The following is a 144,179-nucleotide window of genomic DNA, read 5'->3' as shown; positions in this document are numbered from 1 at the left end:
AAAAAAATATTTTTTATTCTTTCAAATACATTTGTCTCTGCCTACCCCCTACCACTTTCTCTTGCTCCCTCCCTCTCTCCCTCCCTCAGCTCTTCCCCTTTGGTTTTGTCCATAAGTCCTTGCTATATGTTCCTTGACTTTCCCCTTCCCTTCCTTTTCCCCACCCCTCCCTCCTTCCCTATTATCTCTGTTGGTTTCTTTTCCTTTCAGTGTTGCTGGTCTTATTTTCCTTGCATCTTTGTATTGTTGGTTAGGTTCCACTTATAGGTGAGATCATATGGTATTTGTCTTTTTGGCACTCTTTATTGTTTTATACCTAGCCTCTTTAAATCTTTAACTATCTGACTTTGAAGGCGGTTGAGTTTGAGATCTCTATTAAATCTTTTAACTTCACCTTCCTGAAGGTGTCTCCCTCCCAGATGATGACCCAGAGGCTGGCCAGGGAAGCAAGTTTTGCCTAGTGGCCATTGGCAGACTGCAGGCAAGTGTGATTTTTTCCATGTCTGTATTATCCCTTTGTAATAGAAGAAGAAATCTCCTTCAAGACCTGTTCATGTTATTTTTCTTTTACTCTCTGAATACAAATGAATAACTCTATAAAGCTCCACGTATTTGGAGGAGTAAGGCATTCATAGTTAACATTGAGCAGAAGCTGAAGAGGATGAGAGAGGGACGGAGATCTTTTCCCCTTATTTTTTAAATATATTCAGCTTTACAATGCTGAGTTTTCTATTTTCAACTAATTTCTTTTGCCTGTACGAAAGAAGAGAGTTGTTGTTTTTTTTTTCATTTTATCATTATCATTACCTAACGAGAGAAGTGGAATTATTTTGATTCTTTTTAAAAATTTTTAAATTTTCAAAATTTGGATTCTTCTCAAAATAGATGTTTCTTGGTTACTTGGGACTTTAATTTTCTACTCTGAGTGATGAACACAGCCTCGCTAAAGATAGTTGGACTTTGGGTTAAATGAATTTTAATCTTTCTTTACAAAGTTGGTAAAGAGTACATGTGTGGTAGTGGGACAAGGCCTCTCTTGTCATTTTTTTCCTTTCTGTATGAAGTGTGAAAGTTTTGAAATTCCTAAAACTGGGAGCCTCATGTGTGTATGATGACCCTGAGGTAGTGGGAAATACATCTGTAAAGAATGGTGTCATTTTATATCACTTTGTCTCTTTACTTTCAGGTAACTAGTTCTCCCAACTGTACAGACATGAGTAATGTTTGTCAGCCAACAGAGTTTATCTCTCGACACAACATTGAGGGAATCTTCACTTTTGTGGATCACCGCTGTGTGGCTACTGTTGGCTACCAACCACAGGTGAGGAGCTGGAGCTATCGTACCACTGATACTTTGGCCTCTTGTTTCCCCTTGGCTTTGTAGAGATTATAAAATCATATAATTCCAGAGATAGCTGAACATATCAGCCCGTGGGTCAGAGCAAAATTTATTCTCAGTAGCTAAATTTATTCTCGGCTTCTTATCAAAGTTATCATTCTGTCTAGAAAAATATGGCTTCTGAAGCCAGGCGGGAGCAGCCAGTATGCATGTTTTTGTTGTTAATGATACTAATGCAGATATTGATGCAAAAGTGCTAATTTTAAGTAGTTACAATGCTGTGGCCACCTTTTGATATCAGATGAATAGTAATGCACAAATTATTATGATTTTATTTAGATTTCTTATTTAGCAAACCATGTAATTCTCTGAGTTGAGAAATAAGTCATTGTATAAACATTCAAAACTGTAGTGGCTAGGAGGGAGTTCTGGCAATGGCTGTGTGAAGAGGTTGGTAAAAAAAGAAGAGTTGGAGGATTTACATTACCTGATTGAATGACTATTATAAAGCCATTGTTACCAAGACAGCGTGGTATTAGTGCAAGGATCAATAAACCAGAGTAGAGTCTATTTTTACATGGTTGACTAATTTTAAACAAAGATGCTAAGAGAATACAGTGGGGAAAAGAAATCTTTCAAACAAATTATGATGGAACAATTGGATATTCATATGCAAAAAAGAGAGGGTGAAACTCATAAAACTTTGAGAAGAAAGGAGAAAATCTTTGGGTCTTGAGTTAGACAAGATTTCTTATATGGCACTAAAAGCATGATTCACAAAAGAAGTAAGTTGATAAATTTGATTTCATCAAAATCAAAATTTGGTCTCTTAAAAGGACAAATTAAGAAAGTGAAAATTAAAAAATTTTAATTTGAAACCAAGAAGTTGAAAAGACCAGCCACAAACTGGGAGAAAATATTTGCAAATCATATGTCTAAAAAAGGATTTATATCTAGAATATATAAAGAAATCTTAAAACTCATTACCATAGCCAATTAAAGAAAGGGCACAAGATTTGAATAGATATTTCATTTAAGAAGAAATATGAATGGCACTTAAAAAGATGTTCATCATCATTGGTCATTAGGAAAGTACAAATTAAAACCACAGTAAGATACCACTGTATGCCCACTAGAACAGCTATAATCAGGAACTGTTCTCAGTGTTACCTCAATTTTAAAAATTAAATTTAATTTTAAAATTAAAAAAGAAGTATCAGCAGGAATGTGGAGAAACTGGAACCACCATACATTGTTGGCAGGCATGTAAAGTGTCATAGACACTTTGGAAAAACATTTGGCAGTATTTTAAAAAAATTAAACATGCACTTATCCCACAGCCTAATATTTCCACTCCTGGGGAATATTAGAGAAATAACCAAGAGAAATGAAAACATTGATTCATACAAAGATTTATGCACAGGTATTCATAGCTGTATTATTTATAATAGCCAAAAAGTGAAACAGTTTAAATATCCCTTAACTAGTGAATGGGAACTCAAAGTATGGTATATCCATGTTAGAATACTGCTGAGCAATAAAAAGGAATATACTGTTGACACATACAGTAGCATAGATGAACTTCAAAAATATGTTAAGTGAAAGAAGCCAGACATAAAAGACTACATATTTTATGATTCCATTTATATGACATTTCTAGAAAAGGCAAAACTAAAGAAGCAGAAAGCAAATTGGTTGTTGGCTAGGAAATCAGGAACAGGAATTGACTATAAACAGGTACAAGGGAACTTTTGAGGGCAATGGATGTGTTCTAAAACTGGACTGTGGTAATGGTTTCACAGCTGTACACATTTACTATAGATCATTAAATTGTACACTTAGAATGAGTGAATTGTATATGTAAATTATAACCTCCAATCTGTAAAAATGCACTTAAAATTAAAGGTTCCATCTTTTGTGTCTTCTTTTTTTTTTCTTCACACTCACCTATAATCCTAGGATAAAGACAGGAGAAATAAAATCCAGGTCACCTGCTAAAGGGCCAGGAAAGTTGGATGTTCATAAAAGTGTTGATCTGACTCTTCCTTTCCTCTTTTAGGAACTCTTAGGAAAGAATATTGTAGAATTCTGTCATCCTGAAGACCAGCAGCTTCTAAGAGACAGCTTCCAACAGGTAAATTTTTTTCCTGGTTTTGGTCTGAATAATATTTTTATCTAATATCTATAATCACAATCATTCCACAAATACTTATTGTCTACCAATTAATCAAGTACTATGGCAGGCACTACAATTTTTCATACTTTAGTACTTAACCTGTCTTTTTAAGAAACAGAAAAGGATCAGTCTTTGAAACTGTTGATAATGTCCAAAGTATTTTTGTTTGGCTTTGGCTACTCACTGTCTTGAATCTAACTAGCTGCCTCTAAGGGACTGTCTTTAAAGTATTTAAAATATTCAAGGCTTTATTGAACTATGGATAGTAGAAAAATTCAGTTTACAGTTCTTTTATAGATAAATGAGAGTTGACTCTTGTTAGCTGATTCTTTACTTGTGATTTTCAGCCCTAAATCCTGAAAATGTTTGGGGAATTAGGTAGCAGTTTTTATTTTATAGTAAACTAGTTAATTTTCCTATTTGTGTCTCAGTAGTATCGTCACTGATACAATGGGTTTAATAATACTACTTAAATTCAGAGTGATGTTGGGAAGATTAAATAAGATAATGCAGTAAAGCACATAGCAATACTTCTAGAAGAAATCAGACAATGGCAATAAAAAGCCTCTGTCCCTTGAGTCCTTGGCATCACCAGTTTCAACCACTCAGCTGCAGCTCACAGGAGGATCATGTATGTGTAGTCTCAGGAAAACTATTCTGACTTCTGTCAAAATCATTCAGAGCTAAGGATGTGAACCTTCAGCATTATGAAAAGATATGCAGTATATTTTAAATCCGTGAAACTTTTTATCATTCTGATACTTTTGACCATAGAGTATAATTATCTCACTTCTGGAAAATGTTTATTCCAAAACAACTTTAATGGCCCATATATACACTCTATAATCTCAAGGTTATTATTCTGACATCAGTTGCTGCTATGATTTTAGAGTATAAAAGTAAAGGTGCTTTTTAATGTGGAGTCTATGGGTGCTTGCTTAGTTGATGCTCTCCAGATTTTGGTGTTTCTTAAGTCTAGATGGATTTCTGTTTCTTTTCAGTATATTAATTTAGGTATTTTTTTCCATTGAAGCTTGTGTTTCTTTTTCCCCCCACTTTGGTTACTTCAGTACTTTGTTACACACTTGATTTGAAAAAGTTTTAGACATACATTTAAAATACGCCTTTTTATTATTGCTAAGTGAAGTGTGTCCCATTTCCTGCTATAATTATTTCTTAATTAATTATTGCCACACTCATCAGCCTAAACATAAATGTTATCACTTAGTTTTTCTTGAAAAAACTTTGTGTAGGTATTTTTAAAATTAACGTATTTATATTTTAACCCTCATATGAGGACATGCTTATTAATTTTAGAGAGAGAGGGAGAGGAACACTGATGTGAGAGAGAAATTTTAATCAGTTACCTCTTGCACTAGACTGAACCCGCAACTTAGGCATGTGCCTGGACCAGGAACCAAACCCATGCATGACCTTTCAATTTATGGGACAAAGCTCCAACCAACTGGGTCACACTGGCCAGGGCTAAAGTGTAGATATTTTGAAGTACTGGGCTTATACTTCACTGGAATAGATATGTACAGCAATAAGCAGGTTTTCAAACCCAGTAGTTTGTTCATTGTATATATATTATACAGTGAGTACATTTAAGTTTTAAAGGCAAGTGTTCACCTCACACTTCTTTTTTATCATGTTAAATAAATGTTGATGTTCTTAAAAGAAAAAGCACAAAGGTTGACTTATAGAAACTACAAAATAAATGTTAGCTGCTAATATTTTTGTGTTGTTAGGGAGAAAAGGTCAAAGTTTCTTTTCTATTCTATTAGATGGGAAACTAACCTAAAATCACTTTCTTTTGAAAAACTAAAGCAAAATAAGACTAAAGCCAATTTAGTCTTTATTTATAGAAACTTCCATGGGTGTTGTGATACTAAAAATTCTCAGATTTGGGGGGAAAGCTGGAGCTAAGGAGCAACCTGTAAGTTACATTCAATGTCATTAAACTTGTAAATTCCTAGTGTAGACTTGTAAAGCTAGGTCAGCACTATCTTTAAGAGGCTTTCTAAGGGAAGTGGAGACTATAGTGTTTTCTCTCCTGAAAATAATTGTTATTCCTTTTTGACTTTGATTAGAGAGGTCAGATAGCTTGGGACTCTGGGAGGAAACATGGGAAATAGATCCCCTAATTATTTAGTCACTTGTTTTCACTCATGTTGTTTTGTTGGTAACATTGAAAGAGACTGACACTTTAAGGACAGTGATACAGAATCTTAGGATTGTAGAGTGGGAATTTTAGTTTTTAATTTTATGAAGATTATTTTTTGTAGGTTTCACTGATAGTATGAGAACTTTTTCAGGTGGTGAAATTAAAAGGCCAGGTGCTGTCTGTCATGTTCCGGTTCCGGTCCAAGAATCGAGAATGGCTCTGGATGAGAACCAGCTCCTTTACTTTCCAGAACCCTTACTCAGATGAAATTGAGTACATCATCTGTACCAACACCAATGTGAAGTATGTACCATAAAGGCCTTTTCCAACTGTTGGATTTCTACGTGGCCAAATCTACTTACCTCCTTCTCATCTACTTTTCTAGTAGTAAATACCATTAGTTTGAAGTTCCTCATCTTCCAGCGTCTTAAAATTTGGGTAGTTCATCCAGATAGAGTAAGATTTTAACAAACAATACTTTTTAGACTAGGTTCTGAGATGTGAAGTGTTTGTATTTCAATTTTACTTTTCAAACCTTTCTAATATGGCAGGATTTTTCTCTAGAGCAGGTATCTGCAGACCCTTTCTATAAAAGGCCAGCTCCTAAATATTTTAAAGACTTTGTGGGGCATACGATCGCTGTTACAACTACTCACACTGCTGTTACAGCATAAAAGTAGTCCTAGACAAATAAAATGAACAAAGATATCTATGTCCCACTAAATTTTTGTTTATAAAAACAGGCAATGGGCTAGATTTGGCAAATGGACCATAGTTTGCTAGAGAATAGCCCCATCCATTTTTTTGTTAGTCTCTGTTTCTCCTATTCCTTGGTTTCATTCTGTTGGAGCTTTCTCTCTCAGCTTTGTAGAAAACAGTTTTATTCAGGTAGATTTCACATGCCATATAGTTCACCCATTTAAAGTGTACATTTTTTTATAAGTATGTCACAGGTGGGGTGGCAGAGGGTAGGTGGAAGAAGGTATGGGGGTAAATGGCAATGGAAAAAATACAACTAACTAAATAAAGTATGTCACAAGGTTGTGCAGCTATTACCACAATCAAATTTCATTCCCACTAAAAGAAATTCTGTACTTACTAAGTCACCTCCCCAAGGCCCCATACAGCAACTACTCTACTCTGGCTCTATAAATTTGCCCATTCTAATTTATTTTTATTTATATGTGTGTGTGTGTACATATATATATGTAAAAATTTTATTTATAGAGAGAGGGGGAAGAGAGGGAAAGAAACATTGATCAGTTGCCTCTTGCATGTGGGGACCTGGCCTACAACCCAGGCATGTGCACTGTGGGAATCGAACCCAGCAACCTTTCGGTTCACAGGCCTTTGCTCAATCCACTGAGCCTCACCAGCGAGGGCATATTTGCCTATTCTAGCTAAATGTTTCATATAAATGGAATCATACAATATATGGTTCCTTTGTTACTGGCCTTTTTTACTTAGTATAATGGTTTAAGGGTCATCCAAGCTATAGCATATATCTGTGCTTCATTTCTTTTTATTGCCAAATATTCTTTTGTATGGGTATATCATATTTTGTTTACTCATTCATCAGTTGATGGATGTTGAGTTGTTTCCACTTTTTGGCTATTGAGAATACTGCTATGAACATTTGTGTACTAGTTTTTGTGTGGGTATGTTTTTGTTCTCTTGGGTGTATACCTGGGAGTGGAATTGCTGGGTCACATGGTAACTCTGTGTTTACTCTTTTGAGGAACTGCCCAACAGTTTTCCAAAACTGCTATACCATTTTACCTTCTTATCAGCAGTCTTGAGGATTCCATTTTCTCCACATTCTTGCTGTCCTTTTTTTTAATTGTACCTATCTTGGTGGGCGTCAAGTTACTTCTCCATTTAATCTGTCTGTGTAGAATTGGCTTTGAAGATCTGATTTTATAAATAATTAGCAGTATGACTAGTACCTGGTGATGACCTTGAGTCTCTGTCCTCCAATTCAATTTTTAGGGCTTGTAAAGTTCAATTCTCTGCTAATTAACTCAGTATTACAGAATGGATTGAGTTAGAAATTTTCATTAACTTAGGACTTAGGTATATATGGTTATGGTCATTGTAAATTTTTGGGTTTTTATTTTTTCACCTTTATATAACAGAGAAACTATTGTTTTGTGTTTTTATTTTGTTTAAATTTTTAAGAACTTGTTTCTGGAAATAATGGCTTTCCCCATTTTTACACAGAGTTTTCCCCACTACAATTAATTTTAATTAATTATTAATATTAAAAAATAAATATATAGAAAACTTGGAAAGTATTGAAAACTACAAAAGAAGGAAAAAATTTTCATATTACAGAGAGAGCCTTTATGTTTCAGTTTACATACTGTCAGTTTTTTATTTATGCACACACTTACATGCACATCCATACAACTAGGTGCTGAATACCTAGGAAGAGTTAGAACCCAAACAGGATGGATGTGCCATTGGACATAATTTCTCTTTGTACCATCTTGTCCATAGTGTGAATTATTTGTTGAATCTTAGGTCATAGGTTGCCTTTAGGACTGGACTTGAAAGGGGAATTTATTAGTCATTGCCCTACCTAGATACATTTTTTTCCCTCTGTTTTACCTACTCTTCCATTTTCCCAGGAACTCTAGCCAGGAACCTCGGCCTACGCTGTCTAACACAATCCAGAGGCCACAGTTAGGTCCCACAGCTAATTTACCCCTGGAGATGAGCTCGGGGCAGCTGGCACCCAGGTGAGAAATGATGAAAGAATCATTTATTGAACAGTGACTAGCCCAGGGCTGTCTGCAAATCCTATTTTTTAAAATCTGTTTATTTTTTAAAGCTTTCCCCCCAGATTATATTTAAACATATTTTTCCTATTTCTCTCCTCCCTGGCCTTAACATGTAGGCAGCAGCAGCAGCAAACAGAACTGGACGTGGTACCGGGAAGAGACGGACTGGCCAGCTACAATCATTCCCAGGTTAGTGTGTCTTTGAGGAGGGCGGTGAGCATTTCCTTAAGAAATGCCTCCCAATGGTAGTTAGAGTATGTATTGTTATATGAATTTTAGGGTTATTGAGTTGTCATGTTAAACTGTTCACGGTTATTTTTGTTATTGTATCCCACAGGTTCCCGTTCAGCCTGTGACAACGACAGGAGCAGAACACAGCAAGCCCCTTGAGAAGGCAGATGGTCTCTTTGCGCAGGATAGAGATCCAAGATTTTCAGAAATCTATTCCAACATCAACGCAGGTGTGTTTCTTCCTCATTCTCTTTTTAAATTCTCATTTTGATCACTTACTGATGGGCCTGGTGCTGCCCAGTCAGTAGTCTTCCAACATATTCCACTTAATCATAATACCTCATGAGTTAATAGGAACTTACTGAACTAATAAACTACAGCCCCTTGACTGGCCCTCCCCCCACTCCTTTTGGTCCGCAGATCAGAGTAAAGGCATCTCCTCCAGCACTGTCCCTGCCACCCAACAGCTATTCTCCCAGGGCAACACATTCCCTCCTACCCCCCGGCCGGCAGAGAATTTCAGGTGAGCCCCATATGTGTGTGCTGCTTTAAGGGCAACTGAAGGATTTAGTTGCTGAATCCAAGTTTTATTCTTCCCTAGCTTTCTCTGGTTATTTCAGACAAAGCAGTAGAACTTAAAGGGCCTAGGATGAGGCAAGCTGCTTTTCTTCCTCCTGTTCCTTTGCACCTGTCCTATTGCCATGTACAAGGTTCCATCTTTGTGTGTCCTGATTAGTGTGTGACTGTCAGTCTTTCTGGTCTTTTCTAAATTCTGTTATCAAGTTTTCCTTTCCCCAGGCAAGTCAGGGGGAATCTAAAGATAGCACTAGATTGTCCTGTGTCTATAATAAACCCATCCTTTTAATCCTTTACCTTCACTCTTTGTTCACTCCTAGAAATAGTGGTCTGGCCCCCTCTGTAACCATCGTCCAGCCATCAGCTTCTGCAGGGCAGATGTTGGCCCAGATTTCCCGCCACTCCAACCCTACCCAGGGAGCAGCCCCAAATTGGACCCCTAGTACCCGCCCAGGCTTCTCTGCCCAGGTAAAGTTTCTCACCTGTCTGGCCCGTGTGTATTGCTTTTTATTTGGTTGATTGGGTTTTTCTTGATAGGTAAAGTTACTGTCTATCTTAGGCACCTTTCCCTCAACCCCCCACAACCTGCCTTCCAGTTTTTATCTTTGTTGGGAGTAGCTAAATAATTAAAAACCATGGATAATCCAAAAAAAAAAAAAGAAAAGAAAAACAACCCCCAAAACTCATCATCTATGGTTTTAAATGTTCACTTTAGATGAGAATTGCTCATATAGACCATTTTGAACAGATTTGATTTTCAGATTTGTTTTGGAGTAGATTCTAAGAAGTTTCCACTTTGGGTAGGACTACAAGATAAAGAAACAAAGGAGAAAAATTAATTATGAATTTATAGATAGTGATGTCTATTTACCAAAAGTGTTGAAAAGTCCTTATATACTACATATGTGTATATATAATAGGTCAAGCCTAAAGCTAATATTTTTTCATATATTAATATATATTTATATTAATACATGACAATATACATAATATATAATATACATTATATATATAACATATATTAATAATATAAATGCTAATATTTTAGATTTAAAAAGCCAAAACCAAAAGTAGGCTCCAGAACTGTCATATTCAATGTGATCTCAGTTGTGCAAAAAATGCACGGGAGCCCTGGCTGTGTTGCTTGGTTGGAACATCGTCCTGTACACCAAAAGGTTGTGGGTTCACTCTCTGGTCAGGACACATACATTCCTAAGTTTTGGGTTCAGTCCTTGGGTAGGGTGTGTACAGAATTTCTCTTTCCCCCACTCCTACCCCCTTCCCCTCTCTCTTAAATCAATTAACATAGCCTCAGGTGAGGATTTTTAAAAATACACAGGAAAATAAAAACTGGAAGAAATTATCCACCATGGGCCTTTGGTGGTAGAATTATAAATAACTTTTTTAAAAATGTGCAAATATTCCACAGTGTATATGTATTACTATTATGGTGAGAAAAATGTGAGTTACTAAAAAAACAAAAAAACAAAAAAAAACACTATTAGAAAAAAATGAATGCAATAGAGACTGAAAAATAAAATGATGGAAAGTATTTTTTTATATATATATGATACTATACTGTTGTTAATGCCTCTGTTACTATGTAACTTTACTATAACTTATAAAATGCTTTTATTTAAATTATTCTAACTTAATCCTCACAACTGTCAATGTATACTTTTATTAATCCCATAGTTCTTTTTGCACTTTTTCACAGCTGCCTAATAATAGTGTCAAGGGAGATTGGGAATTAATTGAAAGAAATATACAGTAGGAAATAAGTACGGAACTTGGTTCCAGAGATTCCAGTGGTTCACAGAGAAGATTGACTCCCATAGGAATGGAATGTGCAATAATTTAAATGTTCTGTATATTGTTCTCTACTCCTCTGTTTCAGCAGGTGGCCACCCAGGCTACAACCAAGACTCGTTCTTCCCAGTTTGGTGTGGGCAGCTTTCAGACTCCATCCTCCTTTAGCCCCATGTCCCTCCCTGGTGCTTCCACTGCATCACCTGGTGCTGCTGCTTATCCTACTCTCACCAGCCGTGGATCCAACTTTGGTGAGTTCAGGCCAGAAGATGGTTAAAAGGAACATCACAGTAGTTAAAATGGTTTGCTGTGCATTGAGCTAATTTATGGGAAAATGCAAGGTTTTTGTATTTAAAACCTACCCACATAAAAAAAAATTTTCACACATATAACAGAAAGCATGTAATGTATTATGAATTTAATAATATGCAAATTTAATCTAAAATGAGCAAAGAACTCTTTGGAACAGCTTCCTAGAGAAGAAAAATCAGTTTGGGTGGGGTTTTGAAATTGAAGAGACATTAATTGGCAGAGAGAAGGGCAGAAGGTTTCCAGGTAAAATTAATGACTTACGTGTAGTTATGTGCTAGGTTTTCCTGTTTGTTCTTCTTCTCCAGCTCCTGAGACTGGACAGACTGCAGGACAATTCCAGACACGGACAGCAGAGGGTGTGGGAGTCTGGCCACAGTGGCAGGGTCAGCAGCCTCATCATCGTTCAAGTTCTAATGAACAACATGTTCAGCAGCCATCAGCACAGCAACCTGGCCAGCCTGAGGTCTTCCAGGTACGAGGGTGGAGACATCAGAAAGTCAGAAATGGGAGAGAAAGTGTTAAGAGGGAGAGGCAGAGAAGGAAGTGTGCATGGATTCCAATGTGATTGGGGGTGTGGGAGAAGAGAGAGTGGGGACATGTAGGGATGAATGTCATTGACTGGAAAGATTGTGAACTTAGTGCGATGCACAACCTTTAACTAGACCATAGTTAATGATGTGCAGCACCGTGCAAAGATGTCAAAGAAAGTAATTTTAGCCTATTCAAGGAGAACCACATCCCCACTTCACAGAAGCTTGGGTATACAATTATAAGATCTATTTACAGAAGTCCTGAGGGGACTGCAAGACTGCATGGAGTAATCTTAGGCAAGACAAAAGAAGAGCTACACAGGAAGGCAAAACAGGTTTTGGTAGAAAACAAAGAGGATAAGAGATACTCCATTGTATACCTAGAGGGGTTATGTGAAATGTGGCAAGTAGATTTTTCCCCTTTTGAAAATACCGAGGACTAGAAAAGAGGGAAATGTGGAACTGTAGGGGGAAGATAGAAAATGGACTAGGAAAAAAGGTTGTCATCCAAAGGAGTCAGCATTGCTGAGACCAAGGAAGGCTGGGAGACCTCAGCTGAGCAGAAACTCTGTGGAGTCAGGGACGATGGTTCAGGGGAATGCTGGGAAGGGGGCTTGGCAAATGTAAGGGATCAAGGTGTGTGACCCAAACTTATTTTTCTCTTTATTAGGAGATGCTGTCCATGCTAGGAGACCAGAGCAACAGCTACAACAATGAAGAATTTCCTGACCTAACTATGTTTCCCTCCTTTTCAGAATAGAACTATCGGGGTGAGGACAAAGGGGTTTGGGAGAAAAGTCACCATTTGTTTTCAAAAAACAAGTCTTTTTGTAAACAGAATAAAAGTTCCTCTCCCTTCCCTTCCCTCACCCCTAATGTGCACCCCCTTTCACATCTGGCCTTTCCCTTGCCCTGCTGCCTCTCTGACGTAATTTATAGATGAAATGGAATGAATCCTCGAGGCTTTGGGGGCCCTTTGAAAAACTGAGGCTGGGTGAGGTTAAAAATACCTTTCCTTATGCCTCCTGACCAGAAATTTGTACAGAGATGATGTGTACAAGGGTTAAGGGGCAGGTTAGAGAACCTGACATCCACTATTTGCCTTGTACTATGGCTTTTTGGAAAGAAATTCTGAATAAGGTGGGGAGGAAGGGGAAATGTCCTCATATTTGAGGATCATGAAACATGGTAGGTATATATGGGGCTTTAAGAAGTGAGAATATGTTCTTTCTGCTGCCCGTGAGCAGTTCCTCTGGAAAGAAACATGAGTGAGGAAGTGAGAGAAGAGAGTGTGTGTGTGAATGTGTGAGAGAGAGTGTGTGTGTGTGTGTGTGTGTGTGTGTGTGTGTACACGCGCGCACGTGCACGCGTGCACATGTGTTCCTGGGTTTGTTTCTCTCTCCCTATTAGGGAGTTATGCAAAATTTGTCCCAGAGTTTATCTTTGTCTTTCTCTGTGTTTTTCAAAGAGTCCTAAGGAGTTAAATCTTCCAGGTATTTTCCACTTAGTATTGCAGCCAAAGAGTATTTAAATAATTGTCTTTGCTGCGCTTATATCTATGCCCAACCAGTATGCAACTGTAAGCAAATATGTAAAGTCTTCTGTTGATAAGGTTGGTCTCTCATTCAGACATATTTAGTGATAAAGCTGGGGCATTCCTGCTTTTGGTGCTCTCACCTGATATGGAAGATCTGCAAACATTACAGAAATAGGCTGGCAGGATGAACACTTTCAGAAACCCCACACTTGGCCATAAAGATGATGCTGCATTTTTCTGTCAGAAGTACATATGTGTGTTCTGTGGAGGTTATTTCTGCACGGAAACTCAACTTCTTGGATTAGCAGTCCAGTGAAAGCCCTCACTTGCAGAGCTTAAGCTAAATACCAATCCTTCTTGCAAAATAGCCTCTTTCATCCAGTTCTCAAAGTATCCAGTCCAGCAAGAAAATGAGATTTAGGTCTGTTCTGGGCCTATAGTTCTCTCTTTGCTCCCTCTTCAGTCTTGAGATTGGATTTTGCTTTATAGTGCAAGTGTAATAAATCCATGTAGTAGATGGGGCCTGGACTCCCATTCCGACAGGGTCACTTAGTAATTAACTATAGCCATATAAATGTGGACACAGGTTTCTGCTATCACTCTTTACCTTCCTCAGGTAACAGTTGTATGTATCAGCCTTTTTTTTTTTTTTTTTTTTTTTTTAATTGGCTCAGGCCAGTATCTTAAGTGCAAGACTAATTAAAAAGAAGAAGACATTTTAAATGTAGCCATAGGGGACTGAGGAGCATAGATGGCCTTGGAGAGGCTGAGAGAATGTCATTACTGGGTTTCCCTCCCTTTTGTCTCCAGCCTTGTGCCAGGTAGTGGCATGGAAAAGGAAACAGTTTATTTTTTTATTCTATGTGCACACATACAGTATACATATATATTTATATTACAATGTAAGAAACCAAAAAGTTGAGTTTCCATTGAAATCCTTGTTTTTTAATAATCGCCTGTTTTTAAATGTGATCAGGACTATGATATTGTATAGTTATTAGGGCTTTGGGGGAGGGGAGGGAGAAGATGCTCTGGGGGTTTTGTTTTTGCTTTTCCTTCAGGGTTTTATTTTTGATTGTTTCTTGTTGGCCATTTCTGTACTGCTGGCATCTCTGCTGAGCCTTACAGTGGCGAAAATAATGACATGTAGCAAGTATTTTAAAACAAAATATTTTTCCTTTTGTAAACTTTGTGTTGTGTCATCTTAATTGCGGCTTTATTATTCCTTTGCAGCTCATAAACAACAAACATCCACAACTAGTTGAACCCATAGCTTTAGATCCGGATATACAAACATAAAGCACAACATGTCTGTAATTTCACACATGGGAAATCATAAGGCTCTGATCACTCAGCATTCCTTGGTTGCCCTCCTGATACTGACTCATTCTGAGTGAAATCAGCAGGGACATCTGACCACGGGGTGGGGGTTGGGATTGCCCAAGTCCTCAGGAGAGGGGAGAATTAGGACTTGAGACCAGTTGAGCACATCTGGATCCCTTCTCCCAGTATATTCCCCTTTTCTGGGTGAAAAGGAATTAGGGATGGGAAAATTTGAATTACTTGGGTCTGGACCTGTTTTCCCTCTAGGTTCATTAGCAAATCTTAAAATGCTTACACATAAACTGGTTTTCTTGAGAGCCTGTTGTATGTAATCAAGCCAGAAATTGAATCTAGATCTCATGTGTTGTCCTTTCCTTTCCAAGGACCCTCTTTTTCTTTTCCTCAACACCTGTTTATGGGAGAATATGGAGTTTGGAAGTGTGGCTTAGGAACTGAACTAGACTCATCTGTCACATGCCTGGATATTGGGGGAAGTATGTGGAGAAGAAGCTCATGACTGGACCTGGGTTGGGGATTTCAGTAATTGAAACAGATAAGGTGCATCAGGCATCTTACCATCAGAGTGTCAGCAACAAAGGAGTCACATGTGAGTTTGTCAGTGCTGTGGCATTGATTCATGGGCTGTCATAAATCACTGAGAATATTCAGTAATTTTTCATTACTTTTAGAACCGGTTTCATCTCAATTTTCTGGGCATATCCTTCCTCAGCAAACCTAGGCTGGAAGAGCTATTCCTGTGCGTGGAAGAAATGACAGTTAGCCAACAAGTTTATAAAGTAAATAATGATTTCGGAGCCTACGCTTTCCCTTATACACACTCAGTTTTTTCTAGCCTTTTGTGTTTATTCCCTCATCTCTGTTGTTTCAGACAAATTCAAAAACAAGTTTCAAAGTTGGAAAGATGGGTAACAGGAAAAGATACAACCCCCTAATATAATACGTAATGAGAATGGGAGAGACTGGGCCTGTCCCTCTAGCCACCAAGCCCCAACTTGAATAATGGGTATTGAGGTCTATTTTTGTCTTCCCTCAAAGACAAATCTCTACCCTGCCTTACACCGTCCCCATGCATACAGAAACTGCAAATTCACTGCCTCCTTTCCTCCTCCCTAATCTCCCCTCTCAGCATTTCTATCCCCGCCTCCCTCCCCTATCCAAATTTTCCAGCCAGCAGCTGGGGCTGACTTCCTCAATTCTGATGGAATAAATCCAGCTCTCCTAGTCACCCGCTGCCGACTTTATCCACATTCCACTGCAGGAAGAGCCCAGAGAGCAGATTCCCACCAGCAGGTAACATTTTCAACTTTCTAGATCTTTCAGCTTTTCATTCCTGCCAGTTCCGCATTTTAGGGAGTATTAGGGATGTAGCAACTTGGGGCTCACAATGGACTTTGTAGGCTGTGTGCATGAAAACAGTGATGCCCTTCTGAGGTCATTTCCTGGCCAAATAAAATCTGCCTGGAAATCTTTTAGGATTCTTTCTATGACTTGTATGTATATGTGGCTGCTGGTGAAAGCAATGAATATGGGAATCCTATACCCATCCCTCACTTAAAGGGTGGCCTCTGCAGTTTTCTGTTTTAGCCAAAGGTACCAAAAGGGTTAATTTACAGCTTGAGGCAGTTGTGCAGGATGTTGGTAGTTTAGTATTTCCCACTCTGAGACCTCTCAAAGCCCTTAACACATCAGACATTAAATGTCCTGCTGTATATTTGCCAGTTTACAAAGGTTACTCAGAAATTCACTATAAGTTCAAAAATTACGCAAGCTCTTATGACTTGCTACAGACTGTAAATTGTTCTTAAAATGGAGGCCACGTAACCACTGCAAGGAGTGAAGTTAGAGAAAGTTCTGAAAAGCTGTGTATTGATGATCATAGAACATTGCTTTTCTGTCTCACATTCTTTTAACAAACTTTCGCTCTGAGGCATTTTGTTCCGTGAGGCAGGCAGAAGTTTTTGTTGTCGGTAAAAAAAGAAAACCTCCTGCACGCAGCAGCTGGTTGAGATTAAGACAGTTTCCTGCCTGAGGAGGGAGTAAGAAGAGAAAGGAAGAAATACATATGAAAACTAAGGAGACAGCAAAATATTCTCTCATATTTAGAGAACAGGAAATACTGTCAATTTTCCCTTGTCCTCTCTGAGCAAGTGCTGGAAAAAGACCAAATTTAGTCATGGAAAAAAGGAATGACTTGAAGAAATGATCAGAAAGTAAAACAGGTGGAGATATCTCTTTTGTGCGTTCTCCAACCACTATCATCCTGCCTTGCACTTACCTACTTACCTTGTCCATCTCTTCCAAGTCTGGGGATGGAGGAGAGAGGTGCTGAGCCCACGACTGTCCATTTTCTACCATGTTTCTGTTAGTGATTCTGTGGGAGGGGGCGGGGAAGAGTTGAATTTCCCTAAGTCAGAATACTTGGAACCAGATGTACCTGCCTCCCTTCCAAACCCAGACCCCTCCTGACTATCACTGTTTGGTTTATCACATAGAAATTACCCTCAGTTCTTTGCCCTCTTTGTAAAGCCTAGGTGGTTTTACGGTTTGTTTTCTTTTTTATTTTTTATTTTTTTGCCTCATAGTCCAGAGGAAGGGGTTCTTAGCCTCGGGTTTATGAACTTGTAGAATTACTGTGTGTGCATGCGCTTTTCTGGCGAGAGGGATTATATAGTGGGTTGCACATTTTATTAGCTTGTCAAAGGAGTCTATGACGGCAAAAGTTAAGAACCACCTGCTTGGGAATATGGCTCCAGGTATTTCCTCATCCTCAGCCAGGCTGGGACTTTGTTGGCAAATAGAAGATTCTCCCCTAAATATCCCCTTCCCCAGGATGTGGGGGCTCAAGGTTCTACTGTTGCTGCCCATGGTGAGTTTTGCCCTGTACCCTGAGGAGATACTGGACACCCAATGGGAGCAGTGGAAGAAGACCTACAGGAAGCAATATAACAGCAAGGTGCCTGGGGACCTGGAGGGAGCCTGCTGGGAGGGCTGCAAGCTGAGGTCTCCAGTGCTAGTTTCCAGCCTCCCACCTAGCAAGCCTGCTCCTCTCCTAATTGTTAACTTACAGTTGTCACTCCTATTCCTCAAGACACCCTTCATCAAGTCCTATCCTTACTTTTCTTTATCTGTGTCTTAAAATTTTCTTTTGGGAAGACCTCTCAGATTAATGCTAATAATCCATAAGCAACGTTCCTGTACCTCTCTCCAGATCTGTGCATTCTATTTTTGAATTTGTTTCTATCTTTCTGTCCGCATGCTTAATAACCCCGTGGCCATTTCCCCAACTAGATTGTAAACTCTCATTGTAAGTTTTATCTTTTCTTCTAAAAACCGCCACAATATTACATGTGTAACTACACACAGGAGACAGTCTATGCCAGTACTGAATATGCTCTGTTTAGGTGGATGAAATCTCTCGGCGTTTAATTTGGGAAAAAAACCTGAAGCATATTTCCATCCATAATCTTGAGGCCTCTCTTGGTGTGCATACGTATGAACTGGCCATGAACCACTTGGGGGACATGGTGAGTTTAACCTCCGCCTCTGGCCTACCTGCCCTGTTTGCCTTAGTTCCCTGCTTAAGCCTGGCCTCTTTCTTTTTTGCCCCAGACCAGTGAAGAGGTGGTTCAGAAGATGACTGGACTCAAAGTACCCCCATCTCATTCCCACAGTAATGACACGCTCTATGTCCCAGACTGGGAAGGCAAAGTCCCAGACTCCATTGATTATCGAAAGAAGGGATATGTTACTCCTGTCAAAAATCAGGTACCCTCCTGCCTCCTGGGAATGGGTATGTGAGATGGCATGACCTCTTCCTTTTGCTTTTTCTTTGTTCTTAAGGCAGGAGGGCACTAGGAAGATGGAGCAAGGAGCTAAGGTTGCTTCTCCCCTTGCTAGCACCCTGTCTGACCGTTTAACTCATCTCCTGTTTTTGTATATTTAGATTGTTTCTGAGTTCTCTTTTTTCACCAACAGTGTTGCTGTAAGCACCCTTGTGCATATATTTTTGTACCCATGTACAAATATTTATGCAAAATAAATCCTAAAATTAAAATTGCTAGGTCCTATCCCAAAAAGTTTTACTATCTTACATTTTTATCAGCATGAGAATGCCAGTTTTCCCACCTTTACAATGTTGATTGTGTCAACCAGATGAGCAATTGATTTAACATTCATTCAACAAACTTTTCAGGCATGTGCTAGGCAGTAGAGATTCAAGATGACTAAGACATAACCTTTGTCCCCAAGAAAGCCTTAATTTCAAAAAATAGAAAAGGAAAGAAAAATCTACAATCTGTCTTAAACACTAATACAGCTTGCACTTTTTATTATTTACATTTTACAGATAAGGAAACTGAGGCACAGAGAGTTTTAGTAACTTATCCAAGGTCACATATCTAAGGGGTTACAAAGCAAACTCTGCTCTGCTATACTACAGCTAATGGAACAATAGTAATGAAAGTTATCAATAGCAACAACAGCAATAGAAGAGCACAATAAATGTTAAATGGGGGACAGGAAGACTTCACAGCAGTGGGGACACGTGTGCTGGGATTTATAAAATCTATGGAATGTCATCTGGCAGGGAGAGGGGGAAGATGAAAGGCATGGATGGCAATGACTCATGGATTCTCTGTTGTGCCTCTCAGGGTCAGTGTGGCTCCTGTTGGGCTTTTAGCTCTGTGGGTGCCCTGGAGGGCCAACTGAAGAAGAAAACTGGTAAACTCTTAAATCTGAGTCCCCAGAACCTGGTGGACTGTGTGTCTGAGAATGATGGCTGCGGAGGGGGCTACATGACCAATGCCTTCCACTATGTGCAGAAGAACCGGGGCATTGACTCCGAAGACGCCTACCCGTACGTGGGACAGGTGAGACTGGCCCACACAGCCACACAGCTCTTAATGGCCCCTCCTGCCCCAGCCTGATATTCTGTATTGGAAACAATTCCAGGAATCTTGTTTTCTGTTACCTTATCCTGCTTTCTTGATGGGATAATTGCTCACAGAAGGCCAAGAAGATTCCCAGAATCTGGGATAATTTTGGGAGCTTAGGCTACCATAGATCCTATCTGCCTTGCCACCCTGGAAAGAAAAACAGAAGTCAGGTATTGCATAGATCTCTGAAGAGGTATCTATAACCCTCAGTGCCCCTCATCCACTCCCATCACAAATCTAATTTCATGAATTGTGTGTCTTGATTTTGTATGATCTCACTGTGCGTTTTGAGAACGTTTAAGCAGATTATATGTTAACATGCTAACCTGTATAAAATGAGGGAAAAACCAAGTTGCTTCACATTTGTTGTAATTTTAGAGATCAACTCACTTCCTCCTATAAGCTCCTTCGGCAATAGGAAGGAGCTCTGTTTTATCTAAAATGAAGATGATCTGAAGGCTATTTACATACATGGGGTTGATAGATAATATAATATGGGGCCTTTGCAGCAAGGTGCTTTGAAGAAAGGCTAGCAAGTTTTAGTAATGAAAGTGATGGCTCCTGTGTGCTAAGCCATGTGTTTAGTGCACTTTCTGATTTAACCCTCCTCACAGCCCTGAGAGGTAGGTATATCCTCACTTGGTCAGTGAGGAAATTGACACTTGCAGTAGAACAGCATACTCAGATTCATGCCGCTAGTTATGTAGCAGAGCCAACGTTTATCCACCAGACCTGTTTATCTGCTGCAAACATTGCCAGGTATGTCTTCTATGCACACATGCCAGAATTTCTTTACTAGAATATGGTAGCTTGGGACAGAATTGTCTAAGTCTTAGGTTAGGTGCATCTTCAACTTTACTAGATAGGTAATATCAAATATTTAGATATGACAGAGAACAAAGGAATCTTGAGAAATTATTAAGACAGGATATCATGTAGTCTTAGAATATCATGTCAAATGCCACAGTTAGAGAATATAATGGCCACCCAAGTCAAAGTGGTATATTCTTTTTGGCAATTCATTATCCTACAGGTGGCCTCTTCAAAAGTGTGAAGTTATATCTACAAGAATACATGATCTAAATATTAACAGTAACGGCAGCCCTCCTGGACTCACACATACCACGGGCCCAGAAGATGATCTGTGCTTTTAAAAAAAAAAATCTCATTTCAGAAATCTTTCTCTACACTGAAGTTATAAAAATATTCTTTCTCTTTTTTTAAGTTTTACAGTGTTTGCTTTCACATGTTTTAAAATCACCTGAAACTGACTTGTGTGTGGTGCAACATAGTCACCTTTCCCATTCTTTTCGACAGTGGTCCAAAATGGTGAGGAGAGCAGACCCTTTCCAGAGCCTGCTCACTGCCCCTGTTAGTTCCCTGACATCACGGGAAATATTGGTAGAGTTTCTCACTCACCAGTTCATTGCCTGTTGCTTTGTCCTAGTTCTATTTCAACCTTGTTGTTTTTTTTTCCAGGATGAAAATTGTATGTACAACCCAACAGGCAAGGCAGCCAAGTGCAGAGGCTACAAAGAGATCCCTGAGGGGAATGAGAAAGCCCTGAAGAGGGCAGTGGCCCGAGTGGGACCCATCTCGGTGGCCATTGATGCAAGCCTGACCTCCTTTCAGTTTTACAGCAAAGGTACGGAGCTGTTCCGGTAGAGCACATCGACTGTCTCTCATTGTGTGGGCTTGGCAGCTTCACAAAGGGCCCTGGGCATTTTCAGTAGTTTCCATATGCAGGCTGAGCCTGCCAGAGAGAAACTAACAGCTGCCGTGGCACAGAGCGCCTCTGGTGTAAGCCCTGCTGACGGGGGCAGGATTCTACAGAGGGTCGCCTGGAGCGGGAGCCCCCTGGAGCCCCAGGGATTACAGAAAGTTTCACCTTGATGGATTGTTTCCTAGGTGTGTATTACGATGAAAAGTGCAATAGCGAGAATCTGAACCATGCGGTTCTGGCAGTGGGATACGGGATCCAGAAAGGAAAAAAGCACTGGATAATTAAAAACAGGTAATGATGGGGACGCCACACTTGTCAGTCAGGCACCCTCTGAACACTCGGCCCCAGCGCCAGCTTCCTGGCATTCCTTTCCTTCTCTCAAATCAAGTTAAAGTTGTCTCGGACTTTTCAGTTCTACCTTCCTAATCAGAAGCTATTAACTCTACAGTTAATGGCCAGCCACTAGCACTCAAAGTATGTGCTAGGCAGCTGCTCCACGTGCAAGGTACTTAGTCCCAAAAGAACAGGGTGTCTGCCTTCAGTGACTTCCCGCCCCCTAGGGAAGACAGACCCAGCTAATGAGAACATAAAGTAGCACCAAAACCCAGCAAGACCTTTGAAATTATATATATTTTGCTTTCCTTTTTTCTCTAATGTGAACAATTTCTTAAGTAGGCTTCCGTCATCAGTCTGTCTGTAAGCAGTAGGGAACAGTGTAAAGGTTTGTGTGGCTTTTTGCCCTTCTAGATACACTTTGGATAGACATACATAAGATCTGGCCAAAGATTTTGAAATCTGAAGTGAAATGCTTTCCAGAAAGTAGATATGCACAACAAGAACAAAATCCAATGTTTCCTTCCGTATTATTTGGAACAAATAAAACCGCAGGGTAGCTTGGCTCCCTAGTGACTTGGGGCGGGGCAAGTTTCTAAGAATTATACTTTCCCTTTCTTCATTGATCAGCACTAGCCTGGCAACAGCACCAGTTAAATTTTCTGTCGTTGGTGCACCCTAAGGAGCAAGAGTCTTAGACTGTGCGGCAATTACAGGCCAGGCAGCGGTGTAGCCATGTTGCCTGCTGCCTGGAGGGCTGGCAGGATAGAACAGGAGGTTGGGAGTTGCTTCAAACCTAAAGCAACTCTTTATGTCACAGTCCAACTGAACGCCATCCTAAGAGGGTGTTCCTTTTCCCAGAGCTTCTGCCCTGTGTTTTCCCTTTCTCAACTTCTAGCCCAAATACTTACCTACTGTGTCCTTTCTTGATCAGGTGCATTCGAGAGAGCTGGGAGGAATGAGGGACACACCCAGGCAGGGTCAGGATCATTTTGGAGCCTCGGAGAAGGGAACAGGGACAGGGTACAGGGGTACAGGTCTTAAGTAAAATGTATTGCATAATTAGAGAATTTGCTGGTTGGGGAAAAAGGACAGAAAACTCATGAAAACCATTTAGGAAGACATGTAGCCTCTCTCTCGCTCGCTCGCTCGCTCTCGCTCTCACCTTCTGTTCTTTCCATTTGTTCCCTTAGCGATCTCATTCATTATCATGGCGTCCTTCATCTCTCTCAAGGGTTTTATTCCCGAACCCAAATCACCAAATTCAGCCTCTCATGCCTCTTTCTTATGCTCTAGGTTCATGTTTTCAAGATAACTCTGCCTAAAACACAAATCAGATGATATCATTCTCCTAGTCAGAGACCTACAGGGTCTCTCCTCCACTGTCGTGCAGCACAGAGTCCAAGTCTGTAGTCTGGCAGTGAAAATAACAACCTGCTCTCCATCCGCCTTTCCACACTTGCCTTGCATTCCACCCTGTCAGGCACCCTATTTTTCAGCCACAAGATCTTCAGATATGTACCGTGCTTTCCTGCCTTTGTCACTCATTTCACACTGCTCCACTGTCATCCCATTTCCACATGTCCCATTCCTTCTATCCAGCCTTTGGGCTCCGCTCAAATGCTACCTCTTGCAGGAAGACTGCTTTCATCCTCGATCAACCTTTGAGAGCTGTAGTGTTATGACCTCTCTCCATTTCTGGGCTTTAAACTCTTAGAAGGTTAAAAACTGTCTTATTCATTTTTGTATACCATTAGTTTCTAGCACAATAGTTAGTGTTTTAGTGGATAAATAATTGACAGTACTAAGTATTTTTTTTTCTTGATTGATCCTACAGCTGGGGAGAAAACTGGGGAAACAAAGGCTATATCCTAATGGCTCGGAATAAGAACAATGCTTGTGGCATTGCCAACCTGGCCAGCTTCCCCAAGATGTGACTTCAGCCAGCCAACCCCATCCTGCTCTTCCGTTCCTTCCATGATTGTGCAATGAAGTGACGTATCTTGGAAGGGAGTTGGTGTGCCTTTCTTGAAGCAGATGTAGTGCTGCAGAGATTGTCTGTTCGGTTGCCCCATTTGTTTGTGCCTCAAGGGGGACACCCCTAGGCTACGTTCCTTGTCTCCACCCAAGGTCTTTATTTTTCCTTGTGGCCACAGTAGGAATTTCCCCAACAGGTGTGCATTTGTAGACTAAGAGATGTGACCACAGCTGCCCTGGCTGTGCTGTGCTGGGGCTGATCCTGCACAAACAGTTAGACGCTAGAGACCTTCGGGTGGGCTGGATTTTCGATCACAGGGCCCAGTTAGCTTTGACCACTCTAGGGGACTAAGGTGATCCGACTTGTCGACCTACAAGTTCACTTTTTCTATATCCCAAGGTAGAAATATCTATGTTTTACACTCCAACGCATGAATCTATTCATCAGTTTTGGGTACAAGTTACCATGATACAGGGAATTACGTTTCCTTTTTCCTTCTTTGCATTTTTAAAGTAAACCAAGTATTTATCTTTTGTCTCTAACGTAATAAGTAGCTATTTTGTAACCACTCATTTTGTGTTGGATACTGTGCTAGGTGCTGGAGACAAAAAGATGAATAAAACATATTCGTTATTCTTGAAGTGCTCGTAGTTTGTTTGAAGAGAACATAGTATAAAGACTTCATTTCAACTAATTTATTTGTTCATTTCTTCAATCAACTTCTATTAAGTGCTTACTCTGTACTAAGAACTGTACTAAATTTCAGGTACACTGTACTAAATTTTGAGCAATCAAATTCAGTGGCACATAAACTCGCATCTTGAAAAATATCTTAAGGCCCTCTGAAGTTCTAGAACCTAAACTTATGCTTTCACCAAAACAGGACATTGAAACTCTTTTTTTCTTTTTAAATCCTCACCTAAGGACATTTTTTCATTGCTTTTTTAGAAAGAGAGGAATGGGAAAAGAGGGAGAAATGTCGATGTGAGAAAGAAATATTGATTGGTTGCCTCTCATAGGCTCGCCAACCAGGGGTCAAACCTGCAACCCTTCAGTGTATGGCACGATGTTCCAACCAACTGAACCACACCAGCCAGAGTGAAACTCTTTATAATGGTTTCTAAGCAGCATTAATTCTAAAAGAATTTAACTGGCTAATAATAAACCTGCATAACTGGTTTTACCATTTTTCACAAAATGCTTATTATTACCACTAGAGAGAATTCATATTTATTAAATGCTAACCATGTGTTAGGCACTATTTAATTTTATTCTATGCAAAATTATTTATTTTTTATATAAATACTTATCACCATGTGGTATGCAGTGTATTTAAAGGTATAGTGAAAATAAATTAGTAAGGCATTGCCTGAACCTCAAGGATGTTATAGACTAGTGATGGACATACAAACAACTAATAATACCAACTATAATGAAATAAATACTAATTATACAAACTCAGGTATGAGTCATTAATTCTTTTTTGTTTTAAGATTTTTCTTATTTTTTAAAGAGAGGGGAAGGGAGGGAGAAAGAGAGGGAGAGAAACATCAATGTGCAAGAGAAATATCCATCAGTCACCTCTTGCACGCCCCCAACCGGGGACCTGGCCCACAACCCGGGTATGTGCCTTGACCAAGAATCGACCCAACAACCTTTTGCCTCCCAGGACAATGTCCTACCCACTGAGCCACACCAGCCAGGGTGAATCATTAATTCTTAATGGGATTTTAGATGAGGCTTCATTGAGAAGAGAGCTTTGAAAGTTCTGACTGGGCAGAGAAGACAGATGGGGAGTAGAGTGGGAAGAGAGAAGGGATATCAGGCCAAAAGTCCTGGGTCAACCAAGGCATTGAGAGAGCTGTGTGTGTGAACGGTGAGCTGGGGTGTCTCAAGTATAGGATACAAAGGCATACATGATAGAGCTTAGGTGAGAAAAGTAGGTGGGGGGCGGGGATCCTGGAAGGCCTTTAATGCCTCCCATGGCCCCAGAAGTATATATTTTATAGACAAACAGCCATTGAGTAAACATCAGGTATTTTTGGGCAGGAGAGAGATGTGATCAGATCTATATTTTAGCAATATTCCTCTGACAGTGGTGTAAAGAACAAATACCACATGAAGAACAAGATGAAGATGTAAGACACTGGTGGAAAGTCAACATGTAGAAGACACTATACGCATTCTATTTCTTCTCAAATAAAGACACTTCACCGAAGCATGACTCCTGAACTCTTTTGAAGCTTGAGTATGAGTTTGGCAGACGGGGAGTTAGGAAAAGGCATTCCAGACCCAAAGGATAGCACATTCAAATGTGTAGGCAGGAGAGAGCATGTTCAGCAAGCTGCAAGTACTTTTTCCTGAGCTTTGAAAGGACCAAAGGCAAACTTGAGAGATATCAAACTCCCCACTAGGCAAATCTACACAATCATGTGATTTTGATCTGGAATTTTTGCTCTTCTGCCTAAAGAAGAACATCCTTTAGAATTTCCTTTTGTGTAGATATGTGGGAAACAAATTTACTCTGTTCCTATATGTACTTGGGTTTATTTCTTTATTTTCTATTCTGGCAGATTAATATGTATATCTGTACTTGACCAGAATCACAGATTTATAGTGTGTTTTAATATCTAATAGGATTAGTTTCACCTTCTTACTCTTTCCTAGATTTTTTTCCTGAATATTCTTGCTATTAATTTTTGCCATGTGATCTTTAGAATCAGCTTGTCAAGTTATCAAAAACCCTGCCAGTATTTTTTATTTGGGTCAAATTAAATGTATATCTTTAAGGGAAATTGACCTCTTTATACTACTGGATCTTCCCATCTAAGAATAAGAGATGCTTTCATATTTTTTTCCAAGTATGTTTTTGTGCCCTTTGAAGAAATGTTGCTCTTTTCTTGCTAACTCTTTTTTTCTGGGAATTTATCTTTTACTATTTTTGTAGTTTAAATGGAGTCTTTTCTGATATAATTGCTAATTAGACATATATCAAAAGCTATCAATTTTTATTAGATTTGTTTTGTATTCAACTATCTTACCTTGAATTCTCTTTGTTTATGGGTTTTTCAGTTGATTCTCCAGGATATTTTTGAGTATATAAATGTATCATCCATAGAAATAAATATTACCCCTTTCTTTCTGATTTTTACCTCTAATTTATTCTTGTCTGTTTGCATTAGTTACTACCTCTAAATGATGCTAAGCAATATAGTTGCTATATCTTGATCTAGAAATACGATGATTTTTATGGATGTGTAAAATTCCACTGTAAAGATGTACATAATTTATTTAACTAAACCTCAATAAATCAACATTTACATTGTTTCCAGTGTTCTGAGAAAAAATTCAGGATTGATATTTTGACACAAAACAGTTGGTAAATGATTATACAATCAAATCTGCCATTATGTAATTTTTATTTCTTTAATAATAACAATATTATCTAACATTTATTGAGCTTTACTATGCAGCCCCTACCATAATAAATATGTACTGCTATGCATGCAATAAATATGCCAGCAGTACATATTTATTATTATTCATGAATGGTCAAAAGACTTATGAGGCCCATTATTATTAGTATAACCACACATGACATACCACTTCGTGACATGGAGTGCAAAGGACAGTTTATGTATATTTAAAAATTATGGACACATACACACAGTACTCTTATTATTGCCATACTACAGATATCAGATAGTCTGCCCAAGTTCACCTAGTTAGTAAGTGGTTGAGCCAGGATTCAGTCGCAGGTCTTGTTTTATTTTCTACCTCCAATTTCCCAATATTATTTCATCTATCCCTCCTTTTGTGTCTCTGTGTGTGTGTATTTTAAAACAAATCCCAGATATCATTTCATTCATAAATACTCATTATACATTTCTGAGTGAAGAATTTATTTTTACATTAGCATATCTAAGAAAATTAACAGTTGTTTCTTAATACCATTCAATATTTAGTCCATTTTAAAATTTCTGCAATTTTTTAAGGTATCTTTTTACTGTTAGTTTACTCAAATCAGTATCCAAATTGTTTTATACATTGCATTTGGTTGTTATTAAGTCTGTTGTATTCTTTGACAGTCACTTCCCTACCTGCACTCCCTCCAAATACACTTTGTTTTCTTCTTTTGATTGATTTCAAGAAGCCAACTCATTTGTCCAGCAGAATGTCTCATATTCTGGATTTCACTGGCTCATTGCTCTTTCGAAGTCCAAGGTTCTCGTGCTCTTTACTGCAATGTACTTTGTTTCTCACCATCTTTCACAGATGTTATGAGAAGGAAATAAAACTTGTAAGTGACAGCCTATTAAACTTTTAGTGGCGCAGGTGTTATAAAAATCCTGGACAGTTCTATTCTTTTTAAAAAAAAATCTTTATTTATGGATTTGAGAGAGAAAGAAAGGGCAGGAAAAACATTGAATTGCTGTCCCACACATTTTTTTTTAATCCTCACTTGAGGACAGGCTTATTGATTTTAGTGATTGGGGAAAGAAAGGAGAAAGAGAGGGAGAGAAACATCGATGCAAAAGAAAAACATTGACTGGTTGCTTTTGCACATGCCCCAGCCAGGGACCAAACCTGCAACCTAGCTATGGGCCCTGGCCCAGAATCATACCTATGGCTTTGCAGTTTGCAGGAAGATGCTCCAACCAACTGAGCCACAGTGGCCAGGGCATTTTTAAGCATTCATTGGGATGTTCCCTGAATCAAGTAGTTCTTGTATGTGCCCTGACTGGGCATCAAACCCACAGCCTTGGCATATTGGGATAACGCTCCGACCAACTGAGCTACCCCATGAGGGTTGACAGTTTTATTCTTTTACAGTACACACCCATTTGGCTGAACTTTGAGGCTTTTCTGCCCTTGAGAAGCCTTCAGGAATCATTGGCAGGTTTCACAATACTTTACAAGCTGAGTTTGTCCAAGGACTTCAGGAACATAGTTGTTACTTCTGGGCATTTATACCCTAAAGGCTTGATTCCCTGAGATTATATATGTAGGTTTGACAGGGTAAAGTGCTATGTTTTTGCAGATGACAGATTGTATACATTAAAAAAATTCTAAGGAATTTACTGAAAAACTATTAGAATTAATAAATGAGCTCAGCAAAGTTGCAAGTTACAAGATTAAAATACATAAATCAATTTTATTTCTATGCAGTAGTAATGAATAAAATGAAAATGAAATTAAGAAAACAATTCCATTTATAATAATATCAAAAAATAAAACACTAAGAAACAGATTTAATTGAAGGAGTGCAAAAGTTGTACTCTGAAAACTATAAAACACTGTTGAGATAAATTCAGAAGACCTAAATAAATGGAAGGTTATCCCATGTTCATGGATTGGAAAATAATATTAAGATGGCAATACTCCCCAAATTGACCTATAGATTCAAAACAATCTCTATAAAAACCCTAGCTGGCTTCTTTGTAAAAATTGAAAAGCTGACCCTAAAATCCATGTAGGCATTCAATGGGCCCAGAACAGCCAAAACAATCTTGAAAAAGAATAAAGTTGAAGGACTTATATTTCCCAATTTCACAACTACAAACCAACAGTAATCAAGACAGTGTATTACTGGCATAAGGATAGGATTATAGACCAATGGAATAGAATTAAGAATATGGAAATAAGCTCTTTCATTTATGTTCAGTTGAGTTTTGACAAGGGTTTGAACACAATTCAGTGGGTGGGGGGGGGGAATCTTTTCAACAAATGGTGTTGGGACAACTAGATTACCACATATAAAGGAATAAGTTAGAATGCCAACTCACATAATATACAAAAATTAATTCAAAATGCAAAAACATGATTTAAAAAATCTAAAAGTAAGAGCTAAAATGTTAAAATTCTTAGAAGGAATCATAAGGATAAATATTGGCTTTGTCTTAGACATGACGTGACAAGTAACAGAAGAAAAAAATAGACATGTGGATTTCATCAAAATTAAAAATTTCTTTGCATCAATGTGTTACTCAAGAGAGTGAAGAGACAGGTCTAGCCAGTGTGGCTTAGTTGGTTGGAGCATCATCCCACAGACCAAAAAGTCCTGGGTTCGGTTCCCAGTCTGGGCACACACACAGGTTGTGGGGTTGATCTCTATTCTGGATGCATCGAAAAGGCACCTGATCTGTTTCTCTCTCACACTCTCACATCAATGTCTCTCTCAAAGCAAGGGGGGAAAAAATGTCCTTGGGTGAGGATTTAAAAAAAAGAACAGCGAAAAGACAACGCACAGAATGGGAGAAAATATCTGCAAATTATATACTGGTAAGGAATTAATATCCAAAATATATAAAGAATTCCTACAACTCAACAACAACAACAATAAAAAAAAAAAAACCCAATGCAAAAATGGGCAAGGGACTTGAATCGACATTCCTCCAAAGAAGATATACAAATGGTCAGTAAGCACATAAAAATATGCTCATTACTAGCCATTAGGGAAATGCAAATTAAAGCTACAAAGACATACCACCTCATACCTAGATTGCTGTTACAAAAATATAGAAAATAAAGTGTGGGAAAGGATGTAGAGAATCTGGAACTCTGGTATACTGCTGGTGGGAATATAAAATAGTACAACTGTTGTGTAAAGAAGTTTGATGGCTGCCTTGGTTGGTGTGGCTCAGTGGATTGAGCACTGGCCTGCAAACCAAAGGGTCACTGGTTCAACTCCCAGTCAGGGCACATGCCTGGGATGTGGGTCAGGTCCCCAGTAAGGCGTATGTGAGAGGCACCACACACTGATGTTTCTCTTTCTCCCTCCCTTCTCCTCTGTCTAAAAATAAATAAAATCTTTAAAAAAAAGTCTGATGGTTCCTCAAAAAGTTAAACATAGAATTACCATATGATTCAGCAAAAAACAGAGTTTATTTATAAAAAAAAATTGTGTATTCTTACATGTTTAAACCTTAGTTACCTACAAAGTATCCTTCATTTGATGCAATACACATATTGAGATGTTTTTTCCACTGCTCAAACCAGTTGTTGAACTCATTAATTTTGATGCCTTTTCGTGATTCTCTCATTTTTTGTTTCACCTTGTCCACATCAGCAAAACGTTTCTCTCTGAGGGATTTTTTTATTTGGGGAAACGAAAAAAAGGCCACTCGAGGCATGATCAGGTGAATAGGGATGGGGGGACATGATGCCACGCCACTTTTGGTCAAAAACTGCTGAACACTCAGTGCCGTGTGGGCAGGTGTGCTGGTAAATCACCCATCATGAAATGGGCAAATGCGCTGTCTTCAAAAAAAATTCACTGAAGCCAATTGTACGCAGCCTCTTGCAACAATGCCAGCTGGTACACTGATGCAGGTGGGTTCCTAGAACACTCACCTGGGGCGGGGGGGCGCTGCACTACAGGGGCCCACCCTCCAGAAGATAATTCCAGTTTTTTTGAGAATTATCTTGTATATCCAAAACAATTGAAGCAGGGACTCAAATGGGTATTTGTACACCAAATGTTCTTTGCAGCATTATTCACAAGTCGAAAGGTAGAACAACCCGTGTGTTAACAGATGAATAGATTAGCAAAATGTTGTACATACCTACAATGGAATATTATTCAGCCTTAAAAGGAATGAAACATTGTTGCATGCTATAACATGGAAGAACATTGAAAACATCAGTGAAATAAGCCACAAACAAAAAGACAAATGATTCCACTTATAGGAAGCATTTAAAATAGGCAAATTTATAGAAACAGAAGTAGAGTAGGCTGGGGCTGTTACCAGGGTACGGGGAGGGCACAAAATGGGAAGTTACTGCTTCACAGGTGCAAAACTTCTGTGGGAACAATGAGAAAGTTCTAAGTAAGGCGGGGTTGTGGTGTGTGAGGGCAAGAAATATACAGAATTCTCTGTACTTTCAGCTCAAATTTGCTGTAAACCTAAAATTGCTCTAAAAACTAAAGTCTGATTTTTTAAAAAAGTTTCAGATATAGATTGTGGTTATAGTCACACAACATTGTGGATGTACTTAATGTCACTGAACTGTATACTTAAAAATGGTTAAAATGGTAAATTCTGTGGTATGTATATTTTATCACAATTAAAGAATCAAGGAGAGAAAGTCTAGTGACTATTTAAAGCTTTATTATCCAGCCATGTGATTTTGAATTAAACATTGCTCAATCACTGTTTTGTTGTTATTCCTGTCTTCTTTTAGGGTTCATGTTAGCAAGTTATGTCCTTGCATCTTCAAAATACAGTATGAATCTGGCCACTTTTTTTACCTCTACCATGAGCCTTCCAGTTTTAGTTCCCATTGTTTCTTCCCTGGACTTCTGTGGGTGCACTAACTGCCCCACTTCTATGCTACACTCTGCTCTATTGTAGCTCACACTGTAGTGTATTTTCTGTACAACAGATCACATCACTCCCATTACACTCTCATTTATTTAGCAGTCTAGGCAATCTTCTCAGAATTCAGCAGTGGCAGAAATCCATGACCTGGTGGAGCCTATATTTTAGTGAATTTAGAATATAACACCAAAATCTTAAGGGGCCCACAAGGATGATGTGGCCCCAGGCTCTCTCTCAACTTCATTTTAGCCAACAGCCCTGTGGAGACCAGTTCTCTAAACAAAATTAAAATTCTGCTGGGAAGGAAGTAAGGGATCAATGGTTGTTGTATAAAAATGCTCATACCAGTCAATATAAAAGAGTATTTACAACATCCGCTCCCCGATGAGACAACCCAGGACCATAGCTAGTTAATTGTGTTCAGTTCGAATACCAGGATTTTTGACTGATGTATATAATAACACCCCTTGAGACCTGACAACATACACTCAAGTTTTCTATATCTAATGTATCTTTTGGAGAAAAGGAAACAAGGTAACTACAATGAAAAGCTTAATTCTGAAAAAGAGAGAATGGATGGAAAATAGTATACAGTTGCCATTGGCCCACAGCATAGGACTAGGGAAGACTCCCTCCCTGGCGGTGTGGCGAGTTTCTTGGACAGCCAGCTGTAAACCTCCAGGTTTGTTCTCTGTGGGGATCTTTCTTACCGTGGCTCTCTGGTTCTTCCTGCTAAATGATCTTGCTTGTCCCTTATTCTTCACAGCTGTGCCAGAGGTAGGCATGGAGTAAATGCCCTTTCTGGAGACTGACTGCTTTAGCTGTGGTACAAATTGCCAGCCTTGAAAGGCAATAGACTGCTAGGCTTGGGTTTTCTTTGACTATACAGGTCCCATAAGATCTCAGTAGCATTTGGTTCAATTCCTTCTGCTAGTTAACACAGCCAAAATTTTTTTTTAGTCACTGTAGCCAGAGCGATGCAAAAGCTTTGATAGGCTAACCCAGGAACCTACACCCACCCTTGAAGCTAGGCATAAAGTTGCTTCTATCTTAAGCCCAGGAGAGACTCTGTGTGTGTGTGTGTGTGTGTGTGTATCTGTGTGTGTGTATGTGTGTGTGTGTGCGCGTGTGAGAGAGAGAGAGAGAGAGAGAAAGAGAGAGAGATACCCATTTTAAAATTAGGATGCTATTACCACAAGAAAGGGAAATGGAAGGTAGGTGACAAAAACAAATAATGTACAATTTCAGACATCTGTTAGCTTAGATATTCTCAACTTTTTTCCATCACTATAAAGAAGACAAATACTGTTTACATTTGTGACATATGCCCACTGGTACACTCACAAAGTAATGTCTGTCTCTGGGAGCTATCTGTAAACTTCCCCTTCCTCTCCCAGAAAGCATGTTGGAATGAACATATATCAAAGTAATATTATTACAGAGATAAACTGAATCTGCTTGAATTAATTTTTAAATATATCACTTGAAAATTTTGGTACTTTATTACTACTAACAAATTTCTTGTGACTCACCTTGCAAGTCGATTGTAACACATCAAGTGTGTCACACCTATTGTTATATACTTGTTGAGGAAGGAGGTCTTATCTTTGGCACCCCAAGTACTCCTTAGTTATGTCTTGTTTTGATTTCTTGGTACAATTAATCTTCCTTCTTGGAACACTCATTGCCAGGTGTCAGAGAGAAGCATCCAGGATAGCGGGAATGTCTACCAGGATTAAATAGTCCCAGTTAATAATGCACCAAGAAGATAATCTATACAGAAAGTATTAGAAATAATGTACATTTTCTATTTAGAACATTTCTATTTCTTCCAATGATTCAAGAATCATATTTTCTTTATTCAGGCGGTATAAACCAAATAATTTTAACAAAGTTAATTAATTTTCTAGTCTCCTCAACTTTATTAAGGGTACAGCAGTCCCCCCTTTATCCACAGTTGCACTTTCTGCTGTTTCAGTTACTTGTGGTCAGCTGCAGTCCAAAAATATTAAATGAAAAATTCTCCCTTATTCTTCTCATCACATAAGCATTGTATCATCTGACATCATCACAAGAAGAGGGGTAAGTACAGTACAAAAAGATATTTTGAGAGAGATCACATTTGTATAACTTTAAAAAAATTGTTTTTGTTCAAATACATGTCTCCATTTTCCCATCACCACTTTTATTACAATATATTGTTGTAATTGTATTTCATGAGTTATTATTGTTAATTTATTACTGTCCCTAATTATAAATTAAAGTTTATCACAGGTATGTATGTATAGGAAAAAAACAGTATATATAAGGTTATGTACTATCCAAGGTTTCAGACATCCACTGCGGGTCTTGGAACACATCTACTGTGAATAAGAGGGGATTACTGTATGCTTCAGCTCACCTTTGTGTATTTGTGTATTTCTTGGGCAGAAGAGTCGGTAAGAAGTGAGCTATTTTAACTATGAAAATAATGTCTATTATGAAATTCCCTGTACAAAGTTAATCACTTGAGTAAATTGACAGAGAATAAAACTAGCATCAGTATCATCCTAAAATTCAGAGTCCTTTCCTTTTAATTTTTTTTAATCCTCACCCAGGAAGTTTATTGATTTTAGAGAAAGAGAGAGGAGAAACGTCGGTGTGAAAGAGAAACATCAATCAGCTGCCTCTGCCAGGGTGTGTATGCACCCTGACCAGGGATTGAACTGCAGCCTAGGTATGTGTCCCTGCAACCTAGGTATGTGCCCTGATGCAGAACTGAACCTGCAGCCTTTTGGTGTACAGAATGACACTCCAACCAAGCTATTCAGACAGGGCCAGAATCCTTTTCTTTAAAACTATGTAAGATTGTTCCTTGGAGAGACCTGAGGTTGCTAACTTTCAGGGTACATGAGGCTAACAGCTGATGACTTCATATCCTGGAGAAGGCACTAAGCTTCCTTATTAACTGCTTTCATTTCCCTTTTCCCATACGATTCAGATGTTTCCTCATTTGTGATGGAAGGGAGTCAGTGCATGTGGGAGGCCCAGGAAACCAGCTTAACTAGAGCTGAGTTTGAGAGTTAAAAATCTGTTCTAAATAAAGTAAAATGGCGAAGGATGAGCCAGATTATCGGAAGGGCAATAGGCAAACAGGAAGCATTTGTAGAAATGGCAAGATAATAATATGTCTTAGGTGTACAATTTGGGAGTGATGTACAGAATGAGATCGCAAGGCAGACTGGATTGAAGGCTGTTGAAATAATTTAAACAGTGTCAGCAAATGTTTACTGAGTGCCTACTCTATCATTGCATTATATACTGTGGAGGATACAAAGATGAGTAAGATATCCATAACTCCTGTACTTAGGGGCCTAAAGGTAGACTTGTATGTCAAAGAAATGAATAATTATAATATTAGGTAGTAAGTTAAGGAGATGATTTCTCTGTTCTCAGAATGTATGAGTCTGCTACAAGAAAGCCTCAAAGAAATGTAGAGGCTGAAAAAAAAGACATTCAGTTGGAAATTTTAAAAAAGCTTTTTGAAAGAAGTATCTTCTGAGATGGGCCATGTAGGAGGAACAAGATTTCTAGAGTCAGAGATGAGGGAAGGAAGTTCAAGACAATGGGAGAACAAAACAATACTGTTGGGAAAACACTGCTTTTAAAACTGAGTTCATTATACCCATTATTATATCCATGGTATGAAATCATTATACCCATATATAATGTGCATCTTTATTTTTCCCTCAAAAATTTGGGCAAAAAGTGTATATTATACATGGCAAAATATGGCAATACACATTCATTGGCATAAAGTTGGTGTTCAACAATTGTTAACTGGGACTGTCATAATAAAAAAGTCAATAAGAAGTACAGAGGAAAAGTGTGGATGTTCTGGAAACTTGAAAACAGTTGCTTTGAGCATAGAATTTATGTGTGAGAAAAGGTGTCTTAGTCTGTTTGGGCTGCTGTAACAAAACATAAACTGAGTGGATTAAAAACAACAGAAATTTATTTCTCACAGGTCAGGTGCCTGGAAAGTCCAAGATCAAGACGCTGGCAGATTCAGTGCCTGTTGAGAACCCCTTTCTGGTTCATAGATGGTTGTTGTTTCCCTGTGTCTTCACACAGCAGAAGGGCCAAGGGAGCCCTCTGAGGCCTCATTTGTAAGAACACTAATCCTATGCATCAGGGCTCCACCCTTGTGACCTAATCACCTACCAAAGGCCCTACATCCCAATACCATCCCATTGGGGGTTAGGTTTCAACATCTGAATTTGGGTTGGTGGGGGTGTGCTTAACTCAAACCTTTAGTCTATAGCAATAGTGAAGGTAAAGCTAGGAAGTATAGATTGATATTTTTTAAATGAATTTTATTTTTTTAGAGCAGTTTTTTTAAAATTTATAAATCATGTTTATTCTATTACAGCTGTCTCAATTTTTCCCCCTTTACTCCCCTCCACCCATCTCATCCCCACCCCACATCCCCACAGTCAATTCCCACTCTGTTGTCCATGTCCATGAGTCATTCATACATGTTCTTTGTCTAGTCCCTTCCCCTTCTTTCCACCATTGTCCTCTTTCCCCATCCCCTCTGGTCACTTTCAGTCTTCTCCATGTTTCCATGCCTGTGGTTTATTTTGTTCATTAGTTTATTTTGTTGAATAGATTCCACTTATAGGTGAGATCACATAGTATTTGTCTTTTCATCATAGAGCAGTTTTAAGTTCACAGCAAAATTGAGGAGAAGATACGGACATATCCCATATATCCTCCACCTCCAAACATGCATAGCCTCCCCCATTATCAACATCCCCCATCAGAGCAGTACATTTGTCCAAGTGATGAACCTACACTGACACATCATTATCACCCAAAGACTACAGTTTACATTAGGGTTCACTCTTGGTGTTATACATTCCAAGAGTTTGGACATATGTATAATGATATGTATCTACCATTATAGTATCATACAAAATAGTTTCACTGCCCTCAACATTTTCTGTGCTCTGCCTATTCATCCCTCCTCCTGCTACCCCCTGCCAACCACTGATCTTTCTACTGTCTCCATAGTTTTGCCTTGTTTTGGGCTTGTTCTGTATGTAGCCTCTTCGGATTGGCTTTTTTCACTTAGCAATGTGCATTTAAGGTTCCTCCAAGTCTTTTCGCGGTTTGATAGTTCATTTTTTTAGTGCAAAATAATACTCTGTTGTCTGGATGGACCACAGTTTATTTATCCATTCACCCACTGAAGGACATCTTAGTTGTTTCCAGGTTTTGACAAGTATGAATAAAGCTGCTATATTTGTCTTCAGATTTTTGTGTGGACATAAGTTTTTAACTTTTGGGGATAAATACTAAGGAGCTCAATTGCTGGATTGTATGGTGAAGCATGTTTAGTTTAGTGAGGATAGATGTCTTAGTCTGTTTGGGCTGCTATAACAAAATAACATGAACTAATGGATTAAATCATCTTCCAAAGTGGCTTTATTATTTTTCATTCCCCCAGGAAAGAATGAGGGGTAAGTTGTGATTGTCTGTGTTTGCCTGTCAGCCTCCAATTTTGAGAGCAGTTTTTGGCCAAACTGAAAGCTGGAACTCTGAGGTAATGCTTTTTTTCTTTTCTTTTTCTTTCTTTCTCTTTCTTTCTTTCTTTCTTTCTTTCTTTCTTTCTTTCTTTCTTTCTTTCTTCTTTCTTTCTCTTTCTTTTCCTTTCTTTCTTTTTCTTTCTCTTTCTTTTCCTTTCTTTCTTTTTCTTTCTCTTTCTTTTCCTCTTTCTCTTTCTTTCTTTCTTTCTTTCTTTCTTTCTTTCTTTCTTTCTTTCTTTCTTTCTTTCTTTCTTTCTTTCTTTCTTTCTTTCTTTCTTTCTTTCTTTCTTTCTTTCTTTCTTTCTTTCTTTCTTTCTTTCCTTCCTTCCTTCCTTCCTTCCTTGTGGTACAGAATCTGTAAAACTAGGAAAAAAACTTGTCCTTAAATAAGTAGGCAATATGAAGTCATTGAAGATTTTTGAGACAGGAAATATTTTTGATCAGATCTCTGTTTTAGGAGGGTTTTGACCTATGTGGTCCAATGTGGTTAGCCACAAATCACAAGTGGCTACTGAACACTTGAAATGTGGCTAGACCCATGTGAGGTCTGCTAAAAGTGTAAATTATGCAACTGTATTTTGAAGGCAGTACAAAGATGAATCTCAATGATTTCTTGATTATGTATTGAAATGACAATATTTTGAATGTACTGAGTTAAATGAAAGAATTTTAAATTAATGTAACATGTTTTATTTTTATTTTTTAACTTTTAAAACAAGGCTAGCAGAGAATTAAAAATTACTATGCTGCTTGCATTATATTTCTTTTGGAAAGCACTGTTCTAGAGGTAGTGGAGGAGTGATAAAATAGTGAATCAGGGATTTTCCCTTCCAGGTTGGTGATTCAGACCAACCTTCCACTGAAGACAAAGAGATAAACTGGAAAAATATAAAAAGCATCTACCTGAAACCCTCAAAGACCTAATAAGGCAGCAAAAACTTACTGGGGCAGATTAAGATCTTGAGTAGTACTGCAGGTTGAAGTGTGATGACAAGATTACATATTCCACCAGGGGAAGGTCAGCACCTCACTAGGCTCAATAGGAAATTCCATCGGGATTTTTCTATGCAATAATTTATCACTCCAGCTCTCATAAACTTAAAAAACTGAATCCCTAAGCTCCCTATCACTCAAAATAATCAAGATGTATCACTCTACTCAATCAAAAAACATTTTCTGAGAACCGACTCTGTGCCAGGTTCCATGTTACAGCTTAGAAAGGGTACACCTGCCACACCTACACCCTCCAGAAAAAAACTAACAATGGAACTGCCTTTTCACCCAATGATTCCTCTGCTGGGATTTTACCCTAAGAATCCTGAAACACCAATTCAAGGGAACCTACACATGCCTATGTTCATAGCATCATCATTTACGATAGCCAAATACTGGAAACAGCCTAAGTGCCCATCAGTAAATGAGCAGATCAAAAAACTATTGTATTTTTACACAATGGAATATTACACAGCAGAAAGAAAAAAGGAGGTCCTACCTTTCACAACAGCATGGATGTAACTGGAGAATATTGTGCTAGTGAAATAAGCCAGGTGGTGAAAGACAAATACCATATGATCTCACCTATAAGAGGAACCTGAAGAAGAAAATAAACAAATGAACAAAATAGAACCAGAGGCATGAAAACAAGGAACAGACTGACAGCAACCATAGGGGAGTGGGGAGGGAGATAATGGTGGAAAGAAGAAGGGACTAGTCAAGGAACGTGTATGAATGACCCACAGACATGGACAACAGGGTGGGGATTGACTGTGGGAGTGGGGCACGGGCTGGACGGAGGAGAACAAAGCAGGGAGCAGAATTGGGACAAGTGTAATAGAACAATAATAAAATATTTAATTAAAAATATATTGTTTTTTAAAAATAATTTTAAAGATTTTATTTATTTATTTTTAGAGAGAGGGGAAGAGAGTGAGAAAGAGAGGGAGAGAAACATCGATGTGTGAGAGAAACACCCAGTGGAGCCTCTCACATACCTTTAACTGGCAACTGATGACTTTTCAGTTTGCAAGACATCCCCCAACCCGTTGAGACACATCAGTCAGGGCAAAGCCAATTATATTTCAGTGAAGCCAACATATTATAGTGGTTAAGAGCACTGCCAGAGGAGTCTGGCACCAGAGTTAGAATTCTAACCCTACCTCCCTCCATTTACTAGCAGAGTAAGCTTGGGCAAAGCTAGGAATTTGTAAAATAAAGAAAATAATAATACCTACTTACAGGATTATTGTGCTGATTAAATGTGTTAATATATGTAAAGATTAGAACAGTGTCTGGCTAAAGTATTTACAATATTAGTGTTTGCTACCATTGTTATTAATGAGAATGAAATTCAGATATAAGGCTCAAGTTATGGAGGTGCAGTCTTAGGAGCTGTTGAAATAAGTATAATTGAAGTCATCTATTAGATTTATAGTAGTATTTCTTTTATAAGTATAGTTTTTCAGCTACATTATGGGCTAGATAAGCTTTTATAGGCTTGCCTGAGAAACTAATCACTACTTTACAATGCTTCTCTACAAGAGTGTACAAGGTCTGTCCTGAAGAAGTCCAGCCATTGTTAATATAACAAGAACAGTTTCCATGACATTGATGTAACCTGGTAGCCAAAGAGAGTGGACTGGAATGTGCATGCATGAACAGTGATGACCTCACTGTACCAGTCAGTGGAGGCGGTAGATGCCCTTGAGCAAACATGTGTACTGTGTGGCTGTCACATCCAAAATTACTGAGCGAGTAGAGCAACAAATATGCATCAAATTTTGCATTAAGCTTGAACATTCCTCCATAGAAGCTATTCATATGGTTCACAAGGCTGCAGTTGGTGATTGGCAGCTTTATCACAAAAACACACCTGCTCATTCATCAGGTCTCATGCAGAATTTTTTGGTGAAACATCAAATCACCCTGGTGAATCAGGCCCCCCTACAGCCCAGATTTGTCATCCTGTGACTTCTGGCTTTTCCAAAAACTAAAATTGCCTTTGAAAGGGAAAAGATTTCAGACCACTGATGAGATTCAGGAAACTATGACGGGGCAGCTGATGGCAATTGGGAGAAGTGTGTGAAGTCCCAACGTGCCCACTTTGAAGGGAATGAGGTGTCATTGTCCTATGTACAATGTTTCTTGTATCTTCATCAATAAATGTCTATTTTTCATAGTACATGGGTGGATACTTTCTGGACAGACCTTGTATTCTTAGTCTGACAAATCTTTTAGAATACAACTTTTTGCAGGTTGGAAACTGTGAGTACAGGCTCGAAATCACTCTAAATTGAAGAAGTATATCACTGGGCTCGCACTTAACCTTTACAAATAAAATGAAGTAACTATCATTCATCTTCAGTCTTTACACCACCTTAGATGTTTTCTTTCATATCCTCTACTTTTTCTATCACTGTTGGTCACAAGCACCTAGCACCTCACCCAAAGGGCTCTGCTGTTTTACCAAATCTGGCAGGATCTGAAGATGAAAAATGATGTAAAGGAAAGCTGATCACTCACTGGGGATCTGTGCTCATGTTTCCTATTTCTAATGTTTGTAGCATAATGCCCACATTTCCACCACCTAACTTCCACAATGATGCTGGACGAGCCTCTCTTGGTCCCAGTTTTCTCACCTACGGAATGGGGATACTACTGATCTCACCACCTCATAGGAAGGTGCAGCTGCAGTTGATGTTCTCGATGTCCTTGACTATAGAATTACTATCAATGGAAGCTTTAGAATCCTTCTTCTATCATATTTTTGCAGGCTTTCAATCTCAGTGCACTCCTGATTCCTAGAGAAAAGTAGTGGACCATGGAAAGGTTCTCCAATTTCTAGCAAAGCCATTTCTAATACCTAAAATAAAGCTACTCTTAAAAGTCTCTTAAAAGACTAGAGCATCCAATTTGATATTAAGTTATCTTTAGGCATGAATCTCCTGTACCTTCCAAATGGATTTTGGCAAACTAAGACAGGAATCACAATTTTTTTCCTTTCATATATCCTTAAATGCTTCAAATATGTTATCTTCCTGACTACAAAAGTTGCCAATTTGGGTAGCTTAAACCAGTGGTAGTCAAATTTTGGTCCTCATATTAGTGCAAGTCCTTCATTCTTTCATTAAATATTAGCTGTGCCAGCTACTATTCTAGGTGCTTGAGATATATCTGAAAAGAGGGAAAAAATCCCTGCCTTGTGGGATCTTTATCCTTGGTAATATTTTCACTAGACTTCAGTTAAATTATTAAAATATGGACAACACTTTGCACTTCATATAGCTATATTGATAGATTGGATTTTTTTAGAAACTAATTTCTAAATGTCCTAACTTGAAACACTAAAAAGATAGCAACCCTGAGTAGGTCTTTTAATATTTTCTTCAAATTTTATGACTTTGAAATCTGAAAGAGAATAATAATAATTCAGGCCAATACCACCACTTCTTACAATGCACGTCTTGAACAGAATAAGAAAGATTCAAAGAGAAAGGAACCCTAAACAAGCACATTCAATGCCTTCTGAGTCAGTCACTCCATCCCAGATGTATGCTGGTATTTAACTGGCTCTCCAAAAGAAGGGGAGGGGGGACCTTTCCATTCTCTCTCTCTCCCTCCCCCCCCCCCACAGCAAAAAAGAATAAAAAGGGAAAGAAGATCTCCCTAACAGACCTTCTGTCTGAGGGTGGAGGGACTGGTGGAGAATGTACCTACAATGCCAAACTAGTCAGCTGGGCTGATGAAACAGATGACTTGGAAGGAGATGTTTCAACTACCTAGCACAGTAATGATGATGATGTGACAAGGTGCCTCCAATTGACTGTTCCATCGTACCCAGTGTTCCAAGGGCTGCTCCAGTGCCCAATATTGGCAGGAGCCCTCAAGGGAAGGGAGGAAGAAAGAGAGGAAGAGAAACATCAATGTGTGAGAGATACATCAATAGGTTGCCTCTCACATGCCTCCAACTGGGGACCTGGCCTGCAACTCAGGCATGTGCCCTGACTGGGAATGGAACCAGCAACCTTTTGGTTCATAGGTGGACAGTCAATCCACTGAGCCACACCAGCCAAGGCTCAATTAAGGAATTCTCTAGAGAATTAAATATTAGTTCAGTGAGTTTACCATGGGAACCTAGCAATCCAGAAGGTTGAAAGATTTTGGTTATGCTGAGTTTGAGGACCTGGATTCCTTGTTCAATGCCCTGAGTCTCAATGAAGAATTTCTAGGTAACAGGAGAATTCAAGGGGATATTCCTGACCAAGCTTAGCATAAAGACAGAGATGATCATTTTTTTGGCTGAGATAGAAATCTGGATTCTGACAAAACAGATACAGACTTCTATAGGGCCTGTCCTGCCACAGAAAGCATTGAACTACCCACCTAGAAGAGGTGAGGATAGCACTGAAGACAAGTATTGAGATCATTATGATTCAGACTGATAGTGTGATGGGTATCGGGGCAGTTATTGTGATGGCCCTCGCCGGGATATGGATCAACACAGAGGCCAGGATCATTCTGATGACAGAGACAGCAGGGACCATGACAGAGGCTATGATTCCAGGATAGGCTGTGGTAGAAGAGCATTTGGTAGCAGGTACCATAGGGATGATGATTACAGAGGAGGCGGGGACCGCTAGGAGGACAGATATTATAGATGTGATGATTGGTCTTGGAGCTCCGGAGATGATTGATTACTCTTGGTTTGATCACAGGCAGATGATAAAGACTCACCTCGTCACCGTAAAGACCCAAACTGAATCTAAACCCTCGAGGCACTCCTAAGGAAGACGATTTCTCTGCTAGCACCTCCCAGTCCTGACGAGCAGCCTCTGTCTTTGGAGGGCAAGGCCTGTTGACACAGCTAAAGAAGGAGAAGTAGAGGAGAGGCTACAGAAGGAACAGAAGTTGCAGCACCAGCTGGATGAGCCAAACTAGAAAAGCGGCCTCAGGAGAGGCACCAAAGCTGGTGAACAAATTCAGGAAGGGAAACAGTCAAAGACAGGCAGTGAGTCATCACAGATGGGTAACTCAGCCACATCGGGCAGAAGTCAGGCATAAAGGAGAGGGAGTGAGAAGTCTCTAGAAAATGAAACATGCAGTAAAGAGGAAAACTGTCACTCTCCAACTTCTAAGCCTCCCAAACCTGAGCAGCCTCTAAATGTGATGTCAGCCCCTCCACTAAAGGAGAATGCTTGGGTGAAGCGAAGCTCTAACCTTTCTGCTCGATCTCAGAGCTCAGACCCAGGGCAGTGATCCCGTACAAGTGCAGGAGGAGAAAGTAGTTCTAGCTCAACCATCTGAGTAAGGACCAGCAAGAAAGAGGAAAATGAAGTAGGTGGAGTAACTGTCCCAAAGGGCCAGAGTGGGAACTCCAGCCATGGTCCAGGAGATGGAAGAAACAAAGATCACAGGAAGGAGTCAGATAGGAAAGATGGCAAAAAGGATCAGAACTCCTGGTCTGCACCTGAGCCAAAGAAACCTGAAGAAAATCCAGCATCCAAGCGAGTATGCTTCTCTCTCTGTTGATGGTGAAGATAAAAAAAAAAAAAAAAAACAAGGGAGAAGATTGCACTAAATAGACCTTTACATCCTATACTTTCTCCAGTCTCTCTCTACCCTAGACCATGTGAGAGCAAATCAAACCTCTTTCCAGATGAAACAAAATAAAACTCGCCATCTCCTGGAAAAATAAGAGAGTAGGACTATTTTTTTTTTTGTAATGGCCCATTTCAAGCTACCAATGTAATGCCACTGAAGGCAGAGTTAGGAAGAAATGGGCATAAGTAGTTCTCATGAGCCAATAATGGTAGGAGCCAGCTCCAGCACATTACTGCTCCAGCATAGCGTGAAATACAATATCTAGTCCCTGCAGCAAGGGGTACTGAAAAGAGTGTGAACTTTGAGTTCCAGTCCTATCACTTACTTCCACAATGATTTTGGACAAGTCTCTCTAAGTCCCATTTAGGCAATATCCAGGAATAAAGGCGGAAAAGTATTTATCTCTTGTTCAATTACCAAGTCATACTTTGAACTAAGTGTAGGTTTATAGACCCTGTCAGGCAGAGAAATAATGACTGAAACAAAACCACGGACCCTTCTCAAAGAAGTTGTGTACACTTTTCATCTTGTTGAAGAGGATTTGTTTTTATGCATATTTCCTCATTAAGGAAGTTGAACTGTATATGTCTGGGAGTGCAAATACATATAAAGCACCAAGGTTAAAAGCAAAAAATCTGGTTATGGTGTGAGCTGTGTAAAAGGAGGACAGAGAAAAAGACAATCTGAAGTAGAGAGTCCTACATAGCTTTCTCCTTGAGTGTCTTCTGGTCACAATATAGAGAAAACACATGTCCAATCTGCCTGGTAAGACTAAGCCCTTGTTTCTCCAAATTCTCCACTCCCATGGAAGTCATTATTAGGTTCATCTATCTGTGTACTGCAAATTACTTTAAAATGGTAGGAAGCTCACAAAATCTCTGGGAAGACCAGAAAGTCAGTTAGGCTTGGAGATTATGTTACCAGGATATCACTTGAACCACACAGAGAGAGATGTTCAACCTAGAATGCTACTGAACAGACACATATTTGACATGAACACTACAACTTGTACAGGTGACACTGGGGAACTGGACATCAGATCTATTGCTGCTCATCTCCTCTACCATCCTTGCCAAAAGGCAGATTCACCTGGGCCTGTCTTATATGGGTGTGTCTTATATGGGTGTGTCCAGCTGGCAAACTCTAGGTCACATTTTGGTACCTTAATGGCAATGGAGGCAGAAGCAAAATTTATAATGTGGGAAATTCTCCAAACATAAGAAGATTGCTCAAAAGATGCTAGATGGCCAAAAGTGAGGACTAAAAATACTGCTATGGAGTTATTTTCAGAACTTAATTGCTAAAGTATAATTTATAAAAAATTGAAAACATGATTCTTGTACAAATAAAAATTAGCATGTGTCAAAGATTTATTCAACTCATTAATTAATAACTGACCAGTAAGATATTAAAACTGGTTTAAATAAGAATTTAAGTGACAGCTGTTACATTCTCTATTCAGTGAAATCTACTAGACAAAATTCATTTGCATTGCTACGCACAGGAATAATTTGCATAGTTATTAGTTTTTTACAAATTCACTCTATTCTACAAAGTTGTGAAATAACCTTGTCAATACAAAGTCAATCAAAGTTGCACACCTTCATAGAGTCAGAAAATCCTGCCTACTCCAGGGTCTGTTAGACCCTCTGCTGAAAGGGCACCTGAGACTCTCTTTTGCCTGTTTCAAAGTATTAAAGTTTTTAAATAAGCACAATGCTAAGTGGGAAAGAAAACAAGGTGGAGAAAAGTATAATATCTTTGATTTAAGAAAGGAAGAATACTAATATATGTATATTTTATTATTTCAAGTGGGAAGATAAGGTATGAATTGTCTAAATGGCTACCTACTGTCAAGAAAGGAAGGGAATAGTGTTGAGAGTCCAGAACTAATGGCTAGACTTCTTGAATATACTTCATTTTATTGATTTGGCTTTGGACTCATATAAATGTTTTACATAATTACATACATTTTAAAAGAATCCTTAAAAACAGAAGTAAAATGAAATAAATGAACCAAACGATGTACACAGGTGGTGGCATAACACTAGAGGGAACTATTCCAAGTGACTTCAAAATACATTGATTGACTTACGTCTTTAGTGGGATATGGCCCTAAATCAGGGGTAGGGGGTAATAACTGTTCCCTTTTAAAAATCTGAAAATTGTTCTCAGTAATAATCTACCGGTGGTAAGCTTGGTATTGTTATTCTGAAATAGCATGGGATAAATTAATGAGTACTTACGTTAGTATTTTAGAAACATGAAATTTTCAGTATGTTTGAAAAGAGGTACAGATATAAGATTGATGAAGTTAGGCTAAAAACTCTATAGTCTTGAATTTGTATTTGAAGTATCAGTGTGAGCTTGGGATCCATTTAATTTATTCCTGTATAGATTCATATAAAATTCCCCAGCTCTGTCTTTTGAAGGCTTACAAATAATGGTCAGTCTGGGATCAGTGACACTCCTGGTGCCTAGCAGTTATGGTATCTAAACATCATTTCCACTAAAAGGAACAAGATCTCCTTGGAGAAGTGGCTGATTCCAGGTCTGGAGAAGGAATTGTTCAAGATAAACCTGCAATGGCTATTGTACTAGAAAGAAAAGAGGCTACTAAAAAGTACTACTGTCATGCAAAATATAGGGACTCAGGACTCAGAAGTGAATTTTAGTAAGTTCTCATTGACCAAAGATGAGAGAACGTGAGTATCAATAAAAATAAAAATGTAATGGATTGATAACATAAAATATAGTTAAATCCATAAATTCATAATGATACAAAAAACAACTCAATGGCTTTGCAAAGTATGGACTTTATTTGTATCTCAATTCAAACTCTTTTTAACATGTATAAGATGAAAAAAGGTAAATAGTAACATGGTATTTGATGAAATTAAGAAATTATTGTTAATTTTTTTAATTAATTAGTTTATTTTTTCAAATACATTTGTCTCTGCCTCCCCCCCACCACTTTCCCTTGCCCCCTCCCTCCCTCTCAACTCTTCCCCTTTGGTTTTGTCCATGAGTCCTTGCTATATGTTCCTTGACTTTCCCCTTCCCTTCCTTTTCACCCGCCCCCACTCCCTCCTTCCCTCTTGTCTCTGTTGGTTTCTTTTTCTTTCAGTGTTGCTGGTCTTATTTTCCTTGCATCTTTGTATTGTTGGTTAGGTTCCACTTATAGGTGAGATCATATGGTATTTGTCTTTCGCCCCCTGGCTTATTTCGCTTAGCATAATGTTCTCCAGTTCCATCCATGCTGTCACGAAGTTTAGTAGTTCTTTTTTCCTTTGTGCTGCGTAGTATTCCATTGTGTAAATGTACCATAGTTTTTTGATGCAATCAGCTACTGATGGGCATTTAGGTTGCTTCCAACACTTGGCTATTGTAAATTGTGCTGCTATGAACATTGTGGTGGATAGGTTCTTTTGAATTGGTGTTTTGGGATTCTTAGGGTATAGTCCTAGCAGGGGAATCACTGGATCAAAAGGCAGTTCCATTTTCAGCTTTTTGAGGAAATTCCACACTACTTTCCACAATGGCTGCACCAGTCTGCATTCCCACCAACAGTGTACTAGTGTTCCCTTTTCTCCACAGCCTCGTCAGCACCTGTTGTTTGTTGATCTGTTTATGATGGCCATTCTGACCGGTGTGAGGTGGTACCTCATGGTGCTTTTGATCTGCATTTCTCTGATGGCTAGTGAAACTGAGTCCTTTCAAATGTCTCTGGGCCCTCTGTATCTCCTCCTTGGAAAAGCATCTGCCCAGGTCCTTTGCCCATTTTTTGATTGGATCGTTTGTCTTCTTGGAGTGGAGTCGAGTGAGTTCTTTATATATCTTGGAGATCAAACCTCTATCTGATGTATCATTAGTAAATATATTTTCCCATACGGTTGGCTCCTTTTTCATTTTGCTGATGTTTTCTTTAGCCATGCAGAAGCTTCTTATTTTGATGAGGTCCCACTTGTTTATTCTTTCCTGTATGTCCCTTGCTTTAGGAGACATATCAGTGAAAAAATTGCTGCATGGGATATCTGAGAGTTTCCTGCCATTGTTCTCCTCTAGAACTTTTATGGTGTTGCAACTTATATTTAAGCCTTTTATCCATCTTGAGTTTATTTTTGTATATGGTGTCAGCTGATGATCCAATTTCAATTTTTTGCATGTAGCCGTCCAGCTCTCCCAACGCCATTTGTTGAAGAGGCTATTATTGCTCCATTTTATGCTTCTGCCCCCTTTGTCAAATATTAGATGCCCATATAGACCTGGGCTTATTTCTGGGCTTTCTGTTCTGTTCCACTGGTCTATGGGTCTGTTCTTGTGCCAGTACCAGATTGTTTTGAATATAGTGGCTTTGTACTATAGTTTGATATAGTTTGATGTCCGGTATTGTGATCCCTCCTACTTTGTTTTTCTTTCTCAAAATTGCTACAGCTATTCGGGGCTGTTAATTTATTTTAGATGTGATAATGGTATTGTGGTAATATTGACTTAACAGTTCTTATCTTTTAGTGATACATACTGGAATATTTAAATTTGAAATAATCTGATTTATAGAATTAACTTCAAAATAATCTGGGTAGTGGGAGTATAAGTAAAATAAAGTTAGCTGTGTATTGATAATGGTGGAAACAGGATATTGGTTTTAAGGGGGCTCATTTTACTATGATCTCTACTTTTATATTATAGATGTTTAAATTTTCCATAATAAAAATCTTTTCTTAATAAAAACTAAATGGGCCCTTGCTGGTGTGGCTCAGTAGATTGAGTGCCAGCCTGGGAACCAAAAGGTCACTGGTTCAATTCCCAGTGAGAGCATATGCCTGGGTTGTGGGCCAGGTCCCCAGTTGGGGGCACGTGAGAGGGAACCAATTGATGTTTCTCTCCCTGTCTTTCTCCCTCTCTTCTCGTCTCTATGAAAATAAATAGATAAATTCTCTAAAAAAGAAAAAAAAAGCTAAATGGCCACAAGAATGATAATGTATACTACAGATGAGAAGATTGAACACTGAAATGATGTTAAGTCCCCCAAAATTTATTTATTTTTATATATATTTATATATAGCAATTCAATTATATATAAATATAAATATGTCAATTCAAGTGAAAACAGACAGAAGTTTTCAGGAAACTTGATAAGCTGATTTTAAAACCTCACATGGAACAGTGAACATGCACAAAATGCTAAGACAAACAGGAGTGGCAGAGGTAACTAGCCTTATTAGATATATACAAAGCTGTTTTAATTAAAACCATGCGGTTTTTGCACAGCAAAGGAAATTATCAACAAAATAAGACAACCCATAGAATTGGAGAACATATTCAATGATACATCTGATAAGGAGTTAATATCTAAAATTTACAAAGAACTTAAAAAACTCAACACCAAAAAACCCAACAACCCAATTAAAAAATGGGCCTCAATAGGCACTTATTCTAAGAGGACATATAGATGGCCAATAGACATATGAAAAGACATTCAACATCACTATCCATCAGAGAAGTGCAAATTAAAACCACAATGGGATACCATCTCATATCTGTCAGAATGGCTATCACCAATAAATCAACAAACAACAAGTGCTGGCGAGGATGTAGAGAAAGGGGAACCCTTTTGCATTGTTGGTGGGAATGTATGTTGGTACAGCTACTGTGGAAAGCAGTATGGAGATACCTTAAAAAATTAATAATGGATCTGCCTTTTGACCCAGTGGTCCCACTTCTGGGAATATATCCAAAGGAACCCAAAACACTAATTCTAAAGAACATAAACACCGCTATGTTCATTGCAGCGTTATTTACAATCGCCAAGATATGGAAGCATCCCAAGTGTTCATCAGTAAATGAGTGGATAAAACAATTATGGGACATTTACATAACAGATACTACTCGGCCATAAAAAAAAGAAGAAAATTTTACCCTTTGCGACAGTATGGATGGACCTGGAGAACATTATGCTAAATGAAATAAGCCAGTCAGAGAAAGGCAAATACTGTATCATTCCACTCATGTGTGGAATCTAATGAACTAACTGAACTAACAAGGAAAATGGGGACAGACTTGTAGATAGAGAGCAGGATGACAGCTGGTAGGAGGTGGTTAGGGGGCGGAGGAACTGAGCAAAAAGAAAAAGGGACTCATGGACATGGACAACAGTGTGGTGATTGCTGGGTGAGGGTGGTAAAAGGGGAATAAATGGTAATTGAAAAAATAAAATAAAGATTAAATTAAAAAAATAAATCTGAAAAGAAAAAAGAAAACTATGAGAATTAAATGAAACGGGGTGGTGAACACACAAGACAGTGTACAGATAATGTGTTGTGGAATTGTGCCCCTGAAACCTATTAACCAGCTTAATACTTTTGTTAACCAGTGTCATCCCAATAAATTCAATAAAAAAGAGAATTAAATGAATATATCTTTATTACATTAAGATAAAGAAAAACTTTCTTAAATAATACACAAAAATCATAGGTAAAAGCTGAATAAATTTTTCTTTTTTAAAAAAATTTATTGATTGATTGACTTTAGAGACAGACGGGAAGGGAGAGGAACACAGAGAGAGAGAGAAAGATCAATTTGTTGTTCCACTTATTCATGCATTCATTGGTTGATTCTTGTATGTGCTCTGACCAGGAATTGAAACTGCAACCTTGCCTTATTGGACAATGCTCTAACCAACTGAGCTGCCCAGTCAGGGCTGAATAAATTTTTTTACATCAACATGTTAAAATTTCATGTAGAGGAAGTAAATATAAGCAAGGGTAAAAGGAGAGAGAAGATATTTTTAGTATATAGAACCATCAAAGATTTTTAAAAACTCCTCTAAGTCACTAAGAAAAAGCAACAATACAATAGAAAAATGAACAAAAGATATGAACCGCCATTTCACAGGAAACTCAAATGGTCAATAAATGGATAAAAAGATACTCAACCTCATAGTAATCACATAAATGCAAACTGTAAAAAAATGATAGTTCATCTTGTTCCTGCCTCCACCCAGGTAACACCTCCACGCAGGTAACCACTCAGCAGTTAAATGTATATGGGTAGGTTTTTTAAAAAAGATTTTATTTATTTTTAGAAAGATGGGAAGGGAAGGAGAATGAGAGTGAGAGAAACATCAATGTGTGAGAGAAACATTGATGTGGGAAAGAAACATCGCAGATGTCCTGACCAGGACTGAACCTGCAACCCAGGCATGTGCCCTGATGGGGACTCAAACTGGAAACCTTTTGCTTTGCCCGATGATGCCCAACCAACTGAGCCACACTGGTCAGGGCCAGGTTTTCTTTTTCTGTAAATATGCTAACATATATTACTAACAATAAAGATATATTGAATTGATAAATCAAGGAATAGCTGAGTGAGAGAGAATAGTAGGTCACAGATGAGTTATGTTAAAAGGAATCAGATGGGTTCTAGGAAATTATGGAGGAAGCTTGGATTTCAAAAGCTTACTCCTAATTTCTTCATAACTAAATTTTTCCATCCAAAGACTGGTATTTTTAGGTAAAGTGAATTATCAAAATGGTGAGAGATTAAATGGTAAACTTGTACTGCTATTATTTTGCTGTGTAGGTTTTATTGATCTCTTGTACTGGGGGCTCTTTTTCATGCTTAGTGCACCTACTTTGTCCCTAAAACCATAGGGAGAGGGCTGGAGGCAGCTGATCTAGTTTGATTTCAAATGAAACTGAAATGAAAGTTCACTTCCTCTTCGTGGACACCTCATGTGACAAGTTCTAATTTTCTTCAAGTAAAATTCAGCTGAAGTTTCTTCACTGCCTTTCGTATCTTTGGAGAGAGCCCACCTTCAAGCATTCTTAGTATGGGAACAACTGCTGGATCCATTATGTATGTACTTTCCGGGGTTTTTTCTCCCATTTCATCTTTAAACCCTTCGTGTTCTGAGCTTGCTCTGCCTGCCAGGTTTTAAATCTTTGGTTTCAGGAAGTAAACTAAAAAATCATGTTGTTCAATTTGCCTCTTTTTCTTTTTACAAAAAATAATTTATTTTTGAAAAGTTGCTGTGTGCTTGGACATCCAAGCCTGAGGCTGAAACATAGCTTCCTTTGGAATATAATTTGAAGATTTACATGGTCACAGTTCCAGTTATTTTGAATTAAAAAGAAATGGAAAAGAAAGTAGAATCCAGTTTGAGAAAGAGCTAGTTACTGAATTTCTGTTAAAGTCTTTTTGTATTAAATATGTAAGTGGTGTTTTCAAAAGTAGTTAATTGCTTCCTTTGAAATAGATAGTCTGCTTGTTGGGGGGAAAAGTTAAAAAAATAAAATGACCCTTGGATGTAAAAATCGATACATGGGAGTTGTCTATTAGCCATTTCTAAATGTTGTGGATATTTTAATAAGCCAGTTAAGAAGAACTTATATATTCAAAAATTGTGAAGCTAAATGATTTTTCCAAGGTTTGCCTTCCCCTTAAGGAGGAGAATTTCTCTTGATCAGATTTGTTTGCAAATCCTGAACAGTCCCTGCTTCCTGTAACAATACCCAGCCATGGATGTAAATTTGGTTGGCCAGGTATCAGGAAATTTCTGAAAACCACTTTTTAAAAAGCTACTAAGCATTATAAGTAGAATTTCAGACATAAATCTGAAGTTATTCCCTGTGACTATATGGGATGGGGCAAAAGTAGGTTTACTACAATGTGAGTAGGTGAAACGCAGTTTCTTCTTGTATTATTATTTATTAATTATTGTATTATTTTCCATACCAAAAACTGTAAACCTACTTTTGTTATGAAAAATATGGTCACAATATATGTAGCTAATAGCTACTCTTCCCATGTGACCGTTCCCTTAACAGAATGAAATGGCTCGTTTGGGTGCTCCTGGGGTGCTCTTCTGCAATGGCACAACTGCACAAAGATCCCACGTTGGATCATCACTGGGATCTCTGGAAGAAAACCTACGGCAAACAATACAAGGAAAAGGTAGGTGGGATTGCTGCTTGAGTGATTTGCTTTTACTCTAGTACTCTGTGCTTCCTGCCTCTCAAATTGCAAGCAGTGTTTTCAGTAAATGTTATGCTCACATTTCTTGCCAGTTTCTATTCTTGGTACTAGAGATACAGTAGGAAACAAAACAAAGTCCATGTTTTTATGGAGCTTATGTCCTAGTAAGGGAGACAAGAAATAAGTTAATAAATAAGCAGGTATGTAGTGTGTTAGATGGTGATAAGTGCAGTAGAAAACAATAAAGCAAGGCATGGAGGGTAGAAAGGGCCTTGGGTGACAGCTGGGAGAGGCTGGGAGTGATTATTCTATATAATGGTCAGGGGATGCCTCACATATAAGGTGATATTTGAGGAGAGAATTGGATAGAAGCCAGGCAGCAGCAAAATAGATAACTGGAGTGAAGGTCCCCGGCCCAGGGGGAAAGAGTGCGGTACTGTCTGGGGACTAACAGGCCCTTATTTCAGTCTCTGGAATGTAGAAGGGCTTAAATTCCAGACTTGAAAGAGTTGGATAGAATCAGCAATCTGGAAGATAGTACTGAAGCATTCACCCACAAGGTAGCACATGAAAATAATAATTTTAAAAAACTATAAAAATAAAAAGGTAAAAGAGATGAAAGAGAGTTTGAGACTCCAAAATATATCTGATAGAGCTTTCTGAAGAAGAGAAATAGATGGAATGGTAGAGAAGCAATATTTGAAGAGATACTGGTTGAGAATTTTCCAGATATGAAAAAAAAAACCCATAACAAAACCTGTCCTTTTGTGTCCCTCAATCAGAAGTATCCAAGAGAGGAAATAAAGAAAGTCACACTCAGACTTGTACAGTAAAACTGCAAAATATTAAAGAGAATCACAAAAGTTAAGAAACTTAAAAACAAATACAACAATTAGACTGACATCTGCAATAATAAATACCAGAAGACAATGGAGAAACATCTTCAAACTACTTAAGAACAATAGCTAGACATGTATAATCAAACTATTTTTCAAAAGTGAGTGTAAATAAAAGACATTTTTTTAAAAAGGCCTGGAGAAATTGGATTTACTGCCTACAAAGGATATACAAAAACTTTACAAAAGTTTTTGTAAAAGAAGCTTTATAGCAGATTGAGGAAGTTCATTACCTATATCACAAAATAATATTAATCACTAGTTTTATTGAATATATTAATTTATTCGCATGCTCCCAAACAGATCCACAGGTGGTAAAATGCTTCATAAGAATTTTTATTTTCATTATTGAACACTTATTTGAGCAGAATTCAGTATAACTATATTGTTTTTCCTTATATTTTAGAATGAGGAAATAGTACGACGTCTCATCTGGGAAAAGAATCTAAAATTTGTGATGCTTCACAATCTGGAGCATTCAATGGGAATGCATTCATACGATCTAGGCATGAACCACCTGGGAGACATGGTAGGTAAACTATAAATAATCCTACTTTTATGTCTCAAGCATGATTGCTGTCTCTCCAAAAGCAATTTGAAAGTAAATGACAAAGGCAAATTATCTACATGTGTACAAAATTAGGATAATGTAGAATTTAAAGAAAAGAATTTGTACAGATTCCTTTAGTCCTACTGTGACCACTTTCCTTAACAAATCTCTTCTTTATTTTAAATTCACAGACTTCTATTGCTTTTAAGAAAGCATTGCCTAAAGACTACTCACAAACTTTAGGGTAGTTACCATACTTATATAAGTCTAAATTGACAATTTAATATGGCCCACCTGCTTCCTTAATTGAGGAATATGGGTATTTAATATCACATAATCTCCCATTAATTTTTAGATTCTGTTCTACCCTGCAAACCTTTACCAGAATTAAAAATCATAGGAGCATTTGAGATCTTGCTCCCTGGCATGTTGTCAATTTGACTCAAATAAAATCTTATGGAAAAAAAAAGAACCATAGTGCCCCCTTGGAAGGGATTAAATTTCCACTTAAATGTAGGAATCTCCTTTGTAATTCTTTCTAACAAGGAAAATCAGTTCAGTCCACTTTTTAGACAGCTCTTCTATAAAATTATGCCTTGCTTTGAACAAAAATCTACTTCCCTGTAACTTCTAGTTTTTACAATTTTCTTCTTTTCCTTCCCAATGTCTAACTTGGATACTAATGCAAAGTGTAAGAGTAAAGAAGAAACCCAGATAATTCACCTATATTGGTCACAACTACAACTAGTTTTTCTCAGTTGTTAAATATATTCGCAGTTACAGTTATTAGGATATTGAAAAGCAGGATATAAGTGAAAGGAGATATATATTTGCCTTGTAGACCAGTGAAGAAGTGATGTCTTTGATGAGTTCTCTCAGAGTTCCCAGCCAGTGGCAGAGAAATATCACTTACAAGTCAAACCCTAATCAGAAATTACCTGATTCTATGGACTGGAGAGACAAGGGGTGTGTTACTGAAGTGAAAAACCAGGTGAGTATTATCCCAGGCCTCTGTACCCCAGGTAGAAATCTCTCTTCCTCTAGATACATAATTTGACAGTGAATCCCCCTTACGTTATTTTCTAATTATTTTTGTTATTCTGTCTTCCTAACTAAATTGTAAGCTCCTTGAAGGCAAGGACCACATATCATACTTTATTTGTATTTCCCACAGTGCTTAGAACACCAGTGATTAGAGCCACATTATACAAAAACTGCGAACTAAGAAAATAGGTCAAGACAAGCTTTCAGTGCCCATGCTGTCCATCAACTGCACTGGACCCTCCACCAAGCCAGTTGCTTGAGAAACATTATTGTATGTAAGAGAATATCTAAAAGGAAGTTCCTCACTCCATCTCACTTATGAAATTCAGGTTTGAAGAAGAGGAAGGAACTAGAGCTCAGGGTGGGCTATGCATTGTACCAGTCAAATTAATTCATGAGTAGGTTTGCATTATTAGAATTAGAAATATGAGCTTTAAAAATTTGTTCCTATGTTTTTATATTTCCTTTAGTTCTCTTGCAAAAAAAAAAAACAGCTGCAAAAATCCTAAATTAGTTAGTGATAAATAGAAGTAAAACATAAGCATTGTCTTAGAGGTCTGGGTAAGGAAGGATCAGAGTATTCTGAGAAGCTGCTGTGGCATGTGTTCAATGAACAATGTAAGAATGAGTGAATGGTATTGCTAATCTCTTTTCCACCTATTGATTTTTCTTTCAACTAGTTTTGGGTTTCTTTCTGGAGCTTCTCAAGAATAAAAGTTTGGGAAGATCTGATAAACTACATATTTAGGTGTTGACTATAAATAATTTAATGAGCTTCTTTCCTTGGGTGCTTGCATTTTAACAGGTGATTTTGCTTTAACCAAAAGCAAATTCAATTTGCTTCATTTGGGTAGAGAGCAAGGTGGGATGAGAAGAGAATGAGAGCAATTATGATAGGGTTCTGGACCCTCTGCACCTTTTTAACTGAAGCAGCTTCTGTTTTTCTGTTTGTAAAATATCTTTTGATTAAAAAATTCTGAAGCTAAAAGAAATGTTAACCTTATGTTTTAGACATCATTTGGCAGGAGGAAGCGTATTTTAGGTCAAGGGAATCACCCAGCTCCTCTCAAAACCATTTTACTGTAGACATCTATTTCTTTTACTTAAGGGTGAAGATAGTGGGGATTTAGTACATGCTTAAGTACTGTTTCTTAATATACTCGATTATGGCAGTTATGCTCTGAGCTCAGCCTTTTGCAAATCTTTATCAAGGTTGGACCTTGCCTAGAGAACAAGCAAGTGCTTAGTCTTCATTCCCATTGTCTAAGACAGCAATTTTCAACCTTTTTCATCTCATGGTACCCATAAACTAATTACTAAAATTCTGCAGCGCACCAAAAAAAGTACTATATTTTTTGCCGATCTAACAAAAAAATAGGTATCATTTTGATTCATTTACATCAGACAGCTATTGTTGTATTGGCTGATGTCATTTTTTATTTAATAATCTAAAGGGAAAGAGTTCAGTGTCCCTGACTAAATAGTCAGGTATTGCATGTCTTAAAAATTCCTGTGGCACACCAGTTGAAAATCACTGGTCTAAGAGAAAAGGAAATTGTAGTGGGGGGAGCTCTTCCAGAAAGTACTGAGAGCGCTGACATGTTGGGTGTTGCCCACTTTGTGTTATGAAATCTTCTGTTCTAACTTTCTGTGATTGCCTTTGTGACTTTGTTTCTGTTTTAGGGTTCTTGTGGTTCTTGTTGGGCTTTCAGTGCTGTGGGGGCCCTGGAAGCACAGGTGAAGCTGAAGACAGGAAAGCTGGTGTCTCTGAGTGCACAGAACCTGGTGGATTGCTCAAATGGAAAATACAGCAATAAGGGCTGCAATGGTGGATTCATGACAGAGGCTTTCCAATATATCATTGACAACAACGGCATCGAATCAGAAGCTTCTTATCCCTACAAAGCTGTGGTGGGTCACAAATGTTTTGTGCTGCCCCATGATCTTATATCCCTTGACTGACTGTACTAAATTCACCACCAATTGCTTGAGAAAGTGTCATATGTGTGTGAGAACCCTGGTCAGGAATTCTAAATTCTCAAACATTCTCTTTTTTTTTATGCATAGCCTTCTTAATTTATCAGTGTCATGTTGGTTGCCTTTAAACACGCAAATAGAATTCATGCTTAAAAATGGATTTTCAGCAAACCTTCCTTAAAATGCTTTCTCTATATTTGCCTGGTATTTAAACTTTTTGTCCTGTAGCTTCCCATGCTCACTCTTATTCTCAGATCAGCAACCACATCATTCTTCTACCTACTAAAAAGCTAAGTAATGCTCTTCCTCTTCCTTGCAAGTTCACTGTATATTTTATTCACTAATATAAGTAATATATCTATATTACAGAAAATTTAGAAAAGATTAAAAAATCACTCAAAAATCTCCTACCTTATCCACTATTATTTCAGTTTATTTCTTTCAGGTTCTTTTTCTTACTGAGCACTTCAAAAGCATAGCTGTATGAACAACAAATATGAATTGGTAACCTCCCCTTTTCCACATGAAATATACTATGTTTTCCATATTATATAGTCTTTATAAGCCATCATTTAAACTGCAGCTCATCTTGCACACATTATATCACCAAAAATATTTTAAAACTCTAATCTAGAGTTTATAATCTTTATGTAGTATACCCCTACAGTCCACCTCAGAGTCTGAGGGACATTATACTGACAACTTCTGCATGCATGAAGATGTCCACAATTTAAAACAACAGAATAGTTCCATATTTCCTCTGCTGTTAATGAAACATAGAACTTTTAGGTTTTGGAGAATTTGATTTTTCTTTTTTCAAAATCAGGAAGGTGCCTTAGACACTTGAAAAAGCTAAATGAGGGGGGAAAAAACATATCTGAAATCCAAACTTAGGATACTGGTGACTTATAAAGGGAGTTGAAGTATATACTATATTGGATTTTCACCTTCTTCTGCAGGATGGAAAATGCCAATATGACTCAAAATATCGAGCTGCCACATGTTCAAGATATACTGAACTTCCTACTGGCAGTGAAGATGCCTTGAAAGAAGCTGTGGCCAATAAAGGACCTGTGTCTGTTGCTATAGATGCAAGACATCCTTCTTTCTTTCTCTACAGAAGTGGTAAAACTCAAGATAGAGTATCCTCTTATTATATGCTGCCCTTGCACTATAAGAAAGAATATTATCCTTCCCCATCACTCAACCTCTGAGTGTTTTAGTAGGATAAACAGAATCCTCCATTTCATATATGTTTTTTATACCCAGTTCTAATTAGCAAAGTAATACTCACCCAAGTTTACTAATGCCATATTCCAAGTACTATGATGAATTCTTCCATGCATTATCTCATTTAATCCTCACAATAACCCTATTGTACCGATAAAAAATGATGTCTTACACAGGTCAACTTACCTAAAGTCACACAGTCAGGAAGTGGTCAGCTGGAATAGAAAATGCGCTGCATGACCCCAGAGCCTGCACTGCTGCCCACTGTAGCCATTGCATACTGCAGGGGCAGCAGAGCAGTGTACAAGGGGGCCCCCACTGATGGGACGGCATTGTATTAGATGAAGTAGAAGGCTATCATATTTTTTCTAAACCTCACCTAAAAAATCATTTAATCTAGTAAAGGATGAAATTGTATGGAAGAAACAATTTAGGAATATATACAAAGAAATACAGTAGGCCCTGGCTAGCTAGTTCAGTTGCTTAGAGCATTGTCTCAACACACTAAGTTTGCAGGTTTGATCCCTGGTCAGCACACATGTAAGAAGCAACCAATGAATGCATATATAAGTGAAACAGCGGGGTTGATGTACTCCCTCCCCTCTAATCAATTTTTAAAAATACAGTAGCTGTATATAAGTTAAAAAATAATTATAGATGCATAGCAGTTTATCAAAGAAAATTTCTGAGGGAACTATGATTAAATTGATGCCAAACTTGGCAAGAAAACTGACAAATACAGCATTGATGGCAAAGAATTAAGAAACTGAAATACTTAAAAAATGTTTCATTAACTTAGCCATATATGCAAAACAGTCTAATAAAAGTAATGGCATTTTCAAATGTCCTTCATTGTCACATACCATTCACTCTTTTCTCCACCTGTATTTTCTTCTCAGGTGTCTACTATGAACCAGCCTGTACTCTAGTCGTGAATCATGGTGTATTAGTGGTTGGCTATGGTAACCTTAATGGGAAAGACTACTGGCTTGTGAAAAACAGGTAATGTATTTGTGCTTTGATATATATTTAATTAAAATTAGGAATTAGAAGGAAGCTTAGCCAATGCTTTACTGTGATTATGATGATGATCATGATACTGACAATGATAATATCTTATAGTTTCTTCACTTCCTGTTATGCCTTCAGGACTTTATTTTCATGATTGATCTTCTACAATGATTCTCTGATTGTTCCTTCTTGATCTCTTTCATGAATATCTACTCCTCTGATTAGCTCACAAATGTTAGACTTTCCTCTTTTACCCATTACTCTTATTCTACATTTTTCTTGGGTTTCTTAGGATTTTAGGATCCTCCCACTCTTAGGATGTACTTTCAGATCTCTAGCTCTAGCTCTGACTTCTGCCCTGAACTTCAGACTTATTTATCTGGACATACCCACTTCCATGTATCTCAATTTCTCCAAACTTAATATGGACCCTCTTCACCATTGTCCTTCCCCAGAACTTCCCATCTCACTAAATGGCAACGCCATACAACACAGTCACCCAATTAGATACTATGGATTTGTCTTAGACCCTTCTAGATCCAATCAAACAATAAGTCAAATTAGTTGTACCTCATATCTGTCCTTGCTTCTGTTCCTTCTCCATTTCTTCTGTTAGTGCTCCAGTTCACACATCTCTTGCCTAAACTATCCTGTAGTCTTCTAACTGGTCTTCTTTAATCTCAAATCCATCTTTCATACTATTGCCAAACAAGTTTGTTTTAAATATGAGTCTGGGCTTATAACTCTTCTATTTAGTACCATTAAGTGTAAAATTAATGTTCCTTTAGAGAAAACAAGCTGTCTATGCTGTGGGCCCTACCTGCGTTGCCAGCCTCAACTCCTGGCACTTGTCTCACACTTCTCATTCTAGTTATATTGAACTATACACAGTTATATAATTTTATCTTTAATATTTCCATATGTTGGTTATGCTGTTCTCTCAGCCTGGAACATCCTTTCTCCTCCTTGGTTTATTCCTCTTTTCCTTCAAAACCAGCTTAAGGCATTATCTATACCAGAAAGTTCTTCGTAAAATCTTTGGGCTGGGTAAAATGCCTTTTTTTGTTTGTTTGTTTGTTTGTTTTTGTTATTTGCTCCCAAAATGTTCTATGCATACTGGAGTACAGTTCTTAAGGCAAGAATTTGCTTTCAGATATTTATTTAACTTGAGATTTTTTAAATCAGTTGAATTCCTTAAGGGAGGGTTAGTAGAACTTAGTCAAAAAGATGGCTGGGATTTTCTATAAAGCATGGGGCAATTGATCTTGGTCCATAAAGCTGAGAAAAATAAGTTGTGCAAATGTTAAATGGGATCTGGGGCTCCAACCTGTCCTTGACTGAATTCATACTGATAGTAATGACAGCCTCCACTCAACTTTCATTATCAGAATTTAGGTGCAAACTCAGTGCACCTAAATTTTTTTACCTATTGTTAAGACAGTGAAATAACTATATGGTAAGAGATAGCAAGATATTAATTACATAAGATTCTGGATGTTGTCTGAATTTCATTCCTCATACTACCTCACTCGCAAGAATGATGTAGGGATGGGGATAGTATAAAAGTTAGAGTAGGCTTTGAAAGAAAACAATTCTAGATTTCAACCCTGGCTTTGCAATTAACCATTTGTGTGACTTTGGACAGGACACTTTAACACTCTGCCCATTTTTCTCTTTTGTAAAAAGGAGATAGTACCTCACAGGATGATGATTAAATGAGATGTTAAGCTACTTAGCTCAGATTAAGCACTAAATAAATTGTGGCTATTAATGATAATAATAGCTTAGGCAGAATTATTATTGTTGATTTTGCTTATTGAACTGATACTAAAAGAGCACTGCATCCACTGATAAAAGGCGACAGTGGAGTTTGAATTTTATTCCAAAGGGGAGTGGCAATAAATCAAAGGAATAACAAAAAAAAAAGGAGCCTGTGGAAGAGTTTAAGGAGTGACCAGAGAGAGAAGAGAAAATCAGGACATGCTAGTATTGTAAAGCCAAGAGAAAAGTGAGGTGACAGTAGATAACCATTTTAAATGGTACAAGAGAGATAAAAATAACACCTGAAAAGTATCTAGTGAATGGCTAATACAAAGAACATTTAAGGCCTATTAAAGCACAGCTCTTTCATATCTTTTAAAGATTTTATTTCTTTATTTTCAGAGAGAGAGGAAGGGAGGGAGAAATAGTAAAACACAACTGGGTACCTGCCCCACAACCCAGGCATGTGTCCCAACCAGGAATTGAACCAGTGACCTTTTAGTTCCACAGATGATATCCAACTCACTGAGCCACACCGGTCAGGACAGAGCACAGCTGTTCTAAATTATGCTACTTGTGTATTTGAAAAAATAAATTAAAATTAAATTAAAAAAATAAAATACAAAAAAATAAAATAAAATAAATTATGCTACTTGTTTTCTTGCAATAAGAAATTGCAAGAAAGTAATTTCTTGTTTTCTTTGTTCCTTCAGTGCATGCAAAAATAGCCCTCCTTTGAGTCCTGACTAAATTTTTGCAAGAGCTTTCCTTTGCCTCTGGAATTAAACTAAAGGTTCCCTAGCCTGCTATTGGCCCCAAGCCACTTTCTATCCTCTTTTCCCACTACTCCCTTAAAGACATCCAATTTTCCTTTCAACCAAATTTCTTATTACTCTCCAAATACAAAAACAAAAGGCATTCTCTCAGTTTCACGCTTTTATTTTTATCCTAGTTATAGCACTCAGTGAATTCTGCTTCATATTACAATTATTTGTATACCAACAATTAAACCTCAGAATCATAAAGAACTTCAGTAATAATTTCTCTGACAAGGATTTTGTATGTTTTTTCATTAGTCTGGCAAAGTGAAAAAAAGGAGTATTTTGGCAAATCTTTTATAAATCTAAATTTATTTGACTCAAAATCTTCTTAAGTTTTGTTTCTGTGGCTAAAATGTCCTTTCTTTTACAACATGATAGTGATAGTCACAAATTTTTTTTTATGTCTGTACTTGCTAATTTAAAAATTGGTAACTTACGTCAATCCAAAATTCTTTTTGGAAATTCTCGAAGTCCATGAAATCCAAAAGTAAGAGAACCACTGATCCCTTCTAACCTTTTCCTGACCCATGAATCCCCTTTCCAACATCTCTGACAAGTTTTGCAGATCTCTGATTGAACACTTCCAATGCCAGGGAGCTCACCTCCTCTCAAAGAAGCATATTTGATTTAACAACTTTAACTCTGAAAAAGTATCATCTCAGCTCCATTTCTAGGTCAAAAGCTGTATGAGAGCTGCACTTTTTATTGCTTACTTTAGAATTCCCTGACCTATGCCTTTTCCATAGTAGTTGCTCAAAAAATATTTCTTAATTGATATTCTCTAAAGGAATTTAAGTTTGATAGAAAATCATCGTCTATGATCTTATTGTGCAAAAAAATTTAGAGATGAGCCCACTGGAAAGGTTAATAATATTATTTGTCTGCATAAGGGCATATTTACAAAGTAAAGGGATTAAAGGTTTGGAATGGACATTATATTGTTTTCTTTACATATTAAGTCTATTCATCAATACTGTTTAGCACTAAAGCCTGCCAAGCTTCCTTTGAAAATCGCCTGAAAGTCCTGGGGAAATTATTATAATATTTTGTTCTAACTTGTTTTATAGCTTTTTATATATGATTGCTTTATGATAAAAACAATGAGATAAAAAAAATTGATAATGTGGTATTCACTTGCAATTTTGTGTTAACTTGTTTTTCTAAAGCTGGGGCCTCCACTTTGGTGACCAAGGATATATTCGGATGGCAAGAAATAGTGGAAATCATTGTGGGATTGCTAGTTATGCCTCTTACCCAGAAATCTAAAGGATCTCTTCATTTTATAACAAGTCAAGAAAGATGAAACACTTTCTCTTCACTTAATTTTGCCTGCTGTGATCAGTAGAAATAAGTGTCATAACTAATATATAGTTATTGTATTAACAGAATCTATCGTTTGACTCCTAGTTTTTCAACTTTGCAGATCTTGAAAAAATTTGCTAAGTAAAAATTAATAATACACTATATATATAACTGTATGAGTATTAGTCAACCTAATACAATTTGTCATTGTCTTATTTTACCTCTGTCTTTTTGTGTCCCCGGATATCCTTTTGCAACTTGATGGCATTTAAATGCTTAATAAATATCTGTCTTTTTAACTTTGTATTATTGGCACATACCATTCTTTTCTTATTCCTAGGTGATATTACAATCTATCATGAAAATATAAATTGTGGTATGCTGGTGATGGGCTATGGCAGCTTCAATGGAAAAAACTATTAAGTTAATAATGTGGCTCAGATTGTATCTTTGCACATAAAAGTATTCAATAAATTTTTTAAATGAATAAAATTAAAGTAGACAAATGCTTAAGCAACAACTTGTTTCCACACACTTTATAAGAATTATTTTAATGGCCAAAAATTAACATAATAATTCAGTTCCTTTTATCTAGTCATTAGTGATTTGGTCAGGACATTTTTGGGGCAAATAATTAAGTCATACTGAATAAAATAACCAAACTACATTTCTTTTAATATTAATGTCCCATTACTCATTGTTATCTAATTCAGACTGATTTTCCTCACAACTGCTGTAGATTTGTAAATGGGTTCTAAAAAGGCAGCAAGACTTTTAAGTTTCCTAAGTTCATGCCTATGACATAAAATGTGTGTGGGATGATGTGATGCCATCAGTATATCTTAAACTGAACTTAAACTAATTTCACTATCTCTTATTCCCTCTGCATAAAGTACATTTTAAAGAACAAGAATTACTAACTATAAAAACATGGTTATAATATGTCTATCATCAAAAGTATAGAGAAACATTATAGTTAAAAAGGATTTAGTTGATTAATCTTTAGTTTTTACTTTGCCCACAATTTTTCAAGCACTGTAAATGAAACAAAAATATGGGTTCTTTACCTTTGTCAGTCTGATGAAACCTATGGACACCTTCTCAGAATAACATTTTTAAGTGCATAAAATAGAATACATAGAATTTCAAAAGAAGCTGACTATATTGAAATAGTTATTAAAATGGTAAAATATACATTTGTGCTATAGTAATATATTGTGCATACTTCTTTATAAATGCATTAAATAACAAGAGTTAATAACCATCTTAAATTTGAAGTACTGGTGAATATAAATGATATCTGAAGGTATGTGCAAAAATTGTAGTGTGATATGAAAATATCTGAGTTTTCTTTTGGTTATAAAATTATAAGTCTTGCTAATATTGTGGTTTATGGACAATATAAAGGAAATGCTAACTTTCATTAGAGGTTAGTGAAAATATAGATGTAATTTGTCTCCCATACAAATTCACAAAATTTCTGAATTCTATCCATGGATCCTTTAGGAATTAAATGTTTAATAAAAAATCTTTATTGTCCAACAGAAGGGGAAATTTTAGGAATAGGGAATTTCAAACTTAGAGAGACAAAACTTTTTTAAATAAAAAGTTTGAAATAAAAAGAAATTTAAGAAAAGCTTATTCTGGAACCTGTATATAGGATAATTTGAATAAAGTAAAAAGAAAACTAGCTGGAAGATATCACCTTAAGTTTATACATGAGGTGATATAACCCTAGACAGATTCAACAGCTGCAAGAAAATGAATAAAATTAAAAAAAAAACCCAAAGTGAAAATCTGGGAGTCATTATAGAGTAAAAGTTAACAAAAATTTAACTGGATAACAAAGGTAAAGAAAAAAGAGAATTTAAACATTCCATAAGTAAAAGTCCACTAAACAACACTATTAAAAATGTATAAAAAATATATGAAGACAGAGACATTATTTCTTTGAATAAAATTACTCTTTTCTTATTCTTCTCTAAATGGGGATCTTGATGATGATTCAAATATACATACTCTAAGTTAGCAGAGAGCTGTCTTTAAAAAAAAAAAAGCCCTGGCTGGGTGGCTCAGTTGGTTGGAGTGTTGTCCCATGGACCTAAAGACTGTCGGTTCAATCCCCGCTCAGGGCGCAAACCTAAGTGGCGAGTTCAATCCCCAGCTGGGGGCCTATGGGAGGCAACCAATCAATATTTCTCTCTCACATCATTTCTTTCTTTCTCCTTCCCTCTCTCTCTAAACTCAATAAAGACATCCTTGGGTGAAGATTAAAAAATAATAATAATACCAGTTCCTAAACATTGACTAGTAATTTCTGCATATCTTGGTTTTCCTATCTCATTTGGAGACAGTTTTCTATATTTTCTATGCTCTAGCCATACTGGCCTTCCTTCCAATTTTTAAGCACTCTTCACTTGAGGGTCTTTGCAAGTGTTCTCTGCCTCTAATTCTTCCTTCACCCCAACTTTTCTAGTAACTTCTATTCTACACATACTTCTGATTGAAATTCAAGTGTGACTTCCTCAGAGAGCCTTCCATGACCCACCTTCTCATAAAGTAAGGTTCTCCACTTTTGACTTTCTTATTAAATACAGTGCTTTTCTTTTATAAGATATCAAGTTATAGTTATATATGTATTTATAGGCTTATTTGTATAACATCTCCTTCATTAGATTGTAAGCTCAGTGAGGGCTGAAATCATGACTCTTGTTTACCACATTTTACCTAGAACATAGCATAGTGCCAGCCTTAACGGAGTCAGTTACTGTTGAAAGAAATAACCAATGAATACAAATGAATGATGAACACACTGTGTTAGAAGTTTAAAAAAATACTAATAGTTTGTTCACAATAATGGAAATCTAACACATTTTAGAAACTTTTGAAATTTCTGTTAAAATTTAAAGGAACCTGTTATTCAAAATTTTCTCTCCCTTCCTCTCTTTCTCTTTCCTACTCTTCCCAGGACTGTACTTTGAAAGGATTTTGTTCCTTTCTCCTTTCTGCTTCACTAAGATAAAGATAATTAATGAGATTGTTTTTAATAAAACAGGAAGTTAAAAATTATATAATATGTAGCTATCTGTTCCTGAGATAATTTTTAAAATTTACTTAATTTTTAGTACAACTAACATATTCATATGGCTCAAAATATAAGAAAAAGAATATCAAAATGATGAACATTAAAATGGCAATAAATTCACAACTATCAATAATCGAATCCAAATAACAAATTAAGCAAACAAGCAGAAGAGGAACGGAATCATCGATAGGGAGATCATTTGGCGGGTTATCAGTTGGGATGGGGAAGGGGGGAAAAAAGGGGGAAAGATACAGGGATAAAGAAGCACAAATTGGTAGGTACAAAATAGACTAGAGGATATAAAGAACAGTATAGGTGATGGAGTAGCCAAAGAACTTGCATGTATGACCCATGGACATGAACTAAGGGGAGTGATTGCTGAAAGGAATGGGAGTACCAGGTGGAGGGCAGCAAAGGGGAAAAATTGGGACAACTATAATAACATAATCAATGAAATATATTTTTTTTAAATATCAAAAAATAATGTAGGGACAAAAATTTATCTTTTCCTACTACCTTCCTACATTCTTCTGCTGATGCCCTGTAAATTGTACTGACAAAGGCAGATATTAACAAGAGAAAAGCATAAAAATTTATTTAATGTAAGTTTTACATTACACAGAGCCTTCATAAGGAAATAAGGGCTTGAAGAACCAGTTAAACTTCATTGTTTTTAGACTATATTTGACGATGAATGGAAAGTCCTGGAAAAATGTGATAGGACAAAAGGGTATGAGTTAAGGGGAGTAAATGGGAGGAAATTTAGCAAGGCCTACTCCTTGGGATTTCTCTCAGCATCCTTTTGTCTCTGAAGAAAAGGATGTTCCTTTCCTCTAGGTAAACGGAGGGCGCTTCTCATAAGACCATCTTGTGACTTGCTTCAGAGAGTCCTTCAACACCTGCTATTTCTATGAACTGCTTCAGGGGAAAGGAGACAGCTAGAAAAGATACAGCTAAGAAAGAGCCCTTCCTTCTGCAGTTTCTCAAATTCCTTCAGCTTAAAATAATTGATATGCCAAGGTGCCATATTTTGGGGTAGCATGTTCTAAACCTTGTCAGTATATAACAGTCAATTCTCATTGTTTGCCATACTTACGTGCAAATAATACTGTGAACTCTGAATTACTGAGTACTGAACCATAGCTTCTACGGGATATAGAGGGTTAGATTCCTGCGAGACACTGGTCACATTTTCCTCAACTGATTTTTACATAACCTTGTTTTATGTATGTCTCCATTTAAAGACATCTTATTTAATATATTTTGTTGATTTACTAACATTGAACTCGCAACCAATAGTACTATGTCTGAACAAGGCTTATTAACAAATGTATTTTCTCTGTAAGGCACATTACAATTTTCAGATGTACAGAATAGTGGTTAGACATTGATATAACTTAAAAAGTGTTCCCCCCCATATTTAGTACCATCTGACACCATACACAGCTATTACAATATTATTGACTATATTCTCTATGGTGTACTTTACATCCCCATAACTATTTCATAACTTCCAATTACATAACAACTTTCTTATGTTTAGGAACACTAAAAAGCACTTCAGCACTATTTTTTAACAGCAAAATCACACAAAATAGCACAAAAATGCAAAAAAATATGGTGCTAAATAGAACGCAAATGGAACACTTGTTTAAATATGAGAGCTGAAACAAAAAGAGAGAGTATCATCTGTTCAACCTCATCTGGGAACACATGTGTAGGGAGACTCAGAATTTTGCCACTCTACACATGTCTCCAAATTACTGCAAAAATGCTGTATTGAATTGATAATCAAATTGAGGGTTACCAATAAATTTTAGTTAATAGGCAGATTCAAATTTATGAAGTCCATGAATAATAAAGACTGACCATAAACACAGTGAAAAATCTCTATCTTACTCCTTTCCCCATAGGCTCAGATCCCTCCTGCTTAGAAGTAATCACTGTTATTAGTTTCTTGTATATTTTCCTAGACTTTATTATGCATATATAGGCAATTTAAACATATATATGTTATATTTATCATCAATTTTTAAGGGGCCCAGAATATGCCACTGTGGCAAACAAATTATTTTGAACTAAAGACACTTGAAAGTAAACGCCAGCAGAAAGAGGCTTTTTCTCAGCTGTCCTTACTTTCCCATAAGCAATGTCTCCCGGAATAATTCACTGTCATGAAGCACCCCCCAGGGAGTTTCACAAAAGGAAAGATTGACTTTTATCGCCAAAGATGAGAAGTCAGCACAAGTCAGCACCTGGATAGGAAAACACCTAAGCATTGTCATAAAACTATCATATATCCCATTTATTCTCTGAAGGACCTATTTATTTTTCCTAAAAGTCATTTGTTCTCCCGTAAGTGCCCCTCTTCTCCTTCCGATTCCCTATTAAGATGGCACATAAACTCCAAATTCTAACCACATCCTTGAGTCATATTTCTTTCTGAACTCCTGTGCATATGTACATAATTAAACGTTTTTTTCCTCTGGTTACTCTGTGTGATGTCAGTTTAATTTGCAGGTCCCCACGTACTAAACCTAAGAGGACAGAGAAAAAGTTTTTCCTCCCCAACAATTTCAAATAGCAAACTATAAATTTTATAAGAATTGATCCATAGTATATAAATATGTGTATCTTGGCAGTGCTTGTGTAATATAACTAAGAATTTATCAATTTCTAACAAGCAAAAATGTTATGTTCTCTACAATACAGTAGTAGCTTAACAGCTACTGACCTAGGAGCTGTTAAACAATTCGGGGCACATACAAAATGGTACTATCATTAACACTACGCACAAATGAAGGTTGTTCATCTGTAAAGCTTAATATCCCATTCTCTGAACCAATATTTATAAAATCAGTAATATTTTTGAATTAATGATAATTTTAGCTCTTCTTTTTAGTACTTACCTTCAGGTTTCTAATGTATTTGTATTGCTACTTTTTGACTTACCAATTTTAAATGTTATCTGTATACTACTATTACAGTAGTTGATGTTTAAGATCTCTTTCACCAGCACCACCCGTTTCTCCACTCTCATCCTCAAAATATAGTCAGTGATATAGTCAGTTAACTCAGTAGCTACTGATTGCATTGAAGGAGTTCAGAACAGACCATTCCAAAATATGCTGCTCTGGAATCTTAACTATTTTGAGTTAAAGGGTGGTGCAAGAAGGACATACTGATCTTCCTTCTTTATTATTTTTTTTTTAAAGCAGGAGATGAAATTCCCATGTGAAAGGTGTCCTCCCTATACCAGAAACAAAGAGACATTCTTATCACCAAGGATGTGAAGTCAAGGCCCAGATAAATCTGCACAAACTGTTTAATTTTTATCTTACTATTCACTTCTGTATTCATTTAGCTACGCTGCCAAAGCCCTTTTGCCCAAACATATTTTCACAATTTACGACTCTTTGTCCAATCCAGTATGTAAACATTCAACTCTGCTTCTTTGGATCTTCATTTTTCTTGTGAAGACTCCCAAATACGCATAAATATGAATATTATATACGTATAATATATACACACACACATATATGTATGAACTTGCATGTATTTCTTTTGTTATTCTGCCAGTTTAAGTTGCAGCCAAAAACCCTCAGAACATAGATGAGAAATTATTCCTCCCCTACAGCATTATTCTGATTCTATGATTTGCATATGTGCTATTTACTTTTTCATATTTTGGTTTTTTCATAGTTATTAATGACTCAAAATAAATTTAACATGAAGCATCATACCATAAACTTAACATGTGGTACCAGCCCCTCTGCCAACACTGAAATTAGCTGTGATTGGGGCAAACCAATTTTATTTGAATCGGTTTTCTCATCTCTAAAACAGGGGTAATACTTGTGTCTTCCTCATGAGGTGCTTGAAAAAAAATAGTAAGATAGAAGAATATGATACTGTATGTGAAAGCCCTTTATAAACTTTAAGTGTGAAAGAAATATAAAGCAAAATAATTATTAGACCAGGGAATTTTCACTATTTTTGACTCTGAAAACAGGGTTGTAGTCTTCCTTCCTCTCCTAATTTACCTTGGAAAAATCTTTTTACATATAGTGTGACTTTTCTGACTGGTAATGTAGACATTTCAAAGTTTATGAATAATTACGATATGTTTACACTTATACAATTTATTTGGATATATAACAACCTGTAAACTAAGAAGCTTGTACTGCTAGACTATGTCCAATTACCCTTCAGCTCTGATTTTATTATTTTGTTGCTAAATGAGACATTAATTACACTCAAAAGCTATCTGCTGTTCCCAGAGATACAGGGTAGTAGAAATATCTCAGTGGAAGACTGCTAGAGCAACTGGTTTCCTGAAGACACATTAGACTGTAAGGTGGTAATACACTGTGTGATAGTAACGAAGTCAAAGTTAGAAAACAATCTGAAATTAATATGATTAATTAAATTCCGGTTGAGGACATTTTGGTCACTGCAGGAAATCTGTGCATACGGCAAAGCTTTGCACATGCTATTACCTAACCATTTCCTGAGACAGCCAGTGTCTTTCCTAGTTGACACCAGCCTCCGAGTTCTTGGGGTTCCCAGCATGCCTTGCGCTGGTCTTGGCGGGAAAGCTTACCTCGACCTGGGGTCAAAAGGCTACTGTCGCGCTTCCCTGGGCAACCGTTGAAGGAAGGCGCATGCGCATTCGGCAAAGCAAGGGCTTCGTGGTGCAGCTCTCAGTCCCTGGTGCCGGGCCCTCGGACGTTATGTAATGTATATGTTTGCGTCTTTGTTTTCTTTCTTAATTTTATTACTATTATTATTTGCTTTCAGATCTTTTTCCGTCACTTTCTGCCTACTTTTAAATTTCTTAGAGCCTTAATGGAAAAACATCTGGGGAAAAACGTATACCTAGTTAGAGGTTTTTTAAAGTAGATTAACTCCGGCGTCTGGTCCTGTCTTCGTCAGGATAAATTTAAATGTTTACAGTAAAAAGATTCTTCTGTGAACACTTCCAGTTAAATTGTCTGCTTAAAAAAAATGAAATTGGCACCTAAAAATGGAAACATCAAAATAACAAAGTTATAATTGAGAAAAAATAAGTAAAAAAAACCTAGAATATTTTTGTTTTCCTTTTATAGTTGTTCCACAGAATAGGACAATATGTTATATCCAGAGCCACGCTAAAATTTAGTGAAGAAAATTACCTCATTCTGTTATTTTGAAACAACTAATTTAAAACAAAAATTAAAAAATTATTTTGAAGGGTTTGTTTGACAGGGGCAGTTTTTCATTACCTAATATCTCTACCTGTACAATGTTGTCAGTGTTTGAATACTGTGAAGAAAAATAAAAGATTATGCTTTTTGAAAAGAGGTCTTTTAAAGAGCGTTTTCAATAACCCATTTATGTGAGACTTGCTAGTCAAATGGCTCAAAATTAGGACCTCAAAAGAGTTGCAAAATGAATGTTTTTGAAGATTTCATTTTAAGTAAAGGAATTCTCTCATTTAGTCACATATAATTCTTTCTGCCTTTACATGTAATAAACTAGAATATTAGGGATAAAAATAAGATCTGAAGTTAAAGCTTGCATTTGTATTACAAGGTTGAATTAAAGAAAATATTTCATCAGAAGATGGCCACTGCACAACTGCAGAGAACTTCCATGGTATGATGTCTTGTATTTTAATATATTTTAATTTAGCTAATTTTACTGTTTCTTGAAGTCTCAACTATTTTTATATTTGGAAGTTAGAGTCAGCTATTTGAGGGTTTAGTAGTATCAGGAAACTCCATTTTTAAGAAATATAGACTTTTGCTAAACTATTTTGAATTAATGGAGAATTCTATTGGATGTTTGATGCATTGCCTTCACTGGCTAGTTCTAGTTCAGTTTACATTGGGTATTAATGAATGCTGTTCTGTTCCATTGATGAAATTATCATTCATAGCAGTCCACTCCTAAGATAAAATTGTTATCTTTGCACAGATTATGCATTACACAGTGTTATCTATCTATATATTATGCATTTATAGACAATTAAAACCTGCAAGGGGATTTTTAACATTGTTAAGCATTTTTTACGTTTCCTTTAGGCTGCTACCCTGGAAACACACTCACATCTTAGAAGCCACACTGACTTCTTGGGGATTATTAACCACTATGGTTAGGAATTCTTGGGGAGAGTAACGTGCTTTTGCAAAACTAGGCCTATTATGGTACAGGAAGACTTTATTTTTAATAAGTCTAAATGTTTTAATTTCTCTTGAATTTAGAGTGCATTGGCATTTCCCAGTAAGATATCAACTGAACAGCAGTCTTTGCTGCTAGTGAAGAGGCTCCTAGCAGTTTCAGTATCCTGCATCACGTATTTGAGAGGAATATTTCCAGAATGTGCTTATGGAACAAGATATTTAGATGGTAATATAATGTTTATTTTAAAACTTTCTTTAAAGAACCCTAGCTGGTATGGCTCAGTGGTCACAGGTAAAAGGTTGCCAATTCAATTTCCAGTTGGGGTGCATGCCTGGGTTGCAGGTTTGACCCCCAGTTGGAGCAGGTGATAAGTAACTGATCAGTGTTTCTGTCCCTCTCTTTCTCCTGCCCCTCCTGTCTCTCTAAAAATAATAAAATATTTTTTAAAATAAAATAAAACTTTCTTTAAACATAGTTGCTTTATCTTGGCTTGCTCTAAAACTATAAATTTTGAATTGGAGATTTTGTTTCTTTAATAACAGCTTTATTAAGTTGAGATATAATGCACATACCTGACTATTTACCTATTTAAATTGCACAATTCAGTGATTTTTAGAAATTCAAAGAGAGATGCAACTATCACAACTGTCAATTTTAGAACATTTTCATCACTCCAAAAGAAACAGTATACCCATTAAGTCATTCTCACTTCCCTTGACCGCTCCAGTCCTAAAAAACTACCAGCCTGCTTTCCGTCTCTATGGATTTTTCTATTCTGGACATTTCATGTAAATGCAGTTGTACAATATGTGGCCCTTTGTGCCTGGCTTAGTTCACTCAGTATAATGTTTTCAAGGTTCACCCATGTTGTAGCATGGACTAGTAGAATATTCTTTTTTATTGCTGAGTGATAGTCCATTAAATAGTCATGACAGTTTATCCATTCATCAGTTGATGAACATTTGAGTTTTTTCCATTTTTTAGCTATTATAAATAATGTCACATTTGTGTACAAGTTTTTGCGTGAACATCTAAGTGGTTTTTACAAAATATATTCAGTACTTTTAAAAGCACTTAATCATATTTTTTCCTCTGTTTCTCAAGTATAATTTCACCTGACATTACTCTTACAATGAGGAAGTAAATAGATAAAAATATTATATTATTTAAAGCTTTGTACAGTGGTAGTGTTATGTTCTTGTGTAAAAATAATACAGCCAGTTCATACTACATTAATAATTTATTGCCCAGCACATAATATGTATGTAATATTGTGCCCAATGCTTTTTACGAACTGTGCTGGGTGATACAGAAAGCATTGTGTTATGTATGATATCTTGTTATTCACCTTATAGGACTATGAGTTAGATATTATCCTGTTTTCCAGATATGGAATCTGAGACTGAGAGATCTCAGTCCTTTTCACTGTATTACATGTTGCTTTTTGCAGGGCTCTAATCCGTTAACTTTTTAGTCTTTTACAATTACTTTACTGAGATAAGGATCCATAGCAAATATTCTAAGGCTTTTGGATAACAATGACATAAAAGCATTATGCCTATAGCTTTTAAAAATGATTTTCTGCCAATCCACATGCATCCTAATCATTGTGATGCCATTTTATAATAAAGGTAAAAAGATTGTTTTCATATAAACTTTCTTCCTTTAATTATATTAGCACTAATCATCTGGAAATGCATTGACATTAATAATATACCAATAATACACAGCTGAAGAACATAATCTTCATTTTAAATTTCTAATTGTTTACTAATCTTAAGTAGCTGTATATTTATATTAAAATTTTTGTTTAGATCTGTGTGTCAAAATTCTGAGAGAAGATAAAAATTGTCCAGGATCTACACAGTTAGTGAAGTGGTAAGTAAAAGAATACCTAACAATGGAATATCTTTTTTTATTAAACCACATTTTTTTGTACCTTGAATACCTTTCAGTGTTTAACCCAATTTTAGTCATTCCCCTCCTTTAACTCTGGATACAATTTTTGCAGGTCTTTGGACTTTTGCATTAAAATTTCCTTTTACTTTATGCTCCATAAGAGTGGGCTTCATTTTCCTGTTATTGTTTCCCACAAATACTAGCTGTTAAATATTTCATATCTTCTTTTCCATCCATATCAACATTTTATATTTCTGCCACATTGTTTGTTGTATTATTTTAAGCTGCTTAATAAGAAGGGATCTTTAATGAGAAAATTTTATATTATTTGGTCATGCAATAATGTGGAGATTTATTAAAGGAACTGTTTTCTGGAAATGCATTTAATCTAAAAATATATCCTTAATTATTTTTTAGGATGTTAGGATGCTATGATGCTTTGCAGAAAAAATATGTAAGTCAGTATCCCTGTATCCTTTTTTCCCCACAATTTATTCTACAAATGTAACATCAATTACCATATAGTAAAACATTAATTTAAACTAACTCGGAAAAGTCTGAACATTTTAATATTTTAAAGAATAATATTCAACTCATTTAAAGCTAATAGAATTAATACTTAAGATTTTGCCAATACAGTTTTGTTGTTAATACTCATTTGTATTAATAACATATTAATTTATAAAAATTTAATGAATTGTCTTTAAATTGTTTATTCATTAGTTTCACATGCCTCCTATAATCTTATTTATACTAATGTAGTATTTCTTCATGAGCATTCAAAAATAAATTTCCATGTAGTCTAAGTTACATTGTCACAAATTCTGAATTAGTGAAATTTCAATTAATAAGGTTTTACTGTAGACCATGAATGAGCCTTTTTGTATACTTAGCATATATTTATATCAACATATATAAAGAAGTTAAATAAAATTGTAAAGAAGATAAAATCTTACCCATGATCACTAACTTCTCTCATGAAGCCATTTAATATTTAATGTTAATTAAATATGGAATGCCTGCTATGTGCTTGGCACACATTCTAGGTAAGAGCTGGGTAAGCTAACAGGGGTCAACATGATAGAGTTCCTTCTGTAGGGGAAAACAGTCAGTAAAACTAGAAAGTCAGATAATTTCCAATAGTGTTAAATGCCATTAAAATTTTTAGGAAAATTATGTGGCAAATGGAAGGATGGGGTAACTTTAGATGGGGTGGTCAGAGGAGCTACTTTGGGGAGGTGACATTTAACCTGATACGTAAATGAGAATAAACCTGGCAGGCATTGATTTTAGGGGGAGAGAATATTCCTAGCACAGTGGCAAATGCAGAGTTGGAGGGGAGTTTGTAGAGTTCACAGAACAAAAAAGCTGGTATGATTGAAGTGCAATGAATAGTTGGGGAAGTGGCATGAGATAAACCTGGTGAGATAGGCAGAGTCAGAGCATTCATGCTGTGTAGGTAAGAAGTCTGGATTTTACTTCGGTGCAAATAAAAGTCATTGGAAGATTTTGAGTAGAAATGTAACATTATTTGATTTATATGTTAAAAGAAAAGTTACTTTTGCTGCCAAATAGAGAATATACTGTAGAAGAAGAACAGACTGGAATTAAGGAGAATAGCACTTTATTGCTGCAGTACTGGTTTAAAAAAAAAAAAAAAAGAGGAGGAGGAAGAAAGAAAAGAAAAGAAAGGGAAAAAAACGGGTGGCTTAGATCAGGATGGCAGAAGAGGAGGGGAAAAAAAAAATTCCAGATACATTTTAACAAGTAGAACTGATTAGGCTTGTTGGTGGATTGGTTCTGGGATATAAAAAAAGATTCAAATCAAGGATGGTTCTTAGATTTGGGCAGGTTACTTGAGTGAATGATTGCCTGGGATTCTCTTTATGTTCTCCAAAGCCTCTTCCCTTTATTAAATGAGCAGGGCCCTGAACTTTGTACTTTTTCTCCTTTCAAAATCAGCTTTCATATTGGGAAGGTTTAATGTGTTCTTTCACAATATATATTTCCTTGCAACTGGTGGTAATGCCCCTATTTCCTTAAGCAAATAACATTAATTTCATTCTTCAGTAAGTCAACTAAAAGATATTTTGGGAAATAGAAAAGGCTATCTAAGGTATATATTGCTTTATATGCATCATGTGAAGTCTGTTTCTGCAAGATTATTTCTTATTAGTCATAATTGTTGGACTAGGACAGAATTATTATGATTCATCATGAAAAAATATTTTATACAATAAAAATAAGATTTTTGTTATTGTATTTCAGCTAAGGATGGTTGTTCTAGCTGTAAGTATTTACATATTTCTAAATTGTGTGTTTTTTAAAAAGACAGTAAAGTTAGGCCTTGCTTAATTAAATAATACTAAAACCATCAATTAATTATGTCACTTTATTCAAATAACTGATCTATTCAATGGAAGAAAGTAACTAATTTTTGGAGGGAGGGGTTGTTTTGTATTTTATTTTGCTGGGTTCACATAATAGTTCAGTCTAAACAACTAATTTAGTTCACCTTGAATACTTAGCCTTGTATAACTCAGTTGTAAATTATTTTCAAATAGGTATACACCAACCCAGAAGACCCACAGGTAAGTGGAATTAAGTTAGTGAAGAAATATAATGCCTTGCCCTAACTGGTGTGGTTCAGTTGGTTGGGCATCATCCTGCAAAGCAAAAAGTTGCTGGGTATGAGAAGCAACTGATCGATGTTCCTCTCTTACACTGATGTCGCTCTCCTTTTCTTTTGCCCACCCTTCCCCTCTCTCTGAAAATAAAAAAATCTTAAAGAAAAAGAAACATAATATTTATAAAAATAACAAATTATAATATGCTTATAATGGTGTTTTAATCAATGCATTTCCATCTATATTTTCATGTCTGAACCTCATAAAGTCTTTTTTGAGGTAAGACAGTGTTTGTATTGTTATCTTTAGACAAAATATACTTACTACAAGAGAGATTATATGACTGATCCTAGGCTACAAAGCCACAGACCGTTAGAAATTACTTAAATCTCCTCACTTCATAATTCTATACAATATTCCTTTTATAGAATTATGAAAGGGGTTGAGTTTGGAAAAAAATAAGAAACTCCTCCTTAAACTTTGAATATTCATCACAGTCCAGTCACATCCACCAGTTCATCTGACAATTCAAGTAGGGGTTACAAGAAATGAAAAGAAAAACCAGAAGAAACTAAGGGGAAAAAGAATCTAATGAGTGCTTACTGGCATTGGGCTCTGTTCTTTGGGGCTTTTTGTGTGTTACCTCATTGGTTCATCACAACTTTTGTGAGGTAGCTACCATTATGGTCCCTATTTTATAGATAAGAAAACCTAGATACAAAGTTTCTTTCCTGTGTTCACAGTGGTTGAACCAGAATTTGGACCTTGGAAGTCCAGTTCATGACCTGGGTGCGTAACCATTACATCATAGCTGTTATAATACAGTGTTTCACTCAGTCATGGAGAAGATTTTTAAAAAACAACAAACTGATCCCCATCCCTATGGAGCACTGAAATGTGAAGAATGTAATAAAAGTATTAGAGCTTCAAGAGGGCTGAGAATGTGTCTTTTCATTGATATTCATGCCTTAATATATGTCCATGGTGACAAAATAGTATAGGCAAAAGTTATGAATTTGTTGATTGTTCAGAAACTATTCAGAAAAGTGTTCATTTATTTTCAGATGTTTTATAGTTGCACACTTTTTTCTTTCAATAGAAGAGAAACCTTGCTGATGAACTAATATTTATTGAATGCTTAGTGTGCCAGGAACTTTATTAAGGGCTTTGTATAAATTATCCCATTGATAAATATTCACAACCACCAATGAGATAGGCACTATTTTCAACCTCTTTCGTTAGCTGGGGAAACTGAGACTTAGAAAACCTAAATGACTTGCTTATGCACAACGTACAAAGGATTGAAGCTTTGTGCTTTGTCATTCTGCTAAAGTAAGAGATAAGCTGCCTCCCTTGCCTGCCTGCTAAGGGGTTCCTTATTTCTGATGTGTCTAACATACCTTGCAAAGAGTAAGAAAACAAAATTCTCTCAAGATTGAAGCCCCAAATCCCAAACCGTGGGAATCAACTATCGGAACTTTTAAGTTTCAACACACCAATAGGGATTAATATGGTAGAAAATTATTAGGTAAATATTAAGAGTTATGCAAAAGCAGTACATAGTTACTTGGGGGCCAGGACTGTATATTGGGTACATAACTGCAGTGTTTTCTATTTAAGACAATTTCAGAATGTTATCAATTTAAATTCAAGTACACCAAGAATGGACCTGTCATGGACTTTATAAGGTATATTCTCTTGTTTTCTTTTTGCATCACAGATTACCATTTATTCATACTAATACTATATAGCTAAATTTCATAATTAATTTTGAAATTTCTCAGATGTTCCCAACTAACCCAAGGTGTGGCTGTACCAAATATCCTTGAAGTAACTGTAAGCCAGGATTCTGTGGCTAATTATACGCTATTTTAATTGTGAAACAGCCAAAGAGTAGGAAAGCTATTGTATGCTTATTATAAATATAATTTAAATTGATGATTTGTTTCCTTTAAGCATCTTACATAAAATGCATATTAGTTTAATTTATGTAAAATTATTAGTTTATAATAATGATATAAATTTTTTATAACAGTGACATTTTATGGTACCTTTCAACTTAATGCTATAATAGAAAAAAGAAGCTCAAATAGCAAAATGTGAAGTGTATTATTAGAAGCAACATGTGTCATAAAATAATGTGTGATTCTCTTCTAGTAGAAACCAAAGCACTGAATCTAGTATCTCATCTGCTGACACCAAGAAAGCAAGTATTCTCCTCATCCGCAAGATTTATGTTCTAATGCAAAATCTGGAACCTTTACCTAATGATGTTTGTTTGACCATGAAACTTTTTTACTATGATGAAGGTATTGTTAGCAATATATCATGTTTGAGTTGCTATCTGTATGTTATGTTATTATTGAAACTATTGGTTTTCATCCCAAACGTTTTTAAGGGCATAACTTGCTATATATTTTTTGAAATTACAAAACTTGAATTTAATATTAATATTTGAAAAAGAAAGATTTGAAACAATGGGTTTTAAAATATACACAAAAGTTCCTTGGAAGGGTAGTTCAGTTGGTTGGGGTATCATCCTGTGCACCACAAGGTTGTAGATTTGATTCCTGCATGGGGCATATTCCTAGGTTGTAGGTTCAGTCCCTGGGTGCCTATGGGAGTCAACAACCCGTCAATGTTTCTCTCTTTCCCCCCCATTTCTCTTCTCTCCCCCCCTTACCCTCTCTCTAAAATCAATGAAAACAAATCCTCAGGTGAGGATTAAAAATAATAATATTAAAATAAAATATACACAGACCTCTCCAGTGATAGCAACATATGTGGGGGACTCAAAATATACAGAATTATCTTCTGCAGGGTGGGCCCCTTGTAGTACAGGCTTCCCCCACTAGGTGAGTGTTCTAGGAACCCATCTGTATCAGTGTACCAGCTGGCATTGTTGTGAGAAGCTGCACTCAGCCTCAGTAATTTTTTTTAAAGACCCTTCCAATGCATTTGCCCATTTCATGATGAGTGATTTATAAGCGAGCACACCTGCACACACTGCACTGAGTGTTCAGCTGTTTTTGATCAAAAACAACATGACCCCCATGTCGCACCCTCTCCATTCACCTCATCTCGCCCAGAATGACTCTTTTTTGTTTCCCCTGATGAAAAAAGCCCTCAAAGGGAAATGTTTTTGCTGACCTGGAAGAGATGAAACAAAAGAATGGCAGAAGCTCAAAATCAACAAATTCAAAAACTATTTTGAGCTGTGGAAAAAAGTTTCAATAGGTGTATTGCATCAAATGGAGAGTACTTTGGAGGTGATTGAAGTTTAAACATGTAAGAACAAATACGCAATTTTTTATAAATAAATTCCAGGGGTGTTTCTTGGGTCCCCCCTCGTATCAATGAGAGGTACAGTCTTACTCATAATTAAAGAAATTAAATGGTGAGATACCATTTTTCACTTACCAGGGTTTGGGGGGAAGCAGGCATTTTTATACTCTCTTGAGAAAGTGTGTATAGGTACAACATTCTTAGATGACAATTTGTCAGTATTAAAATTTTAAATGCATATTGTCTTTAGTCCAGAAATTCTTTTACAGCTACAAGAGTATCTTGGGAATATACTTACACAAATATGCAAGTTTATGTGTATAAGGATTTTCATTATAGCATTGGTTAAAATAGGAACAAAATGGAAACAACCTTGAGTCCTTCATTGGAGGATTAAGTCAATAAATTATGGTGCATCTATATAATAGGATTCTGTGGTACAAGCTATTAAAAAGAATGTGCTAATAAATTTTTACTCAGCCATAAAAAAGAAGAAAGTTTTATCCTTTGCGTCAGTATGGATGGACTTGGAGAACATTATGCTAAGTGAAATAAGCTAGTCAGAGTAAGACAAATACTGTATGATTTCACTCATATGTGGAATCTAATGAATAAACTGAACTAACAAGCAAAATAGAGACAGACTTCTAGACAGAGAGCAGTTTAGATAGACAGCTAAGGAGGGGGAATGGTAGGGAGTGGAAAGATTGAGCAAAAAGGGAAAAGGACTCATGGACATGGATAACTGGTTTGTGGAAGGGGATATAAGGGGACTAAATGGTAATGAAAAAAAACAATAAAAATAGAAAAATAAAAAATAAATATTAAAACATTAAAGCGAGGTTAATAAGAGTTAGACACAGAACAGTATGATCTCATTTGTGTTTTAAGGATATATATGCATACATATGAATATATATGAATAGTATAAATCGTATATGCATAATTTTTTCAACATCAAGCAACAACATAACAGCAACTAACATTTATTGAATACTTACTATGTCCCAGTCCTTTTCTGAGCATTTTACACACTTTAATTTACTGAATATCCACAATTACCCTATGAGGCAGGTACTGTTATTTTCCTCATTTGACAGATGAGGAAACCAAATCAAGGATGGTAATTTCCTCAAGGTTATGCAAACAGTCAAGTGAAGGAAAAAAGAAAGTGACCTTTAGGGAATAAAATAAGAACTAAGAGATAATAGAAGAGTGATTTTTAGTTTTTATTATATATCCTTTATTACTACTTGAAATTTCTCCAATCTGCCTGTATTTTTATTATAATAATATTTTCTTCAATTTCATGAACAGCACAGTTTATTCTTACTCTTTACAGTTACACCCCCAGATTACCAGCCTCCTGGTTTTAAGGATGGTGATTGTGAAGGAGTGATATTTGAAGGGGAGCCTATGTATTTAAATGTGGGAGAAGTCCCAACGCCCTTTCACACCTTTAAAGTAAAAGTGACTACTGAGAAAGAACGAATGGAAAATATTGATTCAACTATATTATTTCCAAAACAATTAAAAACACCACTTCAAAAAATTCTCATGGAAAAAGATGATCTAGAAGATGAACAGGAGCATTATGTATCTGTAAGTACATTTAATGAAACAAAGTACAGTAGTAAATGTTGGTCTCAGTGAGGACTTTCATAGCTGTTGTTAATATTTGTATAAATACTGTTTCAGAATCATAAACTCAAGTTTGGAAGGGACCTTAAAGAAAGAATAGCCATATTTTAAAGGAGAAATGATACAAATATACAACTTTCTCAAAATGTGTGATGGTTCTAAGACCCCCTAGATCTTATTGTCATTTGAGGGCACTGTATTAGATACGTTCACCAAATAAGCTGCCACTTTTATAGCTCTGGAATTTCCATATAGATGTTAGCATGCACTTTGAATATGCCCCAACCTAGTTTAAAACTTCAAAAAGCTTGCAAGCTTTTTATCTTTATGCAAACACTATTCTAAGAAATTTTAAAGTGCATCTATTTTGAATGAAGCAGGGAATGGTTCTAGAGGCTGAGCAACTCACCACCTCCCCTCCCCTCATAGCAGACTCTGATGAAACTCCGTAGTCTCTGGAGTTTGAAAACCATTGACCTACTCCAATCCCCTAATTAAATGCTGGAACTCTTTTTACAACTCCCCTACTAGCTCTGCTTGAATTTCTTCAGGGCTTGGAGAGTCACTGTCCTGAAGCACTCTGGAGTTCCTAGAAGGAAGAAAAAGTGTCTTATTGTTGTCCTCCTGTACCTAGCACTTAGATTTATGGATGTGCATTCTCATCACTGGTTGAATGATTGGGTGAATATAAGAACAAAGAAGCTTTTGTTGTTGCTGTCTCACTCCCAGGAAATCTTTCATCATTAACATGATTGTTCTTTGATCTCGTCTTTGTAGTTTTCTCTTATTTGATTTTATTCTAAATTATGACCACAATACTTTCATAGAGAGACTGACTATTCTTATTTAGGCTCTGTGGCCACATCCTTACAAATGGAAAATTTCATTTCCAACCAATAATCAAAGAAGAAATCTTTTTCCTAAAACCTAAATTAAAGTCTTGCTTTATAAACAAATATGTCTGGAATTTATGTAATCTTTAAAATATTTAAAGTTCTTTGACGTATGTCACAAAGGGAATAATAATTATAAAGTAGACATTAAATCTGTTATTTCTACCATGACTAATCTTATCCTGAACTAATGCCCTGAAGAGTTTTGGAGCATATTCAGGGTGTATGCTAACATCTGTGTGGAAATTTCAGAACTTTCCAAGTGGCAGCTTGTTGTGTGAACATGTTTAATTCAGTGCCCTGAAACAACAGTAAGATCTAAGGGTTCTTGGAACCATCATATATTTTGAAAAAATTGTATATTTTTATCATTTGTCCTTAAAGCAACCCAGCAAAATAAAGTAGTATTTTATATTTTATCAGGATAAGTAAGTTGCCTTGTTATAGTAATTATAGGATCATGTTCTTTCTAGCAAGTATAGTGTAGTTGTAGTTTTATGTTATATTTAACCTTCAAAGAAAAAAAATTTGCTGATCAATACATCTACCAAGTTGTTTTAGTTTCTTTTTGAAATGTATCCATTTTTTTCTTCATGTAATTATGTAGGATGATTTTGACATTGAAATGAAAATGGAAGAGCAGAAAAAAAACCCTGGATCTTCTGAACTTGGAGGTATAAAGTTAATGAAAATGTAGATTTACTCACTTCCAATTCAATTTTATACCACTTTAACTTTTTTGTTTTTTACAGAACCAAGTTTAGCTTGTGAAGAAGATGAAATTATGAGATCTAAAGAAAGTCAAGATCTTTCAGTTTCTCATTCGCAGGTATAAACTTGATAGTTCCATCTCACTTCTAATTTTTTTTCAAGACTGTTGCTTATATGCTTACTTAGTTTTTACTCAGATTTCTTTATTCTAGGCTTCTTAGAAGAAAATTATGTATTAAGAATGCTCATTAATAAAATCTGGAAATTATATGTTGAAAGTTTTAAGTGTATTATTGGTGGATTTAGTAATAAATCTAAATACTGTGCATAGAATCTCAATATTTCAGAGCTAAAAAGAATCTTAAGCAATTACCATCCACCACACTTTGTATTTACAAATAGAGTATATAATACATTTTTGTTGCATTAGAGCAGAACATCCTTCATTTTGTTTTCCATTTACAGTAAAATCTAAATTTAGATTTTATCTAAATCTAACATTTAGATAAAATGAACTTGAAAATGGTACTGATGCATGTTCCCCTTTGCACAGCCCCTTCTCCAATGGGAGTGGGCTAAAGTTTTTCTCTTCTAAAAGAATAGTCCCTCGTGATGATCATTTGGGACTTTCTCAGCTTAGTGAATGTTCAGTTGTGTATGATGTCAGTTTCATTATTGGTTTCATTATCTCAATAAACAAGACCATAAATTTAATGTGATTGAATTTTTAAACCCCATTATTGTGATAGAAGAACCTTTTATTATGTTTTGTGTAATTATTTTCTAGGTTGAGCAGTTAGTCAGTAAAACATCTAAACTTGATATGTCTGAAAGCAAAACAAGAAGTGGAAAAATCTTTCAGAATAAAATGGTAAGTGTCTCTTTACATTGGTTTTCCATTCTAACCTTATAATTTCCCCATATATGAGTTTATTTTGCTTATGAACACTTCATTTATTGGGCCAATATTTAGTAAGCACCTATTATGTGTCAGGTACTTTACTAGGTACTGGAAATATAAATAACACATAGTTCCTGTTCTTAGCTAAAAGTTTAGTAGTTGGAGGTCAAAAGCAGTGATATAGGGCTATTATAGCAGTCTGAATAGACTATATAGAGGCACAGAGGAAAGTGTGGTTAATTTCATTGAAGGTACTTTAGAGAGGGACATCCAGGAAAGGCTTTAAGAAGTGACACCATTATCTAGACTCCCAGGGAAATGCCAAAATATTCCCATGTTCTATCTTATAAATGGATTATCTTGTTAATAAGACATTAAAATGAACATTTTGTACATATAGTCCATAAAACGAATCTCATGTTATTAAGCAAAAAAGCAAACACTGCTTTATTTTAGTTTTTGGTATGAATTGTACTAAATAGAAGTCTGTATTTTATTTTAGAGCTCTAAGTTATTCTCAAAGGTTCAGTGGTAAAGAAAAAGCATTCTGTAAAATATGCAAAATGTTATATCCAAAAATAGGAAACAAACAGCATACTCAAATAAAGAGTGGGATGGTAGAGCATTTCTTCTCAACTCCTGATTCAGAGACATCATATTGGTAGCTTTAAATTGGACACAATGGAGAGTATTTACAGCATTGATATCAGTAAATGCTTCAACTTAGGATTTGTTTCTCCCAGAGAACCAGTTGTTAAAAATTTTCCAATGCATCACTGATTATAGTGCCATTTTAGGTATCCTTTCCCCACCCCTATATTCTCAGTGGGAAGTTAGAACTGGAAGAAAACAGCTTTCAAAATAGTATACTAATGAAAGCAAGAGATAAAAGAATTTCAAAAAACAGTATTTCTAGCAGCAAAATGTTCTTCCCAGGCAGCTTCTATTTAGGATGAATATCTGTTTTTATGATCTGTAGAGAAAAGCCAGCATTTCTCTACATTAGGCAAAATTTCCTTGTAATGTAACATTAGGATGCTTCGGGAACATAAATTCGCTTTTCTACCAAACTACTTCTGATTTGGAGAAGTGAATTATGACTGAATTATGGTTAGGAAAAAGGAAGAAATGAAAATATTTAATAGTATATATACTAAGGAATTTATCATTGGAGAATACATTTCAAATATCACAAAATTAGTATGTCATTTTAGAGAATAGTAGTATAATAGCTACTACTATTCAATATGATATTCAATATTCATTTTAATATTAATATTTATAATATTATAAAATATTCATTTTAATATTGAATATTGAATATTGAATATTATTCAATATTCATTTTAAAAACTGAATACATGTTATTACTCACAATATCGAAAAGGTGGAGAAAACCTAAATGTTTATCAACAGATGAATGGATAAACAAAAGTACATGCAGGAGAATATTATGCAGCTATAAAAAGGAATGAAGTGTCAGTACATGCTACAACTTGGATGAACCTTGAAAACATTACGCTAAGTGAAAGAAGTCAGTCACAAAAATCCACATATTATATAATTCCATTCACATGGAAGTCCAGAGTAGGGGTGTCTCTAGAGACAGAAAGTTGAAGGGCTGGTGGGAGGGTCGGGGAATAGAAGATTGATAATTATAAGGGTTTAGGGTTTCTTTTTAGAGTAAGGAAAATGTTCTAAAATTGACTGCAGTGGTGGTTGCATAGCTCTGTGAATATACTTTAAAATCATCGAATTTTACACTTTTAAATAGGTGAATTGCATGGTATCTGAATTACATCTCAGTAAAGCTGTTTTTTAAAAAAACTTCATATAGTTACTTATGGTTAAAAATCAAGTGTTGGTTGTTCTTTGAGAAATAACCAATTAGTAATTACTCTGTCTTTTTGGAGGTTAATGGAAATCAACGAGTAAAATCTAAAGAAAATCGGAAGAGAAGTCAGCTTGAATCTGGGAAAACAGTAAGTCTTATGATAATATATAAATTGAATAAAATGTCAAATATCAGAATATCATTATTATGGATTAAATTTAAGATGATAAATATAATATGCCTTGATATACCTCAGAGCTCTAATATCCAAATCTATTAAAACGATATGTGGTTCTTAAAAGGGTGATTTTAAAGTAAGATTCACTATGTTGGTTTATTAATTTTTTCCATGTAAAAATTTAATGTCCAGTTCCATGAATGATTTGAAGTAGTGGGAGGAATTTATAAAATAAATAAAAATCAGTGTAAGGAAAATATGAATAGAATGAAAAAATGAGAGTATAAGAATATTCAAGCCATTTTACTTATTTTAGAGCTAAAATTGGGCCACAAACTTGATCTGAGCTTTCTAGAGATCAAAACTAAAATAGGAGTACTCTCCACCTGTCTGTCCAGCCAGCTGACAGGGTGGCGGCTGGCCTCGAGGCAGGGCCACGTCTGAGCCGTGGGCCATAGCTTCAGAGGGGTTGCAGGAGCCCACAGGTTAGAGCATCAGTTGTCAGCGATTTCAAATGGTTTGTCCCCAAAATTGCTGGGCTCAGTGTGGCATGGTTTGAGTCTTCAGAGGCACACATGTTCCCTAGCTGTGCAGCTATGCACTATCCTTGTGTTTAAGAACTACCAGTGCCTTGGCAGAAACTCTATCCTGAAGATACGGCCTTTGGAGCTTCAACATTTCCATATCAGTATTTATCTTCTGAGATGGCTCTTCAGCTGTACACCTATTCTTCTTACACCCTGGAGTCTACACAAAATGTTTGCCCAGTGCCTGGCTCCCGGTATAATTATAATGAACCCAGTTGTTACCAAGGTTTTCAGAGGGTGAAGCCACGGTATGAGCACATGTGCCCATTCCCATAAGACATGAAAACTCTATTTAAGAAAAAAATGTGTAATGAGCAAAAAATTGACAATAAGAAGTCTGATAGAAATATATCATCTGATATAAAATCAGTAAAAGGCCACATCATACATCCATTCATGCTGACGCTAATTTGAAATCAGATGGTTATCATAGATGAACAGACAGAAAATCCAGAATTATCAAAAAATGTGAACATGCCTCCAAACCTGAGTTTGAATTTACCAGGTTGGATTTTCCTAAACTGCAAGTTACAGTGAACAATGAGATACTACAGACACCAAAATAACCCAAGTGTAGGCCTTTATGCTCTGCCTCTACGAATACTTCTCTTGTGAGAGAAGCGGTGAAACCTGCTCCAGTGTTTGCAAAGGGTGAAATAGAGGTGAAAAATAATAACCTAACTGACTCTGTAACTGATAATGCTGCTACCAGTCCCTCTTTGTGTACGAGAGAGTTATCCTGGATACCAGTGGGTTATGTTGTCTGTTGGGCCTTACCTACAGAGCCATCACCAGCCCCTAGAAATGTTACTTCCATCATAAACTTCCATGATGGTTTTTTTCATTAGCAGATCCTAAAAATGGTAGCATATCATCTTCTCAAGTTTTATCTTCACATCCTCCCTACAACAGAGAGAAACCCATTGTCCATTCAAATAAAAAGTCCAAAGCATCACAAGGTGGTGATCCTGAGCAAAATGAAGCCTCAAGGAAGAATCAGAAAAAGAACAGTCTAAATAAAATATAAAGTCCTGACAGTTCAAGACCACAAAGGATCGAAGATGCTGAGGAGTTCCCCAAACTGGCATTTGCATTTGAAAGAAAAGACAGAGACAGAGTAGAGTCATCAAAATTTCAATCTAAATAGCAGCCACAGAATAATTTTAAAAGCAGTGGAAAGAAGAGCCAGATTCCAGTACAGTTGGATTTGGGGGTAATGCTGACATCACTGGAAAAGAAGCAGCACTCCCAGAGTGCAAAGCGGTCCTCCACACCAGCAGTGTTTTCAGTTGGGGAAGCTCCTGCTCTCTCTAAAGAGGCCACGTCAGGGAAGAAGGGCCACCACATCAGCCAGGTGAAGACGAAGACCCCACACAACCCCTTGGACTCCAGTGCTCTTCTGATGAAGAAGGGGAATCAGAGGGAGGTCCCTAGGGCCAAGAAGCCAACCCCATTGAAGAAGATTATTTTGAAAGAATGGAAGGAGAGAAAGCAGCAGTGTCTTCGAGAAAACACGGTGAGCCCATTAGGTGATGCACAAGTTGTAGAGAATGATGGTGATGACCTGGCTCTTGAGCAGACTCCAGGGGGAGCACAGGCATTAGTGTGCTCCACTCCTGCTGTAGAGAGCAAGTCAAAAGAGCTGCTGGAAGCTGAGATCCATAAGGAGGCAGTGAAGTACTGCTACCTGGCCTATAAAGATGGCAGCTACCCCAAGATCCACAGCCAGAGATTCAGGGATTACTGCAGCCAGGCACTCAGTAAGAGGTTGATGCCTGTGTTATGGATCTGCTGAAAGAGCTGATTCGTTTCCAAGACTATATGTACCAGAAAGATCCTGTCAAGGCCAAGACCAAACTCCAGCTTGTGCTGGGGCCAAGGGAGGCACTCAAATACCTGAGGCTCAGAAAGTTGAAGTGTGTCGTCATCTTCCCCAGCTGTGAGAAGATACAGTTGAAAGGTGGGTTGGACGACACCCTGCACACCATCATTGATTATACCTGTGAACAGAATATTTCCTTTTGTGTTTGCTATCAAGTGCAAAGCTCTGGGGAGCAGTTTGAACAAAGACCATGCTGTCAGTGTGGTGGGGATCTTCAGTTACAATGGGACCCAGAACCAGTTCCACAAGATGGTTGAGCTGACAATGGTGGCGAGAGAAGCGCACAAGACCATGCTGGAGAATGTGTGGTGGGAGCTGGCAGGAGAGCAGGGTCCCAGGCCCTTGGGAAAGATGCTCCCCTTTCCCCACTGCTCTCAACACAGAAGAGCCACAACACATTGAAATCTGGAGAAAATATCTGGAAGTGTTACAGTGTTCCCTGGAGCTAGAAGAATTGCTGGAGGCTTCAACCTCTCAGATGATGAAATTGAATTTATAAAAAGAGTTCTTTTGTGTGTTTGTGTATTTGGGGTAAGGAGGGGAAGGTCTGAACAACTTTGTGGTTCTTTTTTCTTCATTGGCCTAATGTGTTTGAAATGCTGTTTAATTGGGATTTCAGCAGGATGCAGAGCACAGGAATCAGCCTTTGTGGCATCCAAAATGGCAAGTGCCATGAATGGGCACTGGGGCATGCTGATGGAAACTTTTCCTCAAAGCCCTTTGAGCATAATGTGAATCTCGAAAACACTGGAAAACGTGGTACTCCGAGTCTTCTGCTGCTGAGGAAAGGTTCTGTTCATTGCAGAAGAACTGAACCAAGTTAATATGTGGTAAACAGGAACAATGTGGCTGATGTTCTCTAAGTCGTGGTGACTCAGTCTGGCCCTGTAGAGAGCCAGTGTTAGAGCAGAAGGGCAGGAAGTGCCCCTTCTCAGAGCATGGCCTTTCAGCGGGAAGATTTGAGGATACTTGGAGAGTCTCAGAAGAAAAATCAGTTTTCCAACCTGTGACTTTTGACAAGAATTATTTCTTTTAGTCTTTATTGTTTCTTTGAAAAGTTCCAAATTTGTTTTGATCTACAAATCTTTCTTTCGTAAATGAACATATTCTGAATGTGGTTTCTGTCTCAGAGGCCAGGAGGCAATAAGTTTATGCCCCTATTTTTCTGTAACTAAGAGTGCTTATTTATTTTGAATAAAGAGTGACTATTTAATTTAAACTAGAAACCATTAAGTTACCAAATTCACACATGTTCCTTAAAAATAAAGCATTTCCTCCTAGGACGTTAGGAGAAAAAAATCTTTTCTGATCTAAATCCTGTAACTGTTGTTTTTATTTGCAACCTTATTTTACAAAATGAGACAATGTATTTATCATTTCTGAGATAAACATATATACTTTTTCACCTAGGATTTTTAGTATTATTAGTAGGTTAAAATTAAACCATTGAAAACTCAGAACTGTTTTTAAAAATCAAAAGTTAAAGGGGTAATCACAAAAACATAATTGGTTAATACTATTATCAATTTACATATCTTAAGAAGGGAATGGAATGATCTGACATTTACTAATATATTAGATTCTTTAATTTTTCCCAATGTATTAAGCCTTGATTTTTTTTCTGCAAAATCATAATTCAGTCTGTATCCTTAGTAAGCTTTTTTCCATATGAATCAAAGATCAATAACTCAGGGAATCTTACTGGGAATTTTCCTAGTTCGTCCTCCCATTCTTTCAAAAGTGCATTGAATGTCAACTATATATTAGGTACTGCTTGCTAAGTATCAGGGATACCAAAACAAAACATGGTTTAAATCTTACATTATGCCAAGATATAATGTTTTTCTGTTTGCAGCTCATTTTATATCTTTTGTACCCTCTAATCCCTCCAAAATATTTTACTATTTTGAGGGCATAATGTTAACTATCTATCTACTCCAACAACCCTAATGAAGACTGTATACTTTGCAAGTATATATTTTCAGCAGCCATCAGAAGATTTAAATATGTCAATAATAAAATTTACCCTACTTCTAAAGAACCCAGGTAACCTATCTTAATAGGATATAGGTATGCTAGTTATAATATTTTAAAAAGAAGAAGAAAGAAACCTCAGAGACATGAAAATACCTAAAATTAAAGACATTTAAACTGGAAAATACCTATTCTTATTCGCTGTTTTCTTTTGACAGGTTCTTCATCACTTTGATTCTGCTAGTCAAGAGTCAGTGCCAAAAAGAAGAAAGTTTAGTGAACCAAAAGAACATATATGAATATTATTTTTCTCCTGCATGTTTGCAAAGTTCACCTCAACATTTAAAGAACACTATATTACTATTTTAAGGTGTGTTTACCCTACTTCTGAAATTTTATATGTAGTTTTAAGCAGCTAGTACACTAAAATGAATATCATATTGTGATCTTTATTCTTATCTAAGACAAATCCCAGAGAACTTTTGAATAAAACTGAAAGTACCAGTGTCATAATAAGTCTGTTCATTATCTACTTAAGACTGATCTAGCTTCCGTTTTGGTGGATACTTCCTTTAAACATACATTAATTTTTAAGGTCCTCTAAAGCCATTTTTGAAACAAATAATGTTTGTTTTGATATTACATTTTGTAAGGAATTCACTTTTTACTTATGTTAAAACTATACTACTTAACTGGCTGTTCGCAATTGTGTTATTTAAACAATGTTCTTCAGTACTTCGATATAGTGTATTGACATGATAATATATAATGTAAAACATAGGTGCTTTAACTTTTTAAAAAATTTTTTTTTACTACAAAATGAAATGACTGATTTTTAAAGTCAGGCATTTTGCAGAGCATAAATAAAACATTGTTCAGCATCTAGACTCTTCCATGGCTTCCAATTTTTTATATAATTAAAGTGGGCACTAAGTCTTTTTATTGTTTTTTTTAATATATAATGTTTATTACATATTTTTTTCATTACCATTTAGTCCCCTTATATTACCCCTCTCCTCAGGGCACTAATTTTGAGGTCATTTCAGTAGATGTTACTTTGGAAGAGTTGAGCACACTTCCTAGAACTTTGGGATGGTAGTATGAAAGATACTGTACCTTTAGTGAGAAGCCTGGGACCTGGTTCCAGCCTTGACCATTTCCTTTGCTTTAGAAAAGGAAGACTTAAAACTTGGTCCGCTTGCCTCTTGCGGCATCAGCAGACATATTCTAAAAGCATGCATTATACATGGATTTTCCAGTAACAAGTGCTAATAGGCAATGTTGGTTATATATGCAATGGTAGAAACATACGCATCCTGTTTAATGTAAACCAAATAAACGTTCACAAACTGACCCACATCAGATTTTTCTAGAACAGGATAGTTAGGAATAAGCCTAATTGTCGAAAACAACCAATTTTAAAATGTTTACTACTTATTAGCTTTATTGTATCCCAACACATCTCACCTAATCGTCCCAGTGTACACTGCTATAGTAACATACCTGCCACACTGAGATTGACCAACAGAAACCTCTGTATATCGGCAGCTGGAGCTAGCTTACTGAACGCCTGGATTGGCCGGTTTGATGGGGTTGGGGAGCGCAGCCTTCTTTCCTCTCGTCTACCAAGGTTCCTTCATTGGATTGACCAGCTGTCAGGTTGAACCCAAACCTGCCCACTTTTGGTGGTGTTTGTCTGGATCGCAACACAATAGCCAGGGAGAGCCTCCCCTCGTAAGCTCCGATTGGCTGGGCCTAACCTTGGCGGTTTCTGATTGGTCCAATGAAGAAACACCAAGGTAGGTTGCCTAGTGATCCCGAGGAAGCTGATGTGTTACTTCTTCTCTGCAGCGAAGGATCAGGAAGTTTGTGCTCTCTCTGTGGCTGGGAAGTTTTTAACCTACTAGGACGGGGTCGGGGGGGACAGGGGTAGGACACAGGTGTTCTAAAATAAAGTGCAAGCGGCAGCCTCCGTCCGGCGGTAACCCAGGAGTAACGTCAGGTAAGCAACACGGGAAACACATTTCCTAATGTCCAAAAAAACCAAAACAAACCCAAACATAAAAACAAAAAAACCCTCCAAGTTTATTTTATGGGGAGAGGGGAGGTTTTTATTTATTTGTTGGCCTTTTTTTTTCAAATAGGATTTTTAACTAGTAAATGTTCGGGGGAAATGCATTTCTCAAAGAAAATCCCTTTACTTTTTTTCCTGAAGATTTAAAGTTTCTTGTAACGGGTTAGGAAGTAAGCCCTATTCACAGTGCCAGGTAGGGTTAGTGCTCTCAATATTTTATTTCTTTCATGGTTCTCTCCTTCACTCTTCTTTTCGCCTCCTACCAAGAATTATATTTGAAATATAGCCCCGCACAACGAGCCTTTTGTAAGTCACTTAATTTGCAGTTATATTTTAAATGTTCACATGCATTTCTGAGTATTCATTTTAATCAGTATATATTTATTGAGCAGTCACAACGTTAAAGAAATTGTGCTAGTTGCTACGGAGAATTAAAAAAACCTAAGAAGACAAAATCCCTGCCCTCAAGAAGTTTACAGTTGAGGGAGCCATGTCAAAAGAAAGACAATAATAAATACTTTAAACTATGTAAGTATAAATAAAGTTTTGTGAAAGTACAGCTGAGAGACCAATTCTGGCCATGGGACAGGGGTAATGGAGAATGAGATTCACTTAAGCCTTGACAGTAGGTTCCCAATAGGCCTTTGAAGAATGGGTAGAATTTAAAGAGTAAAGGAAAAGGGAGAACTCCAGCATGTACAGAGGAGCAGAGGTGAAAGGCATGGCACGTTTGAGAAATGGTTTGTTCACAGTATGTAATTGGAAGCAATGGGAAATAACTGTGAGAAGGTAGAACTGAATCCTGTCACAGAGGTTCTTGAATGCATTCTGTTGATGTTGCAAAATATATTCTTTTAAATAATTGCTGATTAAAATATTTATTGTATATTATTCTTAAAAACTGGCATTTAGATTTATCTCAAAATAAGCAAACTTAAAGGTTATCACAGATGACAGTGCAGTTGACTGTTGATTTTTAAAACAACTGTAGTGCTTGGTATAAAAGCTCATATGCTTTGATTTTATTTTTTATTTTGTAATTGAGAAGGAATTTGCTAATCTTTTAGCATTCTCTTGCTAGTTGGCAGCTGTTTTGTTTGTGAGATGGCCAGCCTAGGGATAGAGAAGTTTTCTGGCTATGTGGAATTATTACACATGATGTTTTGAGGGTTATACTCTAGACTAGTGATCTCTTGAATGCATGAACTGAGTCATTTAGGGTTTGGGAAGAAAATATTAAAACAATGTATTTCTATTTAGTTTTAGAAAACTTTTTACTCTAATTTTTTGTGTATGTTTTATAATGTACCATTAAATGTTTATAGAAGTTCTATATAAATTATTATATGCATATTGGGGCTGGATGCTCACAATTTTCTGCTGACCCATATTTAATTTGAGAAGGACCCATCTGTGAAAGAGGAGTCACAATGATAGACAGTCACTCCTGGGTTATAGATTATGTGCAAGAAATCAACAGGTTTAAAAGATGATCATTTCTACTGTTCTTTAAAATCTCTAATTTGTTTTCCTGTTAGTGCCTTCTGTGTATTTAAGCTATGTACTTTGGAAGGATACTGCATTGCGTATGAGTATCTATATGTGTTTATTTACATAAGTGCACATATAGATATTTTTTCATCATCTTTCCAGAAACAGTTCAGAATGACCACTTTAACTCACCGCACCCGTCGCACGGAAGTAGGCAAGAACTCTGAAAAGAAGGTAGAAAGTGAGGAAGACACTAATCAAGACAGGAGTCCAGACAGTGAAGACTCTGGAGACTCTAAGGATATCCGCCTCACCCTTATGGAAGAAGTATTGCTCCTGGGACTAAAAGATAAAGAGGTAATATAGTTGGGTTGGCTAGGTGGTCTTAAAGACTTAAATACTGGAATGTTTTTAGGAAGTAATAGAATATTTTGATTAATGTCAAGTTGGCCTTTGAATTATGCTTTCGCCATCCGAGTGGGGAATAGGGAGTTTTGAAGGGTGGCTGACACTTGGAGGGTAAAATCCAGAAGTGTGATTACTTAAAGTGTCATTTAATTACAAAATTACTCCAAAATTTTAGAGGATACAAGAGAGGAAATAACACAACGTAAAGTTTTTGTACTTACCGTTTCCCAAGTGAGACTGATGCTGAAATAACCTCTCATGAATTAAGAAAAAGGGAGCACACATTGACGTCTTCTTGAGCTTTTGGGAGAAAGTCTTAAATGATAAGATACAAAATGTGTATGATTAGCTGTCTTCCAAAGATAAGTAGTGGGTAGGTTTATTAAGGTATAAGAAGTAACTTACTCTGTGGATCTTTAGAAGTGAAATACCAACATTTGATGAGGATTATTTTAATTTTAGAAAATGTTTTTAAATTAATTTCAGCATTTTCTTTCTAAGTTTTCCCCTGTGATAGAACATTTATAATAGAATTATTCCTGAGATACAAGTCTTGTGATACAACCTAATATTTTCTTAGCTTTTCTACTAGTAGTATACATTATCCTTCATTTCTAATATAACTTTTTATTGTGTTTTCCTATTACTTTCTTCCCTCATGAAGAGGTTATAAAGCTATATAAATATAGTATTTTAAACAATGTACTTCCTTTTCAAGAAAGTCTTTAATAAACACAAAAATAAGTAAAGGCATATCGATTACTGGCCTCAGTTTTAAAAACTTATCAAATTAAAATGTTACTTTCTATTTTAAAAATACTCAATTTGGCTTTGATAATTGACTTTAGCTAGAAATGAATTAGCAACATATATCTAATATCTCTTTTGTACATTGATTCTTCAACCTGGGAATACTCTTGTTTCTTAGACTTTACATTTTCTCTTTTTACCACTTTTCCCTTTTTTTGTTTTTTGTTATGTCAAATTACCAACTTGAACAAAACTTAGAAGATTTGTTATAGCCTGTATATTATTAAAACTAACATTAGAGATATGCCCATATATACTTGGCCAAGACAGAGATATTATCAGAAGATCTTCTTGCCTGGAAGTGTATTTTCATCTTTGCTGAGAAAGTTGATGAGACACTAGTTTTATAAAAGTCAAATAAATGAAAAAGCAAAACTGACTCTCCAAAGAATGTCAGAGTAGGTCTGAAGATTACGTGGTGTAAATACTGTTTTGAGATGTTTACACAGTGCCAAGAAAAGTCACTAACTGTAGAGGCAGAGCCTAATAGAACTAAAAAGTTACTTCATTTGTTTTACTTTCGAATAGAAATTATTAATTTCGTGCTGACCTTAGTATCTACTAGAATTTTTGCTTGTGTTATGTAGAGAAACTGCCTTTGGATTTGTCTTTGTGTGTTTCTAAATTTATAATAGTTGATATAAACTTAAGGAAATGGAATAAAACAATAAAGATGCTCATTTAGAGCTATAATCATAGTGGATACTCAACATATTGGTGAGATAATATAAAAAGATGGACAGATAATAATTAATTACCTTTTTAATTGTTCTAATTTTATTTTTGAATAGATAAATTAAGTTTTTAGTTCTCACTTGTCTCAAGAAGAGTAAGAAAGGATAAATCCTTAGGTGTAAATAAGTAGAAGTTTCAAACCTTTGGATATGTTAAAGAAGTAGTAGTAGTAGTTTTTTAAAAATGTCATGTACATAATTATCTCTAAAAATGTTACATTCATTTCCAGCTCTATTTTCTTCTTATCTCCCAAAGTACATGTAGATTTATTTAAGCAATATTCAGTGTGACTGGGGACACCCATATGTGCTTAACATTATGCAAATACTTAAGTAAATATAAAGTAGTATAATATATGACCCCTGCCCCCAAGAAATTTACATTCTAACTGGGCAGACAAGATATGCATACTTTTTAAAAGTTAAATAACCCAAAGGTCCATCAGCAGTAGAATGGATAAAAATGAATCATTTATTTATTCAAATGACTCTAAGTATATTTTCAGAATGAAAATGAACATTGTTACAAAACATGTATAATTCTCATATAATGTTCAGTAAAGGAATCCAGACACACAAAAAATACATATTGTATGATTCTATATATATAAAATGCAAAAAAACCATAGTATTTGGGGTTGCATATTTAGATGGTAAAACCGTAGTGAAAAGCAGGAAAGGAACTACCATGGTTGTTAGGGTACTGGTTGCATTTTTGCAGTCAGGGGAATAGGGGGGTGTCAGTGATTAGAAAAGAGAATGATGAGGCTTTCTGGACACTGTTTTCTGTTTCTGTACTTGTGGGAGGTTTCATGGATATTGATATAGGGATAATTCATTGTTTTTCACTTTTGTATACTCTCCCGTGTGTGCATTATATTTCAGAATTCTAAAGATTTTTAAAGAAGTAAAAAACATCGAGTTTTTTCCATGTTAGAACAATAAGAGTTGAGGGAGTTGAAAGGAGGAGAGAACATCATTGGTTGGACTAAGCTGGGGAGGTATAGAAGGGAATAAAACAAGATGACCTTTAAGAATGGGTAGGATTTTTTTTAAAAAAGGAAGAATGGGTAGGATTAATAGACATGCAGAGAAGAGAATACAACCTGGATGAGGAAACCTAAGTAAGCAAAGGTATCATGAACTTGATGAGTTTGGGAGATAACTGAGTAACCAGAATGACTGAATAGGTTGTGTTCTTGGAGAACAATGAGGATCAAAATTGGCATATTAGAATCACAGTATAGAAGATTTTGAGTGCCAAGAAGATACATTTAGACTTTTTCCTTTAAGTAATAGAGGACCAGTCAAATAAAAACAGCAAAGCTCATTTTATTTTTGTGTCCAAATTAAGGACTTAGTGATATTTTGCTCTATTTTATTTCTGAGTTTATGTGATACGTACATTATTTCTTGTTTACATGAGTTGAGTTTGTGACATGTCAAAGAAAAACCCTGTTAAACTTTTGTGTCCCAAAGTCCCAAAGTTAAATTAACTTTTTGCTGAAGATTTACATAAGATTCTCTGTTTAGAACCCAATACTATAATTTTAAAAAATTACATCTGTTTCAAAAGCATGTAAATCGAAGATAATACAAAGATATTAATATTTGTAGGCCTAGAAAGGAATGAGAATAGGATATATAGTCAAACTGCTTGTCAAATATTACTGTCATCCCTTTCTTAAGATTCTTCTGAAGAGTAGCTGCCACAGCCTGGTTTTATATTAAACTTCATTGTCTTGTAAAAAAATCAAGAAGTTTAAATATATGTTGAAGAGTCTAACCTTTCAAGTGCACTTAAAATTAGATGTTATCTCAGTTTATTAACACTGACCTCAACTGAGAAAAATTAAATTTAAGCTGCAGCCTGACCAAAATAAAATAAATTTATTTCCTGTTGAAATCAAGATCCTGCCTGTCATTATTGCCTATGGTAGGAATTTTGCTATATATAGATATTATTGGCTCATGGACAATTAATGCTTTAATTAAATTGCTAGTATATTTAAAATTTCCCCTTTATGATAATCTTTTTTATTAAATTACTTGTAAGAGGAACGAGGCTAGTAATGCTTTTGACTTGATGGTAATCTTTTTAGTTTGTAGATAGCTTTTTTAAACCCCCTTTCCTTTCTTGAAAAGTCTTCCCCTAGTAATGCCATTTATTGAATACCTACTAGGTACTGGGACATAAAAGCTTTTCATCATATTTTTCATGTTACTGGAGTTAAAACTGACAAGAAGTATTATTCATTGGAATTATGGAAGTATATTTTTATTCATTTGTTTGGTCACCAAAAATTAATTGAATGTCCCATACATGTCAAGTGCTGGGTATTGAAAGAGAATACAATAGTCCCTGCTGTTGAGGTAATTTATAGACTGCGGGCATGGAAGTGGCTGGAGAGGTGGGAGAGGGATTGGGAAAGTCAGCAAACCATTGCAGTATGGTGTGATACATGCTTTGTTCTGGGTACCGAAGGAACGAAGAGGAAAGACCTCTAACTTAGGTGGATGGTGGAAAGTGGTAGTAGGAGAGGTAAAGGGAGAAGAGATATTGGGAAAGGCTTCTGGGAGGTGGTAAGTCTTAATCTGAATTCTAAAGATGAGCAAAAGTTAGTCTGTAAAGAGAGATAGGTTCTAGGGAAAAGGAACATCAGGTGGATGTTTGTGATAATTTTGGTGATTTACAACTGGAATAACCACAGATATTTGAAAGTGTCCTATCTCTTTTAAATAAACTCAGATGTTTTGAAATAAGTACCAGAGTTGGATACCCAGTTATGTTTTATTGTTTAACTTCTCTGAAATTGTTAAATATGGCATATCTAGAAAAGTGTACAATTTAACAAGTAATTTTAAAGCAAACAGTCATGTAACTACCACCAATAGAGCATAATCAACATCCTAGAGGCATCCTCTTGTGTCCTCCTCTAATCACATGCTGGCCTACCTCCCTGTGGTTTTACATGTGTCTATATCCCTAACAAGATATTTTAGTTTTGCCTGTTTTTGAACTTTATGTTATTGGGTTAATACTGTCATATATCTTTTTGTTTAATATGATGATTGAGGTTCCCCCATGTTGTGGCTTATAACTGAATTCAGTTCACTGCAATATAGTATTTCATTATCTGAATGTACCACTAGTCACTCATTCTACTGGCTAATGAACATTCAGGAGTCCATTATCAACATTGTTGCTAAGAATATTCTAGTACTTATCAATTATGTTATTTCTATATTCACACATATAGAAAAGTGATACAGCAGACTGGATAGAACTTTTATCTTAAATTATAAAGTTTTAATGCTAAGCTTTTTCAAGCAACTAATGATTTTCAGTTGGTTTTAATTCACTCATTGTAATTTATTAGCAATGGGAGATTGGAAATACAAACTGTTTTAAAGCTGGTAAAAATTTTTCAGCAAACTAATCAATAAATTTTTAAAAATCATTCAGTAAGTCAGTGCACAACTTGTCAGTGAATGGCTATAGAAGGAGAAAATGCTACTCTTTGAAAGTTGCTAACTCCTAAAACACTTTCTTAAAACTAAAAGTGGAATTTAAATCACTACCTGACCTTTTATCTTCCTCCTTAAACAAAATGAACAATAGATCTCTTGTCAGTCGTTACTGCTGACAAGTGTGAATAGGGGAAGTGTATCAGAAGGACTCGTTTGTCAGGTTTTGTGGTTTTTATTAACATAGACTGTTAAAAAAAAAAAAAAGAAACTTGTGTTTTTTTTATTATATCCAGTTGTATAACCCCAAAGAATTATTTGCTGTGGTACAAAAGGAAATAAACTAAAAGACCAAAGTCCTATTTTAACAATAGGCAAATGTAGTTTAAACTAGTTCATCGAGAGCCTGCCTTTCTCTACATCTTCCAACCCCCTAATGCACACTGTTCTGGTCTGAAATATCTGGACTTGATATAATGTCAAAAACGACCCACTTAAATTTGGAGTTTGACTGTAACCACTGAGCCTGTAAACTTGATGTGAGCCATTTCATCTCTTTTGTCTTCTTCATATGTTGTGTTTGTATAACTTAGAGTTTTTGAAACATTTTGCACTTTCTTTTCTTGATCTTGCTAGGCAAATATTGTCCTCTCTTTAAGGGAGTAAAAAATAAATGGTTAGATGGCCAGTAAAGTTGTGAAATTTATGTTCAAACTGACTCTGAAGTCAAAAAAGAACATGCTTACAAAATGGGTACATATTTTTTAATACATATTTTTCTGTATTTCATGCTAAGCAAAGAGAATTACTCAGGATTGTTAATTGTTTAGTGTGACCCCAAAACATTTCCTCTCCTAGGATACCTTCACATGGAGTTGAAACTCCTATTAAAATAAAAGATTATTATGTTCTGCAGTTATATTTGGCACAAGTTATTTTTTTCAAGTCATAACCATGACTTCTTTTTATCCTCACATGAGGATGCGCATAGAGAGAGGAAGGGAGAGAGAGGGACATATCAATGTGAGAGAGAAACATCAATCGGCCACCTTCTGCATACACCCCACCTGGGGATCTAACTCTCAACCTAGGTATGTGCCCTGACCAGGGATTGAACCCACATCCCTTGGTGTACAGGATGATGCTCCAACTATCTGAGCCACCTGGCCAGGGCTCGTAATGCTTTGAAAAAAAAAAAAAGTTTTAGGCTGTCTTTGTGCCAAGGATCAGCCCAAGCTGTAAACTTAAGGTCTCTTTAAATGTTTTTCTGAACTGGTACCTTTCCTTGCCATTCGCAGTGACATCCTAATGTTCCCTATACATGTAGTTGCTTTTCAATGTCTGCTCTTTGGTGTCTGGCTCCCAAAAAGGGAAAAAGAGAAAAATGAAGGGGAGGAAAAGGGCACAAGCCCTTTAAATCACCTGGAAATCACTTCAGCCTGAGTGGGAAGGGCTTGCAACAACTGTGGACCTTACAACAATGGTCTCTGTCTGCACCTCCATGATCAGAAGCAGAAATCAGTGATCAGAATGCAGGTCCTTGATGTTTGGAGGACAGAGTTCTTTTGCATGCCCTGGCTCCCAGAAGCTGCATGTAAACTGCCTCAGGAACAAGTGCATAGCTGCTGGCTGAAGGACTAGGGGAAGGGGTTTTGGTAGCCCTTTCTTAGCTAAAAGCTGAAATTGGAATTTACTATCATCCAGGCCTTCCTCAGGAAGTTGCAAGCCTTCAGTAGACTCCAGAGTTCCAAAATATTTACATCAGACAGATTTTGCTGCTGTAATTGTTGTCTAGGTGGGAAGACAGATATTTGGTATTTACTATTCTGCCCTCTACCGTGAATCCCCATGTAACCTTCCCCACAGTTTGTTTTAATTTAAAATCTGTACTTCCTTTTCAAAGTCCATCACAAATTCAACAATGACCTTTCCATTCTCTAAATTCCCTTGTATTCATTATACCTCTAATATACTTATTATATTTTCTAGCTTTCTTACAGGCATTGTTTAAAAGCACAGGTTTTGGAAGCAGACCTATCTACATTCAATTCCAAAGTCCACCATTTACTAAATATATGGCTTGGTCTCACTTTTCACTTTTTTTTCTTTATACTTATTTTATAGAGATAGTAACATTGCCTTCATAGTAAATGAAGCATTTACAATGCATTTTACAATGCTATTGTAAAAATTAAATTAAATTACTTATATAAAATGTTTAACTCAGAGCCTGACACATATAAATGTTGAGTAAATAATAACCAAAGTGAAATACGTTAGAGAAAGATAAATACCATATGATCTTTCTTATATGTGAAATTTTAAAAACTAAAACTGAACTCATAGATACAGAGAACATTGATTGGTGGTTTCTGGGAATGGGGATGGAGTAAAATGGTGAAGGTGATCAGAAGTTACAAACTTCCAGTTACAATATTAAAAAGTCCTGGATATGCAATATTTAGCATGATGACTATAGTTAATAACATTATTGTATATGTTTGAAAGATGCTGAGGAATCTTAAAAGTTCTTACTACAAAGAAAAAAAGTTTTTAGCTATATGTGGTGATGGATGTTAACTAGACTTATTGTGGTGATCATTTCACAACATATCCATATATAGAATCATTATGTTGTACACCTGAAACTAGTATAAAGTAATATGTCAATTATATCTCAATTAAAATAACCATATAAATTTATAATTTAAAAATTGGGAAGTAAAGGACTAAATGTGGGAGAAAGTGTGGGAGAGATGTTAACTTATTTTTTTATAGTAAAAAGTCAACTAGATATTGTGCAAATAGAAATATTTAGTTAACTAGGAATCAAACTGGCGACCTTTCAGTTCACAGGCCGGCACTCAATCCATTGAGCTACACCAGCCAGGGCTAGGAAATGTCTCTTACAGAAATGTTTGATGGTGGGGGTAGGCAGAGACAAATGTATTTGAAAAATAAATAAATTACTTAAAAAAAAAAAGAAATGTTTGAAGTTCAGTAGTTCCTTCATTTCCACTTTTTTTTTCTTACATTAAATTGAAGTAAAATTGTGTTCATTAATTTTAACTTTAAAAATGGCACATGTATTACGATTATTCCATTTGTAATGTGATAAATGCAATATTACTTAAAATTGACATCAAATGGCAATTGAGGTCAAACTGAATATTGCTTTTCTTCATTACAAGTTATTACTTACTAAACAGCCCAACTAAGTTTTAAAAAAGAGTTTAAAGGTTGTGTGTGGACCTTGTTTGTTTCTTGATTCACACAAACCAACTGTAAAAAAATGTATTAAACAATAGATAGAATTTGAAGGCTTGCTGAATATGTAATATTAAGGGATTCTTATTTGGGGTGGTATGATTTTAGTATTGCAGTATTATAAAACATACACATCTCTTGGGGAGAGTATGGTAGTATTTTATGGATGATATGTTGCAATGACTGGGATTTACACTGAAATAATCTGAGTAGGAGGTGAGAAGTATGCATGAGAGATGATTATATTTATAGCTGTTGAAGATTATGGGTACCTAAAGGTTCACAATCTCTCTACTTTGTGGATGTTTCGAAATGTTAAACCAAAAAAAAAATTTTTTTTAAAGAGATGTTGGAATCATGTTTTCTTAACAACAATATTCCATTTTACATGATATCCAATTGACTTCCTGTTGTAAAAGATGATGAAATTACCATTCTGTTTCTTTTACCTCTACTCCCCAATATTTTATGAAAGTTTATATTGTATACATACATTCTATTCTATAATTTTCACACACTGTTCTAGGAACGAAAACCCCAAAATTGAGGCTAAGAAAGAAACAGATCGAGAAATTGGTGGGTAAATGAGTAGTTAGGTGTACTGTATACATAGGGAAAAATCTGATTTTACAGATACCAAATGATAATAGAATGATGGAATTTATGAGTAATTTTTTATTTTATTTTTTATTCTTCTTTCCAAATTTTCTAAAATATATTATTTTATCAGGGAGAAAAAGCTATTTGAAAACAAAAGGTGTATCTGCATTTACCTAGTTTTGCTCTTCTGAAGTCTAATCATACTGTATTTGTCTTTAAGTGTTTCTAAATCTATTTTAAGTCATTTGAGGAGTTGTAAGGAAATAGATTTAGAGCCCTAGGCTTTTATCCAGGTTTTTAACCCTCTGTCCCTTCTCAACTATCTCTTCTCTCTTCTCTTTGGATAGTGTGTAGCAATGAAAGTTCCATTTTTCTCATAAGTAACATATCATGGAAAAAGAAAGGCATATAAGTTACTGTGTTTTGCGCTACACTCACTCTTAAATTTTTTAGAATAAAAAAATTAAGGATATTTTTACTGGCCAGAATGAGATTTAAAGTTTATGTGGGAATATTAAAAGATAACCAGCTTCTTTCCTTTATTTTGAATTTCTTTTTCACTGACAGGGTATTACCATGTTGTTTTTATTTTCTGAACTTTTGATAATGGCTTATTTTAAAAGGAAGAACTCAACTGGAGGCACTGAGAAAACTAATAAACTGATCATTATGACTGGCATCTTTGCACTCAACTTCCTGAAAAAGTCTGAAAGAATATAATCTTCATGTAGTTTATTGAGAAATTTTGTCCATTTGTCTAGGTTTATAATCCACCCTTCCTAGCCATGCTGAATTCATCTGTTAACCCAGAAAAACATTCAGGTCACTGTTCCTAATTCCCCACTATGAATAACAGAGTGAGTTTATAATGCTTAATCTCTTTTATTAAATGTCTCTTGGCTATTTGGACATGGAAATATTAATTCTAGTTAGAATGAAGTACATTAATTTTCAAAAGAGAAATTTAGAGAAACCCTGGGACACTCTTTCAATAGAGTACTTTAAAGGAAAACAGTATATTAACTCTTATTAAAGTAATTTTTTAGAGAAAAAAAGTAAAATGGTGTTTTGCTTATAAAATTCTTTTTCTTGTATAATTCTTTTATAACCTCTGGAGATTATAATGATCTTCAGACATTGGGCTTTGGAATTGACCACATAGAAAAAGCTTCTAGGTGACACAGTAAGAATCCTCCTCTCATGGAAAGTGAAGCATTTTTAATGTTGAATCCAGATTTAGGAGGAGGGAAGGATTTCTTTTTTTCTGAGATTTTTCCTGATAAAGTTATATTGATGTAGTGTAGATAATTTGGAAAACTTAGGAAACTATTTTAAAAATTAGAAAACCATTTGTAAAATTTTTTATGTAATTGTGATAACCTTGAATACACAATTATGAATATGGCTGTTTTTCATTTTACTTTATAAAAAGACTTTTTAACATTATTTTTAAAAACTCCTTATAAGCATAGTTTTTAATGATGCTTTAAGTTTCTTAGCTTTTTTCTTCTTTTTATCCCAAGCAGACAACTTTAAATTTTTTAACTTTCAGAGTTGTTTTAAGGTTTGTCTTCAAGGAAGTTTAAATAAGGAATACTTCACTAAGCAGAAATTCATCATGAAGTATTGACTATCAGAATTTGTTGAAATCTCATTGCCCAGCCTTTTATATTAAAATAACAATTAAGGCAAAATAACATTATCAAAAATTTAAATATGTATAACCTTTATCTCAAAAATTTCTTCTAGGCTTGACTGGTGTGGCTTAGTGGGCTGGACTTAATCCTGCAAACTGAAAGGTCTCTAGTTCAATCCCCAGTCAGGGCACATGCCTGGGTTACAAGCTAGGTATCCATTTGGGGGGTGAACAGGAGGCAAGCAATGGATGTTTCTCTCCCACATCGATGTTTCTCTCCTCACCTTTCTCCCTCCCTTCTCTTCCCTCTGAAAATAAATAAATAAAGTCTTTAAAAATTTTTTTTTACAAATTAAAAAAATAAGTAAAAACACAATACTGACTTCTGGTCAAGATGAAGGTGTCACCCTAGCTGGTGTGCTCAGTGGGTTGAGTGCTGGCCTGTGAACCAAAGGGTCACCAATTCGATTCCCAATCAGGGCACATGCCTGGGTTGTGTGCCAGGTCCCTGGTGGGGGCATGGTAGAGGCAGCCGATCATTGTTCCTCTTGCACATTGGTGTTTTTCTCACTCTCTTTTCCCCTACGTTTCCCTCTCTCTAAAAAAATAAATAAAATCTCTTTTAAAAAAACAGATGATGGAAGCTTAGGTAAACATGGCTCATCTCCTTGCACAACCACATCAAAATTACAACTATAGAACAGCCCTGACTGGTGTGGCTCAGTGGATTGAGTGCCAGCTTGAGAACCGAAAAGTCACTGGTTCAGTTCTTAGTCAGGGCACATGCCTGGGTTGTGGGCCAGGTCACCAGCTGGGAGTGTGCAAGAGGCAACCGATCGATGTATCTCTCGCACACCTGTTTCTCCCCTTCTCTTTCTCCCTCCCTTCCCCTCTCTCTAAAAATAAATAATAAAATATAGAACAGGGCCTTGGGGATAGCTCAAGCAGTTAGAACATTGTCCCCATATGCCAAGGTTGTGGGTTTGATCCCGTCAGGGCACATACAAGAAGCAACCAATGGATGCATAAATTAAGTGGAACTACAAATTGAAGTCTCTCTCTTAAAAATAAAAATCAATAGCAAAATAAACTATAGAACAATTATCACTCACAGCTGTCAAATACCAAGTTGCAAATGGGAAGTCTGACAACTACAGAATTAAAAAAACCACATCCAACCAAACTGGTAGGAGGGGCAGAGACACAGAGATGTGGAACAGGCTGGTTCCACACCCACATATGGTGGATAAAAATTCAGGAGCGGTGTCTTGGGAGCAAGGAACCCAGTCCCACACCAAGACCCCAGGCCAGAATTCCAGTGCCAGGAAGATAAGTCCCCATAACTTCTGGCTGCAAAAACTAGTGGGGATTGACTCAATGAGAGAAATTTCTGGAGTCCCAAACAGTTCCACTTAAAGAACCCACACACGTACTTACTCAGATTCACTCCGTCTGAGCTGCAGCACCAGGGTAGCAGCAAGAAACGTACCAGTGGCATACAGAGAGGAACTGAAGTTCCTGCAGCAAGGTGAGAGCTAGGGGACAGCTTTCTCTAAGACAGGCAGGCAGGCAAAAGCCATTGTACATTTCTGAGCCCTGCCCCCACAAAGCCACAGAGCTGAACAGGTGGTGCCATATCTGAGACTCCATCAACCTGGCTGAAACTGTTTGCTCTGTTCCGGAGCTCCCTTGAGGCTACACCCCACCCAAATTACATGTGCATTCACACTGTTAACAGTGGCTTTTCCATATGAATGACTGGTCTAGGTTCATGCTTCACAACTTCCTAAATTCTCTCTGGCCTCAGTCAGCCTCCAGCCCCCAACCCCTGTACCTCCTGCTAAGTGGCCCTAGACCCAGCACTAACAACAGCCAGCCTAGGCTCACAGCTTTACTTCACCTGGAACCTCCAAGCCCAGGACAAGTAGCAGCCATCTGGGGATTTCTTTGTGGCTCATGCAGTGTGGCCTCAGGCAAAATACAGGTGGGCGCTGACCTTTGGCCTTAACCACCCAGGACACTCCAGAGCCAGTGCACCCAGTGGGCAGCTATAGACCACATCAGAGCACCACCACCCTGCCCCACTGATCTTCCACAGAGATGGTGGTCAGTGGTCACAGCCAGTCCTTGCAGCTGACTGGCCTGGGTAAATCCCTCCCATTGACCTGCCCATAGCAATCAAGGCTCAACCACAAGGGGAAGGTCAACTCTGGCCACACGGATGGTGCACCTCAAGTACCCATCCTGGGTGATAGGGGATGCTGTGCCACTGGACCCTCCAGTACACCTACCACATTAGGCCATACTACCAAGACACCGAGTCAAAGCAGCTCTACCTAATAAATAGAAACAAACACAGGGAGGCTGTCAAAATGAGGAGACAAATAAACATGGCCCAAATGAAAGAACAGATCAAAACTCCAGAAAAGAACTAAACAAACAGTGGAGATAAGCAATCTATCAGATGCAGAGTTCAAAACACTGGTTATAAGGATGCTCAAGAAACTGAGGACCTCAGCAGCATAAAAAAGATCCAGTCAGAAATGAAGGATACACTAATTGAAATAGAGAACAATTTATAGGGAAACAACAGTAGAGTAGATGAAGCTGAGGATCAAATCAATGATTTGGAACATAGGGAAACAAAAAAACCACCAATTAGAACAACAAGAGAAAAAAAATCCAAAAATGAGGGTAGCATAAGTAGCCTCTGGGACAACTTCGAGTGTTCCAACAGTCACATTCATAGGGGTGCCAGAAAGTGAAAGGGAAGAGCAAGACATTGAAAATCTATTTGAAAAAATAATGAAAGAAAACATTGCTAATTTGGTGAAGGAAATAGACATGCAAGTCCAGGAAGTACAGAGTCCCAAACAAGATGGATGCAAAGAGGCCCACTCCAAAACACATCAGAATTAAAATGCCAAATGTTAAAGATAAAGAGAGAACCTTAAAAGCAGCAAGAGAAAAGCAGTTACCAACAGGGGAGTTCCCATAAGACTGTCAGATGATTTCTCAGAAGAAACTTTGCAGGCTAGAAGGGATTGGCAAGAAATATTCAATCATAAAAAGCAGGGACCTACAGCCAAGATCACTCTACCCAGCAAACCTATCATTTACTGCATTTTACCACATATAATGCACACCCAAGTTTTTGTGCACATTATACACGGGATTATTATGCCCAGTATACCCATAGTATGTAATCATTATATCCATGTATAATGTACATCCTTATTTTTACCTCAAAAATTTGGGCAAAAAAGTGCACATTATACACCACAAAATATATTGAAAGGTAGATAAAGAGCTTTCCAGACAGGAAAAAACTAAAAGAGTTCATTATCACCAAACCACTATTATATGAAATGTTAAGGGAACTTATTTAAGAAAAAGATCAAACCTGTGAACAATAAAATGGCAATAAATACGTATCTATCAACTTGAATCTAAAAAAATTAGCAAACAAGAAGAACAGAGACAGAATCATGGATACAGAGAGCATTTTGATGATTGCCAGATGCAAGGGAGTGTAGAGGAATGGATGAAGAGTTGAAGGGATTAAAAAGTCCAAGTAGCTACAGAATAGCCATGGGGAGGTAAAGCACAGTACTGGAAATGGAGTAGCCAAAGAACTTATATGCATGACCAATGGTCATGAACAAAGGTGTGAGGATTGCCTGAGGAAGTGGGGGATGCTGGGTGGAGGTGGGCAAAGTGGGAAAAGTTGGGACAATGTAATAGCATAATCAATAAAATATAATTTCAAAAAGTAATAATAAAGTATACCAATAAATAAATAAATAAAAATGGCTATGCAGCAATTACAATGAATGAAATAGATCAGAATTTGCAGATGTGGAAAGATATCCAAAATAATGGGTAAGTGAAAGGTTGCCACTTGGTATGATTTCATTTTTATAAAATTAATAAAAGAATATGAATATGAAATATAGAAAACACCCACTAAACTATTTGGAAGGGATAAAATTATAGGACACATTTACTTTCTAATTTATATATTTCTATAATATCCTTTTTTTCTTTTTTGTACAATCATATATTACTTTTATAATCAAGACAAAACAAAATCCACTATCCAAAGATCTTATTCTGCCAGTCCTCCAAGATTCTGTTATTCATGAGACAATTGTTTCTCACATTGTTTCTTTTTATTTTAGTAGATCCTAAATGTGTTCTCCCATTGATTCCTTTTGTTTTAGTAGATCCTAAAATTTTTCTCCTCCTCTTTCCCCTCATGTATATGAAGTAATTAAATTTAATGATTGAATGGTGAACTTTGGGATGCATAGGCTAGATCATCCTGCACATTAAAGCATTGGCCCTTTAACACAGAATCTTCATTATAGATTGTTTGAGAATTCACTGAGGCAGCTAGATATATTTGGAGGGAAATGGACCTTAGAATTATAATTATTTTTAAAAACTCAACATGTGTACTTTTATATTTTTTTCCATGATGGTATATGACAATAAAGTTTAAAAACTCCTTTGAAAAGTTTTGCATATTATGAGCTACTGATGGGAAAGGGTAATATTAAAAAAACACAGTTTCTACATCCTGATCTCCATTGTTTCTTCATTTACAATGTTTCTCATAGTCCTGTTGACAATCTGATGTCACTGTCATTGAAACAGGAACTATATAGATAGGAAGAAATTGGAAAACTCCCTTCTAATTGCCTTAATACTGGCTGAAATGTTTGCACACCTGTTGAAATTTATAGTCAACAGGATTATATAAAAGGTATGCCTAAGTAAAGTATATATTGTGATATAAGTTATAGTTTAACCATAATTAGGCAGCTAAGTTATATAAAACCAGGTATTAATCTAAAAACAAACAAACAAACAAAAAACTTACATTGTCCTTAAAGAGGAGTTACAAATATAACTCTTGAAGTAGCCATGAGTCAGGCAGTGGAGGGAAGTAATCCCAGTTTTGACTAAAATCTAGGCCCTTGGAATTTGGATATGTGTAGGTATGTTCATGGTTCACACTGATCTTTTACCAAGTTGATATATTTCAATCATAAATTTATGCTTTCAAGAAATATTTAATGAAAAATACTATGTATCAGTCAGATACTCTCTCCTTAAGGAATTTATAGTCTACTGAGGGCAAACAATTGATTGCAATGTGATACGATAAATGATAAAGAAGTGTATACACATAGGCCCACCAAGGTGAGATACCTAACCCAGAGAGTGGAGGGGAAGAAGATGTTAGATGAGGTTACAATGGAGGATGTGAGCTCTATACTCAATCCTTAAGAACGAGGAGGAGTTGGGGAAAGAAGAGTATTGGTTCTTCTAGACAGAAAGAACTTTGTGTGCCAAGGCCAGTAGGTAAAAATGATGTGTTAAGAGTACTTAAGTTTTGGAAAGCTAGAGCATAGTCTTCTAGGGGAAAGAGGCCACACAGAGAATATTAAGTAGTCTCCTGGTTTGAGTGCTATACTAAGGAATTTGGCCTTGACTGTGAGAGGAGCATTTGAAAGATTTTTAAGCAGAGAGGAAGGGAGTTATATAATTAGATTTGGGCTTAAAGATTTTCCTGTCTAGGGGGAAAATGGAATTGGAAAACCCCTACCTCTGGCCATATTCTGGTTGCATGTTAAGTCTTGAATAAATTTAACTTTTAATGTATCTTCGGGCCCTTGGAAAGTAAAGGAAATCTTCTGGGCCACCAAACAAACACCAAAATTAAAATAGTAGAGGTGAGCAATAAACAAACTCAATCCAGAGGTTCAGGAATTTGGTGGTCAGGAATAAACTTTGGGGTTGAGATAAAAGCAGAAACCTAGGTATAAATGTGGTCCCAGTTGTACGGCATTCCCCCAAACCTCTCAAACCTGACTCAGCAGAAGCAAATGCAGATCTTCCCCTCTGGAGGGAGACATCCTCAATTTAGGTCTCCACAATCTCGCAGATTCATGAAAAACTAAATATGAACCTCTTAATCAAATATCAGGCATACAAAGAATCAAATACCCACGAGAAAGAATCAGGAGAAATAACAAAGAATAGGCATTCAAGGACCTCAGATCAGACAATATAAAATATCTGTGACATTTTGTAAAGAAATAAAAGTAAAATTTACAACAAAAAGAAATGATCATAAATGACCGGACAAATGTGGAAAATAACTATATGGACTTTTAGAAATAAAAAATAGTTGAAATCAAAATCTCAGGGTTAGTTTAACATATCAGATTTAGATGACAAGAGTAAATTGCAAGCCAGATATGAAATGACTCTTCAAAAAGCAATATAGAGACAAAGAAAATGGAAAATACAAAAGAGAGGTTAAAAGAGATGGAGGGGAGGGGGGCTAAAATAAGAAAGATTGAAGTCCCAGAAGGAAAAAATAAAAAAAATAGAGGAAAGCAAAAATTCTTAGAGGCAAGAACTAAGAATTTTTAAGAACTAAGAAAACCTATATAGAAAGCATATCCCAAATAAGGTAAGTAAATTCACACACAGTCATGTTGTAGTCAAACTGCAGACACCAAGAGAGGAGATCTTACAGGACCGAAGAAAAAAGGCAAATCACCCGCAAAGAACATAAGCAATAAGAATAATAGACTTCTCAGAGCTGTGGCCTCGTCGACCATCGAGGGGTTTCGTGCCTCCATGGAGTGCCGCTGTGCAGGTGTGGCCATCACAGGTTTTTGAAACATGAAACCTTTACTTCTCCTGGCTACCCTTTGCTTGGGAATAGCCTCTGCTTCTCCAAAACTTGATCACAGCCTGGACGCACCGTGGTACCAGTAGAAGGCAACAGGAGACTGTATGGCATGGATGAAGGAGGATATGAAAATGATTGAACTGCGTGACTGGGAACGCAGCCAAAGGAAACATGGCTTCACCATGGCAATGAATGCCTTTGGTGACATGCCCAACGTAGAATTCAGGCAGGTGATGAATGGCTTTCTAAACCAGAAGAAGCACAGGAAGGGGAAAGTATGCCTAGAACCTCTCTTTGCTGAGATGCCCTCATCTGTGGATTGGAGACAGAAAGGGTATGTAACTCCTGTGAAGAATCATGGTCAGTGGTTCTTGTTGGGCTTTCAGTGCAAATGGTGCCCTTGAAGAACAGATGTTCCGGAAAACTGACAAACTTGTTTTGTTGAGTGAGCAGAACCTGGTGGACTGCTCTCACTCTCAAGGCAATCAGGGCTGCAATGGTGGCTTAATGGATAATGCATTCCAGTATGTCAAGGACAGCAAAGGCCTGGACTCACAGGAATCCTACCCATACCTTGGAAGGGAATCAAATACCTGTAACTATAGACGTCAGTATTCTGCTGTCAACGACACTGGCTTTGCGGATATCCCTCGGCATGAGAGGGCCCTTATGAAGGCAGTGGTGACTGTGGGGCCCATCTCTGTTGCTATTGATGCAGGCTATTCATTGTTCCAGTTCTATAATGAAGACATATACTATGAACCAAACTGCAGCAGCAAAGACCTGGATCATGGTGTTCTGGTGGTTGGCTATGACTCTGAAGGAGGAAAATCAAACAACAATACATTTTGTATTGTCAAGAACAGCTGGGGTTCAGAATGGGGCATGAATGACTACATAAAAATGGCCAGAGACCAGAGCAATCACTGTGGAATCGCCACCACAGCCAGCTATCCCACTGTGTGAGCTGATGGACAGTGAGAGTAGAAGCCTTGGGGATGGCATATCCAGAGGAATTTTACCTTGAAACTTACCAAACTTTTATTGTATAAGATGAGAAACTTGAATCATCAACGATCCAAGTTGTGATGTGAATTCTATGACATTTTTAAAAGGGTAAAATGTTACCAGTACTTTAATTACTGTTCTAAATAGCTTTATAAAGTTGAAGACTCATTGATCAATTCTACAATTTTTGAATTTTCATTTTTTAAAAATAATCCCTTAATTCTTAATTAGCTGCATTAATGGACTTTGCTTAATTCTTTCTTAAAATATTTTATTTATTTATTTATTTTTAGAGAGGGGAAGGGAGAGAGAAAGAGAGGGAGAGAAACATCAATGTGTGGTTGCATCTCACATGCCCCTTACGGGAGACCTGGCCTGCAACCCAGGCATGTGCCCTGCACTGGGAATCAAACTGAACTCAATCCACTGAGCCACCCAATCCACTGAGCCACACCAGCCAGGGCTCATTTTTTAAAAGGATATATAAAACTTTACCTTTTAAAACAAATTTTAATTCAGTATGTAAAAAAGAAAAAAAAGAGTGATAGACTTCTCACTTGCACAATGGAAGCTAAAAGAGGAGGACATATCTTTAATGTGATAGAGAAAACTATCAAGCTAGAATTTTATGTCCAGAAAAACTACCTTTCAAGAACAATGGTAAAATAAAGACATTTCAGATAAACAAATTAGAGTTTGCCTCCAACAGACTTTCACTTAAGGAAATTCTACTTTAGGAATAAGGAAAATGGTACCAGAAAGGAGGTCTGAGATACAAGCAGCAATGGTGAGCAAGGAAATTGGTAAGCATCTAAGTAAATCTAAACAAGTGCTACCTGTGTAAAGTAATGATGCTGTTAACCATGTCTAATTTGTGAGGTTAAAAAAAGATAAAATATTGGTCAAGTAGGAGAGTGGTTAATAAACTAATTCATTTAAAAAAATAGACCTTGTGTTAATTTTAAATTAATTGTCATGCATGTTAAAATGTCAAGAATAATTTTCCTAAAGAAAAGTGAATGTGTAATTTCCAAAGCAATAAAGAGGAAAAATAGAATTTTAAAATGTTTAATAAAAATTTCTTTACTGCTGTTATTAGTGATTTAGTTTTGGGGTTGCTTTAAAGCTGTGCTAGACCATCCCTGCCAACATCTTACCCAGTTTCTCTCCAGTGAGAGGAACTCTACAGCCAAAGGTAACTAAAGCATGTTGAACAGCTCTGGTGAGTGTTCAATGTGTTATTTATAACTCCTTGCTCAGAACCCTCAAGATACAATACTGTCTTTCAGTAAAAAGTTCAAAGCATCAAGGCTTTCCAACCAACTTGCTCCAACCAATTTATCTCATGATTTCTCTTTAATCCTTGAATTACATCTCCAAAGATATTTAAAGTCTCCTTTCAGAACACTTTAATTCAAACTGCCCTCTGAAGAATAGGTGGAATTTTCTTTTCCAAGAAAACCCTCCCTGTCTGCCAAATCCAACCTATTTTTAAAACCCCAGCTCAGACCCCATAAGAGTTCCTGGCCACGCTAGCCCAAGGGTGTCTTATAATTTGGGAGACTATCATGTACGGACATCCAACATGTGGCCCCGGATGGTTATGAATGCAGCCCAACACAAAATTATAAAATTACTTAAAACCTTTTTTTGCTCATCAGTTCCTGTTAGTGTTTGTGAATTTAATGTGTGGCCCGAGACAACTCTTCTTCCAGTGTGGCCCCAAGATGCCGAAAGGTTGGACACTGCATTCTAAACCAAACTTACAAGATCCATTTATGCCTGTCTCTTCCAGTGCTTTTACAGCTGAGCTTTTATTTAAATTTTATATTATCACAGAACTTCCCTGAAGTTTGCATGGTCTTTCCAGCTAGATTTTCAGCTCTTCAAGATAGTGGTTATTTCTTACATGTCTTTGTATCTTCAATAGCACCTAGAGAAGGGAAGCTAACATTTAAGTGCCTACTGTATGCCAGGTCCTGTAATAAATGCTTTCTTGTATATAACATCTCACTTGCTCTTCACAGCAAACTTACAAAGATAAATGTTAGTGTCCTCATTTTACAGATGAGAACATTGCACTTGAGAAGGGTTAAGTCACATACCCAAGGCACTTAACTTGTCGGTGGTGGAGCTGGGTTTCAACTACACCACCCATCAAAATAGCTTGTATTATTTATACATATCTTGGAAGAGTAAAAGCCTCAAATGGTTTGTACATTTTTCTATTTGACTCATTTGTATCTTACTCTGAAATTTAGAGAGCCATGGAAATAGATTTTAAAGAAACCAAAATTCACCCTGGCTAATGTGGCTCAGTAGATTGAGCGCCGGCCTGGGAACCAAAGGGTCACTGGTTCTAGTCCCAGTCAGGGCACATGCTTGGGTTGCAGGCCAGGTCCCCAGTGGGGGGCACACAAGAGGCAACCACACATTGATGTTTCTCTCCCTTTCTCCTTTTGTCTAAAAATAAATAAAATCTTAAAAAAAAAAAACAAAATTCTTCTCAAAAATTAAAATTTGACATGGCAGGACTGGGCGAAAGATGATGAAGGGGTTAGCCAAAGAACATGTATACATAACCCATAGACACAGAGAACAGTGTGGTGATGGCCAGAGGAAAGAGGGTTGGGGCTAGGTGGAGGTAGACAAAGGAGAGGGGAAATTGGGACATCTGTAAAAGTGTCAACAATAAAAATAAAGTTTAAAAAATTTGACATGCCGATTATTAACTAACAGCCAAATAAAGAACTTAGAGCCAGGCAGAAAATCATATTGATGGGGTGGTAGATTAAGGGAATTAAAGAGCTCTTTTATTCTATACTTTGCGTTCATGTAATATGATGTGAAACAAATCACAACAAAGTGTACCATTCTTAGGGTGCTTGCTGCAAGTCCATATCCCTTTGAGAGCATTCTTTCTCTTTTCCCTTTTTATAGGGTTACACATCTTTCTGGAATGACTGCATATCATCTGGCCTGCGAGGGGGCATCCTGATAGAGCTGGCCATGCGGGGTCGAATCTATCTGGAACCTCCCACCATGCGTAAGAAGCGACTACTAGACAGAAAGGTGCAGCATTCTCTGTGAACATCCTCTGAGGTTATGAAAGGGCAGATGCCAGTGGTCCGTTTTTGAGAAATAAATAGATTTGAAAGTGAGATGAGATAACTATCACTGACTCAGCTATCCCATTGTCTAATAGATTTAATTCTATATCAGAGGGAGAATTCCAAGGATCCATAGTCTAAAGAGTTACAAGAAGTTCATGTTTTTGTCTTTTTTATGTAGGAAAGTCACATTTAGGATGCTGTTGATTATTTCTCCCTCTATAGCTATAGCAATAACATGAAATAGAATATATAGGAGGATGCAAACATATGGGTCAGGTGCAGTCTTTGCTGAACTCTGGTCATCCTCAGATAAACCGTTCAATTTCTCACCTTCCATTTACTGCAAGTCCTCTCCAGTATGTGAGCCATACTCCTGTCTCCTTCTTACTCTTTTTTTTCTGCTCACAACTACCCTGTCATGCTTAGCACACTTAGCACTAAAACCAGATTCTTAGGCATCACCAGCTTTTCAGTATTTATTTTTCTTTTAACCTATATGTGGCATTTGACACTTTTGACCACCTTCTCCTACTTAATACTTTCTTCATTCTTGGCCTACCCTAGTTCTTTTACTTCTTCATTCCTTAACATCTATGTCTCAATTTGTATCCCTTTGCATAACTTTTATCCTTCACAGCTTCATCTGTTAACTCCATAATACTAACTACTAAATCTTAGGACCATCTTCTTTTTCCAACCCCAGAAACATATTTAACTATTGGCTATGCATTTCACCTTGGCCATCCCATATCACTTAAAACCTTTAAAACCTCTTCCCCAAAACTGGCTTCTTTTCCTGATTTTCATACCTTTATTAATTGTTTTACGTGTAGGTTTTCCAGACTTGAAGAGTTGTTATGGAATCTTTTCTCCATTATCATTTATATGGGGTTTGCCACTAGGGCCCACTTCAAATGTTATTTTGTCTCCCCTCTATCACCTTATACTAGATCTGTCAACTCTGAGAACAGGGACAGTATCCTATGCTGCTTTGCATTTTCTACAACACTTAACCAATAATGTATATATGGTATATTGAAAGATTTTAATTTAAATGAAGTGAATGAACCAGGGTCCCTTGTTTCTTCTTCCTAAAAGGTACTACTGAAGTCAGACAGCCCAACGGGTGATGTTTTACTGGATGAAACTCTCAAACACATCAAAGCCACTGAACCCACGGAAACTGTCCAGACATGGATAGAGCTACTCACTGGTAAGATGGCTCAAAATGATTCAGAAATCCCACATTTTGTAATCTTTATCCTACTCTTAATGTCAGGAAAAGAAATACAGAAATTCAAGGGGCTTGATAAGGTATATATGGTTCACTGTTTAACTGTACTAATGAGCAGTTAAAAGCATGGTTAATCAATACCTAAAGTTTTCCAAAGCTTCACCTTTACTTCTACCACCCTATCCTCTGAGCTCTTTAATAGCGTTCTTCACAAGAAAAATTTTTAACATCTTTTTTGTATACAATTCACATACCGTACAGTTGACCTATTTATAGTAAAAAATTAAATGGATTTTAGTATATTCACACAATTGTGAAACTCTCCATCACAATCTTAAGTTTAGTACATTTTTATCAACCCCAAAATAAAACCCGTACTCCTTTGCAGTTTTCCCCACATTTCCCCCAACCCTCTTTCCCAGCTCTAGACACTCCACTAATCTACATTTTGTCTTTATAGATTTTCTTATTCCATATATTTCATAGTTGGAATCATACAGCTTAAGGGTTTTTATTGTGACCGGCTTCTTAAAATAATGTGTTCAAAGTCTGTTCATGTTGTGTGGGATTTATCAATACTTCATTCCTTTTTTCTTTTTTAAAGGCAAGTTCAAAAACTTTAATGTAAATAACTAGAAATCTACGGCCTAAAATTTTAGGAGGATCTTCAGTAGGGCACTTTGGGGTCCCAACCAATATCATCATCTGAAACAGTTTTTAATGGCAATTTTTTTTGAGATATTTGTAAAATCACATGCAGTTGTGAGAAATAATACAGAGAGGTCACTTAAAGGCTTTGTCCAGAATCTCCCACTTGTAGCATTTTACAAAATTATAGTATAATATATAACAACCAGGGTATTGATGCAATCTGCCAATCTTACTAGAATTTCCCCAGTTTTAACTTGACTCTTCTATATTGCCAAATATTTTGTATGGATGTGCCATATTTGTTTTTTCATTCATAAACTGATAGACATCTGGATCATTTTAATTTTGGCTATTATGAATATTGCTGTTATGAGTATTCATGGAAAAAGTTTTCTATAGATATGTTTTAATTTCTTTTAGGTATATAGTTAACTTTTTTATTGTGGTAAAATATAGAGAGCATAATATTTATTATTTTAACCATTTGTAAGCGACATTAAATACATTCACACTCTTGTATAACCATCACGTTTCTCTATACTCAGAGCTTTCTCATCATTCCAAACATCCCTTTTCCTGCCTCCCCTCATTGCCTGGCAACCTCTCATCTACTTTTTGTCTCTATGAATTTTCCTTTACTAGGTAACTCATATAAGTGGAATCATATAATATTTGTTCTTCTATATCTAGCTTATTTCATTAAGCATATTTTCAAGGTCCATTCATGGTGTAGCATATATCGAAATCTTATTCCTTTTTATGGGTAAATAATATTCCATTGTCTGTATATACCACATTGTGTTTATTCATTTCATCTATCGATAGATACTTGGGTTCCACCTTTTGGCTATTACAGATAATGCTGCTCTGAACATTGGTATACCAATATCTGTTCATGTCCCTGCTTTTCATTCTTTTGGCTATATACCTAGGAATAGAATTACTGGAGCATATGATAGTTCTGTGTTTTGAGAAACTGTCAAACTGTTTTCTACAGAGGCTGCACCCTTTTACATTCTAATCAGTCATGCATGAGGATTTCTTCACATCTTCATCAACACTTTTTATTTTCTTTCTTTCTTTTTTTAAATTATAGCCATCCTGGTAGGTACAAAGTGGTATCTCGTTGTTGTTTTTTAAGATTTTTACAAATTTTTTTCTCGTATGAAAATTTTTTAGATCTATTCTCTTAGTAACTTCCAAATACAAAACAGAGTGTTATTAACTATGCCATGCTGCTATACCTTACATCCCAGGACTTACTTATTTTGTAATTTGAAGTTTGTACCTTTTGACCACGTTCACACATTTTGCCCACCCTTCCCTCCACAACCCCCATCTCTGACAATCACCAGTCTGTTCTGTCAGTGATTTGGTATGGAGGAGGTTAAATTCCACATGTAAGTGAGATCATATGGTGTTTGTCTTTCTCTATCTGACATTTAACACTTAGTATGAGATCCGTTCATATCTCAAATGGCAAGATTTCATTCTCTTTTTTATGGCTAAATAATATTCTAGTGTGTGTGTCCATCCCATTTTCTTTTTCCATTCACCCATCAATGGACAGTTAGATTGCCTCCATGCTTTCTTATTATAACTAATGCTGCAATGAACATGAGAGTTCATACATCTTTTCAAGTTAGTAGTTTCATTTCCTTTGGATAAATACCCAGAAATGGAATTGCTGGATCTTATGGTAGTTCTATTTTTAATTTTTTGAGGAAACTCCATACTGTTTTCTATAGTGACTACACCAGTTTGCATTCCCACTAACTGTACACAAATATTCCTTTTTCTCCACATTCTCATCAATTTGTTATTACTTATCTTTTTGGTGATAGCCATTCTTACAAATATGAAGTGATATCTCATTGTGGTTTTGATATTTATTTCCCCAATGATTAGTGATGTTGAGCAATTTTTCATACATCTGTTGGCTCTCTGTATGTCCTCTTTGGAAAAATGTCTATTCAGATTTTTTGCCATTTGATTTTATGTTACGTTCCTTAGATAAATTTCACTTGGTCATGGTGAATAATTCTTTTAATACACTGTTGGATTCAGTTTGTTAATATTTTATTAATGATTTTTACATCTATATTCATAAGGGTTATTGGTGTGTGATTTGATCTAAAGTGAGTCTGTTATAGACAGCATATAGTTGTATCATGTTTTTTAACCCATTCTGCCAATCTTTACTTTGTGATTGAATAGCTTAGTACATTTACATTTAAATGAATTACTGATAAGGAGACACTTCTGTCATTTTGCTGGGGGGTTTTTGCTGTTGCTGTTTGTTTTCTATATGCCTTACAGCTTTATATTCCCCTCATTTGCTGCATTACTGTCTTCTTTTGTGTTTAGTTGTTTTTTTGTAGTGAAACATTTTGATTTCCTTTCATTTTTTTTTGTGTACATTCCATGGCTGTTTTCTTTGTTGTTACCATCAGGGTTACATATAGCATCCTAAATCGATAACAGCCTAATTTGAATTTATACCAACTTAACATCAATTACATACAAAAATTCTGCTCCTATACTGCTCCATCCCACCCTCTTTTTGTTTTAATGTCATTGATTATATCTTTATAGATTGTGTGCCCAGTTACATAGATTAATAATTGCTTTTAATGTATTTATCTTTTAAAGCAAACAGAAAATAGAAAATGGTGTTACAGCCAAAATTATAATAATACCAGCTTTTATAGTTGTCTGTGTACTTAATTAGAGATTTCTGTGTCTTCATACTGCCTCCAGTTACTGTCTAGCTTTCATTTCAACCTGCAGGACTCGTTTTTAACATTTCTGGCAGGCAAGTCTATAGAGTGGTAACAAACTTCCTCAGTTTTTGTTTATCTGGGAAAGTCTTAATTTCTCTCTCATTTTTGAAGGGCAGCTTTTCTAGATATAGAATTCTCAGTTGACAGGGGTTTGGGTATTTTTGTCCCCTCTTTCCCCCCTACCCCCCAGCCCAGCTCTTTGAATATATCAGCCCATAACCTCTGGCCTCCAAAGTTTTTGATGAGGAATCTGCTGATAATCTTATTGAGGGTCCCTTGTATGTGATAACTCACTTTCCCCTTCTTGCTTTCAAGATTTTTTTTTGGCTTTCAACTGTTTGATTATAATATGTCTCACTATGGATGTTTTATTCAACATTGAGTTTGTTAAGCTTCCTGGATTTGTAGATTCATATCCTCCATCAAATTTGGAGTTTCAGGCATTACTTTTTCAGCTATTCTTTCTTCCCCCTTTTCCTACTCTTCTCCTTCTGTAATTTCCACAATGCAAATCTTGGTCCATTTGACAGTGTCCTAGAGGCTCCTTAGGCTCTATTCCTTTTTCTCCCCACTTGTTTTATTTCTGTTCCTTAGAATACATAGTTTTAATGGTCCTATTTTGAAGTTTTCTGATTCTTTCTTTCGCCTGTTTAAGTCTTCTTTTGAACCAGTATAGTGTATTTTTCATTTCAGTTAATGTATTTAAACACTGGATTTTCATTTTGGTTCCTCTATAGAATTCCTGTCTCTTTCTTAATATTCTCATTTGTTCATATATTATTTTCCTGTCTTTGTCCATGTCTTCCTTTAGCTGTTTGAAAATCTTTGAGACAGTTGTTTTTCAAGTATTTATCTAGTAAATATGAGATATGTGCTTTCTCAGGTACACATTATGTCAGTATCTTTTGTTCCTTTGAATGGGCCATACTTTCCTATTTCTTTGTATTTCTTGTGATTTTGCTTGTTGTTGTCATTGTTGTTGTTGTTGAGAATTGGACATTTGAATCTTATAATGTTGTAACTCTGGAAATCAGAATGTACCTATTCCCCAAGGGTGAGGCTGTTATTTTTATTGTTGTATGGTGTCTCTGCGCCATAGATTAGACGTGGTGAAAATTTCAGACTCAGGTGTTTTCTGAGGCTGTATCATTTCCTGAGCAAGCCCAGTGGCTTTCTAAAATGTAGTTGTTTTTAATGTAAAAGAAGAACCACAGTACTTATTTTTTAAATCCCCTGAGGCTGCTTCAGCTGGTGGGGATTGTAACAGTGGCAACCAGCCTCTATTTGCATATCAGCTGTCAGAAGCTGTAATCCATAATCAGAACAGAGAGCTAAATATTTCAAGGACAAGGTCATTATTACCCACCTTGACTCCAACAAGCTGCACCAAAACCACAGATTGCTGCCCTATAGCTGCCTAACATGAGGCTGGGTACTGAGTAGACACTACAGTGCTGCAAGCTGAAATTGACCCACATTAACCACAATTTGCCAGCCTTGGAACCTACAACCATTCATATAGTCTCCAGACCTCCAGAATAGTTATTTAAAAGATAGTTCTACTATCACAGTTATCATTTAGGTGGAGATGGATTTCTAGTACCTCCTACTCTGCTGTTGTTCCTTACATCATATCTCAATGATTAGCATTTTAAGAACTTTATTATCTATATCCAGTTTGTTATTAGGGCCCACTTCAAATATTATTTTTGTTTCCCATACTAGATTTTTAACTTCTGGAGGACTGGAATAGGAAACTATGTTTTCACAGTTAGTAACATCATTTTACATTTATTCCTATCACCAGTGTGAGTTTCAGTTCCTCCACATCCTAATTACTTGTTATTGTTTATTTTATTTTAGTCGCCCTAGTGAGTATATAGTAATATCTTACTGTGATTTTATTTGTATTTCCATAATGACTAATGATACTGAGCATCTTTATATGTGCTTATTGGCAATTTGTACACCTTCTTTGGAGAGTTGTCCATTTAAATCTTTTACCCATTTTTAATTGGTTTTACCTTTTTGCTATTGAGTTGTACTTTTTTAATCTATTTGAGATACAAATCCCTTATCAGATACTGATTTGCAAAAGTTTTGTTCTTTTCTGTGGGTTGTCTTTTTACTTTGTTGATGGTGTTCTTTGAAGCATAAAAGTTTTAAGCTTTGATACATTTCAATTAATCTTTTTTTCTTTTGTTGCCTGTGCTTTGGATGTAATATCTAAGAGACCATTCCCTAACTCAACATCATGAATATTTAATCCTCTATATTCTTCTAAGAGTTTTATAGCTTCTGCTCTTTTGTTTAGGACTATTATCCATTTTGTGTTAACTGTTGTATATGTTGTTAGGCAAGGCTCCAGCTTAATTCTTTCTCATGATCTCTACTGTGTTCTAGTTGTCCTAGAATTGTTTTTTGGAAAGACTATTCTTAAATCATTTGACCATAAATGTAAGGGTTTATTTCTGGACTCTTCCATTGATCTGTATGTCTATTCTTATGCAGTGCTATACTGATCTGTATGTCTATTCTTATGCAGTGCTATACTATCTTATAGTTTTGTAGTAGTTTTGAAATCAGGAAGTATTAATCCTCCAACTTTGTTCTTTTTCAATGTTATTTTGGATATTCTGGGTCCTTTGCATTTCCATATGAATTATGGAATCAGCTAGTCAATTTCTGCAATAAAGCAAGTTAGAATTTTAATAGGGATCATATTGAATCAGTTTGGAGAATATTGCTATATTAATAATAATGTCTTCCAACCCATGAACATGGGATGTCTTGCCATTTATTTACATCTTCTGTAATTTCTTTTAACAGTATTTTATCATTTTCAGTGCATGTCTTGTACTTCTTTTGTTAAATTTATTCATAAGTATTTTGTTCTTTTTTTTATATTTTATTTATTTTTTAAAGAGGGGGAAGGGAGGGAGAAAGAGAGGGAGAGAAACATCAGTGTGTGGTTGCCTCTCATGCGCTGTCTACTGGGGACGTGGCCTGCAACCCAGGCATGTGCCCCGATTGGGAATTGAACTGGCAATCCTTTGGTTTGCCAGGCCAGCACTCAATACATTAAGACACACCAGCCAGGGCAGTATTTTGCTCTTTTTTGATGCTATTGTAAATGTAATTGTTTTCTTTATTTTATTTTCCAGTTCTTCATTACTAATGTATAGAAACTCAATTGACTTACATGTATTAATTTTGTATCCTGAAACCTTGCTGAACTTATTAGTTGTAATAGTTTTTAAATGTATTCCTTAGATTTTTCTGTATACAAGATCATGCCATCTGAAGATAAAAATAGTTTAACTTCTCCCTCTCTAATCTGGTTACCTTTATATCTTATTCTTGCCTAATTTCCCTGGTCAGAACCTCCAGTACAGTTCTAAATAGAAGTGATGAGAATGGACACCCTTGTCTTATTCCTGATCTTAGCTCAACAGCAGCCTTTCACCATTAAGTATGATGCTAGCTGTGGGTTTTTCATAAATTCCCACTATCAGACTGAGGAAATGCCTACCTATTTGTAGTTTCTTGAGCGTTGTTATCATATAAGGATGTTGGGTCTTGTGAAATACTTTTTTTGTGTATATTGAGATGATTTTATTTTTTATTTTTGCTTTTTCTTCTACTGATATGGCATATTACATAATTGGAGGTTTTGGATGTTAAAACAACCTTACATTTCTGGTATAAGTCCTATGTGGATTTGCTTTGCTAGTATTTTGTTGAGTATTTTGTACCTGTATTCATAAGGAATATTGACATGTAGTTTTCTAGTGATATCTTTGTTTTTGGTACTAGAGTAATACCGTATAGATTAAGGAAATGTTCCCTCCTCTTCTGTTCTTTGAAAGAGTTTGTGAGGGATTGGTATTAAATCTTTAAATGTTTGGTAGAATTACCAGAAAAGCCATCTTAGCCACACTTTGTAGGAAGTTTTAAAATTACTTATTCAGTCTACTTACTTGTAGATCTATTCAGTTTTCTCTTTATTCTTCAGTCAATTTAGGTAATTTGTGTGTTTTAAGAAATTTGTCCATTTTCTCTAGTTTATCTTAATTTGTTGGTGTACTGTTGTTTATACTATCCCCTTATTACCTTTTTTATTTCTTTAAGGTCAGTAGTGATATCTCCTCTTTCACTCCTAATTTTGGTAACTTGGATCTTCTCTCTTTGTTTCCTGGGTCAGTCTAAGCTTATCAGGTTCACTTATCTTTTCAGTGAACCAACTTTTGATGTATTGATTTTCTCTGTTGTTTTTATTTTCTCTATTTCCACTGTAATTTTTATCATTTCCTTTCTTCTGCTTGCTTTGCGTTTAGTGTGCTCATTTTTTTTTCCTAGTTTTTTAAAGGTAGATTAGGTTATTGATTTGATGACGTTTCTAGAATAGCACTTGGGGTCATAAATTTTCCTCTTGACACTGCTTTATGCTGCATCCCATCAGTTTTGGTATGTGTGTTTTCATTTTCATTCAACTCAGAGTATTTCTTAAATTTCCCTTGTGATTTCTTCTTTGATCCATTGGTTATTTCAGAATATGTTGTTTAATTTCCATATATTTTTGAATTTTCCAAATTTCCTCCTGTTAACAAATTTTATTTAATTCCATTGTGGTTGGATAGCATAATTTGTATATTTTTAGTCCTTTTAAATTTTCTAGGCTTGTTTTAAATTTATAAAGGCCTAGCATATGGTTTTTCCTGGAGAATATTCCATGTGCACTTGAGAAGGATGTATATTTTGCTGTTATAGGGTTGAATACTCTGTAAGATGTCTTGTTTGTTAGGTCTGGTTAGTTTATAGTGTTGTTCCAAGTTTACTGTTTCTTTTCCCCATAGGCGAGACCTGGAACCCCTTCAAATTACAATACCAGCTGAGAAATGTAAGAGAGCGAATTGCAAAGAACCTGGTAGAGAAAGGCATTCTAACCACTGAGAAGCAGAATTTCCTCCTATTTGACATGACTACTCATCCAGTGACTAATACAACAGAGAAACAGCGACTAGTGAAAAAACTTCAAGATAGCGTTCTAGAGCGGTGGGTAAATGATCCTCAGCGTATGGACAAGCGAACACTAGCACTCCTGGTGCTAGCCCACTCCTCTGATGTGCTAGAAAATGTCTTCTCCTCTCTGACAGATGACAAGTATGACGTAGCAATGAATCGAGCCAAGGACCTAGTAGAACTGGACCCTGAAGTGGAGGGAACAAAGCACAGTGCCACAGAGATGATCTGGGCTGTGTTGGCAGCCTTCAATAAATCCTAAAGCCAACAGATGGCTTTCTCGTTTTTCCCCTGCTGGCCTGATGACTGTCAGAGACACTCTCACTGAGTTTTGTGTAATAAGACGTTTTTCATCATTTTTCTTTCCTTTTTTTGAATCAGACTTGTGATTTGGGGAGAGCAACTTCAGAGCTTCTCCATAGACCTTGATCTTTATAAACAGACTTTATTTCTCCCTATACTTTCACTCCAGAGGTGAATAAACTGGGTAAGCCCACACACACCCAATAAACATTTTCTCTCATTTCTTAGTTCACTTCCATCTAGTGTGCTTTTGAATAAGCAAGATTATCTAAGTGGGATTTGGTGTTCTCCAGCCACAGAATGTGAATGAGATGTAGAGAAAACCATTTATTACATTTTTAGAAGTCTGTTTTCTATCTTAAATACATGTTTTCAGTCTTTGAGATTCTGCTAGGTAATGTAGCTTATTGAAATAACTGCCTCTTTGAATAAGGGTCAATGGAAACAAACTAATTTTTGGAGCAGGTTGTCTCTGAGATTGTATGTCCTGCTAGTGATTTTCTCACTTCCCTATTCTAACATAATGAAAGTATTCCAAATTTGATCACCGGGTTATCTTAGTCCTAGAGCCAGAAATAGATTCTATCCTCTTTCTTAGCATTATTCCATTCCATCATGAGGACAGAAGTCCAAATGAAAAAAATATCTCTCTCAATCACCTCCTTCATGCAATCAGCATTAAAATTCATAAGGGAAGGAAGTGGTATCAGAATTTCTACCCTTTCATGACTGTCCTGATTTCTCCAGACAACTTTAAATCTCACTGCTGTGATTGAATTGACTTGTAAATTTCAATTACTGAATAGCAGCTAGTCCTAAATCTAGATAGTATATCTAAACTCCAGGTCTTCCTGTTTCCTTCTTTTGGCTTTCTACATAAATTAATAGATCCCGTCTATATTTAAGCAGTCTGGAAGCCATTTTGTCTATATTTAATCCACAGATACCTTTCTAGTCACTATTCTTGTCTCAACACAACCATCTTTCTAGGCAAATCTTTAAAATGCTTTTTTCAATTTAGTAGTGAGTGCAAAAAAGCTTATTAAGAAAAATCGTATTTGGGAAGGTCAGTTTGGTGACAAAAGCATACTGATAATAAAGTTCAGTATTTGGGACAGAAAGTGGACAGGAACCAAGTTGTGCTAATATTGAGCATTTCTTATGCTTGTAATAGATCCTGCCTCTTAACCATTACAGAGAAATAGGCTGTCAAAGGGCTAATACAGGTGACTCAGATCTGATATTAAGTATTCCTGATCAGAAATAATTAAATCACAACTTCCATCTTCCCCAAACCTGTTTAACCTTACAAAATTCCCCAACCCAGTACTTCAGTTGTCACTTAAGTAACTGGAGAAATAAATTTTAATGTGAAACAAATTCTCAATGTGAGGGTGAGTAGAGCTTTAGTCTGGCTCTCTAAAAATTCAAAAACCAGTCCATGTGTTGTTTCTACCTTAGTTTTTCTTTCCATTTGAACAATTCGGCATGAATTGATACCAGGTTTTTCTGTGGAAAGTTTCAGCTTGATTGGGGTACATGGAAGTTGAGTTGAATTCTTTCTTGCAACTCTTAGTAATGTTTATTTTTATATTGTATCTCAAAATGGTATCTTCAGTTTGAATCTACAGAATGTTGACTACAAAACACCTTCTCGTTTAAAGCATATGGCCTTCATATTTCTGTATAATAAAGATAATTATTGGCTCTCTGGTCTCTGTGCAGTTTTACACCTTGAGTTATTTTAACTGAAAATAAGAACTTTTCACATAAGGCCTTTACATTAGGATACCAACCTCTGTTTCATCCTGTGTAGAAAATTAGAATACACAAATAGCATAGATAGAGTAGGGGTAGGGAGCACCAAAGCTAACCTGAATACTAACCAATGTTGTAAGGTTCAAATAATGTCTCCATCCTAACCAGAATGACTTACCCAATTATATACCATTATTACCATTAAGAGAATGTATTACGTTCTGTCCTATTAATACCTACTTGTGAATGACACCTGAATTTATCTAAGGGTTGGAAGTCTTTAAGTTTCTAATGTAGATAACATGTGTAACTACAACAGCGTTAACAATATGTGAAAAGATAATTGTGCTTGTAATTAGCTTATTCTTCCCCTCTTTATAAAGTCTACAGGACAAGGGACAATAAGAAATATAGTTAACTAAGATTGTTTATACTTGTTATTTTAATTTCAGACAAAGCATTGTTCCCATAGTCCATTCTTTATACAATGTTTCTCAATGTTCTCTGCAAAGATGACTGCACCAAAATAATCTTGGGGGGTGGAGAATGGGTACATTGCTAAAATCAAGATTTCTAGTAAATCAGTCTAATGAGGTTGAGGGCTTAGGAAGCTGCATTTTAAACTCGGTCTTGAAAAGCTTGCATATTAAATTGAGAACCCTGCTCTATATTTTATTGCCTACAGTCCATTCATCCAAAAAATATTGGGTACTTAAAAATTTGCCCTGGCTGATGTGACTCAGTGGATTGAACATCACCCAGTGAACCAAAAGGTCACCAGTTCGATTCCCAACCAGGGCACAGGTCTAAGTTGCAGGACAGGTCCCCAGTAAGGGGCGTGCAAGAGACAACCAGCTGATAGTTCTCTCCCTCTCTTCCTCCCTCCCCTCTCTCTAAAAATAAATCAATAAAAATCTTTAAAAAAATTAACTGGCACTTGTTTGCTAGGTGCTCATTATAAAAAATTGTATAGGACACAATTTCAGCTCCCAAGAACTCAGCATAAGACACTGTGTGATAGATGCTCAAATAGAAGCATGAACTTAGTATTTGGAAGCACAAAGAAATAACATTCTTACTGGGAACATTAGGAAAGCATTTATTTATGGTAGTTTTTGTATATTGAGCACTTTTCTTGTAAGGTACTATGCTAAAGGCTTTAGATATTATTTCATGTATTCCTCACAACACTGAAAACCCCATATGCTTATTTTAAAGAAAACTTGGAGAGGTAATGAGGCTTACCTGAAGACAGTGCAGAGCTTCAAGCACATGCTTTTTTAAAAAGTATATTATATTGATTATGCTATTACAGTTGTCCCAATTTTTTCCCCTTCACCCCCTCTGCTCAGTACCCGCTTCCCTCCAGCAACCCACCCCCTTAGTTCATGTTCATGGGTCATGCATGTAAGTTCTTTGGCTTCTCCATTTCCTATTCTTTTTTTTTTTTTAAGTATATTTTATGGATTATGCTATCACAGTTGTCCCATTTTTTCCTTTTTTTTCCCTCCCCTTTTTTCCCCTCCACTCTGAACCCCCCTCCCATCAGCATTCCCCCCCACCCTTAGTTCATGTCCATAGGTTGTACACATAAGTTCTTTGGGTTTCATTTCCTATATATTCTTAATCTCCCCATTTATTTTGTACCTATCAATTATGCTTCTTATTCTCTTTACCTTTTCCCCTATTCTTCCCCATCCTCCTCCCTGCTGATAACCCTCCCTGTGATGTCCATTTCTGTGATTCTGTTCCTGTTCTTGTTGTCTGTTTAGTTTTTGTTTTTTAGATTCAGTTGTTGATAACTTGTGAGTTTGTTGTCATCTTAATGTTCATAGTTTTGATCTTCTTTCTCTAAGGTAAGTCCCTTTAACATTTCATATAATAAGGGCTTGCTGATGATGAACTCCTTGAACTTTACCTTATGTGGGAAGCACTGTATTTGCCCTTTCGTTCTAAATGATAGCTTTGCTAGATAGTGTAATCTTGGATGTAGGTCCTTGCCTTTCATGACTTTGAATACTTCTTTCCAGCCCCTTCTTGCCTCTAAGGTTTCTTTTGAGAAATCAGCTGATCATCTTATGGGAACTCCTTTGTGGGTAACTGTCTCCTTTTCTCTTGCTGTTTTTAAGATTCTCTCCTTATCTTTAATCTTGGATAATATAATTATAATGGGCCTTGGTGTGTGCTTCCTTAGGTCCAACTTCTTTGGGACTCTCTGAGCTTCCTGGATTTCCTTTGCCAGATTGGGGAAGTTCTTCTTCATTATTTTTTCAAATAATTTTTCAATTTCTTGCTCTTCCTCTTCTCTTCTGAGCACCCCTATGATTCAGATGTTGGAACATTTATAGTTGTCTTGGAGGTTCCTAAGCCTCACCTCATTTTTTTGGATTCTTATTTCTTCATTCTGTTCTGGTTGAATGTTTATGTCTTCCTTCTGCTCCAAATCATTGATTTGAGTCCCAGTTTCCTTCCCTTCACGTTGGTTACCTGTATATTTTTATTTCACTTCAGATATGCTTCACTTTTTCCTTTGTTTTGCAACCACATTCAACCATTTCTTCAAGCATCCTGATTACCAGTGTTTTGAACTCTGCACCTGATAGGTTGGCTCTCTCTTCATCATTTAGCTCTATTTTTAGAGTTTTGGGGGTTTTTTGTTTTTTTGCAAATAGAGGTGCTTATATTTAATTTTTAAAGGCAGTCTTATATAGTTGTATGATAAACCGTGATAGTTCTGGTGGACTTTTATTAGCTGAAGTATCATCAGAAGAATCACTGGAGAATCTGAAATCACAAGCATGATACCTAAGTACTTTAAAATTGCTGCAAAAATCCTTCAGTTCAAGCATGCAATAGAATATGAATCCTGTGACCAGATATGGCTTCCCAGGAAACTGGATCCGTACTGTGTGAGGCAGTTGGTATTCAGAATTCTTGCTGGGACCAGAGCTGCAGGAAGCCATTCAATCACTTTTCCATTTTTAGAGGAGGAAAGGTAAGTACAATAAATGAAACTTTTCCAACAAAGACCCTGATACCTTGATTATCAGAGCTCATGAACATTTTTCAGTCCTTCGCTTCTGCATCCTTAGACTTCTTCTTCTAATTCTTTCTGATGGTTCGTTTCAGTTTTTAATCATGATCACATTTCTTCCTCTCACCAGTGTTGCTCTTGCCTGTGACTGATACTGCTTTTTCCTACATATACACACAACCCCTGGGCAATCTGTTTATTTCTACACATCCACAATTACCTAAACATTGTCAATTCATGGCTAAATCACTATACTCAACTCCAGTTCCTATTTCCAACTGTCTGGGATTTGTCTACCTATACCATAGGTGTCTCACATTAAACTTTTAAGTTAAACTGAGTGCATCACTTTCACTACCACAACTCTCACTAACTGCCCCTGTAAAACCTGGTCTCTTCCAGCTGTATTTTCTGGCTTTGTGAATATCAGTATTTTCCAGCAATTCAGGTCGGAACCCTGAGTGATGCTAATTTCTCTTCATCAAACCGTTTCAGTGTTGTTACTCTACTGCTACTGGCTAGACTGGAATAATGGTAATTCTTGTAGAATAAAGGCTAAACATCTTAACCTGGAATTCAAGGCTTGTGTAGAAGAAACAACACTATAAGAATGCTGTAAATAGGTTTTAAATTTTACTGTTTGTTGAACTGTTAAATGCAACTGGGTTAAACAATCCATAAGAAGCCTTACCTTTGCATCCTTTTTTTACAAAACTGCTGCTAATCAGTCAGTTTTCATGTTTACTATCACTTGCCACTGCTGGGGAAAAAACTTGGCACTAATATATTTTACTAACTTGATCTTTGAATATAATAGTAGCTGTACGAATCTTAGGATTCTCAGAACAGTTCCAATCATGGAGCAAACCAAAAACTAAACTATAGAAAGTTGGAAAATGGGTGTTTAAAATTTAATAACAAAAGGATCACTAGGTGGTTACATCCTCAAATCCTCAATATTGATTGTACAAAGGGGTCAAAAGTAGCCCTTGGGGAGCATTATCCCTCAAACATGGAAAAGTATTCAAAAAAGAGATAGAAAATTCAGTACCTCTTTCATTTAAAAAAAGAAGAAGAAGGTGGAGAAACTTTTAGGTGTAAAAAAAAAAGGAAAGCTAAAATATTCTCATAGCTGCCTCGGGAGTAGATCTTAATCCTTCTACATAGAGAGATGCCTTCATATCTGCAGTAGGCCATTTGGGCTAAATCCAAACTGAGTCTATTACTCATTCCCTCTCTGACTCTTCTTGTGTCTTTTTGTAGATCTTTTAGGAGACTTTGAGTGACTCCTGTGTCTGTGACTACAGTGATGACCTGGGGACTTGGAACAGGATCTGTGCCCTCTGTCTCAGGACCTGCTGTGGTGGTGGTGTGGACTCTTGCTCTGATGCCTTTCTCCACAAGGGGAGGGGCTCTTTTGGGAGACCAACTCAGCCTTCTGGGAGACTGGCTCCTACTTCTGTAGCACAGTGTGGGGGAGCAACGGGGCTTGTCCGAGTCTTGGCAACTTCTTCTCCAGTGATCAGGTGATGGTACTCTCTCCATCTTCTCATCTTCCTCTTCCTCCTTCACTGGACTCCACATCACCCTTGTCCTCTTCTAGAGCACTAACCTGAGGCTCCAACTGCTCAGCTTCCTCTAGCACCTAGTGTTTTTGTAGCCAGGACAAAATGATATCACAGACTCTCTCACTGTGCAGTAGTTCATCAATGAACTCATCTACATGTATCAGTTCAAACTCCCCATTTCAATTCTGGCTCTTAACTTTCCTATATTCATTGTACAGAGGCTCCAAATACTTGTAGCAATCAATTGCAGTGCCTGTCAGCCTCATGTAAAGTGCTCCCAACATATGAACATAATTGAAGTATTCATTTTTTTTTAACTCAAAAATGATATCCTTCTCCGGTTGCATTTGAAGCACCTTTAAGATCAAACACAGATAGGGAGCTGGCTTTACATTGCTACCATAGACACCACCCACAAACCTTAACTCCATGGTTTTATTGACTACAACTTCAGCCATCAGCCCAAAGCACTCCTCTTTCCAGTACTTGGATTCAAAGATTCTAGTCCGAATGATCTTCTCCACCAGATACTGAGGGTTGGTGCTGTGGATGCTGTGTGCATCCTTTACCCTATGGTTAGCCATTTTAGAATGCCTTCAGTTCTATTTATGTCAAGTCCTTTACTGTGTCATATCCAGGTTTTAAACACACACACACACACACACACACACACACACACACACACACACACACACACACACCCCCCCTTCCCGCCCCCCCCCCGATCTGTTCTTTCATTTAGGCCATATTTCTTTGTCTCGGCACTCCTGTAAGGTTCTAAGGGACGGAGCCTTAGGTATTTGCCAGGGTGGAGCAACTCACCTCGCTGTGTTGTGGTGCTCTGTGTAGGGATGGGACCAGAGAGGGAACAATGCCTCTTGCTCGGCTCTCGCCCACTTTCAGTCACTTCCCCTGCTACCCACAAGCAAACTGGGCCCTTCTGCTGCTGATTCCCCAGTGGGTGGGATTGTGTATGTTCTAGGACCCCATAGGTCTCCAAAGAACTCTCCTGTGAGGCTGGGAGTTTCTCCCGCCAATGTGGGACCGCCAGCCACCATCTCACCCACCTGGTCCTCCAGCTGCCACCTTGCCGCGCATCCTCTCCTCAGGCTGCCCATCTCCGCACCTCCTACTGGTCTGGATGAATGTTTCTTCTTTAGCTTCTTGGTTGTCGGACTTCCATACAGTTCAATTTTCTGGCAGATCTTGTTGTTTTTGTTTTTAAATTTGTCGTCCTCCTTTTGGTTGTGCAGGGAGGCAAAGTGTATCTACCTATGCTTCCATCTTGGCCAAAAGTTTTCTCCTATACTATTCTTAACATCCCCGTCTATTTTGTATCTACCAATTATGCTTCTTTTCCCCATTCTTTCCCTTCCCCCTCCCTGCTTATAACCCTCCAAATGATCTCCATGACTTTGTTCCTGTTATAGTTGTTTGCTTAGTTTTTGTTTTTAAGATTCAGTTGTTGATAGTTTGTTGTCATTTTAATGTCCATAGTTTTTATCTTTTTCTTAGATAAGTCCTTTTAAGATTTCATATAAAAAGAGCTTGGCAATGATGAACTCCTCTAGTTTTACCTTGTCTGAGAAGCACTTTATCTGTCCTTTCATTCCAAATGAGAGCTTTGCTAGATAGGGTAATCTTGGTTGTAGGTCCGTGCTTTTTATCACTTTGTATACTTCTTACCAGTCCCTTTTGCCTGCACAGTTTCTTTTGAGAAATCTGCTGACAGTCTTGTGGAAACTCCTTTGTAACTGTCCCCTTTTCTCTTGCTGCTTTTAAGATTCTCTATCTTTAACCTTTGGCATTTTAACTATGATGTGTCTTGGTGTGATCCTCTTTGGATCCAACTTGTTTTGGATTCTCTGTGCTTCCTGGACTTGTATGTCTATTTGCTTTGCCAAATTAGGGAAGTTTTCTTCCATTATTTTTTCAAATAAGTTTTCAATTTCTTGCTCTTCCTCTCCTCCTTCTGGTATCCCTATGATTGAAATGTTGATACTTTTGGAAATGTGCCAGAGTCATCTTATTCTCTTCTTGTTTTTTTTGTTTTTTTGGTGTTTTTTTTTTTGTTTGCTTGTTTCTTCTTTCTATTCTGGTTAACTGTTTATGTCTTCCTTATGTTACAACTCATTGATTTGAACCTTGGCTTCCTTCCCTTCACTCTTGGTTCCCTGTGGATTTTTCTTCATTTCACTTAGTGTAGCCTTCATTTCTTCCCTTATGCTTGTGCCGTACTCAGTGAGTTCTCTGAGCATCCTTATCACCAATGTCTTGAACTTTGCATCTGATAAGTTGGCTATCTTCATTTCATTTAGTTCTTTTTCTGGGGTTCTGTTCTGTTCTTCCATTTAGGCCATGTTTCTTTGTCTTCTTAATTTGGCAGCCTCCCTGTGTTTGTTTCTGTGTATTAGGTAGAGCTGTTTTGACTCCCTATCGTAGCACACCTGTTAAGTTGTATGGGGCAGAGCCTTAGGTTTTTGCCAGGCCAGGACAACCCCCTTCATTGCTTTGTGTCTCTGTGGCCATGGGAAGGGTTGGCCAAGGAGACAATGCTGCTGCCTGGCTGCTGGAGGCTTGCTCAACACTTGCACCATTTCCAGTCACTTTACGTGCTCTCTGTATGCAACTGGAGCCCTTTTAGCTGTTGCCCTGGTGGTGGTTCTGAGTGGGTGGGTTTGTGTACATTCTAGGACTGTGCAAGCCCTTTAAAACAGACTCTCCTGAGACTGTCAGTTTCTTCCGCTGTCCCAACCCTCACTGGTTTTATAGCGAGAAGTTATGTGGCCTTATTTTCCAGGTGCTGGAACCATGAGCTGCACAGTCTGACTGGAACTGGGATCACTTTCTCCCCAGGCATCCCTCCCAATTTTTATCCACCACATGTGAATGTAGGAACAGCTGTTCTGCTGGCCACTTCTGCCACTCCCTTGCTGTGGCTGCTGCCGCCTCCACACTGCATCCTCTCTAACCCGGCTCTCAGTCTCTACCTCTCCTACTTGTCCGGATAAATATGGCTTCTTTAAATCCTTGGTTGTCAGACTTCCACACAACTCAATTTCCTGGCAGTTCTGGGTGTTTTTCGTTTTCAGGTTAGTTGTGATCCTTATGGTTGTGCAAGGAAGCAAAGCATATCTACCTACACCTCCATCTTGACTGGAAGTCTAAACACATGCTTTTTCTCTGCTACTTCTGCCTCCATTTAAACTCAGTTTTGAAGAATTTTTTCACATTGAAAAGAGCTGAGACTATTCAGGGCAAAGGAAACAATATGTACAAAATAATTTTAATATGCTGGAATTTCATGAATGTGAGTCCTTTTCACATATCTCTGGATTTCCAAAAGATGCCATTCTAAAAGAATATGTATATTCAGGCTGTAGACTAAAGTTTTTGAAACCTTCACTTATTCTTTCTCTGGTGCTTTTATTTATATAAAACTGAGTTTCTGCCATCATTTTTATTCTTCCTTAATAAGTTCTTTTTAAGATTTCTTACAGGGCAAGTTTTGCCAGACATAAATTCCCTCAGTTTTTATCTAAGAAAGTCTTTACTTATTCTTCACTTTTATTTTTTTAATCCTTGTCTGAGGATATGTTTATTGTTTTTTAGTGAGAGAGGAAGGCACGTGCACACACATCAATGTAAGAGAGAAACACTCAGCTGGTTCTCTCTCACACATGCCCTGACCAGGCAATCAAACCCACAACCTAGGTATGTGCCCTGACCAGAGACTGAACCTGTGACCTTTTGGTGTACAGGTCGACACTTCAATAAACTGAGCTACCCAGCCAGGACTAATTTGTTGATTAGAGAGGAAGGAGAAAGAAAAAAAGAGCAGGAGGAGGAGAGAGAGAAAAAAAGATGCATTCACTGGTTGATTCTATTTTTTTAACTTTATTTTTAGAGAGAGGGTAAGGGACAAAGAGAGGAAGAAAAACATCTATGCAAGAAAGAAACACTGATCAATCAGTTGCCTCTCATACATGCCCCAATCACAACCAAATCTGCAACCTTGGCAGATCTACACTCTAACCAACTGAGCTACCCCACCAGGGCTATCCTTCACTTTTGAAGGATAATTTCACTGGATATAGACTTAGGTTAATGGGTTATTTTGGGTTTGTTGTTGTTTTTCTTTTTCTTTTTAATTGATTCCAAAGAGAAGGGAAGGGAGTGAGAAAGAGAGGGAAAGAAATATTGATGAGAGAGAAAAATATCTATCAGTTGCCTCTTGCATGTGCCCTGACTGGGAACCGAATCCCCAACCCAGGCATGTGCCATGACCCGGGAATGTGCCCTGACCAAGAATAGAACCTGCAACCTTTGGGTTTGTAGGACAATGCCCAACCAACTGAACCTCACCAGCCAGGGATTTTTGTTGTTTCTTCTTACAATACTTGAAACATTTCACTCAATGCTCCTTTTGCATGCATATTTTCTGAGATCAAATTTTAACAAAACTATAAAGAGGATTCTAATCACTCTTCAATATATGATGTTGGGAAAACTGGACTGGTATATGTAAACAAATGAAACTAAACCACCAACTTATACCATACACAAAAATAAACTCAAAATGGATAGACTTCAATGTAAGTTGTGAAACCATAAAAATCCTAGAAGAAAACATAGGCAGTAAAATCTCAGTTAACCCACATAGCAATATTTTTGCCAATATATCTCCTAAGGCACTGGAAACAAAGGAGAAAATAAACAAATGGGAGTACATCAAATTAAAAAGTTTCTGCACAGTTAAAGAAACCATCAGCAAGACAAATAGAGAACTGATCATATGGGAGAACATTTTTGCCAAAGATACATCTGATAAGGGTTTAATCTCCAAAATACATAAAGAACTAGTATACAAAATATACAAAGAATTCAACGCCAAGAAGACAACCCAATTAAGAAATGGGCAAAAGACCTGAATAGATACTTCTGCAAAGAGGACATACAGAAAGCTCACAGACATATGAAAAAAGGCTCAACATAACTAATCATCAGAGAAATGCAAATTAAAACCTCAATGAGATATCACCTTACACATGTCAGAATGGCTAGCATCAATAAATCAACAAACAAGTGCTGGTAAGGGTGTGGAGAAAAGGGAACCCTAGTGCACTGTTGGTGGGAATACAGTCTGGTGCAGCCACGGTGGAAAACAATATGGAGTATCCTTTAAAAATTAAAAATGGAACTGCCTTTTGACCCAGTGATTCCACTTTTGGGAATATATCCTAAGGATCCTGAAACAACAATAAAAAAATATTTTCACCCTATGTGTATAGCAGTGCTATTTACAATAGCCAAGATTTGGAAACAGCGTAAGTGCCCATCGGTAGATAAGTGGATAACAAAGCTGTGGTACATTTACACAATGGAATACTACACAGCACTGAAAAAAGAAAAACCTCACATTTTGCAACAGCATGGATGTACCTAGAGTATATTATACTAATTGAATTAAGCCAGTCAGTGAAAGACAAATATCACATGATCTCGTTTATATATGTAATCTAATGAACACAATAAACTAATGGACAAAATAGCAACAGAAGCCTAGATACATGAAACAGGCTGACAGCTGCCCAAAACGAGGGCAGAGTGGGGCATGGAGGGGGGCATAGATGGTAAAGGGATTAATTGAAGAACATTTATGCACAACCCATGGACACGGACAATATGAGGATTGACTTAGGGAGGGGAAATGGTGGGGCTGGGTGGAGGTGGGGAAATGGAGAAAAAGTGAAAACGACTGCAATAGAACAAACAATACAAATTAAATAAGTCTTTTAAAAAAGAGGACTCTAAAAGAATTTGCTCTTCTTTTTTCCACATAGCTAGAATGCCTATATACATATACATATACACATACACACACATATATATACCCCTAAGATTTTTAAATGTATTTTATTCCTTAAAGAATAAAATAATTGCTTTAAAGGTGAAATAAGTTAGGAAGAACTGGTTTTCTATATTTTTGTATATATTTACATATATGCTTAGCTCTTTATTCCTATGTCCCCAATCCTTCTTAAGGCCTTCTGGTCTTCCTCCTCGGTGAGTTCCAGGTGTCTACATAGTTTTAAAAGAGACACGACTTCTTATTCGTAAGTGATAAAGGGAGCCAGTTCTTTCAGAAAGCAGTAAAATTCTCATGGTATACAAGTCAAACAAATTGAGGGTCACTTCCTGGCAGAAGTTTTCTTTTCCTAGGAGCCCAACTCATTGCCCTTAGTTTTCCTTTACATTCCAGATTAAAGCAAATTCAACTAGGGGTAGAGGGGGTTAAATACTCCATAAGAGCTCTTCAAATAGATGTTTTTGTGTAGAATTTTTTCCCTGAGTACCAATAATCTGACAATCACCTTGTTTTTCTCAACCTAATTGAACCACCCCAAGTATAATAGCACATTTTATCTGAACTTACTTTAGAAACTCAGCTAGGAATCAAGGGGTACCTACCCCTTTAGAAGGGCTTCTTGACAAAATCCACAAGTTTCTGACACCTACGTAAGCCCAGTAGATGGTACATCATCTTTCTGATTTGGTGGGAAAAAATTCAAAGCCAAAGTTTTTCTCACATTTTAGAGATGCTGAAATTCCCCACTCCCGCCTGAATCTCGAAAGTGCTTCTTCAAAGATTTATGGACATTTAAAGCCATAATATGTCAAAATATTTGTGGGTCAATAATAAAAACAAAACTTTTTCCTTCTAGCTCTGTCACCACAGCTTTTCTTGAAATCTCAGGTGGAGGCCAAAAATAGATAACTTAGGTTAAACTAACTTATATTTAACTAAATTTTATTACTTTCCATTTGGAAGCAAGGAAGAAGAGCTGGTTAATATCCAAAAGGGAAAGAGTAGAGAACGTAACTGGATTTTTAAAACATTATGAATATTTAAACACTGACCAAATACTTTTATTTTAAAATGTCCAAGGCAATACAAGACATATTTTAAAAATTAGAAGATTCCTATTGATTCAGTCTTTTACTTTTCTGCTCCATCTTTATATTAGATTCCTTTTTAACTTTTTATGGAACCATAATAAAACTAGGGAAAGTGCATAAATCAAAATAAAAATGTACAACTGAATAATGCTGTGCCTTCCCATGTAACCAGTGCCAAGGTCAATAAACAAAACATTACCAGCTCCCCAAAGCCCCCTTTGTACCCTCCCCCCAGTTACTATCTTCCCTACTGAAGGTAAGTGTAAACTTGACTTTTAACACAATAAATTGATTTTGCTTTTGAATATCACATAAATGAAATCATACAGTATGTATTTTTGTGACCATTTATCCATTTCCTTTGAACATATTATAAACAGAGCTTTTTACAAACATGTCTTTTAGTGAACGTAAGAATGCGTATCAGCTGGATATACTGAAAATATACCTAGGAGTGGAACTGCTAGGTCACAGGGTTTGGATTAAGTTCAGCTTTAGTACACACTGCCACGTTTTCCAAAGTATGACTATACCAATTTATACTCCCACCAGCCATAGTTCAGATCTTTTAAACTGTCAAGTCATAAATTTGGGGCACATGAGTATGCTGACTACAAACCTGAATAAATGAAGGCCATTGTTAATTCCTGTGGCAAGGCTTTAATTTATAGAAACTAGACTTCTTGGGTAGGCTTTCACAGAGTTTGTGTACACTTGAAAATAGGTACAATATTTTTGCATATATGCCCATGTTCATATGTGCATTTAGGAGAGAAGGAAACATAGCTTGCATCAGAAAGATCAGATTTCCATCCTTTGAAAAATTGGTGGCAATACATACTAAAGCTAAACATAATCCAATCTCTGACACACATTCAAAAAAGTTAAGAGTGACTGATTTGTGGGAGTCCAGCAATCAAGAAGCTGTTAGCAAAGAAGCTATTAGGAAACACTGTTCTAAGTTGGTAGTGGTATGCTGATACAGTCTGAACAGCCAGGTTTCTTGTGGTTAAAGACAAGGATTAAAATCCTTCATTAAAATAGCTTCATAATGTTTTGACAACTACGTATTTTTGATAACTACCTAGTTTTATAATCCCTTCATTGAAATATAATTTACGAATCATGTTATACCTATTTAAAGTAATTCAATGTTTTTTAGAATATTCACAGCATTGTGCTATCACCACAATCAAATTTAAAACATAACATCACCCCAGAAAAAAAAAATTCTAGACCCATTAGTAGTCATTCCCCATTTTCCCCAGGCCTAGGCAAATACTGATGTACTTTCAGTCTCTATAGATTTGCCTATTTTGGACATTTCATATAAATGGAAACATACAATAAATACGTGTCTTTTGTGCATGCTTCTTTCACTTAGCATAGTGTTTTCAAGGTTCATCATGTTGCAGTATGTATCAGTTCTTCATTTATTTTTAGTGCCAAGTAATGATTCCACTGTAAGGATGTACCACATTTTATTTATCCACTAGCTGATGGACTTGGCAACCATTTAAAATGATGTGTACATAGAATATAATGTGTCCAAATCAAAATCTGTATTTCCACCTCCCCCCACCCCATTGAAATGATTTTAAGGTTATAGGTGCTACATAAATTTTCTTTCTGTGATCTCATCTATGGCCTTCCCTGAGCCAATATTTTACAGTATAGCTGTTAAAGTTGACCCAATAACTTAATCCAAGTTTAAAATGGCAACTGATAATATCAATTTGGTATCCTCTGGGTAATATATTTTCACTTTAACCAGAACTTCAATGCAATGGAAGGCAGCAGTGAGATATTTATGAAAAGGGAGGCTTCTCTGTTCACAGAGGAAAAATTATAAAAGGCTTTACAATGGTCAAAAACATGATTGGGTATTGTCTAGAGGAGTCTCTGAAGTTATCTGACCTATGCCTTTCATTGTCTTTGAACTGTTTTACAGTTTGTAAGATGGGAAAACTGATGGCAATGCAAATGATTCTTATACATACAAATGAATTTGTCCAGTGAGATACAACTGATTTCCATCCTGTGAAAAAGATAATTATAAACATTATATTTTATGCCCTATAGATATTGACCAACTTTACATCTATTAGGAAATTCATTTCAGCAGTCTTAAATGTCTGTATGTGTCTGACTTCAGATTCTCTTTTGAACCAGTTTAACATCTTCTAGTTCCCCCATTTATATGAGTTATGATTTTACTTTTTTGAAAATTCTTTTAAATACTGTATTCTGGTCACTTAGTGACTTTCCTAGGCTACACTTACGGCCAGTCCTGAGTATAACTTTGTAAAGGGGGCAAGGAGAGGATAGAGTTTGGTTAATTTCCTGGTAGTCTTAGTTTGGCCCATCAGAGGGTGCTAATGGCATGTGTCTTAAATCCAGTTATTTCTCCAGTCTCACTTTTTTATGGCCATCCTTCTGTAGTATGTTACTAAAGCACTGACGAACTGTACATTGTTATTTCCAGGTATTTCATCTTATACTCAAAAGATTTAGATCCTGCCCTGAAAAATTCAGACATAAGCAAGAGAAAAGACCAAAGGACTAAGAATAAACATGTAAGAAGTTCAGGTCCTCTTCTTACTTTACTTTTCCCCCTCCCACCTGCTCTTCTCCCTGCTTTTCTGCAAATCACACAACTTTCACTCAAGAATTTGGGATTCATCCTTGACTCACCCCTCACCTTGATCTCCCACATCAATATCACTTGTCTCTTCAGCTCCCCTCCCCTCGCATGGCTTCTGCCTTTGACCTCTCTAGTCTTGCCTAGATTCCCACAATCACAGAGATCCGGCTGGTCTCCCCCTTCTACTCCAGTCCAACCTCCACATGGCTACCACAGTGAAACATTTTCAAATCCCACCCCTAATACCATTTTCCTGCTTGAAATCATAGGTCCCCCTTTGTCTTCATTAAATCCCAACAGTTTAGCATGACCTACAAGTCTCCTTAGTGTTAGACAGGATAGAAAACCAAGGCAGGGAGGAGAAGGGAGACACATCAAGCTCACTCACTCAGCAGGCCTGAACTTGGTCTGATAACATTGCCAGGTGTTCCAACATCACAAGAAACACCATGTTAGCATGGGAGGGGGGCGGGGAGTCCTTGAAATTCTCTGTATCGTTTCCACTATCTGGGAAAGCAAGCCTTGAAACTGTATTCGTCCCAAGGTCTAGAAGGGGGAAGATGAGGGGTCCACAGTGCTCCAAGAAGAAGCCCATAAAACAACTTTGGTTAATTGCCTACCTCTGGTCTCTTTCTGTTTTAAGAGGGAGTCCCTGAGACTTACAGAAAGAGCCCATAAATAACTTTGGGTGACTGCCCCAATTTAATTAACTGTCTCCTGTCACATATCTGTTTTATAACAACATGACCAAATAGGATCTGGAGTAAGAAAAGGATCTGGGCTACCAGACCCCCACACATACCTAAGTTTGGGTAGTCATGTCCCCTGGGGAAAGCTGGCACCACCTTTACCCATCTTCTTCACTCTGATCCCACCAACTACCTAAGTCCTAGAACAAAGGACCTGATGCTCTTGCCGCCCTTACCTTGCCCTAAACATATGCCTTTCTCCCCTCATCTTGTAACAAGGCCCATTCTCATAGAAGAATGTATCCCAATAAACCCTGCTTGCACACTAACAGACTTGCTGATCTATAATTCTTTACTGTGTCAGCAAGAAGAAGAAAGTTTCTCGCATAATATTAAGATCCTAGCAACCTGAACAGCATCATGTCTTGCTACTCCACACAGGTTCTGAGATCAGCCTTTTTTGCAGTCTCTCCTTAGCAAGCTTAAAAAAAAATACAGATTTCTGGGCAAGAACAACCCAGGGCTGCTGATTTAATTGGGGTGAAAAGGGGCTATGGAAATCTGTGTTTTTGTAATGTTTCCTGGGAACCAAGGACCTAGTTTAGTGAGTTTCTTAAGGTTCTGGGTCTTTTAACACGAGAGTCTCTCTCCTTGAAAAGGTTGTCTCTTTTTTACCTTGAATATTCCTACAGCTCTTTCAAATGTCATTCCCTCCAGGAAGC

The 144,179-nt window shown here is 36.7% G+C and overlaps 6 protein-coding genes and 3 pseudogenes across 9 annotated transcripts in view; 8 read left to right on the top strand and 1 right to left on the bottom strand.

Moving 5' to 3' along the window:
• Positions 1–14,740, top strand: part of ARNT (aryl hydrocarbon receptor nuclear translocator) — a 42,307-nt gene extending 27,567 nt beyond the window's left edge. For both annotated transcript variants that reach the window (XM_054580981.1, XM_054580982.1), the window contains exons 11-22: positions 405–481; positions 1,187–1,321; positions 3,399–3,473; positions 5,834–5,985; positions 8,313–8,423; positions 8,582–8,654; positions 8,803–8,926; positions 9,117–9,219; positions 9,593–9,740; positions 11,170–11,332; positions 11,699–11,865; positions 12,594–14,740. In XM_054580981.1, coding sequence (XP_054436956.1) covers positions 405–481; positions 1,187–1,321; positions 3,399–3,473; positions 5,834–5,985; positions 8,313–8,423; positions 8,582–8,654; positions 8,803–8,926; positions 9,117–9,219; positions 9,593–9,740; positions 11,170–11,332; positions 11,699–11,865; positions 12,594–12,683 — 1,418 coding nt within the window. In that variant the 3' untranslated portion in view covers positions 12,684–14,740. The remainder of the gene's footprint in view (positions 1–404; positions 482–1,186; positions 1,322–3,398; positions 3,474–5,833; positions 5,986–8,312; positions 8,424–8,581; positions 8,655–8,802; positions 8,927–9,116; positions 9,220–9,592; positions 9,741–11,169; positions 11,333–11,698; positions 11,866–12,593) is intronic.
• Positions 14,741–15,658: 918 nt separating this feature from the next.
• CTSK (cathepsin K) lies at positions 15,659–24,393 on the top strand. Its single transcript, XM_054580980.1, has 8 exons — positions 15,659–16,094; positions 17,634–17,757; positions 18,206–18,328; positions 18,414–18,569; positions 19,454–19,672; positions 21,218–21,383; positions 21,647–21,752; positions 23,632–24,393. Exons 2-8 carry the CDS (start codon positions 17,635–17,637, stop codon positions 23,729–23,731), a joined length of 993 nt encoding a protein of 330 aa, XP_054436955.1. The 5' UTR covers positions 15,659–16,094; position 17,634; the 3' UTR covers positions 23,732–24,393.
• Positions 24,394–35,182: 10,789 nt separating this feature from the next.
• LOC129076826 (eukaryotic translation initiation factor 4B-like) lies at positions 35,183–44,241 on the top strand (annotated as a pseudogene).
• Positions 44,242–51,994: 7,753 nt separating this feature from the next.
• CTSS (cathepsin S) lies at positions 51,995–64,307 on the top strand. Its single transcript, XM_054580979.1, has 8 exons — positions 51,995–52,117; positions 53,089–53,215; positions 54,539–54,661; positions 55,524–55,673; positions 57,410–57,637; positions 58,663–58,828; positions 59,833–59,935; positions 63,693–64,307. The coding sequence occupies exons 1-8, from the start codon at positions 52,092–52,094 to the stop codon at positions 63,790–63,792; spliced, it is 1,023 nt and encodes a 340-aa protein (XP_054436954.1). The 5' UTR covers positions 51,995–52,091; the 3' UTR covers positions 63,793–64,307.
• An 8,172-nt stretch (positions 64,308–72,479) lies between these two features.
• HORMAD1 (HORMA domain containing 1) lies at positions 72,480–91,842 on the top strand. 2 transcript variants are annotated; one of them, XM_054580992.1, is made up of 14 exons: positions 72,480–72,550; positions 73,159–73,303; positions 74,893–74,956; positions 75,395–75,431; positions 77,246–77,266; positions 77,542–77,568; positions 79,225–79,292; positions 79,762–79,913; positions 82,232–82,491; positions 84,031–84,097; positions 84,176–84,252; positions 84,922–85,005; positions 86,949–87,017; positions 91,709–91,842. In XM_054580992.1, the coding sequence occupies exons 1-14, from the start codon at positions 72,518–72,520 to the stop codon at positions 91,787–91,789; spliced, it is 1,185 nt and encodes a 394-aa protein (XP_054436967.1). In that variant the 5' UTR covers positions 72,480–72,517; the 3' UTR covers positions 91,790–91,842. The 2 variants fall into 2 exon arrangements, with proteins under 2 accessions (XP_054436967.1, XP_054436965.1); XM_054580990.1 differs by lacking the exons at positions 72,480–72,550; positions 73,159–73,303; positions 74,893–74,956; positions 75,395–75,431 and adding an exon at positions 76,297–76,348 and having other exon boundaries at positions 79,765–79,913.
• On the top strand, positions 87,598–90,132 carry LOC129076829 (selenocysteine insertion sequence-binding protein 2-like; annotated as a pseudogene).
• A 1,455-nt stretch (positions 91,843–93,297) lies between the features above and the next one.
• Positions 93,298–128,589, top strand: GOLPH3L (golgi phosphoprotein 3 like). Of its 2 annotated transcripts, XM_054580976.1 has the most exons (5): positions 93,298–93,492; positions 95,218–95,412; positions 116,639–116,770; positions 117,910–118,024; positions 126,336–128,589. In XM_054580976.1, exons 2-5 carry the CDS (start codon positions 95,230–95,232, stop codon positions 126,761–126,763), a joined length of 858 nt encoding a protein of 285 aa, XP_054436951.1. In that variant the 5' UTR covers positions 93,298–93,492; positions 95,218–95,229; the 3' UTR covers positions 126,764–128,589. The 2 variants fall into 2 exon arrangements, with proteins under 2 accessions (XP_054436951.1, XP_054436953.1); XM_054580978.1 differs by lacking the exon at positions 116,639–116,770.
• Positions 112,743–113,656, top strand: LOC129076820 (procathepsin L-like). Its single transcript, XM_054580975.1, is given in 2 exon segments — positions 112,743–113,054; positions 113,056–113,656. Coding segments are annotated over 2 exon segments (861 nt in total). The 5' UTR covers positions 112,743–112,794.
• A 4,229-nt stretch (positions 128,590–132,818) lies between the features above and the next one.
• Positions 132,819–133,790, bottom strand: LOC129076819 (pre-mRNA-splicing factor 38A-like; annotated as a pseudogene).
• Between the last annotated feature and the right edge of the window lie 10,389 nt (positions 133,791–144,179).

The sequence above is a fragment of the Pteronotus mesoamericanus genome, unplaced genomic scaffold (genome assembly GCF_021234165.1).
Source record: "Pteronotus mesoamericanus isolate MK-2021 breed Mesoamerican mustached bat unplaced genomic scaffold, CSHL_Meso_final contig_647, whole genome shotgun sequence".
In the NCBI taxonomy this organism is placed as follows: domain Eukaryota; kingdom Metazoa; phylum Chordata; class Mammalia; order Chiroptera; family Mormoopidae; genus Pteronotus; species Pteronotus mesoamericanus.
The sequence above is the reverse complement of the archived record's forward strand: the minus strand, read 5'-3'. Positions and strand labels throughout refer to the sequence as shown.

Coding starts and splice junctions, on each gene's coding strand:
- CTSK (XM_054580980.1), top strand. CDS start 17,635: ATGTGGGGGCTCAAGGTTCTACTGTTGCTGCCCATGGTGAGTTTTGCC. Junction 19,673..21,217: donor CCTACCCGTACGTGGGACAG/GTGAGACTGGCC, acceptor TTTTTTTTCCAG/GATGAAAATTGTATGTACAA. Junction 21,753..23,631: donor CACTGGATAATTAAAAACAG/GTAATGATGGGG, acceptor TTGATCCTACAG/CTGGGGAGAAAACTGGGGAA.
- CTSS (XM_054580979.1), top strand. CDS start 52,092: ATGGGAACAACTGCTGGATCCATTAT. Junction 54,662..55,523: donor TGAACCACCTGGGAGACATG/GTAGGTAAACTA, acceptor TTTGCCTTGTAG/ACCAGTGAAGAAGTGATGTC. Junction 55,674..57,409: donor TTACTGAAGTGAAAAACCAG/GTGAGTATTATC, acceptor TTTCTGTTTTAG/GGTTCTTGTGGTTCTTGTTG.
- HORMAD1 (XM_054580992.1), top strand. CDS start 72,518: ATGGCCACTGCACAACTGCAGAGAACTTCCATG. Junction 74,957..75,394: donor TCTACACAGTTAGTGAAGTG/GTAAGTAAAAGA, acceptor ATTATTTTTTAG/GATGTTAGGATGCTATGATG. Junction 75,432..77,245: donor ATGCTTTGCAGAAAAAATAT/GTAAGTCAGTAT, acceptor ATTGTATTTCAG/CTAAGGATGGTTGTTCTAGC.
- GOLPH3L (XM_054580976.1), top strand. CDS start 95,230: ATGACCACTTTAACTCACCGCACCCGTCGCACGGAAGTAGGCAAGAAC. Junction 95,413..116,638: donor TGGGACTAAAAGATAAAGAG/GTAATATAGTTG, acceptor CCCTTTTTATAG/GGTTACACATCTTTCTGGAA. Junction 118,025..126,335: donor ATGGATAGAGCTACTCACTG/GTAAGATGGCTC, acceptor TTTTCCCCATAG/GCGAGACCTGGAACCCCTTC.